This window comes from Notechis scutatus, chromosome 6 (genome assembly GCF_049901735.1).
Source record: "Notechis scutatus isolate UNSWTSFEM ecotype Mainland chromosome 6, rNotScu1.2, whole genome shotgun sequence".
In the NCBI taxonomy this organism is placed as follows: Eukaryota; Metazoa; Chordata; class Lepidosauria; order Squamata; family Elapidae; genus Notechis; species Notechis scutatus.
This window is the reverse complement of record NC_142014.1, coordinates 7,461,053-7,605,231: the sequence shown is the minus strand read 5'-3', so window position 1 is coordinate 7,605,231 and position 144,179 is coordinate 7,461,053. Positions and strand designations below refer to the sequence as shown.

At 37.4% G+C, this 144,179-nt stretch overlaps 1 protein-coding gene across 1 annotated transcript; it reads right to left on the bottom strand.

Annotated features, from left to right (window-relative positions):
- Window positions 1-28,818: 28,818 nt before the first annotated feature.
- On the bottom strand, window positions 28,819-93,778 carry MDFIC (MyoD family inhibitor domain containing). Its single transcript, XM_026669091.2, has 4 exons — window positions 93,503-93,778; window positions 74,623-74,754; window positions 37,366-37,632; window positions 28,819-30,499 (listed from the first exon to the last, which is right to left on the bottom strand). The coding sequence occupies exons 1-4, from the start codon at window positions 93,597-93,599 to the stop codon at window positions 30,258-30,260; spliced, it is 738 nt and encodes a 245-aa protein (XP_026524876.1). The 5' UTR covers window positions 93,600-93,778; the 3' UTR covers window positions 28,819-30,257.
- Window positions 93,779-144,179: the final 50,401 nt, after the last annotated feature.

Sequence of the window (144,179 nt, the reverse complement as noted above, 5' to 3'; positions counted from 1 at the left end):
GCAAAGTGATTTGACAGATTCATCTCAAAATCGCTGTTCTCCTCTAATCATTCTTTTGTTTCTTTTTCATGACATCTTTATCATTTTCATATGCTCTTTTCGATAGTCTATTTTCACTTTAGCTCGTACCATTCTATGGTACTACATTGGAAGTACCATACTTCCAATGTCAAAACAATTGATAACAGTACAACAGTACAAAAACCAGAATATGGTTTTAATCTCTTAATATCATGTAGTTAATTTTGCTTGTGTACCCAGATGGAGTCTCCCATGCCCATTTTATGTTAGTTTCTTCTTGTAAAATGAGTTCATGATATAAAGATCCAATCCTTCAGCAAATCTTTAAACTCTATTAACATTTCTAACACCAAAAATTTACTTTTATGTTTATATAAGGTAGTATTACCTTGATGACATTTTAATCGGTACCGAAACAATGGCAGAACATGTAAAATGAGTCAGAGATGCGCTCAAGAAGCTCTGAGTGGCCAAACTATATACCAAGGTGTTCAAATGCGAATTCCACCCACTGTAAAATTGATTATCTGAACTTCTGCATCTCCCTGAAAAGGTGTAGACAATACTAGAGTGGGTGCCTCCTTGCACCTGGAAACAATTACAATGCTTCCTGGGATTTGTGAACTTTTACCGTCAATTCATCCCCTTGTTTGCCCAGATAGACCTCCCAATCGCTAAAGACAAAGGGGAAAGGGAAACCCAAATCCAGCCAGCTGCTTAAATGGACTAAGGAATGCCAAGCTATATTTAAAAAACTCAAGTGCTTGTTCGCAGCCAAACTGGTACTGAAACACACAGAACACAGCACTCCCTTCATCATTCAGGCTGATGCCAGTTATGGGCTTCTATAGGAAAACAAGCAAGCCCTGAGCCTGCACTTCTAAAAAGTTAAATAAGATGGAGCAGAGATGGGCAGTCTTAGAGAAGGAAGCCAATGTGATGTGCTGGGCACTCCTAACTTGGAGACATTTTCTAGGAGGGAAAATCCCATTTGAAGTATGGACTGACCATAACAATTTAAAAGCCTTGAAACAACTCCAGAGACTTTCACCCAAATAGCCTTGGTGGGCCCAGTACTTTAACTTCATGTTAAGCTTGCCAGGGGAGAGGAATTTTCCAGCAGCTGCTTTATCCAGGCTGCTGCAATACAGATTACCCATTAAAAGAGTTGGAAGGGACTTTGTAGGCCATCTAGTCCAACTCCCTGCCCAAACAGGAGACCCTACACTATTTCTGACAAATGGCAGTCCAATCTCTTCTTGAAAGTCTCACGTGATGAAGCTCCCACAATTTCCAAAGGCAAACTGTTCCATTGGTTGACTGTTCTGTCAGAAAGTTTCTCCTTATTTCCAGGTTAAATCTCTCCTTGTTCAGTTTCCATCCATTATTCCTTGTCTGGCCTACAGGTGACTTAGAAAATAGCTTGACCCCTTCCTATCTGTGGCAGCTCTTCAAATATTGGAACACTGGTATCATGTCTTCCATGGTCCTTCTCTTTACTAGACTAGCCAAGCCTAGTTCCTGTAACTGTTCTTCATGTTTTATTCTCCAGTCCCCTAATCATCCTGGTTGCTCTTCTCTGCACTTTTTCTAGAGCCTCAACATCTTTTTTATAGTGTGGTGACCAAAACTGGATGCAGTATTGTAGGTGTGGTCATAATAAGGCTTTATAGATGGGTATTGGTACCTCCCTTGATCTTGATTGTATCCCTCTGTTAATGCAACTTAGGATTGCATTGGCTTTTTTGGCTGCCACTGCACACTGCTGGCTCATATTTAGCTGGTTGTCCACTAAGACTCCAAGTGTTGTGGTTAGCCGGCAGCAGTTGCAGACAATGGAGGAGCACGATGACTCGGAGGAGGGGTCAAGACTATCAGGGAATGAACTGCTGCCTTCAGAGATGGTGAGGGCTGGTAGCAGTGACGAGGTTTCAGATGAAGGTTGCACATGAGCTCAGGATGATTTGTAGGACGGAACAGCTGAAGCTGCATAGACGACTCGGGAGTAAGGAGGCAATGTAAAGGCCCCTCCCTCTAGGGAATATAAGCCTGGTTGCAAACGTTTTTTGCCTTTGCAGAAGGCAAAAAGCGTTTGAAGGGTTAAGTGTGATGATAACAGACTTTGATTTATTTGAAGGTTTTTCTAATTGGAATACTTGGCTGCAAGCCATCGGGTAACTACAAAGAGGTATTTGTAGAATAAAGCTGTGAACGTTTCAGTTTTTGAGTTTATCTTTGTTTTTGCTCTCAAGGAATTCAGCTGGATCAGAACACCAAGATCCCTCTCACAGTTATTGCTATTAAGCCTGGTTTCACCCAGTCCACTTGTGTACTTTTGGTTTTTCTTACCTAAGTGTAGGACTTTACTTTTCTCTACACTGAATTTCATTTTGTTAGATATGGCCCAGTGTTCTAGTCTATCAAGATCCATCTGGATCTTCAGCCTATCTTCTTGGGTGTTAGCTATTCCTGCCAGCTTAGTATCATCTGCAAATTTAGTAAGTTCCCCTTCTATTCCCTCATCTAAGTTGTTAATGAAGATATTGAAGAGTACTGGGCTTAAGATGGAACCTTGTGGCACCCCACTGCTTACTTCCCTCCATGTAGACTTAGATCCATTTAGGACTACTCGTTGAGTACGGTTTGTCAGCTAGTTGTGAATCTATCTGGAGGTGATGCTACCTATCCCACTTTTTTCTAGCTTACCAAGAAGTAGATTGTAGTCTACTTTGTCAAATGCCTTGCTGAAATCTAAGTATATTATGTCCACAGTATTTCACTGGTCTACTAATTTAGTCACCATGTTGAAGAATGAAATAAGATTGGTCTGGCATGATCTGTTTTTAACAAACCCATGCTGACTGCTGGTTATTACTTTACTTTTTCTAGATGTTGACAGATCTGTTTTTTTTATTATCTTTTCCAGTATCTTTCTGAGTATTGATGTTAGGCTGCTTGGTCTGCCATTTCCTGGATCTGATTTTTTCTCTTTTTTGAAGATGGGAACCACATCAGCTTTTTTCCAGTCCTCTGGTAGTTTCCTGGTGCTCCAGGATTTTTGAAAGATATGGTGCAGTGATTCTGAGATGACCTCTGCCAGCTCCTTTAAAACTCTGGGATGTGGAGGGTGGAGCTGGCGTCGCGATGATACTGCGTGAGATCTTGGAGGTCTGAGATCACTGTCGATATCTTTGCTCATGGACAGTCCAAATGGATCTAAACCATCCCGAAGAGATGGTGAATGTAAAGAGCGCATCCTGTGGATCCAGGGATACTGCAAACTCCCTGGTAGATCCAGGAGAAGCTCTTTTTGCCAGCAGCAAAGAGGCAGTCATTAAAGCTGCTGAAGTTGGGACAGCTCCGAAACAGAAGAGAATAGAAAGAGAAAGTGTGCCAGTTTGGTGAGAATTTTGTCTTTACTTTAAGATTTAAAAGGACACCCTAAAGAAAAGAAAGAATCTGTAAAATCTCAGACAGAAGTGATTAAGCGGCAATATTAAACAGGAAGTCAAATTAATTTTTTCTTTTTTTTTGCTGGACTCTTCATATATGATTTTTTACTTTGAACTGGACTGGTCTTTTTTTTCTACCTTATTTTTTGTTTCTTCTCCTTGTTGTCTTTATAATATTTTAGGCTAGAGATTCCCTTTTAGCTTTTTTTTTTCTAAACCCTTTTTCCTTTTTAATTAATTTTTATAATAATTTGTTTGGAAAAGGAGGGGGAAAGTGAAAACAGAGGAAACTTTGTAACACTGCCAACTAGAGGCTTAGAAATATTGTTTCCCTTTTTTTTCTCTCTTGACCAGACAAAGCTGAGAAAGAATTCAGACTTCTTTTCAAGGACTTTGAGCCTGTTTGATAAGATAGAGGGAAGAGCATGGGAGAGTATTATTGCAGGTGCTCTTCTGGGTTTCTATCAGTAGCTGGAGTCTGGTGTTGAAGTATACAGAAAAAAGACGATAAGACTCTAGAGAAGAGAGCTTTAAAACTTAACAAAAGCCTTGGATAACTAAATAGGTGTAGTGTGTTCTTTTTCTCTTTTTTAAGCTGAGTTATTGCTCATACCCCCTCCTTATCAGCTTATTATTTGTAACAGTCATTTGGATCTTTGGCCTTTTGGAACTTGCTTTTGTCTTTCTTTTTGCTTTTGGAGCCTAATTTTTACTTTTGCATTTTATTTTAAAGAAAAAAATCTTAGTATTAATGTTTTCCTTCTTTTTTTTAAGGGAGTAGTCTTTTGTCTTTTTTCTCTCTCCCTCTTCTGCATTTTTTATTTACTTACCATGTTGGGGTTGTTGTTTTTTTTTGTGGCTTCCTTTTTTTTTTGTATACCTTTTCATACCTGAGACTCTTTAATTGGATTAAGGTGTTGAAGAACCTGAAGAATTTCTTTTTTTTTCTTCTTTAGTTTTTTACTTTTTATTTTTCTGCCTCCTACAAGATTTAACAATTTTTTCCTTTTTCTGTTTATGGTTTTTTCTTCCTTTTTTGAGTTTTTACTGCTATTTAACTAATCAATTGGATTAAGGTATACAAGAACCTGAAGAAATCTTTTTTTTTCTATCTTGCTTCTTTTTTTCCACTATTTTTACTTGGAATTACAATTGGTTATTTCACGAGTGGATTAAGGTCTAGAAGAACCTGAAGATTTTGAATTGTCTGAAATGAGCAGGAAACTAACAGCGGCTGGTTCTTCAATTCCTACTTCTTCCTCTTCACCATCTGGAGGACAACGCTCAATACAGACAATGTTACAAAAAGAAAAAGAACAGGAAAAGGTGAGATTGCAGATGATAATGCAAGGAATTCAAAGCATACAAGCACGAACACAGAATATTGAAAAGAGAGTAGAAAAAACTGATGAAAAGGTGGAGAATATTCAACAAATGATGATGAAATATGATGAGAGATTCCAAAAAATTGAAGAAGAAGACAAACAAAGAGATAAGAAGATTGGAGATATTGATGGCAGATTAACAGTGGTTGAACAAGATAAAAGTGGGATGCTGAGATGGGAGATGGATAGATCAGAATTTTATCTCAGATTCCAAAACATACAGGAAGAGACAAAACTTAGCTGAGATAATGATAGAAATCTTGGCTGAAGCTCTGGAAATAACCAAAGAGAAGATGATGGATGGAATAGATGAGGTTTTTCGAGTCTTCACAAGATATGCAATGAGAAATAGATTACCAAGAGAAGTTCACATCAGATTTACAAAGAAAGCCATTAAAATGCAAATATTGCAGGTGGCAAGAGAGAAAACATTGAAATATAAAGATAAGGAGATGGTGGTCTTGAAACAAGTACCCAGAAGAGTGAGAGAGATGAGAAGAGAATACCGATTCTTGACCAAATTGTTACTTTAAAAAGAGGTGAATTATAGATGGCTGATTCCAGAAGGTTTAATGTTCACATGGCAAGAACAGAGACACAGAATTGACTCAATTGAGAAAGCTGAATTATTTTATACTGAATACTTTGGAGGGGAAGAGGAGGAGACAGAAAAAGAAATGTCACTCATTGAATTCCAAGAGGACTGCCAAATAGTGACTGAAAAAGAAGAAGGTGCAGTAGGCAGAAAGGTGGAAGTTAAGGAACAACGTGAACCAAGATCTATGAGAGCTGCCAAACCTACCTATAAAGTATAACCATGGAAGAGAAAAAACTAATTACAATTAACATAAACGGACTTAACTCAGCTGTTAAAAGAAGGAAAACTTTCCACAAATTAGAGAAATTAAAACTTGATATAATCTGCCTACAAAAAGCAACATGAACAACTGTTCATACAGTCAAAGTTAGGGAAAATATTTACTTCTTTGACACAATGCAAGAAAAGAGGAGTGGTTTTATACATTAAAGAGACCACCCCAGCAAAATTGATTTATACTGATGATGATGGAAGAATACTAATGGTGGAAATAATGGACAATAATATGAAAACACTCCTGATAGCAATCTATGCCCCGAATGACAAGGTAAGAAAGCGAGAATAAAATTAAAACTTTTGCAAGATGCTAGAATAAGAGGAGGATTTGGTTTGCCTAATTGGGAGTTGTATTACCAAGCTATAAATTTGATGTGGGTTAAGGAATGGATAACATTAAGAAATGCTAGATTGTTGACATTAGAAGGACATGATCTGTTGTTGGGGTGGCATGCTTTTTTATGGTATAAAGGAACTAAAACACAGGGGTATTTTAGAAGACATTATATACAGGAGTCTCTGTGGTTAAATTGGGAGAAGACTAAAAGGCAATGTTATTTGAAAATTCCAGTCTGGCTATCGACTATTGAAGCATTTTCTTATCCTATAATATACAAAAAGGAACAAACAGTTAGATATGGTGAAATATTGAATGAAAAGGGTGAACTTAAATCTATGCAAAAACTAGAGGAACAAGGTATAAAGATGAATTGGTTTTCATATGTGCAAATACATTCAAGGTATGATAAAGATTCTAAAACAGAAGGTTTCTATGATAAATTGACTGATTTAGATAAGATTTTGACAGGTACTGATGGGATTGGATATGGGATTGAAATGGCAAAAATTGTGGTCTCAAAATTATAAAATGACAATGTCAACAGCTTATAAGGAAAATTTGCAGGAGGAAGTTATTAAGAAAATATTGGAATGTGCTGAAATGAGTAAATTGACATTTGAAATCAGAGAACAAGAAGATAAACAATTTTATAAAATTTGGGATCTATTCTATCAATGGTTAGACAATAAAACATGGCAATGAAATATGTAGATTTTTAGAACATAATGAATATATAAAGATATATTTTTTATTATATCTACAAAATGATTATAGGATAGATTTGAGATGATAATATGAACTGTCATAAAACAAATTAAGTAAAATATGGATTATCTTGTAAAACATGAATGAATAATAGTATAGTCAAATGATTTATTAATGATATTAATGTATTTAGGAATATTTGATTGACAATATGAGAACATATACAATGTAATTGTAATTGAAGACTACGAAGTGGAAGCACAAAACAATTTGTAAACCAACCAACACACTGTATGTATATATATATATGGAAGATGGCTTGATGTTTTTATGTTGTGTTTGTCTGTTTGTCTTTAAAAACAATAAAACTTTTATTTAAAAAAAAGAACTCTGGGATGTAATCCATCAGGTCCTGATGATTTGTGTTCATTGAGATCAGACAGGTGTTCTCTTACTATTTTTTTGCTTATTTTAACTTTTATTTCTAGTCTGTCTTTTATACTTATGCTTTTGGTAGGGTGGACTTTTCTTTTTGCATGGAGATTGGTGTAAAAAATGAGTTAAGCAGCTCTGCTTTCTGTTTCCTGTTACTTCCTTACAATACAATAGGTCAAAGGTGGAGGTGATTAAACCAGTCACTCCTCCAGGCAACTGGTCACCATCTGGGTACAATCCAAAATGAAAATCCAACTAGCTGATGATTTAAAGAACACTCCAAAGGCAGCTTTTGAGGAGGATAAGTGGCTCCAAATGCACCAGAAAGAATGTACAATGCAAAATGGTCTTGCTTGGGTGGGAGCTAAACTATATGTCCCACAAAGCCAATGATTAATGGTTCCACAAAAAAACTATGATTCAAAAGTGGCAGCGCATTTTGTCTTTGTAAAAATCCTACACCTAATCAAGCAGCTATTTTGATTAGGTCATAGAGAGCTATGTGGCTAGCTGCTCCATTTGTGCCTCCATTTTATTTCTCTCTCTCTCTCTCTTCTTTTCTTTTTCAGGACTAACGTCTCTGTCAAGGGGGGCAGAATGTCAGATCTTCCTGATTCAGATTAGTACTTCACAAGCATCCTGCCATCAAAAGCTGGAAGGGAGAAGAAGGGCGAAAGGTTGAAAGGGCGAAAAGTGGGGGGGAGGATGAAAGGGTATAAAGCTTTTTGTGTACATGATAGGAAATTTGGAGGGGGGAATGACAAGTGATAAGGACCAGCTGCTCTGTTTGAACCAGTATCCCATGGCCAGGAACTCTGAAAAATATGTGGATTACCCCCAAACATCTCACAGTTCTCAAATTAGCTCCAGTTGGCTGGAAACAGACTGGTCGGGGTGGGGGATGGGAAGGGATCCAACCTACATCTTATTTTTGTATCTAGCGAGCACATATTTCAGAACTTTTCTTAATAAAGAAACTTTTCTTAATAAAAGAATCTTTGCTTTAACCAAATGGCGATGAAGGCTTTTCTTTCCTAAGGAATCAAAGTAAGCAAGTCCGATATTTATATTAATTCTTTCATGAACTGAGTTACTATAGTTTATACTATACTTTATGCTCCTCTTAATTCCACCTCCATTCTAGTTGGTTCCATTTCTTTTTCTTTCAGGTCAATTTTGTCCAAGAATAATTTTTGTCAATATATACACATGAATCTATACATACATACACATATATACATATACACATAATGTAAACAGAGATATCTTCAAAATGTAGTACAAGAATATCCACTGGAGTGTAGTTAATAAAATGTGGACTGAACTAAAAATCTTTTTAAAAGTTGTTAAAAATAGATTCAAAAGGATTTTTCTACACATCTGAAAATTTCAGATACTGATGCATTGCTAAGAATACTCTGTTGATTCATAGATGTAGTAATTCAACTTTTTTCTTAAATAGTAACATCTAGGTTTGATTATATCCACAATCATATATAGGACAGGGGTGTTAAACTCACATCATCACATTGGTGTCACATGACATATCAGAACTTTTTCCCCTTTGTTATGGCCAGCGTGTGACACATCCGGCATGTGGGCTGGGAGTTTGACAGCCCTGATATAGAAGATGGTTTTTTGAAAATTCAGTTTGTGCATATTTCTACAGAAATCTGCAAAACCTTCCATTATACTAAATTGTTTATACATAATTTAGAATAGTTTGTTTTAAATTTAGACAATGTATCATTGTATCACTTCATTTCTAAGAATTATTTTTTATCTAAAGAAAGAGGTAAGCAAGTTTTGACTATTAATATACTGTACACACTTGGAGCTCTTCTGGATGTCTTAGCTATTCTTCCACCAAGTTTTTTTTAATGCAGAATAAGAATCCCTATACACTGAAAGTCTACAGAGCAAACTCTGCTTTTTCTGTTAATTCAACTTGATGCCCTAGTTTCACAATTCTCCTGGACAGGATAAAGTGCACTTAACCTGATTTAACCTGTCAGGCTGAAGGGTATGTAACATGTGTACCAGCTCTAATTCAATTGTTGAAAAGTAAGAATGACTTATCTTGACTTTGTCTATGGGGCAGTCAAGGGAGAATTATTAAATGAGACATGTATATGAACTTTGAATACCCAATACACCTAGTATTTATTTTAGGTATCGCTGAATTTCTTATGCTTTATAGACTTTACAGCCAACTTGTTTATATCATTCCTAGAAATATTTTGAAGCACTTCTGCCCACAGTATTTATTTGTCAAACATGTACAAGGTAACAAGTACGAACATAAACAAGAACAAGGGAGTATATACAGATAAATGGGGACAGTAAGACAGGGACATTGGTGCGCTTATGCATGCCCCCTTTAAGGACCTCTTAGGAATAGGGTGAGGTCCACGGTAGACAGTTTGAGGTTGAAATTATGAGGGGTTGAGGCTGTAACAACGGAGTCGAGTAGGACATTTCAGGCATTGACCACTCTGTTGCTGAAGTCGTATTTTCTGCAATCGAGTTTGGAGCAGTTTACTTGAGTTTGTATCAGTTGTTTGCCCGTGTATTATTGTGATTGTGGCTGAATAAGTCATTGACAGGCAAGATGTTATAGCAGACAATTTTGTGAACTATCGGACTGCAGGGGGTGCAGTTCTAGAATGTCCAGGCCCAAAATATCAAGTCTGGAAGCATAGGAAATTCTATTGAGTGGAGAACTTTTCTTGAGAAATACCCCTGAACCTACTCAATTGTGTTAACGCCCGATATATAGTGTGGGTTCCAGGTGGACGAGCTGCATTCGAGAATTAGTCTGGCAAAGGTTTTGTATGCCCTAGTTAACAATTCAATGTTGCCGGAAAAGAAGTTTCGTAAAATAAGGTTAACTCTTAAAACCTTTTGACAATGCTGTTACAGTGAGCTCTGGGGCTTAGATCTAATATCTAATACCTATCAGATACTAATATCTAGTATCTAATACTCTATCAATGGCTCTTTTTCACTTGCCCCTAATTTTACCACAACGGTGCTGCTTTGTGTAACCACTCATTCTGCAATATAATTATGTTGCTATCCTCAGCTCAAACTTCTGGCAGCTTGAAGTTGTGCTGTTGTTCCAGTTTTAAAATAGATTTTGCCTTTGTCCGGACACAAGTGTGATTTTGCATAATTGACCTTTTGGTTGCTAAAACAGCCAAGGATTAGAATCTGCCTGACTCTTATTGGTCACTTAAGGTTATTAGAGGCAGAGTCCCTCCCTTTTGGTTGCTGGGTATTGCCTTCCTTTGATGATAGCTCTACTGGATGCCAGCACTATTGGTTTTGCTTAATTTCATGTTTCACTTTGATTCAATAACTTTTGCACAAAACAAATAATACAATGAGTTGCAGAAGGGCAGCAATATAAAATAGATCACAACAAAGCAGGAGGAAGTGAACACAAGTAAATAGAACACCATTCAGTTTGGTATAATGGTTAGAGAACCAAGTCAGAAATCAGGAGACTGTGTGTTCTAGTCTCAGTTTAGGCATAAAAGTCAGCTAGGTCAGTGGTCCCCAACCACCGGCCCCCGGACCAGTACCGGTCTGTGGAGCATTTTTTACCGGGCCACAAAGAAGTGGGCGCCGCCATCTTGTTTCGACAGCGCTTGAGAAAGTGCTTCCAGGTGAGCTTGTCGGCCGTCAGTTGGAAAGCGGTGTTTGGATGCTGAATCCTCACGCCTTAGTTTCATCGAGGGGGCGGCGGCTTCGAACGAAGAGCCGTCCTGATGGCGGTGGAGTCTCACGTTAGGAGGAGATTAAGAAAGAGCCCGAAAAGCCCATCGACAAAGGTACAAAGGAGGAGTTGAAGGTGGCGGGGAGAAGCGGGGGATGGCTGGCTGGCTGGTCGCTCGGCTCGCCTTGCCTTGGTCGTGCGTGCTGATGCCGGTACTGGTCCGTGGATCATTTTGTGATGCCGGTACCGGGCCGTGGGACAAAAAAGGTTGGGGGCCACTGAGCTAGGTGATTTTTGGTCAGTCAATCTTTCAGCCCAAACCACTGGACTGCTGTTGGGAAAATAGGAGGAGGAAGGAGTATTAGCTATGTTTGCCGCCTTGAGTTATTTATAAAAATAATAAAGATGGGATTTCTATTAAAAAATTTAAAAATACAGATCAATGAGTTCAGGCATACCCAATTTTAAACAAGGATCAGAATGGTAAACACAACTGGAAATAACTGACAGGCTTTTAAAAATATACATGCCATGTAAGAATCACTGATCAAAATGGAACACGGATTTGTTTACTTTCGAATACTTGCCACTGAAGAAGTGCTTTGGGAATTCATAGCAGGTTAAAGTCAATAAAATTATACATTTTTATTTTACAAATGTAAAACCTCAAAGGTTACATTCAATTGCGCACATTTTCTATTTGGAATCTTTAAAGAACAACTGTAGCTTGGCTCGACTTTAACTGTTCAAAAGCAATACTGTAGGGCAAGAAACAATAATGGAAGACTGGACACGTTTAACGCCATGTTTATAACAGCAATGATGAGTGACTAAACATGATGATTCTAAGATAACTGATGTGGATAATTTGGAGCTGTGCAGTGTGTGATAGAGAGGTGAGTGCTAAATATTTCAAAGACGGGATCAATTTTTTAAATTTTGTTACTAGACTAACTTTAAAGACATCAGTACAATAGTACTAAAAAAATACAGCTGAGTAGGGTCCATTGTTGGCAGCTGGGCCTGAAAGGTGACATTTTGATGTCCTACAATTTCTTATGTCCACAGGGCTCATCCTTTATGAGCTGAAGGAGAGAATATGGAAAAAACTTGGTTCAGCTAGAATATTTTAGCAATGGATTTTATACAGAATAGGTATCTGTACTTTGGAGAGTGAATTATCAAATGAATTTACCAAGCATAATACAATGCCACAATGTAATTCTGGGAAGTAGGGTGGGATATAGTCTACTGATACATTTCAATTGATATTGTATGTACAAACCAAGCCCCCCAAAAAGAAATGCCGTTAGAAAAAAGTATCATAAAAACTGGTCTTGAGTGCCTCTAACATGCTAACCTCTTTTCAAATAATACATGAAATCAGAGTAGTTGCAGGGGCTAAAACCAGAAGTTCCTTTATTATACACCCACACACACACAAGAATTTAGCGTATAAATTTTCAATCAGTCCCTGTGGGATATTTGAACTTTAATATTTTATTAGTCTATGAAAGGACCCTCTGATCACCCGAAGTGTTAATGTTTAACCCCCTCCCCTTTTAATAACATCTTATATTAAGCAAATTCACTTTTTACTTACGATGTTTATTTTTCAAGGAAGTTCATCTATTTAAACTATTTTCTCGGGGAGTTCAATTCAGCTTTGTATTTCAAATTAACCTAACACATATTTTAGCCTCCTGCAGTAAAAACTACGTGTTACTCAAACAATTATGCCCCAACGGATTGTTCATCCTGCCAGTTTGAAGCCACTCTCTTTTCCACTTGCTATCCTAAGTCCTTATAAAATGTCCCTATCCCTTTGGGGATGGGTAAAGCTGTCCTTTCAATATAACTGCAATCTTTCAAGTTCTTTGCAAGATTTTACAAGAATCTAAAAATAAGGCTGCTGCAGAGTATGTTGGTTGCTGACTGTAATTGAAATATTTCAGAAAATGTTCTTACACCAAGAAATGAAAAAGTACTCTGTAGGTTATGCAAGGATCAAACATGATTTTTGAACAGGTTCTTTGGATCATAAGGAACCACAAGCCTAGCGTTTCTTCAAAGATGACATGTCAGTAACTCATTAAGGCAGATGCCTCTTTTTTCATGCTCACAGAAAAGCCTGGGAAAAAAAAACCTTGCTGTTTTTAATGATGTGCTGCACTTACATTTCCATGCATTCTGAAGCAAATTCTTCCAAATCATATATGCAGCCTAAAGTGCATCTGGTCATAAAGGTATGCTTGGCAGAGAGCTGGTCAACGATACTATTTTGGAGTTTGGATGGCTTTCAATTTAACATCCCTGGGGTGAGTTTGGAAGCAGTCTAGAAGTTCATGCATGCTATGACATCATTCTGATTCTGATTCATGTGAGTACCCTTGTATTAAGACCTGTTGTTTTTTTTTGTCCCAGAACATACACAACATGATTTGAAAGTCAAGGATGAATTTGTCACAGTGAGATTATTCTCATTTTGCCATAGATATCATACATCATAGATATGCCATCAGATCTTGCAGGAAGGATGTTCTAATTTCAGGTGCCTGAATGATGCTCAACTCCAGGTGCCTGAATGAACCCAATGGATTATTCTGCTTTTAGAAAGCCATTAAAACCTGAGTATTCCACAGAATCAGGGGAATAGATTTGTTATGAAGAGCCTCTCCTGCTATGAGTTTAGCTTCTCATGGTAGTTCCTTGGGTCTTGTTGTTTACTTTTACCCATGTTTTTACTCTAATGTTTATAGTATTCTGTAAACTGCTTAGAAACTGGTATGTAGGTAGGTAGGGAGGGAGGGAGGAAGGCAGGAAGAAAGGGAGGAAGGAAGGAAGGAAGGAAGGAAGGAAGGAAGGAAGGAAGGAAGGAAGGAAGGAAGGAAGTTTTGTGAAGGTGGCAGCAACAGCTCTTCTGGAATGAAAACTACACAAAGAAAATACACACTTAACAGTTATAGAATTGTCCAATAAAAGTTCCAAATGAGCATTTGTTTTTTGTCAAACAACAGGAAATAACAAATAGGGAAAAAGATACAAACCCAACTGGAAAGTGAGAGAACATATTGAAATGATTGTTGAGATACAAACCAGGTATGTTATGATATAGTTTCCTAATCACAATATATAGAAATTTAAAAAAAAAAGAATTGGTTAAAATACAATTATTGTATATCTCTTATGAACAGGAACTATGTCTATAGTTTCAACAGAAAAAATATAAATTATTAGAATGAGAATTTATACTATTAGCAACTGATATAAAAAAGCAATAGCTTTAAAAGAAGCAAATGTAAAATTCTGAATTTTTCTGTTCATTAGAAAGCAAATATTTATGTTGTCAATACAATAAAATGTGACCTCTGAATGTGACCAGTTGCAGTTATGCTTTCTGTTTACAAAATTCTACACTTATAGGAGATGGGAACAGTTGTGAACATTTATAAACACTTTTTGGGTGATTTAAAAATTATCAGTGTCCATCTCTGATTTAATTCTATGCCTAAAGATAAACTATTTCAAGTCCTATTAGGAAAAAAAAACATGAAAATCAGCAATAATTTAATGAATAATAAAGTCATGTCATATTTGACATTAAAAATGCCTGGTTTTATAAACTGAAATTTTTAACTCAGTGTTTACACGTACATGTCCCCAACTTATATAAATAAATAATAGCACAACTCAAGAGACAAAATATATTTTTGTTCGGATAAGAATACAAAAATTGTGTTATAAGTGCAGTTCATATTTTAAATTTATTATACTTCGTTTAATTTAGCTTTTATTTAAGGTAGCTTATATAGACAAAACATATTTTAAATATCTGCTTCTAAAAGAAAAAAAATCAACTTCACAAGTTTTGATGCCCAAAATTAATATATAACAAAATTAGTACTACAAATATGACACCTTCTGTATGTGCCTTTGGTTTCCTACCTTTCAAACCTTGTTTTTATAGCACTTTTCACGAAAAACACCACTGAGCAGCCTTAAAAATGACTAAAGGGCAATACTATACGAAACAAAGCACACACCTATATATCAGGTATATTTTAATAAGTTTTGCAAGCATAGGAATCCATAATAATCTAAAACCATTTTGATGCATTATGAAGCACCTGTTAAAAATAAAGACAATCTAGATTTTTGGTAAATATTTATAGAGTCAAACAATAAAAAGATGTATAACCATAAAATTCTTAGTGAAAATGTGTGCAAGTAGGTTCATTTTAAAAGGAAAATTCCTACTGCCTATGTCATAACCAATTAAATTCTCAGAGTAATGACCCCATTTGCATACAGAACAGAACCCACAAGTGGGAATTTTAATGGGCATACCACCTGAGTACATTAATTGAGAGTGACACTACTTGAACTAGTTTTGTGCTTACCCCACTGAAAATTCTACTCATATTATTTTTAATGTCAAGCTACAAGTCAAATTTCCAGATGATGGACTTGTTCTTTTTTAAGCACTGAATTTGAATAAAGGATTGTTTTAATTCTATTATGCAATTCACAGCTTTGCTTTAAGCAATCTGTATTTCGGATTTTTACCAACGCTTAATTCTTCTCCCAGTGATTGGAATTTAAATTTCTTCATTAATTTGAGTATAATTACATTAAAAATAAAGACTTTCAACAACTAATTTGTTTTTGATATTTATTTTAATAAGAATGTGTTAGTTAAATGCATAATAGTTTATCGAAATGAAATTTGTGTAAATATGTTTTATTAAACGTTATTTTAAAACACAGAACAATTTAAATATTCCTCACTTATGTTTAGAGTCCAGTTACTGGACTCTAAAGTAACTTGCAACCAAACCTTGTATCTTGGTTACCAACTAATTTCTTCTGCTATAGACAGTGATCATGACCTTGAAGGTTATTGTAAATTATGAGCCATTTCTTGCAGTCCATTATGTAATCAAAGAGTTTATCCTTCACAACACAAAGCAAGTATATTAAAAGTTATATGTTATAGGTATACTGGCAAAACCATCTTGTTTAATCATAATTCACTTTACACTAAATACTTCTAAAGCGGCACCAGTACAATACTTCAATGGTTTCATTATAATATACTCCAAAGGACTTTTTGTTAAAAAAAAATGTTTTCCAGCATTAAGAAAAATTCACTGGTTCTCTTGAGAGCAAGTTTGCCAATTTCTGGGATCATACTGAAACACTGCCCTTGGAAATTAAAATTTATATCAGGAAATGGTATGAAAACAATATTTACCAATCAGTCCTCTATAAAAAATAATATTAAGTTGTGTATGAGAGCCACTTTAGTTTACTGGTTAAAGCATTAGGCTAGAAACCAGAAAAGTTCTATTCCCCCTAGTCTTGCCTTAGGCATAAAACCAGCTGAGTGACCTTGGGCCAGCCACTTTCTCTCAGCAAGCAGGCAAGGACTGAAATCCGGCCAAGAAAACTGGTGTAGGCAGTCACCAGAAGTCAAGACAATTGAAGACACACTCAGAGAGAGACAAAATTTGTATACAGTTAAGCTCTGCATCAAAGAATTCTCTTTCTCTTTTAGAAATGAAACTTCGTGGTGGATATAGTATAGTTTCCTTCGTCCAAACTGTCTTAAGATGAGAATTTGCCCATAATTGCAAAAGTCTTCAGCTTTTCCCCCCACTATAATATCAATGTAAGGTTGTTTTGAACCTCTATGATTTAAACTGTGCCATCAAAATATAATTCAAAGTCTGAAAGTCAAACGAACTGGACCTTCTGTGATTCTGCAAACAAACCAACACATTGAAAATCTACACCATCAACATTTTAATATGAGCTGAAAGTACCATGTTTCCCCGAAAATAAGACCCGGTCTTATTTTCTTTTAGGGTTGAAAATAAACACTCTGGCTTATATTTGGGAAGGTCTTTTTTTTTTTTTTTTTGGTACAGGAGGCTGCATGTGCGTGCATGTGTGTGTGTGTGTGTGTGTGTGTGTGTGTGTGCGTGTTGGGGAATGGAGCTTTTCCTAAGGGAGAAGAGTGCAATTTGAAGGTTGTCAGCAAATACACACATGGTGATAGATACAGAGATCACTGCATATTTTCAAGGAAGCGAAAAGACTTGGGAAGAGCTCCGCTACACACATACACTGTCAATCCTGAAGCTGACATATGTGTAGCCATATTTTATTGTAGTCTTTGCCTATTCTTTTTCTTAGTTTTCTTTAGGTATTCTGCAAAGGGATTTAACGATGTTTTAGGCTCACCACATTCTAGCAGTAGGGAGGAGGATTGTAAAGATAAGGGAGGATGTTGTGGCTAGCTGGCCTTGTTTCCTGTGGGAACCGAGAAGGTGCTTGCAGCTGGCTGAAGCTTGGAGTCATTGGACTTATGGACTGTGAGCTGATTGAAGAATGTTTACCATGGGGTGAAGTTTCAAACTTTTGCTTTTACTGGTTGTAATTCCAGGGTTAGGTCAGACCTTGCCAATTTGATATGTTCCTAATAAAGAGGCTTTGATGAAATACGGATGCCTCGGATTTTTCATTCTGGGGACATATTACTTGGACCCTTGACATATATGCACGCACATTTTTACATTTAGTGAAAAGCGAAGAGACATGCACAGGAATCAAGGCGTTTTCTCTCTCTTCTCCCACCTTCTGTGCTATGCTGCTACGTGGTGATCAGAACAGGCCTTTCCCCCTCCCTTCTGTGAAGACGACACATGCCTCCATGCGGTATTTCCGCTGCCCCAAGGAGCCGGTAGACTGCAGCTGCAGCCAGACACTGTTACCCCCTTCTTGGGCTCACCACCTCTTGTGCTGGCCAAGCCCATCCCTTGGGCTTATTTTCGGGGTAGGATTTACATTAGGCCCACCCCAAAACATCACGCTTTGGCTTATTTTGGGGGTGGGCGTTATTTTCACAGAAACATGGTAGTTGTAATATTTTTTTTCGTAGTATGATATACTACAGCAGTCTTCAACTTACAAATTCATTTAGTGACTGTTCAAAGTTACGTAAACAAATTCATTTAGTGATTGTTCAAAGTTACAATATTACCAGGCATGATATTCCCCTCTGAAAAAAAAATCGGGGCCGGCCAAAAGAGACCCCGCGTCGCGCGCCAAGAAATCGCACACACAACACCAATGCTACATACCCTTCCTTTCCAGCCGGTCAGGTGTGGATCAGCTCCGGAGCTGGGCAGTCACTTCCCTGGTGGCGGGGCCGAGGCCACCGCCTGGGGAGCGCCCGCTGCTTTCCCTCGCCAGGGCCGGGCGGTGGCGTGTTGCCCTGCGCTGCATGGACCCCGCCTGGCAGCACACTTCTCGGCATGAGGCAGCTGGGTTGCCCAAGGAGCCCGGCCGGCCAGGTGAGGGGAAGGCAGCGAGGGCCCTGCCGGGCTGGGGCGGAAAACCCGCTTGGCAAGGAGCCGGGGAAGCCTGCGGGCGGAGGACCAAGCGCGCTGGGAGGCAGAGATTAGGCCGAGGCCGTCAGATGGAGAGACGGCTGGTCTGTGGCTGCCCAGCTCCCTTTTCCTGCCGCTCAGCGGCCTCCGCTCGCACCGCCTGGCCTCCGCTCAGGTGTCCGGCTGGGGCTCTGTGCACCTCTGCGGCTGTCCGAGCCACTGCGCCTGAGCCTCTGGTGCCGCTGCTGTCGTTGCAAAGAGCCGCGCGCTCTTCCTTTTTGCCTTTCCTTCCCGAGGCAACGCGGGACTGGACCGCGCGGAGCCGTGCCGGCGGTAGCAACTCGACTCAGGGGGCTTCCGAGGGGAGGGGAAGGAGAAGAAGAAGGGGGGGAGATTCCCAAAAAATCGGAATTCCGATTTTAATCGGAAGAATATCATGTCTGAATGTTACTGAAAAAAAGTGACATGACCATTTTTCACACTTATGACCATGGCAGCATCTTCATGGTCACATGACCAAAATTTGGATGCTTGGCAACTGGTTCATGTTTATGATAGTTGTAGTGTTCCTGGATCATGTGAAACCTTCTGTGACCTTCTGACAAGCAAAGACAATGGGGAAGCCAGTTTCATTTAACAACAGGTTATTAACGTTTCCAATGCTTCATTTAACAACGGTGGCAAGAAAAGTCATAAAATGGGGCAAAAGTCACTTAACAAATGTGGGGCAAGAATCACAGAAGGACCCTCCCTTTCTTTAGCTTTAAAGAGGATAAGGGGAAAAATGTACTCTCAGACTTGCAAGATTTTACAATAAAATAGAAATAGCTCATTCCCCTGTGTTCCCTTTCTGGTGTACTTTAGAACAGTGATCCCCAACGTTTTTTACGCCCGCGGCCCAGTACCGGCATCAGCTGGGCCCGCTGACCGAGTTACCCGGCATCAGCTGGGCGCCGCCATCTTTTTGATGAAAAAGTGCTTCATCAAAAAGATGGCGGCGCCTAACCAAGCGACCGGTAGGACTTGTTCCGGACCGGTACCGGTCCGCGGACTGGTGGTTGGGGACCCCTGCTTTAGAAGATGACATTTAGGAGAGAGTTTTATATGGGAATCTTTGCCTCAATACAAATATTTCAAAAACCCTAAGACAAAGGAAAATCTGTATTGAGGCAAAGATTCCCATACAAAGTGCTCTCCTGATGTTAATCTTGGTAGTCCTTGACTTACAACCATAACTTGAGCCCAACATTTATATTGCTAAGTGAGACATTTGTTAAGTGACTTTTACCCCATTTTATGACTTTTCTTGCAACTTTTCTATGCCTCACCCCTGCTATGGGCTAAGTTGCTTTTTATCAAAGATGCCTTGGCTGCATCTCATCCTGTCTTTAAACGTTATACATATATATATATATATATATATATATATATATATATATATATATATATATATATATATATATGTATATCTTGGTTATTGGGTTTTCTCCGTAAGATTGGAGTTCTTTTGTTAGCAACGTTTCAGCGATGACTCTGCATTCATCATCTTCAGAAGCTTCTGATGGCTTCAGCTCTGTGCTGAAGAGAGCTGAAGACAAAGCCTGAAGATGATGAATGAGACTTCATCAACGCCTAGACTCAATCTAACATAAAACCATATATATATATATATATCCATATATAATATATATATATATACCTCAGAAAACAAATATATATACATACATATACCATTGCATCACATCTGCAGAGTGCTCCAACATTTTCTTTTTCTTTTTTTTATAAATAAATTTTATTGATTTTACAATTAAAACAAACCAACAATACATACACAAATGAAAGAAAAGAAAAAAAGAGAAGAAAATAGAAAGAAAAAATAGAAAACAATTAAAAACATTCTCATCTCCAACAGTTTGTAAGATCTTTTTTTTTTAACCCTTAATTTATGCCATATACACACACCTAATCCTTACATATACCTGTATATCACTACTATGGATTTATCCTATCCTCTTTTACCTTATAGTGTAAAATCTATCTTTGGTCTATCCATTTGTACCAGCAGTTCCAGCTATTGTAGTATATTGAGGTGTCTTTATTTTTTAGTGCCAAAGTTAATTTTTCCATTTCTGCACAACTTGAAATTTTTTGAATGATCATTTCCTCTGATGGAACCTGAGGTTGCTTCCAACATTGGGCAAAAGCTAATCTGGCCGCTGTCAAAATGTGTATTATTATGTATTTCGCTTGAGTGCTCCAACATTTTCAACCCAGAGATGAACAAACAACATTATAGCTAGCTTTCTTTCCCTAATCCTCCACAGACAGGGGTTGAAAAGTCAGAAGAGCGATCATGGCTATGAAATTCCTCTTTTTAACGTATATTGCATTGAAGATATGTATAAAAAGGGATGAGGCTTCATTCACATGGTTTCAATCTCTGCCTTGTCCACCTTCACCCCTCACAGACGTCCCTGGCTTATCCCCATCTTATCTACTCTGTTTACTATTTGTATCCACTTTATTTTTATTTGTTTGTTTGGACTACAGCAGTTGAATTTTTCCACGGCATTTCAACAATTGAAAAATAGAAATATTCTTAGCATCTATTTACTCAAATAGGATTGTTCTTGATGAGCTTAAAACAGTTTAACAATACAGCACATTATATCAGACAGGTCAATATTTAATAATTATCTCACATTAGACATGTCAGTCATTAATAACAAAAAATCTGTAAGGGGAAAATAGAGCGAAAATAAGGCACATTATTAAATGATATACTTATAATTTAAACTAGATTGAATAAATGCCTTCCTATTTTATGTGCAGAATGGCCAGCAAAGACCAAAATGATCAAACCTTAGCTTTATAAATCAATATAATAAATAAATGATATGATAACCCATTCCCCTGGTGAAAATAATCAAGTGTAAAGTTATCACAGGACTGTTCCTAATTTAGGGTGTTAAAATCATATCTCAAAGGTACTAGATTGACAAAAGTCAATCTCAAATTGAGTGTGTAGACAATGGGATCACTGCCACTACAAATGGAAAAATGTAATTACTGTCTTATACTACCAGCCAGTTCAGCTAGTCAGTAAACACATAAAACTGTAAGAAAACACATGGGTAATAAAGGGAAGGTAGATGTTTGTGATGTAAATGTATGCAATTTAGGATTATAAATGGAATGTGCATGGTTGACCTTAGAAAGATGTAAAAAACACTTTTAATGAAGTACTCAATGATTTTCTTATAAATGCAGCTGAAGCCTACTTCATCTTTTTTCAAATCAAGGACTCAGTTGTAAGCAAAGCAACAAAAGGTTGGCAGATTGATTTGAAAACAAGTATTACAGGGCAGAAAGGCTCTGACCCCAAAACACTTTATGTTAAACTGATTTTGCATTTCATTTAAAGGCTTCTAAATACATATTATATTTTACCCCTTGGATGCTATGAGAATGTTTACTTCTAAATACATAAAAGTTGGCCTTGCTACAGAAGCTGGAAGTATTAAACATATAATATAGATTATTGCTTAGGTTTTTAATTGTATAGTTTTTTTGTGGAAACATCTCAGTGTAAAAAAATAACATGCATTTAGAGAAAACTTGAAGTACAATATAACAATATTGTAGAACTATACCAAAATTTGTCCATAGCATGGTAGACAAGCATGGAAAGTTTAAAGTCACACTGCAATTTGCAGAGGGAGATTGGCAGGAACTGAGAATCACATTATAGACAAAAATCCAGGTCAAACATCACTCAATGTTTCTCAGCCTTGCCTACTTTAAGCTATATGGAGTTGAAATCCCAAAGATTGATAAATATTGCCCTAATAATTTGGTTTGTTTCAACTTCAGAGGTGGGATTCTACCAGTTCGCACCTATTCGCTAGAACCGGTTGTTAACATTCTAAGCAGTTTGGAGAACCGGTTATTAGAAGACCACAATTTTTGCCATTTCTCTAGATCAATCCCATATCCAATTCCATCAGTACCTGTCAAAATCTTATCAGTCAATTTATCATAGAAACCTTCTGTTTTAGAATCTTTATCATACCTTGAATGTATTTGCGCATATGAAAAACAATTCATCTTTATACCTTGTTCCTCTAGTTTTTGCATAGATTTAAGTTCACCCTTTTCATTCAATATTTCACCATATCTAACTGTTTGTTCCTTTTTGTATATTATAGGATAAGAAAATGCTTCAATAGTCGATAGCCAGACTGGAATTTTCAAATAATATTGCCTTTTAGTCTTCTCCCAATTTAACCACAGAGACTCCTGTATATAATGTCTTCTAAAATACCCCTGTGTTTTAGTTCCTTTATACCATTAAAAAGCATGCCACCCCAACAACAGATCATGTCCTTCTAATGTCAACAATCTAGCATTTCTTAATGTTATCCATTCCTTAACCCACATCAATTTTATAGCTTTGTAGTACAACTCCCGATTAGGCAAACCAAATCCTCCTCTAATTCTAGCATCTTGCAAAAGTTTTAATTTTATTCTCGCTTTCTTACCTTGCCATATATATTTCAACACAATTTTATTTAAATCTTCAAAATAATCTTTTCCAAGCCTAATTGGAATTGTTTGGAACAAATATATATTTCTGGGTAATATTTGGGCATAGATTGCGATCAGGAGTGTTTTCATATTATTGTCCATTATTTCCACCATTAATAATCTTCCATCATCATCTATATGGATCAATTTTTTATGCTTTGAATTCCTTGCATTATCATCTGCAATCTCACCTTTTCCTGTTCTTTTTCTTGTTGTAACATCATCTGTATTGAGTGTTGTCCTCCAGATGGTGAAGAGGAAGAAGTAGGAATTGAAGAAACAGCCGCTGTTAGTTTCCTGCTCATTTCAGACAATTCAAAATCTTCAGGTTCTTCTAGACCTTAATCCACTCGTGAAATAACCAATTGTAATTCCAAGTAAAAATAGTGGGGAAAAAGAAGCAAGATAGGAAAAAAAAGATTTTTTCAGGTTCTTGTATACCTTAATCCAATTGATTAGTTAAATAGCAGTAAAAACTCCTAAAAAAAGGAAGAAAAAACCATAAACAGAAAAAGAGAAAAAATTGTTAAATGATCTGTTACAAATAATAAGCTGATAAGGAGGGGTTTGTTAAAGTGAGGAATAGCCCAGCTTAAAAAGAGAAAAAAAGAATGTAATCAGCACCTATTTAGTTACCCAAGGCTTTTGTTAAGTTTTATAGCTCTCTTCTCTAGAGTCTTATCGTCTTTTTTCTGTATACTTCAACACCAGACTCCAGCTACTGATAGAAACCTAGAAGAGCACCTGCAATAATAGTCTCCCATGCTCTTCCCTCTATCTTATCAGACAGGCTCAAAGTCCTTGAAAAGAAGTCTGAATTCTTTCTCAGCTTTGTCTGGTCGAGAGAGAAAAAAAGAGAAACAATATTTCTAAGCCTCTAGTTGGCAGTGTTACAAAGTTTCCTCTGTTTTCACTTTCCCCCTCCTTTTCCAAACAAATTATTATAAAAATTAATTAAAAAAGGAAAAAGGGTTAAGAAAAAAAAAAGCTAAAAGGGAATCTCTAGCCTAAAATATTATAAAGACAAAAAGGAGAAGAGACAAAAAAGAAAAAATAAGGTAGAAAAAAAAGATCAGTCCAGTTCAAAGTAAAAAATCATATATGAAGAGTCCAGCAATAATAATAATAATAATAATTTGACTTCCCATTTAAAATCGCCGCTTAATCACTTTTGTCTGAGATTTTACAGATTCTTTCTTTTCCTTAGGGTGTCCTTTTAAATCTTAAAGTAAAGAAAAAATTCTCACCAAACCGGCACACTTTCTCTTTCCATTCTCTTTCGTTTCGGAGCTGTCCCAACTTCAGCAGCTTTAATGGCTACCTCTTTGCCGCTGGCAAAAAGAGCTTCTCGTGGATCTACCAGGGAGTTTCAGTATCCCTGGGATCGACAGGATGCGCTTTTTACATTCACCGTCTCTTTGGGATGGTTTAGATCCGTTTGGACCGTCCAGGAGCAAAGATATCGGCAGCGATCTCAGACCTTTAAGATCGCATGCCGTATCGCCACAACGCCAGCTCCATCCTCTCTGTAATCTCTCATTCTGACACAATTTTCTAAACCAAATTAAAAAGAGTAGAAGGAACATACTGTATATATGGGACATATCTCTTCCGGGAATAAAATAACTATTTTTTTCTGAAATATTATTGAAGATATTTGTCTCAGGCTTTTAAAATCTAAGACCTATACCGTGGAAGAGTTGGAGAAACGAAATGAAATAAGACTTCTACTTTACAGATGAAGTAGGTACTAATAAAAATATACCCATTTGAAGAATATATATGTAATTGTTATATTGAAGTAGTTTGACATTTTTAAAAAAAGTGTATACACCTTCCTTGCATTTGCTTTAAAAGATTAAAATCACTTTCTATGATGGGATGGTAGTATATTTTTAATTTCAAAATGACATAATATTCTATGGTATGATGCACTTTTGAAGTACTCAACAGAGCAAGAAATTGCAAATGCCCCAGCAAAAGAGGATAAAAATGTAGTCTTAGCAGATAAACATAGTACTAAACTAGCCACAAAGGTATTTATATGTCTGAATTAACAGGCAGTTGATATACAATCCCATTCTAAAAAGGCAAAGTTAAGCATACCTTAAATACAAAATCAGTACATTTGTTCTTCCTTTCATCTAATGATCTGTATGTTTGTTTGGTAATGTTAATCTATTTTAAATAATGAATAATTGTGTGCTATTAAATAGATGGCTGAAAGCATAACTGCTCAGATGGCACAGTATATATTCCCCTTTATCCAAAGATTATGGCCAGCTGTTTGCTTTATAAAAGATCTTCCAATACTAAAAGAGCTACAGAAAATGCCACAGAAAAAGGACATTAAGTTAAAAATGGATATAACCAAACATAAAATGGGTCTAATAGAAAAAGAAGAATTAGCACAGAAAATTAGAGGTGCTAAACAGAACTACTTTGAAGATGCAAATAAACCAGGTAGATGGTTAGCATATAAACTGAGAAAGGAGAAAGAATCAAAAAAAATATTGCAGTTAATAGATGACCAAGGCCAAGTTTGCCATGGCAGTAAAGAGAAGAAGGAAATCATTCAAGACTTTTATGGGAAATTATATAAGCAAGAGAATATTGATGAGGAAAGAGTTAAGCAGTATTTACAGAATGCTAATTTACCCCAGATACCCAGAGACTGAAAAAATGTTAGAAAGCAATATAACTATGATGGAGCTAACTGAAGCGCTTAAGAAGCAAAATAATGGAAAGGCACCAGACCCAGATGGACTTCCAGCAGAATTTAATAAAACATTACAAGAATTGTTGAATCTCCCATTGTTAGAAGTTATGAATGAAGTTATGCTAAAGAAGAAGATACCCCAATCATGGTCAGAAGCCTATATCACACTTATTCCAAAAGAGGAGGCTGATCCATTGCAAGTCAAGAACTATAGACCTATTTCTCTACTAAATGCAGATTATAAAATTTTTGCTTCAATATTGGCAGAAAGACTTAAAAGATATTTAAATAACTTTATTCATTCTGAGCAAAATGCATTTCTGCCAAAGAGACAAATTAAAGATAATATGAGAGTAACTTTGGATACCTTGGAATACTATGAGGCACATCCTGAAAAACAAATGGCTTTGATATTTCTAGATGCACAAAAGGCATTTGATAATGTGAATTCATGTTATTATTGTTGGAACAGATGGGTTTTGCTAGAAAATTTATTCAAGCAATAGAAGCTATATATCATAAGCAAACGGCAAAGGTAATGATAGAGGGAGAATTGACAGACTCCATTAACATAAGAAAAGGAACAAGACAAGGGTGCCCACTATCACCTCTGTTGTTTGTGTTAACTTTGGAAGTATTAAACAGAAATATTAGAGATGAAAAGAGTATAAAAGGAATGAAAATTAAAAAGGAAGAATTTAAGCTGCAAGCCTTTGCAGATGATTTGGTTTTTATCTTAGAAGACTCACTAGAAACAGCACCAAAATTATTGGAAAAGATAGAGGCATATGGCAAGGTGGCTGGTTTGAAAATAAACAAAGATAAGACAAAGATCTTGACAAAGAATATGTTATTAAGACAAAAGGAAGAATTGGCAGATCTATTGAAAATTCAAGTCATGAATAAGATCAAGTATTTGGGGATATATTTGACAGCAAGATATAGTACATTAAAAGAGAATAATTATATCAGACTTAAACAGCAGATAGCGCTACACTTGGCGAAATGGGAAAATTTATAACTGTCACTAATAGGGAAAATTTCAACAATCAAGATGAATATATTACCCAGAATTTTATATTTGTTCCAAACAATTCCAATTAGGCTTGGAAAAGATTATTTTGAAGATTTAAATAAAATTGTGTTGAAATATATATGGCAAGGCAAGAAAGCGAGAATAAAGTTAAAGCTTTTGCAAGATGCCAGAATTAGAGGAGGATTTGGTTTGCCTAATTGGGAGTTGTACTACCAAGCTACTAACCTGATGTGGATCAAGGAATGGATAACATTAAGAAATACTAGTTTGTTGACATTAGAAGGACATGATTTGTTGTTGGGGTGGCATGCTTTTTTATGGTACAAGGGAACTAAAATACAGGGGTATTGTAGAAGACATCATATACGGGAGTCTTTGTGGTTAAATTGGGAGAAGATTAAAAGACAATGTTATTTGAAAATTCCAGTCTGGTTATCGACTATTGAAGCATTTTCTTATCCTATAATATACAAAAAGGAACAAACAGTTAGATATGGGGAAATACTGAATGAAAAGGGTGAACTTAAATCTATGCAAAAACTAGAGGAACAAGGTATAAAGATGAATTGTTTTTCATATGCGCAAATACATTCAAGGTATGATAAAGATTTTAAAACAGAAGGTTTTTATGATAAACTGACTGATCTAGATAAGATTTTGACAGGTACTGATGAAAAGGTGATTAAAAAACTGTATGGATATTTATTAGAAATTAAACTAGAAGAAGAACAAACTATGATTGCTTGGGGGAAGAACTTTGAATTTGGGAATGATTTAGAGAAATGGCAAAAATTGTGGTCTCAAAATTATAAAATGACAATGTCAACAGCTTATAAAGAAAATTTGTATAAGATGTTTTACAGGTGGCATTTTCCCCTGACAAGAATAGTAAGAATGTTCAAGAATAAATCTGAAAAATGTTGAAAATGTCATCAGACACCTGACTCATATTACCATATGTTGTGGACTTGTGCGGACCCTAAAAAATACTGGACTAAAATCCACATGTGGTTGGAAAAAATGACAAAAACACATATAGATTTGAAACCAGAGATATTTTTATTGGGAATTTTACCTGAAACATATAGCAAAGATTTGAAATACCTGATTGTAAATTTATTAACAGCGGCTAGGATTGTATTTGCTAAAAATTGGAAAAATGAGAAAATACCATCACAGGAAATCATTAAGAAAATATTGGAATGTGCTGAAATGAATAGATTGACATTTGAAATCAGAGAACAAGAGGATAAACAATTTTATAAAATTTGGGACCTTTTCTATCATTGGTTAGATAATAAAATATAGTAATGAAATATGTAGATTTTTAGAAAATAATAAATATATAAAGATGTATTTCTTTTTTATTATATCTACAAAATGTTTTTAGGATAGATTTGGGAGGATAATATGAATTGTTATAAAATAAACTAAGTAAATTATGGTTATCTCGTAAAATATGAATGAATAAAACTATAGTCAAATGATTGATTAATAATGATATTAGGGTTTCTAATTTTTGATTGATAATGAGTTTTTATGTAATGTAACTGTAATTGAAGACTACGAAATAGATGCACAAAATCATTTGTAAACCAAACAGCACACTGTTTGTATACATATGGGAGAAAGTTTGATGTTTTTATGTTTTGTTTGTTTATGTTTGTTTTTAAAAAACCAATAAAATTTACACACACACAAAAAAGATCTTCCAATACTGTATGTAACAAATCTCTCTTGCTAGCCATTGAAATCAATAACCCAAGGAAAAGAATGCCTCTCTCATTTACAAGTGTGCTTCTACCTTTCAAAATTTATAATTAAGAGCATACAATTGATCTTGCTTGTTTACTCAATGTAAACTTTGTTTAAACTTTATTTAAAATTCTGGTTATACAATAGTTTTTAATTCTGTCAATATAAATGACCCTGCATTCACCCACATTTTTCAGAATCAAAGGGTTGGGCAGAAGTTATTCCTGCTCTTCCCCTAACTAACTCATTTGCCAATGCACTAAAACTTAAGATCAAATAATTTTATCAAAATGTATTTCACATGTATCAAAGACCAAAAAATAAGTGAAGATCATGAAAAATCAAACAGAAGCCCCTCCTGGGAATGGAACAATTGTTGCAGCATCAATAAATATGAAATAAGAATAGTTTATTTAATTTTCAACATATGCAAGCAGGTACATTGAGAACACTGTAAATTTTCTTGTCACTAAAAACTTAGAAGTAAATATTGATAAATCACTTATTTCTAATTCAGATTTTTATTTATCATAAAATGGGTTATTCTTTAAATGGAAATGAATAATAATTTACTGAGATCAAGGAAATAAATGAGAACAGCTAAAAGGGTCTCTATAGTATATATAAATTATTAATTACAATAAAAATTTGAAGAGACATCATACACATAATATTCCAAGGTACAGAAAATTCTGTTATTAAAAACATTGGACTCGATTTTAATTACTCCATGAGAACAATTCAGGAATATTACCTATTTTCTAAATATATTCCTTCTCCTTTAAACAACTTCAAATACTGGATGAAATCTAAATATAGTTTTTAAATCTCTTGCATAATGGTTTCATACACTATTGGAAGTTTTATAAAAAACTTTTTTATTCTTTGCATGGGAAAGCATTTTTTGTACATCTAGCTTCATTTTCTTTCAATATAACCCGTTCTCCTTCATTCTTGATTATTTATTTAAATTTATTCACTTCACCAACCTAACTATTTATAATAATACTCCCTTTTTGTGACCCTGTAGTCTCTTAATTTGGGGTAGAGTTAGAGTGACTGGATGGAGTTGAGCATTTAATGGCTGGATGCCCTTCCTGACGCCTAGGTAGAGTTTGCAGCAGATACGTTTTCTTTGCACCCTAGGATAGAAACATCTGCCGCTACCTCGGATTGAACTCTCAACTTTCCAAGTGGGAGGCGAGCGCCTTCACCACTAGGCCACTATGCTGCTCTCTTTACAATATTACATATGGAATGCAAACATTATAGAAGTAAATAGCGCTTTAAAGCTGCAGTCATTACTTAGAATAGACATGAACAAGACTGTACTATAAAATATGAACAAGATTATTCTTCAGACCTTAATAATATGACTAGATCACATAAATTAATTTGCATACCAGTTAAGATAAAATATATTTAATACATAACAAATTATATTTGCCTGAAAACAATTACAATTTTCTCTAATCAAGAATCATTAAAATAAATGTTCTTATATGATTGTCCAGCTATAAAAAGGAAGATCAAATAACAACAAAAATTTAAAGAAGTTATCCCTTCTTTGTTTTTCCAGATACATCTGTCAAATTTTTATTTCATTTGTGTGAATGATTTGTCCTGCATTTATACTTTATGGCCTACTGTTCAAAAATTATCTACAACTTTTCACTAATAGTTAAAAATTGAAGAGTGCTTAGCAGGTTGCTGTAAGAACATTTAATAGTGTCTTTTGAAAGAATTTCTCAGAAATAGAGAAATGCACAGAACAGCCCTCTCTAGTTTTTCAAAACTCAACAATAACAACAAAAACTAGAAAAAAATACAAACCTATGATGGGAAACAAATCCCACAACATTCCATACAGATTTCTAAACAGTCCGATGATTCACAACAGGCATCTACAATGCCACAGTCCATGTCACACGGGCAGTTGCAGTCATCTCCCATTTTTTCTCCACAGCAGCAGGCCAGCCCTGGGCAGATTCCACACGAGGTTTGCTCCAGGATGAGGCCACAGAGAGTGACGAATTCACAGAACAAGCAGGCCAAAATACAGTGTACACAGCAATCTTGAGAAAGTAGACAGACAGGGAAGGAATAAAGAGAAGAACAGAAATTTCATACTACATTCTGAATGACCATTCTGGGGAAAACAAAGCACTTTAAGAGCAAACAAAACCATTTTCTTTTTTTCCAAATTACATTATATTGCATGCGTAATATGAGGAGTACTTTTGCATGGCAGCTCACCTTCCTCTTAATAGTCTACTCATGAAGAAGAATATCCCCACTATTAGCTGAAACCTTTTTTGGATTGCTTTTGCTGATTAAGATATGTTTATGTTGATTAATTTGGTTTCATTATATTATGTTTTATATTGGGTTGGATTTTATATGCCTTTAAAATAATTCATGAAGCAAATAAATAAAAATGAATCAATAAATAAATGCTCCAAAAAGATTTCAGAGCACAGCAGTAAAGCTCAGAGGCACAGCAGACATAAGATTAAATGACAGACTGAATAATCTCTTTGGAAGATTTTGTAGAAATCAGTAGAGCCATGGTGGCACAATGGTTAGAATGCAGTACTGCAGGCTACTTCTACTGACTGCTGGCGGTCTGCAATTTGGCAGTTCAAATCTCACCATCCTTCCATCCTTCTGAGGTTGCTAAAATGAGGACCCAGATTTTTGGGAGTAATATGCTGACTCTGTAAACCACTTAGAAATGGTTGTAAAAGCACTGTGAATCAGTATATAAGTCTAAGTGCTATTGCTATTAAGATCCTAAAGAACATGTTGTTGTATCACTAAATACATATCATTTTATCATTTTGGACATACCAGTTATTTGTTCTCCATAACAGGAACAATGATAGTTATTATTTTAAATAGCTTTCCCTATCAGTCCCCTTTTATTTTGTTTACCACTGCACTTATCCCTCTTGCTTCAAGACTACCCTATATGATGCATAGCCTTAATCCATCTGCAACATCAACACCAAAACAAAAAAGCCAATCTTCTTTCATGCTAATAAAGAAATGAAGGAAAGCTATAAAATATAAAAATAAAATTGGGTTGAAAAAATGAAAACAAAATCTTCCATTGAGATTATTCAGTCTGTCACTTATAAATGAACTGGGTACGGATAGTCCTTGCTTACAATATTTCATTTAGTGAGCCTTCAACGTTATAATGGCACTGAAAAAGTGACTTACGACCATTTTTCACACTTATGACCACTGCAGCATCTTCATGATCATGTGATCAAAATTCAGAAACTTGGCAACTGACTCATCTTCATGGCAGTTGCAATGTCCTTGGGTCATGTGATTCTCTTTTGTGACCTTCAGACAAAGCCAGATTCATTTAACAACCAGATTACTAACTTAACAACTGTAGTGATTCACTTAACAACTGCAGCAAGAAAGGTCGTAAAATGGGCCAAAATTTGCTTAACAACTGTCTTGCTTAGCAACAGAAATGTAGGGCTCAATTGTGGTCATAATTTGAGGACTACCTGTAATGCAAAAGATGTTGGGAGAGATGCATGTTTGATTCATCCACAATCAAAAGAAATTAGCCACTGGTGTTATGTAAGCATTTTTGTTTAAATAGTTAATTTGTTAGCTTATTTCTATAAATAATGAACAGTAATACATAAACACTTAAATATGACGAATAGATGAATGTTCATTGGTAACAAAACAGGAAAGAGTCAGCTAGTAAGAAGAATGCTTACATATATTAAATTATGTTTCTCATGAAGAATAACCATACCTACAAGTGACCTTCATCCAGTGCTTAGCAGATATGACACATGAAATGAAGCTGGGGAGTAAAGTTCAGTGAAGAGAACCAAAGCCAGATTGATGGGGATTAATTAGACTGTTGTCATGGAGACTGTCATGGAACAAAACTAATAATTTCCTCTTATGGTTTTTTTAAAAATAATGTAAACGAGACATAGTTAAGAAGAAATAGGTGTCTCAATATTGATAATTCAAGATTAGCTTAACTTTTTTTCTCTATCTTGACAATAAACGCCAAATAAAGGAAGAAAGGTTTCCAAATTACAACAAATTATAACTACCACTAATCAAAATGAAATGGTCATGCCATTAATAGCAATGACACTACATGCAGAGCAATGATTGTGAAAAAGAAAACAACAAATAATTAAATCATCACTGTCATCATCATAGTATTTTTAATTTGTTAAACCTACTACATTCCAAAACTCTGTGGCATAAAACATCCAGAATAAAATTTAAAATAATTAGTAACATAACAAAACAGAACAATACCAACAAAAACAGCCATTACAATAAAATATATGCACAGCACCCACTAACACATTAGCTCAGGTTCAGGACAATTATTGTGGACAAAAATAATACCAAAACACAGGTAGTTCTTGACTTACAACTATTTGTTTAATGATCATTCAAAGTTACAATGGCACTGAAAAAAGTGACTTATGATTGTTTTCACACTTATGACTTTTGTAGCATCCCCGTGTAAAAAATTTGATCAAAATTTGTCTGCTTGGTAACTGGCATATAACCCAGGTCCCATAAACACCTTTTGTGATTTTTTTGGACAAGCAAATTCAATGGATAAGCTAGATTCACTTAACAACTGTGTTACTAACTTAACAACTGCAGTGATTCACTTAACAACCGTGTCAAGAAAGGTAATAAAATGGGGCAAAAATCATTTAAAATTATCTTGCTTAACAATACAAATTTTGGGCTCAACTGTAGTCATAAGTCGAGGACCACTTGTAGTTTTTGTTTTTCTAAAAACCTACTTAGAAAAAAAAGAGAGAGAGGAATTCACCAAAATAATTTAGCAACCAAGTTGATGATCCTGATTACCAACATTGAGTAAGGACTACCTGTTCATTCGTTTATTTTTGCAAAAATCTCTTAAAAATAATCTAAACAGGTGGCAGTGCATAACATTTTTGTATCGTTTTGTTAATACAATCTTATTATCAATCAGTGTCACTTGAAAAATAATTCTAAACAGTTTATCTATTTGACCATTTTTATTGTTCATGTCTATTTCGATTATCCATGAATCCAAATATGTAAATAAGTATCATGACAACGCTCAAGAAGGTACAGTAACCCTTTGGATGAACTTGAAAGGCCCAAAACAGATAGAAGGCCTCTCTGAAACTCTGCTATTCAGAGTACAAATAGAAAGAAAACCATCTTTGAGGGTCAAGGAAATTTAGCAACCTCTTTATCAGCGCTGAGATGTTTCTTAAAAAGGGAAGAAGCTTTATGTGGTGTCCTAAATGTATTGCAGAGATGAGCTTTGAAGAGAGGAAGCATCTTTTTCTAAAGAGAAAAAGAAATATCCCAAAGTAATACCCATGCTTTCCCCTCTGAGCATGCCAATTTTTAAGAACGTTCCAGATGGAATTTTAAGATGCTCATTTCACTACTAAGTCTTTCATAGCATCTGGCCTGGTTACTTGAGGATGCACCTATCTTACCTAGTTATTGTCCACTGTACATAATTGGTCAGAGTCAATGTTAATTAAGCAATACTAACACAGAAAGTGGGTCTTCTCAATGATATATGACTATCACTTTGTTCATATCATAGATCTATATGATATATAACAGGGGTGTTAAACTTGTGTTGTCATGCATTGTCACGAGACATATTGTGACTTTTTTCCCCTTCACCAAACCAGGCATGGGCGTGGCCAGTGTGTGATGCATCTGGCCTGCAGGCTGCGAGTTTGACACGCCTGATACATAATGTCATATATCATATAGTTTTATTATTTATAACCTATCACTTTGTTGTTGTTTGTACACAGAGAGCTTATGTGCTGGAGACAAATCCCTTGTTTGTCCAATCACACATGGCTAATAAAGAATTCTGTTCTATTCTATTCTATTCTATTCTATTCTATTCTATTCTATTCTATTCTATTCTAATCTAATCTAATTCTATTCTATTCTACTCTACTCTACTCTGCTCGAATTAGAATTAGTAGTCACTTACTTACCTAGAGACCTGGAACTTGCAACTTCCTGCCAGATTCCCCACTGACTTTGGTTGTGGAAAGCCGGCAAAAATTTGCTTTGCCTAACAACAGCAGGATTCAGTTAACAATAACAATTGGGAACACAGGGATTGCCATCCCTAAGCAATACAAGTGTCAGAAGTCAACAACATGTACTTTTTGTTTTAAAAAATGTACTATACACTATATTTTTCAATTAGAATCAGACATGATTGTACTATATTGCACTATATTGCACTATAGCAGCAGGAGGTACAGTGATACAAACCTGATGTGAGACTGTGAGAATACTGTGAGAGAAGCAGAACAGTGACATTTAAATTACTTCAGTGAATGGTGGGAAGCACCCAAGTATGCAAAAGAGAGAAGTTACAAATTTGCAGAGTGAAAGCAAGAGGTTCAGACCTTGGCATATCATAAAAGCTACATATAGAACCTGAAGGATCAGAAAGGTGACAGGAGATGTGAAATGACATAATTCTCACAAGCAAACAAGAGCTCCTCTTGACAAGATATCAAGAACTGAAAACATGCATTTCTAAACAAACAAATGCTACATAGATCGTGCATATAAAATTGTATTCTTATATTTATCTTTGTATTTTAATATCTTAAAACATTCTTGATTTATCACTGTTGATTGATGATTAAAAATCATTTGTGTTATATTTATAATTTGCATAATATGTATTCTACTTTTTCTTAGATTAGTTTGTATTAATATTTCGAAGGACAAGCCCTTTCCTCACTACAATATTAAATAACTCCATAAGATCTTATTCCAAATATCAACATTTAACCAACTAATTGTTAGGCAGCCAATTTAAATCTATTGATATAACATGATTATATAGTATACAGAACAGATTTTTATTTATTTTGTGCCAAGATCAGTGTTAGCTCCTAGCAACTGCCTAGATTAGTCCCTGTAGTTTTCTTGACTATATTTCAGAAGTGGTTTGCCATTGTCGGCTTCCTAGGGCTGAGAGAGATCAGCCAAAATTACTTAAGCTGGGTAATTTCCCAGTCCAGCTTTGTGCCTAAAGAACTAAAATTCATGGCTTCTGTTTTGCAGCCTGATGCCTTAACCACTACACCAAATTGGTTCTGTGTGTGTGTGAGAGAGAGAGAGAGGGAGAGGAAGAGAGGGAGAGAGAGGGAGGGAGAGGGAGGGATATAAATATATGTTATATAGATATAGATATATAGATGTATGGCATTCAGCTTTGTTCGGGTATTTTCCCACGTCATAGTAGTTGTGCTTTTAAAGTTGTAGCGACGTTTCGGCAGAATCTCATCTGCCATCATCAGGCTTCTATATAGAAGCCTGATGATGGCAGATGAGATTCTGCCAAACGTCGCTACAACTTTAAAAGCACAACTACTATGACGTGGAAAATACCCGAACAAAGCTGAATGCCATACATGTAAGTACCAGCGAAAACTTAAGAAAACAGATATATAGATATAGATAGATAGATAGATATATTCCTTGTAGGCTGGAGTTTTTCCTCTCGTTATAATGAGAATTGTGTGGATCCTTTGCTCAAGACAATTAATAAAAAACTGCTTAAACTAGTAATCTATAATAAAAAAAAGTTTTTTAACAGTTAGGCAATGTACATTTGAAATGGAGGAAGTAGAGAAAACTGCCAAGATGATCAATCTTCCAGAACAATTGTTTCTGGCATATTCATAATAATTTTGAGAGATGATTGTGAAAGGGGCAGAATGATATTTTGTCTTGTTCAGAATGATATTTTGTCTTGTTCTCCTTTCCTTTTTTAACTTCTGCTGCTCTTTTTACAGTAGTTGGATCCATAGATTAACCACAGGCTCCAATGAAGAAGAATAAAATTTATTTATATATTGAGGGTATGAAAATAAATAAGCATTTACAGGCAATCCTTGACTTACAATGTCTGGAACTTTCATTGCTAAGTTGCTAAGTAAGTCTTGCCTACATTTTTGATGAGGCTGTTAAGCAAATCATATGGTTGTTAAGTGAATCCAACTTCCTCCATTAACTTTGCTTCTTAGAAGCCAGCTAGGAAAATCACAATCATATGACTCTGAGACACTGCAACCACCATAAATACAAGCCAGTTGCCAAGCACCCAAATGTTGATCATGAGGCCAGAGGCAGGCTGAAACAGTTGTAAGTGCAAGGACCAGTTGTAAATTACTTATTCAGCACCACTGTAACTGTGAACTGTCACTAAATGAATGGTTTTCAGCAGAGGATCACCTGCAGTATTTACTGTATAGATATCAATGGCCAGGAATATGGAGTTTTGGGAATGTACTAAGCCCTTGTCAATAACAAAATAACAAGTTCTTATTACATATCTTAAAATATTTGCCTGTCTCCTAAATACAAAGCATTTCTATCTTGCCTCTGTAATGATACAGCCTACGGGTGGGATTCAAATTTTTTAACAACCAATTCTGTGGGCGTGGCTAGATGGGCATGGCCATGTGACTGGGTGGGCATGGCTTCTTTTTTTGCAGAAACCCCTCCCCTCATTTTTTGAGCCTTCTGGACCTCAGGGAAGCTTCCTGGGTGAAACAGTAGGACGAGGGGAATCCCGGCACAGCTGATCGGAAGGGGGGAAAAAAAGAAATACCTTAAGGGGTGATTGTCCAGGGAAAAACGCAGTCAGCAATGTCAGGCATGTGCGCAATGTCACGCATGCGCGATAAGGACTGACTGGGCAGGGAAAGGAGGGGCAGATGGAGAGAGGGCACGATTTGCCGATTCTCTGAACTGCGCAGAATCATAACAACCGGTTCTATAGAACCGGTCCAAACCAGTAGAATCCCACCCCTGATACTGCCAGTTAGCAATTTAAAAAAAACAAACCACTTTGTTATCAACTTACCTTCAGGAAAAGGACCTGGTTTCTGAGAATAAGCAGAGCTTTTTTTACTACTTTCAATGTTGACCGACAGGCTGGACTGAATTTTTCTGTGTATTTTTTGGGAAACAGGTGCAGAAAATATTCGGTTATCTGGTGCATCAACTTTGACTCCACTGCAAAATCCGCTTTCACTTTTCAGACTTCTGGGGCTATTTTCTTTTTTGCTGGTTCCTTCCTTATACTTGTCAAGCGGCAAAACATTTGGCTGAGGCAAACATTGAGGTTGTGCTTTAAAAATATGTTAAAAAAAGGAAAGAATCAAAGCAGTTAACTGATGTAATAATGCCTATTTAAACAGAGTTTTCCAGGGTGTTCCTTTTGACCAGGAACACTGGTAAAAACCCTACTGACTATGAAAGTTCATCAGATTAAAAATACTGATTGCAATAGATTAGATTATAAATTGCTTTAACTAATACATTTGGGGTTTTTATTATAAGTGATATTATCTTTGATTATAAAACCACATTATGCAGGACTGATAAAGTCATCAAGTGTCTGCTAATATTTGATTACTAATGAACCATCTGAATATATATTCAAAAAATTGAGATCACTGTAACAGTGTCACTGAATGCAGAAAAAATGTTTAATAATGCAGTGAAAATTTCTAGAACAAGCTTTCTGTAATACACACACACACACACACACACACACACACACACTGCTCAAAAAAATAAAGGGAACACAAAAATAAGACATCCTAGACCTGAATGAATGAAATATTCTTATTAAATACTTTGTTCATTACATAGTTGAATGTGCTGACAACAAAATCACACAAAAATTATCAATGGAAATCAAATTTAGCAACCCATGCAGGTCTGGATTTGGAGTTACACTCAAAATTAAAGTGGAAAAAAAACACTACAGGCTGATCCAACTTTGATGTCCTTAAAACAAGTCAAAATGAGGCTCAGTAGTGTGTGTGGCCTCCACGTGCCTGTATGACCTCCCTACAACATCTGGGCATTCTCCTGATGAGGTGGCGGATGGTCTCCTCCCACACCTGGACTAAAGCATCCCCCAACTCCTGGACAGTCTGTGGTGCAACGTGGCGTTGGTGGATGGAGCGAGACATGATGTCCCAGATGTGCTCAATTGGATTCAGGTCTGGGGAACAGGCGGGCCAGTCAATGCCTTCGTCTTGAAGGAACTGCTGACACACTCCAGCCACATGAGGTCTAGCATTGTCGTGCATTAGGAGGAACCCAGGGCCAACCGCACCAGCATATGGTCTCATAAGGGGTCTGAGGATCTCATCTCGGTACCTAATGGCAGTCAGGCTACTTCTGGAGAGCACATGGAGGGCTGTGCGGCCCCCTAAAGAAATGCCATCCCACACCATTACTGACCCACTGCCAAACCGGTCATGCTAGAGGATGTTGCAGGCAGCAGAACGTTCTCCATGGCATTTCCAAACCCTATCATGTCTGTCACACGTGCTCAGTGTGAACCTGCTTTCATCTGTGAAGAGCACAGGGCGCCAGTGGCGAATTTGCCAATCTTGGTATTCTCTGGCAAATGCCAAACGTCCTGCACGGTGTTGGGCTGTAAGCACAACCCTCACCTGTGGACGTCGGGCCCTCATACCACCCTCATGGAGTCTGTTTCTGACCATTTGAGCAGACACATGCACATTTGTGGCCCACTGGAGGTCATTTTGCAGGGCTCTGGCAGTGCTCCTCCTGTTCCTCCTTGCACAAAGGTGGAGGTAGCGGTCCTGATGCTGGGTTGTTGCCCTCCTATAGCCTTCTCCACGTCTCCTGATGTACTGGCCTGTCTCCTGGTAGCGCCTCCATGCTCTGGACACTACGCTGACAGACACAGCAAACCTTCTTGCCACAGGTCGCATTGATGTGCCATCCTGAATAAGCTGCACTACCTGAGCCACTTATGTGGGTTGTAGACTCAGTCTCATGCTACCACTAGAGTGAAAGCACCGCCAGCATTCAAAAGTGACCAAACCATCAGCCAGAAAGCATAGGAACTGAGAAATGGTCTGTGGTCATCCCCTGCAGAACCACTCCTTTATTGGGGATGTCTTGCTAACTGCCTACGCTTTCCACCTGTTGTCTATTCCATTTGCACAACAGCATGTGAAATTGATTGTCAATCAGTGTTGCTACCTAAGTGGGCAGTTTGATTTCACAGAAGTGTGATTGACTTGGAGTTACATTGTGTTTTTTAAGTGTTCCCTTTATTTTTTTCATATTACACAAATACATTTAGGTATAATACTGGCTGGAGTTTGAGATAAATTGCTACTATATACCAATGATGATATTCCAGTTTTCAGTAGGTGGACTTCAATGCCCAAAAATCCCCAGGGTAATTCATTCCACACACCTTAAGCTGCCATGTTTGAAAAAACACTGCTTAAAACGCTAACTATGGATTTAATTTTGGTCTCCCAGTGAAACCATGGTAAGAGATTTACTTATTTACTGTAAGAAATTAATACTTTAAGGATTTAAAACCTCAGAGATTGTTAAATATTCTGAGTCAAATCAAATTTCTCTAAGCATAGATTAAAAATTAACCTATCTGTAGGCAACAAGTTCCAACGGCTGTTAAACTAAAATTAGAATTTAAAAAAATCATTAAGACAATATTGCTAAAAGCACCAAAAATACAGTTTATAAAGGCAGAACATAAAAACTAAAACTAAAAATGAGACTCTTTCCCCCTAATATATAATATAATACATAATAATGTACACTTCCAGAAGTAATCCAGAAAAAAAATATTTTGAAAAAAACACCAAGACAGAACTCTGAAATCACTATTTTATTATAGAAAATCTACTTTGGTAGATTTCTACTTTCTATTGGTACTTTCTATTGGTTTATGCATGTGGAGATCATAAATACACTTCCTAAAACAACTAGGGTAGAAATCCTTTTGGGCTTTCAATAAACGAACAGGTTCTGAAGAAAATATTTTAAAATGCTTCATACATGTCAGGCTACTAAACTTTTCCCATTTCAATCGACAAGAATGAACTTCTGAAATCTAGGTGTTTCAAAAGGAATCCTTTATTGAGATGAGACAATTCAAGTAGGGATACAAAAGCAGCATCTAACGTCTCCCGGGCATGCAGTGATAGATAAGGGAGTTTAAGACCTCTCCCCTTATCTTGATGTGTATTTTGTAAAACAAAGAATCGACATGTTAATTCCCCCTCCCCTCTTCTGAGAACGATCTTCTGAAGGGTTTCTCAGGAAACATCTCTCAGCTGGAATTTTTATGGTCCCTTCTCTATTACTGTCTCTTCCAGAGGTGACAGATTTCCGGGGCATCTGGTTTCAGTCTCTCAGTTGTATATCAAGTGTAGGTTATATAAATTCAGTATGAAATTTAATATGTTCGAATTGCATCAAAAAAGGATTTCTTTTACCAACTCCCCCCTCTTCTTCTTCCATTGAAAAATGGCAGATACACGGATCTGACAATATAGCAGTGGAATATATTCACTAATTTCTGAATTATATACAAAGTAATATTTGCATATATTACAAATGTACCTCCTAGTTACTAAAAGGTAAATGACAGGACAACTGCTTTACAAGCCTTCCAAATTTTGTCAATTTCAAGATTAGAAACCTCTTTCTGTTGATTGCTAGGGGGAAAGTTTTGCATCCTTTTTGAGGGTTTAATGTTCTATGGAGTTATTCAGAAATGTATTTAAACGAGACATGTCTAGAACTACATGGTAGAAGCTTCATTGTGGAGAAGAAAGCCAAGAATATTAGAGGTTGGGCTGAACTGGCTCAAATCATCCCTGATCTTTTTAAAGTACTCATACAATTGGTCTTTTGAACTAAGAGAAATTTTACACACTTGTATATTAATGTTAACTTTATTAAATAAACGAAACAAGCACCAAAACATGGAGTTACTTCTTGACCGAGACTCTTTTTATGTCAGTAGTACCTGAATGAACCTCTGCTAACATCTAGGGACAAAGATAGACAAGAATTCAGAATTTCAATCAATCAACCAGAATAGACCTGGAAGGGGCCTTTGAGGTTTTCTAGTCCAACCCCCTCCTCAAGCAGGAGACCCTATACCATTTCAGACCCTATACCATTTCCAGTCTCTTCTTAAAAACTTCTAGTGATGAAGCACCCACAACTTCTGATGATAAGCTATTCCACTAATTAATTGTCCTCACTGTTAGGAAGTTTCTCCTTAATTCTACTGGTTGCTTCGCTCCTCTTTGTGGCAACCTCTTAAATACTGGAATACTACTATCATGTCCCCATTAGTCCTTCTTTCCTCTAAACTAGCGAAACCCAAATCCTGCAACTGTTCATATATTTTTGTCTCCAGACCTTTAATCTTCTTAGTTGCTCTTCTTTGCACTTTTTCCAAAGTCTCAATATATTTTTGTAATGTGGTGACCAAAACTGGATTTATTCCAGGCCCTTACAAAGACTTTATAAAACTGTAGTAATACCTCATATGATTTTGATTCTGTGCATCTGTTTATATAACCAAAGACTGTATTGGGTTTTTTTTGGCTGCTGCCACACATTGCTAGTTCATATTTAAGTCACTGTCTACTTGGATTCCAAGATCACTATTACAATTTTAAAAAAAATCAGGTTTCACCTAATCTGTACTTGTACATTTGGTTTTTCCTGCCTAAGTATAAAACCTTGCTTTTTTCCACATTAAATTTCATTTTGTTGGATAGAATCCATTGTTCAGGTATGACAAGATCTTTTTGGATCCTGAGCTTGTCTTCTGGGGTGTTAGCTATTCCTGCCAGCTTAGTGTCATCTGCAAATTTGATGAGTTCCCCTTCTATTCCCTCATCTAAGTCATTTATGAAGATATTGAAGAGTACTGGGCCAAAGACAGAATCTTGTGGTACCCCACTACTTACTTCCCTCCAGGTAGATGTAGTATCATTATGGAAGATTCATTGATTATGGTTTGCCAGTCAGTTACAAACCCACCTGGTGGTAATGTTGTTTATCCCACATTTTTCTAACTTATGAAGAAGTAGGTTGTAGACTACTTTGTTACTTTCTTGCTGAAGTCTAAGTATACTATTGCCCAGTGGTGGGATTGATTTTTTTTTTTTTACTGGGCGTGACTTGGTGGGTGTGGCAAGGGAAGGATAGTGTAAAATCTCCAGTCAGAGGTGGTATTTGCCAGTTCTCCGAACTACTCAAAATTTCCGCTACTGGTTCTCCAGAACTGGTCAGAACCTGCTGAATACCACCTCTGCTATGTCCACAGCATTTCACTGGTCTACTAATTTAGTCACTTTGTCAAAGAAAGAAAAAAGATTTGGCATGATCTTTTTTAACAAACCCAAGCTGAGTTTTAGTTATAACTATTTGTTTCTAGATGTTCGCAGATCTGTTTTTTGATTATCTTTTCCAGTAAATTCCCAAATATTGATGTTAAACTGATTGGTCTGTAGTTTCCTGAGTCTGTTTTTTTTTCTTCCTTTTTTGAAGATGGGAACCACATCAGTTCTTTTCCAGTCCTCTGGTAGTTCTCTGCTGCTCCAGGATTTTTGAAAGATGTGGTGCAGTGGTTCTGAGATTACCTCTGCCAGCTCCTTTAAAACTCTGGGATGTAATCCATCAGGCCCCGGTGATTTGTTTTCATCAAGATCAGACAAATGTTCTCTTACTATTTTTTGCTTATTTTAACTTTTATTTCTGGTCTGTCTTTTACAGTTATGTTTTTGGTGGGTTAAGCTATAGTTTTTTGTTTTTTGTTTTGCATGAAGACTGATGCAAAGAATGAGTTAAGCAGTTCTGCTTTCTCTCTGTTGCCTGTTACTTCCTTGCCGTCTTCTCTCTTTAGTGGACCGACTGTTTCCTTGATTTTGTTTTCTTATTATTTATATGTTGGAAGAAACTTTTTTTTTATTATCTTTGACTTTTGTCGCAAGTCTTTGTTCATTCTGAGCCTTTGCTCCTCTGACTTCATCTTTGCAGATTTGGGCTATCTGCTGATACTCTGGTTTAGTTATTTGTCCCTCTTTCCATTTTTTGAACTGGTCCATTTTGTCTTTCAATTTATCAGAGAGATCTTTGTGCAACCACGCTGGTTCCTTCTTGGATTTTTTGTTTTTCTTTTTCAGCGGTATTGTGTTGGATTGGGTTTTTATGATCATAGTTTTCCGAGTTTCCCATGCTTCTTCAGTTGTTTTCCTTTTAGGATTTTTATCCATGGAATTTTTCTTAGGCTCTCTCTGAATTTGTTAAAATCAGCTCTTATAGTTTAAGACACTGGTTAGATTATACTCTGTACTGGTTAGATTATATTCTGTTGCTTGTGTTTGTATTATATTGAGTTCCAATATGTCATGGTCATTCCTGCCCAAAGTTCCGGCAACTTCCAACTCCCTCTATCACTTCTTCTCTGTTAGTAAGAATTACATCCAGTATAGCTTTTCCTCTAGTTCCCTCCTCTACCTTTCGGATGATAAAGTTGTCAGCTAGGTTGGTTAGTAATTTGTTTGATCTCTCAGTTGCTGCAGAGTTTGTCTCCCAGTTGATATCAGGGTAGTTAAAGACTCCCTGTCATGGCTCCAACTATCAAACTCAAGCAAATCAGAACTCTGATATTTGGCTGTCTTCTTTAATGAGTACATCATATCAGTTTCAATGGAAAGCCAAATCTAAATCTTTCCCTTTCCCGGTTTCAGTACAATTAAACTATAACCCCAGCCCCAAGTATCACAGGTCACATTGGCCAATTAAGTTAATTAGTGGGCCCTTCAGGTACTCCTTTCTCAACCTTATCCTTTCCCAACAACTTTTTTCCCAACCTTGCCAGTGGAAATGACCTCAGTTCTCATGAGAAAGTACTTTGTTGTGTCTAGTAATGTATTCCAACCTCCCTTCCCTCTTCCCCCATTTGGCAACTGAGGAACAGAGAGTGGCTGCGTCCAGGTTCATTTCAAAGTTGACAGTCGGCTCTCCCTCCCTAGTTTGTGAGGAGTACCTGAAAAAAACCAAATGTAAATAGTTCCAAAGGTGCTTTTTCAGGAGGCAACCGGACATTCTTGTTTTTTCTTTTAAGACATTTTGCTTCTCATCCAAGAAGCTTCTTCAGCTCTGACAGGATAGTGGGGAATAGAAGGATATATATTCTTCTTCTTATAGACTTTTAGCTATACAATTTATGATGAACAGACTTTGAATGGTGTGGGAGTAGGAATGGATTTCCAGAGGAAAAAATGCAGACCACAGGAACCAGGAGCACTACTCAGGTGACCCTGAGGACACAGATACACTTCCTAGTGCTTCAAACAACCCTCTAAAAGGATGCAAATGTCCAGCTGTCAGCAAGGAACATAAATCATCTTCAAAGAAAAAACAAGAAACTCCAGTTGCCTCCTGAAAAAGCACCTTTGGGACAATCATGACCTGATGATTGAAAATCTATACAAACTCCAAATGTAGACAGATTAATTTTCTCTTAGCCACCCTGCCACCACATGGCTGTCCGCGATTTGGCTTAATGTCAAGGCTCTGACTAACAAATTCAAGCAAATCAGAACCCTGAGACTTGGCTGCTTGACAATTAAACTAAGAAATAACCCCATCCCCAAGTATCACAGGTCACATTGGCCAATTAAGTTAACTGACGGGCTCTTCAGGCACTCCTTTCCCAACCTTATCTGTTGCCAGTGATGACCTTGGTTTTCATGAGAAAGTGCTTTGTTGTGTCTAGTAATGCATTCCAAACTCTTTCTCCCTCTTCCCCCCAGTGTGGCAACTGAGGAACAGAAAGATGCCTGTGGCCAGGTTCAGTTCGAAATTGACACTCCCATTACTACTGTGATATATTTCCCACGTGCATTTGTTAAATTGTTTATCAAAAAGTTCATCTATTTCTTTTGCTTGGTTGGGCAGCCTGTAGCATACGCCTGTAGCAATGTCATTTTCCCCCTTTTATATTGATCCTTATGGGTTCTAGGAAGTTTTTATCCCTGTTTTTTTTTTTTTTTTATTTCTGTAGAGATGTAGTGATCTTTTTTATACAATGCAATTCCACCTCCTCTTTTGTTAGGTCTGTTTCTTTTGAATAGTTTTGTATCCTTCCCTCAGTACATTCTAATCATGAGTTTCATCCCACCATGTTTCAGTAATGGAAACTATATCATATTTACTTTCATGTACTTCAAGTTCATCCTGTTTGTTCCCTAAACTTTGAATGTTCGTGTATATGCATTTGAGTCCTTTATGGGTCTTGGGTATGCTTCTTATATCTCCTACTTTGTATCTGGGTTTTCCATCCTTTCCATATCACTCTATTTCATTGTGATTTCCCTTTTTCTTATTCTTTCTCTTTACTCCCTACCTCTTTATATGGTTGGTTATCTAGTGGTTTTTGCTTGGTTCTAACGGTCACCAATTTTAGTTTAAAGCCCTTCTGATAAGATGAGTCAGTCATTTTCCAAATAAATTCTTCCCAGTTCTTGTGAGATTCAATCCATCCCTTGCCAGTAGCCCTTCATGCAGGCAATGGAGTCACTATGTCAAAGAATGAAATAAGATTGGTTTGGCATGATCCGTTTTTAACAAAGTCATGCTGACTTCTAGTTATTACTTTACTTGTTTTTAGATGTTTGCGGATCTGCTTTTTGATTATCTTTTCCAGTATCTTCCCAAGTATTGATGTTTAGGCTGATTGCTCCGTATTTTCCTGACTCTGTTCCTCCTCCCCACCTTTTTTTTGAAGATGGGAACCACATCAACTTTTTTCCAGTCCTCTGGTAGTTCCCAGGATTTCTGAAAGATATGGTACCATGATTCTGAGATGACATCTGCCAATTCATTTAGAAGATGAGGATGAAGTAGTTTGCAACTCAATATAATGTCAGTCTCTATGTACATAATTTGTTTTGTTTGTTAAAAAATTCTAAAAAAAAAATTTTCTCTGTTGCGAAGTGTCAGTTTACTATAGTTTACAAAAGTTCTTGACCTTTGTTCTCCATTTTCAAAAATTCATAACTTCCCTGTTTTAAGTCTCTGTCTCTTTTTCCATGATTATTTTTCTTCTCTTAGATCATTAAGAATTTAAATATTTCTAAAGAATTAATAAACAATTTTCAAATGTTTAGTTGAAAAAAGAGAATGAAAAATGGGGAAAAATTGAAAAAATAATTTGATAAAAAAAAATTGAAAAAAGAATTTTAAAATTGAAAAAGGTTTAAAAATTGAAAAAAGAAATTGAAAATTAAAAAAGAAAATTAAAAATTATGAAAAAAAGATTTAAAAAATCTTGAGAAATTTTAAAATGTAAGAATTTTCAAGAGTTCTTTGCCCTTTATGAAGTGTTATGCACTTTGTTATGTTAGAAATCTCAGGCTTTTTTCTAGGAGATGCTTAGCTATTAACCCTCTACGTCAGGGGTGTTAAACTCAAGGCCCATGGGCCAGATCCAGCCCATGGGTTGCTTAGACGTGGCCCGTGGGGCAACCCTGGAAATAGAGAAGCTCCATTTTCGCTGGCAGATATCAGGGAGCCGTTGCCGCCATTTTCACTGGTAGAGCACTCAGGGTGACATTGAATGACATCGAGCTGCCCATGCCTACCCTGACCTCCCAAGATCAAACACAACCCTGATACAGCTCTCAATGAAATAGAGTTTGACAGCCCTGCTCTACATCCTGCCTTTTAAGTTTATCCCTTTCCTCTCCGTCCACAAGTGTTATGTACTTATCCTTTTCCTCCCCACCTTCTTGCTCTTTGGTTACCTGGCCATTTCTGGAATTTTTAAGTACGATGTCTGGGTACGACGCCTAGGTGTTTAGCCACAGCTCAGCTGCTCTGCCACAATGTTCTCAGCCGCTGCTGGTCCACTCTCAGCCGCTGCTGCTACTCTCAGTCACCACTGTGGGCATTCCCGCCTGCTGTCATATTTAGCTCTGTACAGCTCAGCTGCTCTGTCAGGCTGCTCTCAGCTGCTGTTGGTCTGCTGTGCTGCTCTCAGTCATAGCTCTGGGCAGTCCACTCCTCTGCCACTTAGCTTTGCACAGCTGCTCTTCAGGGTCCCACCACGTTGCACTCAGCTGCTGGTCTGCTGTCACCTAGCTCTGTTTCTGCTCAGTCACCTCTGTTTGCACCTCTCCACTGAGCTGCCTGGCTGGGTTGCTGGGCTGCCTTCTCCATGTCTTAGCTGGGCTGCCAGGCTCTCAGCTGGGGCACTGGACCACCTCATAGTTAGATCACTTTTCAGCTGTGCCATCTCTCATTTGGAACACCAGGCCACCTCATTAAAGGATTTTTTTTCTCCAAAATTTAAAAAATTCTAGAAATTTATTTTCATAATTCCCCAAATTTAGAATATTTTTAAAAATAAAATTTACATGGAATTTTCTATTCTTAGAGGTTAACCTGATAGAATAATGGAATAACAGAGTTGGAGACAAATATTTTTTTTTACAAAATTCTTAATTTCTTAAGAGATTCAAACAGATCTTCTGCTTTAAAAAATAATTCAACCTGGAACCTGACTATCACAAAATACATTGAGGAATTTAGGCCACTAATAGTTGGGGCAAAAGTTAATAATGTATTTGGTCATTATTTGCCAAGGATATTCTGAAATTTATGAAAGAAAAATGGCCATATTTATTAGAAACATTTGCTTATATTTTCGCATTATATTAATTTTATCCTTATCTTTTGTTTACTCAAGAGAAAGCAATAAGTAGAAACCTGAATCTCCTAAAGTGGCAGATGGAGACCATTAGGTAAATGAGGTGCACATAGTTGAGCATACTAGTTAGAGTCAACTGGGCCTATTGGCGTAAGTCAAGGAACATGAATTTGTCACCTATCCTCAAAGTGAGCTGAAACACATTCAAGCATTTAATTAAAAGACAAAATGAGTTTTCCTTATGTTCAGATGTAAAACCAAGGCAAAATGGATATGTTTCATGAGAAACTCAATATAATCTATACAGATAATTCTATATGTTCATGTTCATATCTGCAATTATATATAATCTTATCATTTTCCACTATATGATATTGGGCAAATGCACCACTCAAAAAGTGATATATCTTTTTCATCACTATGAAATAGTTGTTCAAACAGAATCTAAGCTACATTCAGTAAGACTGTAATCATATATAGCAGCCCATTAACAGCAACAGCTAAGGAAACCACAAAGTTACTATAATTATACTCTCTTGTCAGAAGACAAAGTCAAAAAATTGTCCATGGCCAACAAGAAGGCTTACTATATCTGCAGAAAATTCTCAAACACAACTTCCTGTTTGAATAGATAATATGACCTCACTCTTGTACATAATTCTTAAATATCATAATTCCAAATCATACCAGATAAGGATATATACAAAATGAAGTACAGGTAGTCCTTGCTTAATGACTGCTCACTTAGTTGACTGGCCAAAGTTATAACAAGCCCCAAGAGGCCTGGCTTTTCAAAGGTGGCTTTCCTCACATTGACATACCTTGGGCACTTGGCAACTGGCTTGTCTTTATGTTAATTGCAGTATTCTTAAGTATATGACATGATTTATCATTATTTTTGCTGGAAACCAGCTTTTCAAAAAACACCAACAAGAATGCATTGATTCATTTAATGACCAAAACATGTATTTTATGACTAGGGTATTTGCTTAATGACCACTACAAAAAATGTCATAAAATTTGTTGTCATGGTCGCCTTGCTATGCCAACCCTACCAAACATCAATGTTATTGATGTTATTAATAAGAGATTATACTACCCGAGACTTCTCAGAAAACAACAACTGAATGAAAAACTGCTGGTGACCTTCTACCGCTGCACCATAGAGAGTATTTTAACTTACTGCACCTCTGTATGGTTTGTCAATTGAACAGTGGCAGATAGGACAGTACTGCAGAGGGTTAAAGTCATTGCCCAGAAGATCATTGGTTGCCCTCTCCCCTCTTTGGAAGAGCTTTATAGGTCCCGTTGCCTTAAGAAAGTTCAAAACATTCTTAAAAATCCATCTCATCCTGGGCACCTTTTTTTTTTAACTATTACCATCTGGCAGACAGTACAGAATAATAAAATCAAGGACAAATAGGCTGAAAAACAGCTTCTATCACAGGGCAGTAGCTCTGTTGAATTCTACTGTATAGTGCAGTGTTGATGTGGTGTCGGTGGTTTTCAATTCAATGTGTGGAGTGTGAAGGATGTGTGTTTGTGCTTATTTTCATGGTCATAATGTGCACTGAAAATGGTGTTTGATTTCGTTGTACATGGTGCATTGACAATAAAGTAAACTAACTAAATACTGTAACTAACTAACTAACTAACAATGGGAGGCGGGAAGGAAGGCATTGGAATGCAAGTGGGTTATTGAGGAGGATAAAGGAATGCAAATGTGCCAACTTAAAAGCCTGAGAAAGATCCAGCTCCTCAAGGTCATCTGCTGGGAAAGTCTGAGGCAGAGAGGCCATTCCCAAAACAATGAGAGTGTAACTGATTGGGTAGAAAATGGACAGTGGGAGGACCAAGGGAAAGGGAAAAGTTTTCCTATGCTATTTGCACATGAAAATGTTAAAATTGGCTTTTCCACTTCTGTACTCACATGGAATGTTCAGTAAACCATATCTCTTGGTAACAGATATCCGAGGAGTCTCCTTTGCTGTCTCAACTAGTGGAATGGTTAACAGTTGGTCACATGGGTGGCTTGGCTTACAATCATCATGACTTGCAATGAAAATTCCAGGCTCCAATACAATCGTAACTCAAGAAATACTTGTGATTGATATTTCTCTCCATCATAAATGTCACTTCCAATTCAAAGTATCAGAGTGATACAACGTACAGAATGAGGGTGGAGGTTCATTCTCTGAACTTGTGGGTCGGTTTCCAAATGCTTCATTACCAAGCTAGGTAATATCTTCAGCGAAGTTTAGGGGATGTCAGTGATGGTGTTCTGCTTTTAAGGGCTTTGTGTAGATATTGGGTCTTATGATGGGCAGGTCACATCAGGTGAGGTGAGACCCTCACCTGACATGATACACACCTGACCCATTACAAGACCCATCACAAGAACCTCATCTGACATGACCTCACCTGATGTGACCTCCCCAACCCAAGACCCACTGTCCATACAAAGCCCTTATAAGCAGAGCACTGACACTGACATCCCCTAAACTCCTCTGAAAATGTTATCTGGCCTGGTAACAAAACATTCAGAAATCAATCCAGGAGCTCGCAGGACCAACCTCCACCTTCGTCCAATACCCAAGCTACAGACTTTTATCACTATCACAGACTTACAGAATGTCTTAGCTTCAATGTATATTAGAACAGATGGTTTTCATGTTTGGCCAAGAAATCCAGAGCAGTGTGTGGTGGAGGTTACTTGGAATGACACCTAAAAATCAGTTACTTGAGAATCTTCAACATCAACTCAAATCTACCTTCATAACACAGCATATTAACCATTAACATTACAAATTATTTACAATGGAAAGATTTACCGAGAGTTGCTGAAAGTTGCTGACTACTATTATAGGTTTCAGGATGCTAGAAAACAAGCTACAGCAACATTAAAAAAATAACATTATATAATAAATGTCCCTTAAAGTATAATAATGCGAGTTAAGGGAAAATATAAAGCTGAAATGCACTTAAAATTTCTATATATTATATATAAAATAGCTTATATATTAATACTGTTTTTGAAGCATAAATTTAATCATGAACAAAAGGAATCCTTAGGTATTGAAATCTACTTTCTATAGGAGACTCATACATTAAAACATTTATCCTAACTCTCATAAAGTAAAAAAAAATCAATCACCTTCAGTTCTAATGTATGCAGACAATTCAAAATCATTCACTCACTGAAAACAGAATTCTCATTTGTAAAAGCACCTTATCTAAAATATCTTTGTACAAAATAAAGAAAAATATTTGTCAAAACAGTCAGACATGACTGATGGTCTTCCCAGGAGCATGAAATGCCTCTAGGCAGACAAACAGTAGTTTTGAAAAAAAAAAAAAAAAACCAACCTTGGTTCCTTGTGTTAATTTAAGTCTCATGGCAAACTTGTATATGTATAAGTACATATATGTATATGTATGGGCAGGCAGGCTATTTAAAAAGGGGGATGTTTTTTTAATGGTCTTATTTGCAAGACTGAAAACTAATAATTTAATTCAAATTCTAAAGATATAACAGGAAAGCCTAACTCATTCACAAACTGATAAATTTCCATCAAGCATTTTCAATGAATAGAAGTATACTCGCAATTCACCAACAAAAGAAAATCTCCACAGATATTAAAATATGATCTCTTTTATACAGAAGATTTCATTTATAAGGGTAAGCAGAACTCAATCACAAACTCAAATTAGAACTCAACAATTATTTTCCTAGGGAAGAATAACTTGATATGGTTCAATTTTCGTCTTAAGTCAGTATTGATGTAAATATTTCCTGAATATGCAAACATCTTGTCATTTAGTAGTCTAACAGAGAGGTATATTTTCTAGAATTTATGGATATAAAATCATAGGCTTTCAATGTTTAGTGCTTCAGTGTTTGTTTATTTTATTTATTTTTAAACAGATTAACAGAGTTGGAAGAGACCTTGTAGGTCACCTAGTCCAACCATCCGCCCAAGCAGGAGACCCTACACCATTTCTGACAAATGGCAGTCCAATCTCTTCTTGAAAGCCTCCAGTGATGAAGCTCCCACAACTTCCAAAGGCACCATCTATCACCATTGGCCTTCAGAGACCACTTTTTATGTTGAAAAATACAATCCCCATGCAAGAATGACTGTTTCCTTCTTATTTAATCCATAGTCAAGCCCATAGCCCGAGTACGACTGAACACATGACATAATGACCTACATAGGTTTTTGTATACATTAACACACATGCTTAAGTTTCAGAGAAGCAGTGGTTCACATAACTATTGCATTCCTACAATAACTATAATCCAGTCTTTATTTAACAGTCTTTCAGGCTACCTAGATGAATTTTAGATGAATTTTATATTGAATATTTATTAGCTGATAGAGATAATACAGATTTTCTACTTGCAAAAAAATCTGCTTCTTACTATTTATATGTTTTATATTCTGCTCTGCAAGTAATAAAGATTTTCATTCATAGTTATAATTTACTTATCCATCATCTCTAACATATATATGGAGTGGATGAAAAAGTAAGTTAAACTGGTTCAAGTTACACATTTATTTTTCATCTTTGCACAATATATGATATGACATGCCTGCTCTGTACATCATGGGTGGATTAATCTTATGTTTTGACATCAGAGTACATAACAGATTTAACAGATTAATAGAGTTGGAAGGGACCTTGTAGGTCATCTAGTCCAACATCTCATCCAAGCAGGGGACCATACACCATTTCTGACAAATGGCAGTCCAAACTCTTCTTGAAAGCCTCCAGTGATGAAACTCCCACAACTTCCAAAGGCAAACTGTTCCATTGGTTGATTGTTCTCACTGTCAGAAAATTTCTCCTTCTAGGTTGAATCTCTCCTTGATCAACGTCCATCCATTATTCCTTGTCTGGCCTTCAGGTGCCTTGGAAAATAGCTTGACTCTTTCCTCTCTGTGGCAGCCCCTCAAATACTGGAACACTGCAATCATGCCTCCCCTGGTCCTTCTCTTCACTAGACTAGCCATGCCGAGTACTTGCAACCGTTCATTGTATGTTTTAACCTCCAGTCCCCTAATCATCTTGGTTGCTCTTCTCTGCACTTTTTCTAGAGTTATTTATTTATTTATTTATTTATTTATAAATTTATTTGCTGCCCATCTTGTTTCAAAGTGATTCTGGGCAGCTGTTGAAAATGCTCTAATCCTTAATTAATAAGTAAATGGCAAGAACCGTTTACTTATTAAAGCATAGGAAAAGTCTATAAACCTAAATGACAGAGTTATTAGGATTGACAGTGATGCATTAGATCTGTGATGGCGAACCTATGGCATGTGTGCCACAGGTGGCATGCAGAGGCATTTGTGCGGCCAGCCAAACTAACCTGCACTCTGCATGTGCGTGCCTCCCAGCTGATTTTCAGCCCGTTTGAGGCCATTTTCACCCTCCCAAGGCTCAAGGGAAGCCTCTGCAGCCTTGGGAGGCCGAAAAAGGGGCCTTCCGGAAATACCGAAATTGCCTGTTTTCAGCCTCCTGAGGAACTCTGGAGCTCAGTGGAGGCTGTTTGCGCCCTCCCAGAGGCTCGAAGGAAGCCCCTGCAGCCTCGGGATGCCAAAAAACAGGCCTTCCGGAAATACTGGAAGTGTCGAAACGGGCCCATTTTCAGCTTCCAGAGTCTCCAGAGTCTTCTAGAGTCTCCAGAGGCAGCGGTGTTGCATGCGCATGTGCAGGGGGAGGAACACATTGCATTGTGGGTGTCGGCACACCACAACAAAAAGGTTCACCATCACTGCTTTAGATTATTGCAAAATTGGAAGTGGTTGTTTGCAACTATTTATTTTTCAATATTTTATTATAATGCATGGCACACATGTTCACTAGTTTCATATTGCAATTAATGTGCAGTATGAAATCTCCAGGAAAAGCAAACCCTGTACAATTGTTTAATTGTTTAATTTCATGATTTCTATTAGGATAAAGAGATAAATTTTATTCCCAACTAGACTTATTTAGCTGAATGGTTTTGGAGTATTCCGAAATGATATACAAGTCAAATAAAAAATGAATAAGAGCCCCCAAATGTATTAATTATAGCAATTTAAATTTATTTTAACTTTATCGATTATTTTTCACTAGGGATACTTGACTCATGCTTAAAATGCACTAGAAACCAATTAGAATCTATATGACTGAATTCTAATATACAGAACCAAAAACATTTGAAAGTTTTTACGATTAAGCTACTATAATTCAAATTAAAACAGAAATCTTTTCCCTTATTTTTAAACGCTATATACAACTAGAAAAAGGAAAAAATAATGAAAAGCTTAATATGAGGAAACGACACAATGCTTTCTTAAAACACAGTGATACCAAGGGACTCTCACTCTCTTTAATGATCCACTATTCTCATTCAGCTGTCTTTCTTTTTTAAAAAATCTTTACATATATGACAGCTCTCAAAAGTAGACCATAGACCATCTGGCATTTTCAGAGGTGTAACTTGTGCAAATTCAGCCCTACTGGGAACACAATGCTATCTTCTGCCTGTGTTATAAAAGATACCGTAGAATGTAGAACTTATGAGTTGTTTTGAATTATTCATTTTTTGCCTGTATATTGAATTTTTTTTTACAAACTCTGCATTTTGTACTACATAATCACATGCGTTAAAGGTACAAAGAAACTTTTTGACACCTCTTTTCTATAGTAAGATGGCATTTTGTTTGATATGTGAACATGCAGTGTCTGTTATATCATTCCAAACAGACCATGTGCCACTACAAAAGACTCCATTTTCCACTATGCATGAGCAAATGTTATTTTTCCTATTCAATAACAAATGCAATATCTATCAGAATTCCAATATTAAATTTAGGAACATTTAGCACCTTAAATCTAGGAAGGCACTGGACAAACATTTTTTTAAAACCCAAAACAATGTAGAATGCTAAAATATTATATATCATATATTTAAAAAGAAAAGGTGCTTCCATTGTTAAATTGTTCTCATGATCTTAGAAAACTAGTAATTTTGTTCAATAGTTTACAGTGTTATTACTAGTAAAATTTTTATCAGAATTGGATTAATGATTAAATAGAATGATTCATTTCTGACAGAAAAACAGTAATTAATATTGCAAAGGTAATATATTGCTGTAGTATATGATCTATTAGCATGTTTCACTGAAGCAGTCTTATTGGCCTCCTCATAAGCACACCTTAATATGAGTGTTACTTATCCAACATTACACTGTAATTTACGTGTGTGGTTACTAGATAGGATAAAATGTTTCTGAGTATTTAGCATGTATTTATTACCAAGATTAAAACAAAAAACTGATAAGTCCCTATTTAGATTCTAAATTCATATCCAGATGTCAAAAACATCTGCCTGTTTACATTTTGTTGTATATGCTTATATATCCTCTTTCAATGCAAATTAAATATGAAACTTTCAAATAATTTTAAAGCTATGATGATAACAGCTACTAGCAATCTATCAATTATGTTCTTTATTTGAATGAATTATTTTGTGATAGATTGATCTTACACATATAATGCTTTTGAAGAAGCAAACTATCTATAATAAAAGAAATTAATAAAAAATGTAAAGATGGATCTGATCCTGATTACCACATCTATAGTTTTCTTAGTAGCTGTTAAAGAAAAATACAGGCATAAAATGTACTCTATATACAGTATATATTTTATAAAAAGAAAAATCATTACTGTATTTTCTAACAGAACTGTAATCAGCATCCTATTTACCAAGCATCCTTAAAAGATTATGTTATTAATAACAAAACAAAAAAACTATGCAAACTACATGACAAACCAACACTCAAGAAAAGTTAAAGTAAATGATGACTGTGTTAGTTGTCAGTCATTCTTATTAAGACCATTTATAAAATAATTGGAGCATCAAAATAGAATTCACAGTGTCATCTAACCTTTTCCCATCCTGATTCATATGGTGTGCTTAGCCAAAACTGTGGATCTATTTGTTCTTGGTATGGCACTATGTATATAGTCCATAATTTATGGCTCACCTGTAGTAATTGGTTCACACTTCTGTTGCCATCAAGTTACATTAGACCAAGAATATATAACATGACGTTTTGTAATACTAGTCGGACTTCAGGTATCATTGAATCATTACTCCCTGCTTCCATCTTAATTTACCACTGTAGCTGAAATCTCTGGTAATTGGTAGGGGTATACAAACCATTCAGAGGAATGCTTCATAAATGTGACAAGGTGGCTGAGTCTCTGGTAGCCTGGGAAAGCGTCTTTCTCAGGTTCATTCCCAGTTTTTTAAAATGTCCCTCCAAGTGGTTTGCCCAACTCTAAATTGTAGTTCAGGAATATGTGGAAGGTTACATATTTCACCTTGAGACTGTTGGTAGAAATATGTGGAATATATTGTGTTATTTTAACTACAGCAATATATCACATATTTTAATTGGCAACCTAGTTTAGAGGAGACTTGATTATGAGAGGTCCTGAGCTACAAACATTCTCCTTTATTAGACTTGATTATATTATCACCAGGCTGAGTCAAAACTGAAAATTTCTACTCAAATGCCAATAGCAGTTCACAAGACTAGAGTGAGGATTCAAATGGCTATAAAGTTATGACTTACAACCACCATTCTTCACTTTTTTTTATCAATGACTATGAAGTAAAATATCTCATTAAATTTCCAGGCCACACAAAAATTTATGGCATACTAAATCCTTCAGGAGACACTACTAACATTTAAATTGAACTTGACAGAAAACAAAAAACTGAGGTGAACTATTAAAATAAACGCAACAGAGAAAAACACAATGCTTGGCCATTTAAGGTGCAGAAAATCAAACTAAACCAAATACATCTCATTCAGCTTCAAATAACTGGTCACAATGAATGCAAGCTATAAATTCTAGTCAATGAATACTGAAGTTGCTTTACCAGATCCTAGTTGTCTCTAGTTTTAAGCCAGGGGTGGGATTCTACCGGTTCCCACCGGTTCTATAAAACCAGATGTTAAGATTCTGCCCAGTTCTGAGAACCGGCAAATTGTGTCCCTGGCTGGCCCCTTCCCTTCCCTTCCCGGCCACTCGCCTCTGATCCCATTTGAAAGATACTGAGTTAGTTTTGCTGACTACATCCTCCATGCTTCCTAAATAAGGTAGATCGAGTGAGAAATGGCTGGGGTGTGTGTGTGTGAAATTAAGCCTCCTTCCTATAAAATCCATTCAGAAAACAAAGGAGCAGATATGGTTTAATTCTGCTTCAACCCAGATTGCCGGAGAGAAAGTAGTTTAACATTATTTAATTGACTAATTCATTGGAAATTGCTGTGTTATGGCTTTTCGCGGGATGTAGTGCTTATGATGGGCTATAAACAGGTAATACTCAGCCTTAAAATTATGTTATGTAGGTAGAAAGGCAATTAGATTTGCTGGCCTTCCTAGGTATGATTTTTCACTAGTCAGTCTCTGCTGCTTTACACTACTAATATAATTAAACCAAATACCTATCTCTAAATTTAAGACAGCACTAACCCTAGAACATTTTAATGAACTAGGAACAGCCTAGAAGAGATTTGGCGGTGGGGGGGACGGACTTCACTCTTTAAAGCTGTGTCGTGATGAAGGGGCAGTTTATATTACATTTTATAGATTAATCCACCAGTAGAAAATAGGTAATATCCATCTGATGTCAATCTATGCATTTAGTGAGGAGGAGGAGGAGGAGGAGGAGGCAATATTAAATCAGAGCCTTGGTGACAAGGAGCAATCCAGTAGAAGTGCCTTGAGGTTCTGTCCAAGCAGAGACATGAGCGTGGTAAATATCAGAGGTGGCATTCAGCACCCCACCAAGCCACGCCCACCAAGCCACACCTACAGAACTGGTAGTAAAAAATTTTGAATCCCATCATTGGTTAAGTATGGAATCTTATTAAATCAATTCATACAGAGATACAATGCTCAGTATCTTTAAAGTTGGTAATTCTTTCATGTTACTGACTTGGGAGTAATCAAATGATCAGGTCTCATGCTGCCTGGGGAATTCTGGGAATTGAAGTCCACGTATCTCAAAGTTGCTAAGCATCAGAAGTACAACTTCTTGTGAGCATGGGTTATTTTCCTGCATTTTGGGAATAAGGAAATTATCCTATTGTGCCTGGTGCAGAGATCCAGCTGAAATCTAGTTAGATGCTAATTGGAAGGTTAAATTCGCAGATACAGATAGTCTTTGATTTATTTACAGATCTACATCTACAGATAGTCTTCTTTTATTTATTTAATTTATTTATTTTGATTTGTCAATCGCTTACAAGATAATAGGTACAAGTATATACATAGTTATGAATACATGAAATGGATACATATAAGAAAAATAAAAGAAACAATAGGACAGGGACGATAGGCACATTGGTGCGCTTATGCACGCCCCCTACAGACCTCTTAGGAAAGGGATGAGGTCAATAGTAGATAGTCTAAGGTTACCTGATATAATAAGTTTTTTTTACAACAATACTGAAAAAATGACATGATTGTTTTTCACACTTACAACTCTTTCAACATTCCCTATGATCATGCAATCAAAATTCCTATGTTTGGCAACTGTGTCATATTTATGATGGTTGCAGTATCCCAAGGTCATGTGCAACCTTTTGGGACCTTCTGACAATGGGGAAGCCAGATTCACCTAACAAACTGTGTTACTAATTTAATAACTGCAATCATTTACTTAATAACTGTGGCTAGAAAAGTCATAAAATGGGCAAAATTCACTTAACAACAGTCTCACTAAGCAACAGAAATTTTGGGCTCAATTATGGTCGTAATTTGAAGACTATCTGTATTTATTTTTTATCATATATTCTCCCATACATTCAGTAATCATCCATGTGTCACTGATGTTAACAGAAGGATCATGAATACTTCAGCATTAGAGTCTAATGCTTTTTAAGTACAATGCTCCTTATGAAGCAGAGATCTTATGCTATAAGACTGAAGGCAACAAGCCTGTGACAGGAGGAATGAAAAAATGAATGATAAGTTCAGACACGGAAAAAAGAAAAATCCCCCCTCTTCCCTCTTTCAGATAGGAGGACAAATTCTTTTCACAAAAAACTCTCAGAAATCTAATAAAGAGCAAAGAGAAGATTAAAGATAGTAGTACAAAATAGTAAGAAAATAATAAAGTTTTCTAATGATGCAGAAGGTCAATCAACTCAAAGGTCAATTTCTTGAAAACTCTGCCAGAAAAAAAAAAAAGAACTTTAAAATTATTTGTTGGCAGTCACATCCAAGGGAGGGAGAGCCCTGACTTACTATTGAAAATGTGTGTGTGTAATTCTTATAAAGTTTTCAACTACTCACCTGAATATTGGAGTTAAATATGATTTTCATACACTGTAGGCAAGTATGTAATATAATTTCCTGCAGCTGAGGGCAGAAGATCCCAGCTGAGTGGGATTAGGACATCTATTATTCTTGTACCTACTTGGCAGTTACATACATACCTAACTATAAAATTAGAATCCAAATTAAAATTTCCCAAAATGATGGTTCTCTGGCAACTGCTTTGAAAGTCCATGCTCTGAACTGCTCTGGAAGTCCATGTCTTTGGGTAACAATTTTCAATGCTTTTTCCTAATGTTCAATCAGAATTTGCTTCTTGTAACTTAAATCAACGCTTTCACCTTATTTCATGTATTTGAAAAATGCTATCTTATATACTCCCATAGTTGTGGTTCTTTAGGAATTGCATTATAAATCCATTCCTTAAGGCGAGAAAGTTTCCCATCCCAGGTTTGTGCTACAGTCCAGGAAAGAGTAGTTTCCTAAAGAATAACCAAGAGATGAACTTGCACAAGTTCCAAGGAAGTCCAAATCTTTTACAAAATACGTATGTCCTCACATTAAGACATTTTACACAACAAAGTAACATAATGATGACATCAATGAAATATGCATTCAATATTCATAACTAGAAAATATTAACTTTGGATTTGTTTGTTAAGAGAAGGTCTTTCAAATTCACTACATAGTGGGAAAGATATGAGAATTCAGCAAGTCTCACATGTAATATTCGTGACATGGCAATTTTAGCTATAGTACTATGCAATTCTTATCTGCCTTTCATATCAATATTCTACAGTAAAGCATGAAGAAGCCCATGCAATGTATTGATTAATGTGCTAGATGGACACTGAGAAACGCAGATTTTGTCTTTCTTCAGCTTTAGAAATTCATTGGGTAACCAAGCCACTCACTCATACAACCCACCTTGCGGTTCTATTTAGTAGGGGAAATGAAAAAAGGAAAGGAGTCAAATCAAAAAGTGTGTGAGAATTCCAATAAATAAATGAATAAATAAATAACAGGCCATGGATTTCTGAAAAGTTATGCCATTACACTTATTTTATAACAGTGCTATAAAATGTAGCCACTTTAGTTTCCAACCCCCTAATAGTTGCAGGATTCTTTCTACTAGAATATAAGATTATGTCAAATCACTAATAGGGAGCGTTACAAGGAAAGTGAATGGGACAAACTTTTTCATATTTATCTTGAACATTTGTAATAGAACATTCACAGAAGAGATGGTAAAGACTGCTGTAATGGGAGGAAATTATCCATGCATTTTTTTCTAAGTTAAATTTTTGTTCCTCCTTTCAGTTCAGACAAGATATAAATCTCTATTCTTCTCACATAGTTTCAATATAGCTAAGGGCAGGGGTACTCAAAAGTCCTTATCTTATGGAATTAATTGAATGGGAATCAATATATTTAGACTATTTTCTTTGATCTTCAATATTTTTGAAGAACTAAGGCATTCTGTCATATGTATGCAACCATTTAAAGATTATGTTTCTTCAGTTAAAAGTTGAACACTGCTTTTTCCAGAAATATCAAGATAAAATAAACAAAACTTGAACTTTTTTGTGCAAGGCTGTAGAACCCAAGTAATATTCTGTATAGTTATAATCCCATATTATGCATATATCCAAGTCTCCAGATTCTACTGTATAGTTATAATCCCGTATTATGCATATATCCAAGTCTCCAGATTCTACTTTAGCTTCTACCCCTGGTTTCATGTCCAAGTGAACAGTAGGGGGAATAAAATTAGATACTGAACTGAACAGAGGCAAATCCAATATTGCATTCAGCTTGCTCTCCAAGGTGACCTCAACTATTTTCTCTCATATCACAGTTCAAAATAACATTTTTTCTTTGTCCAGGATTTCTGATGGTCCAACTTTCCTAATTACACAGCCAGTGCATATTTTATCTGCCACTGTAGTATCTGTACACTGTGGTACAGTGTCTATATTTTTCACATTTTTTCCAAGAAACAAATATTACTTTATTTCAGGAGTATAACCACCACACCTGTGGATTTTTGAGCCAAAGAACTACTCTCTTAGTTAATCCATATTCTGTACTAAATTGTTGCTTCCTAATCAGCATTCAAATTCTTCAAGATGGAGACAACTTTTAAGGACTATCCATTATTTGTAGAGGGCTACACGAACAAATTTTTTAGTTTTTAAATAATTGATAAAGCAAAAATATTTCTTGCCTTTTCTGTTAGTAATTATGTACATGCGTGTAATTTTCCACACATGATCTTATATTTTGAAACTGGACTGGTTTTTTCTCTTCTTTTATCTATTCTTTTTCTCCTTTTTGATTTTATAATATTCTATGCTAGAGACTCCCTTTTAGTTATTTTTTTTTAAATATCTTTTTCTTTTTTTTAATTAATTCTTATTATATTTTGTTTGGAAAAGGAGGGGGAAAGTGAAAGCAAAAGAAACTTTGTAACACTGCCAACTAGAGGCTTGGGAAATATTCTATTTCTCTTTTGACCAGACAAAGCTGAGAAAGAACTGAGATTTCTTTTCAAGGACATTGCTATTTGATAAGATAGAGGGAAGAGCATGGGAATACACTTATTCCAAAAGAGGAGGCCGATCCATTACAAATGAAGAAGTGTAGACCTATTTCCTTACTAAACACAGATTATAAAATTTTTGCTTCAATATTGGCAGAAAGACTTAAAAAATACTTAAACAATTTTATCCATCAAAATGGATTTCTGCCAAAGAGACAAATTAAAGACAATATGAGAGTAATCTTGGACACTTTGGAATACTACGAGGCACATCCTGAAAAACAAATGGCTTTGATATTTTTAGATGCACAGAAGGCATTTGATAATGTGAATTGGCGATTCATGTTATTACTGCTGGAACAGATGGGCTTTGCTAAAAAAATTATTCAAGCAATAGAAGCTATATATCATAAGCAAATGGCAAAGGTAATGATAGAGGGAGAACTGACAGACTCTATCGATATAAGAAAAGGAACAAGACAAGGGTGCCCACTATCATCTCTGTTGTTTGTGTTAACCTTGGAAGTGCTAAATTGAAATATTAGAGATGAAAAGAATATAAAAGGGATGAAAATTAAAAAAGAAGAATTTAAATTGCAAGCATTTGCAGATGATCTGGTTTTCATTTTAGAAGACTCACTTTAGAAACAGCATCAAAATTGATAGAAAAGATAGAGACATATGGAAAAGATAGAGACATATGGTTTGAAAATAAATAAAGATAAGACAAAGATCCTGACAAAGAATATGTTATCAAGACAAAAGGAAGAACTGGCAGATCTATTGAAAATCCAGGTCACGAATAAGATCAAGTACCTGGGGATATATTTGACAGCAAGATACAGTACACTAAAAGAGAATTATATCAAACTAAAGCAGCAGATAGCGCTAGATTTGGCGAAATGGGAAAATTTACAGCTGTCATTAATAGGGAGAATATCAACAATCAAGATGAATATATTACCCAGAATTTTATGTTTGTTCCAACAATTCCAATTAGGCTTGGAAAAGATTACTTTGAAGATATAAATAAAATTGTGTTGAAATATATTTGCAAGGTAAGAAAGCGAGAATAAAGTTAAAACTTTTGCAAGATTCTAGAATAAGAGGAGGATTTGGTTTGCCTAATTGGGAGTTGTATTACCAAGCTACAAATTTGATGTGGGTTAAGGAATGGATAACATTAAGAAATACTACATTGTTGACATTAGAAGGACATGATCTGTTGTTGGGATGGCATGCTTTTTATGGTATAAAGGAACTAAACACAGGGGTAACTAAAACACAGGGGTATTTTAGAAAAGTGATCCCCAACCTTTTTGGCCGCAGCCCGGTACCGGCATCAGCTGGGCGCCGCGCCGGTACCGGCATCAGCTGGGCGCCGCCATCTTTTTGATGAAAAAGTGCTTCGGTGACTCACGGAAGCACGTTTTCATCAAAATGATAAGCGGCGACGCTGATGAGCTTTTCCGGTAGAAATGGCTTTCTACCCGAAAAGCTCACCGAAGCGCTGGCGCCGCCATCTTTTTGATGAAACGTGCTTCCGGTGAGCTTTCTACCCGGAAAGCTCACCGGAAGCGCTGGCGCCGCCATCTTTTTGAAAACGTGCTTCCGGTGAGCTTTCTACCCGAAAAGCTCACGGAGCGCGCGCCGCCATCTTTTTGATGAAACGTGCTTCCGGTGAGCTTTCTACCCGGAAAAGCTCACCGGAAGCACTTTTTCATGAAAAAGATGGCGGCGCCCAGCAAGCCGCGCCCGGTAGGAGTTGTTCCGCGGACCGGTGCCCGCGGACCGGTGGTTGGGGACCCCTGTTTTAGAAAACATTATATACAGGAGTCTCTGTGGTTAAACTGGGAGAAGATTAAAAGACAATGTTATTTGAAAATTCCAGTCTGGCTATCGACTATTGAAGCATTTTCTTATCCTATAATATACAAAAAGGAACAAACAGTTAGATATGGTGAAATATTGAATGAAAAGGGTGAACTTAAATCTATGCAAAAACTAGAGAATAAGGTATAAAGATGAATTGGTTTTCATATGCGCAAATACATGCAAGGTATGATAAAGATTCTAAAACAGAAGGTTTCTATGATAAACTGACTGACTTAAATAAGATTTTGACAGGTACTGATGAAAAGGTGATTAAAAAAATGTATGGATATTTATTAGAAATTAAACTAGAAGAAGAACAAGTTAAGGAAACTATGATTGCTTGGGGGAAGAATTTTGGATATGGGATTGATCTAGAGAAATGGCAAAAACTGTGGTCTCAAAATTATAAAATGACAATGTCAACAGCATATAAAGAAAATTTGTATAAGATGTTTTACAGGTGGCATTTTCCCCGACAAGAATAGCAAGAATGTTTAAGAATAAATCCAAAAAATGTTGGAAATGTCATCAGACACTTGGCTCATATTACCATATGTGGTGGACATGTGCAGATGCTAAAAAACATTGGACTAAAATCCACATGTGGTTGGAAAAAATGACAAAAAAGCATATAGATTTGAAAACAGAGATATTTTTATTGGGAATTTTACCTGAAATATATAGTAAAGACTTGAAATACCTGCTTGTAAATGTATTAACAGCGGCTAGGATTGTATTTGCTAAAAACTGGAAAAATGAGAAAACACCATCACAGGAGGAAATCATTAAGAAAATATTGGAATGTGCTGAAATGAGTAGATTGACATTTGAAATTAGAGAACAAGATGATAAACTATTTTATAAAATTTGGGATCTATTCTATCAATGGTTAGACAATAAAATATAGTAATGAAATATGTAGATTCTTAGAAAATAATAAATATATAAAGATGTATTCTTTTCTTATTATATCTACAAAATGATTTTAGGATAGATTTGGGATGATAATATGAACCGTCATAAAACAAATTAAGTAAAATATAATTATTTCGTAAAACATGAATAAAAGTATAGTCAAATGATTAATAATGATATTAATGTATTTAATATTTGATTGAAAATATGAGAGTATATACAATATAATTGTAATTGAAGACTACGAAATGGAAGCACAAACCAATTTGTAAACCAACCAGAACGCTGTATGTATATACGAGGGCTATCCACAAAATAGATTACGTTTTCGTCTGTAGCAAGAAGGGGCGGAGCTAGCGTGGCCATCTTTGGTCTGTGCGTCCACCGCTCAGTCTGCATCTAGTCGTGCTAGTGGGAGGTTCGTATCGTTGCCCGTTACTTCACAGCAAACGTTTGAAATGTGTGCTGCAATTGAAAATCCCGCGAGTTGTGAGGTGCAATCAGTGATAAGGTTTTTGTTTGCAAAAAAACATAAACCGATTGAAATTTTTCGGCAACTCTGTGAAGTGTACGGGGACAACATCATCACTGAAGGTGGAGTGCGGCAATGGTGCATTAAGTTTAAAAATGGCTGTAACTGGAGACGAGACTTGGGTCAAACATGTGAACAGCGAGACCAAATTGCAGTCTATGGAGTGGGGGCACACAAATTCCCCCAAAAAACCAAGAAAATGTTTGCAAACATTCGCTGCAAGGAAGATTATGGCGACTGTTTTTTGGGATAGGCAAAGTGTGCTTCTTATCGATTTTCTGGAACACGGTGCAACAATAAACTCTGTGAGGTATTGTGAAACGTTGCAAAAACTAAGAAAAGCAATTCAGAACAAGCGTAGAGGAAAGTTAAGCTCAAAAATTTTGTTTTTGCATGACAATGCCGACCACACACAGCAAATCGCACTCGAGAAGTCCTGAATGCTTTCAAGTGGGAGATTTTTCCTCGTCCGCCCTACAGCCCCGATCTTGCATCAAGCGACTACCACTTGTTTCCGAGGATGAAGACCTGGCTTGGAACACAGCGCTTTGACGACGACGTGGAACTGCGGGCGGGCATGACTGACTGGCTCAAATCTCAGGCGGCTGAATTTTATGACAATGGAATTACAAAGCTTGTTCACCGCTATGATAAGCGCCTCAATTTGTTCAGTGAATATGTTGAAAAGTAGTATTTAAGTGTCACTTTCAAGTGTATATAATAAAAAAAAAAATCCTACACTTTGTTTTTTTTCTATCGCAAAACGTAATCTATTTTGTGGATAGCCCTCGTATATGGAAGATGGCTTGATGTTTTATGTTTTGTTTGTTTATGTTTGTTTTAAAAACCAATAAAAAAGAAATATTACCACACATTTTTTTTATTTAAATATTTTTTGTTGATCTTTTCCTTATTCTAGAGCTATGGTAGCTAATGTTTTCCTAACCAGGATGTGGTAGGGGTATATCCTGTGGTCCACAGTTTTTACAAAACATCTACTTTTATATTTCAAATGCTAAATACGGATAATTGAATATATCATTACCACAGAAAATTGAAGGCTACTACATTGTCAGCTCACTCATTATTTAAAGTACAGTGTGGGCAGTTTCTTCTTATATATTATCCAACTAACAACACCACATATCCATTGGAATTCCAATTAATGTGAAAAAGGTTAAGATCTTGACATCAAGCTATTTCTACTGCTACAATACAATGATTTTAACATATACAGTAGGTGGAAACAATATTGGATAGAAAACTGCCCCCATAATGTTGATAGAGTAGACTTATAAGATAGTAAAACATGTTCATCATAAGCCTTGCATCTTGGAAAAATCACCTGCCCTGTGTGATATGGACAACACTGAACCAAATTCGCATTGGCTATGATAGATGTGCAGATGCTCTCTCTATGTTTGCTGGGTCTTATTTCAAGCCAGTATTGCAAATTTTAGTTAAGTAAAACATTAAAAACAAGATAAAAACATCAAATCTTATCCAAGAAACAAAAGTTATTTTGTATTTATGTAATACATTCCCTGTAATAAAATTTAATCTACTTTATAATCACTACTTTTGGTGGGTCCCTTTGGAATCCTTGCATCTTCTCAGATTTAAGATCAGCTTGTATAGGGAAGCCCTTATTGAAACAATGACTGATATAAAAGTACATCACTGAAATATGCTAATTGTGCTTTCTCATTCATGTATTGATTTCCAAATTAAAGTCACTTTAAAAATATCACATTGTCTATGAATCAAAATCCCATGCATGATTAAAATCACTACCTGCTAACTACCATTTTGTCTGATTGGAAAAACTTTAGCACAAATTAGCTTTTAGTGAGGCCTCTGTCAACTGTCCCAATAAGAATCTCTAATTGTAAGAGCTGATTTGCAATAGAGATCTCACAAAAGCAAACTAGCATATTTGTAATCATTGTATGATAAAAGATGATCATGTGAAGCAACCTTAAATGATTACCTCTCAGAAGACAATTCACTAATTCTTACAAATGGGGACTCTGCAAAAATAGCCACTTCAACTTCTCAAGTACCACAGAGAATTTGAATTTTTAAAATGTCATGCCTTATCTTAAAAGGCATTCATTTTAGGCATATTCAGATAGTTTAAATTTCTCCTCTTACTGAAGAGTAGACTTATAAGATAGTAAAACATGTTCATCATAAGCTTTTCTTCTTCCCATATGGATGAAAACATGCCTTTTCAGAAAGAAAAAGGTATATGTTTAATGAAGAAGAGGATAAATTTGAAGCTGAAGTGATGGATGGCAGTGACCTTTCTATCTGTAAAACATCAGCATATAATAGGCTATTTAATCTTGAGAACTGGATTATTATTAATCAATTATTCATGACAGTTTGAATATATGGGAGATGCTTCTTGTTTTGTTAAATATCACAAAGCAGAAGTCCTGTTTGAGCAACAGAAAGATTAAATCTGAGTAAATGTACAAGATACTACAATCTTCAATGTCTACTGCTATTTCAACTAAGAGTATTTACCTGAAAGGAAGACTTAGATTACTTCCCAAATTAATTATTGTTATAACGTGAATGTAATCATAAGGTACTGAAGCAGGGTAATGAAAGCAGATGAGGGAAGAGATTCGTATGTAATATTCCTTTTTGGGAAGGAAACTGTTTTAAACTGTTTTCTTTACAACAAACATAATATCTTTTATACCTTTCTTAAAGTTACAAAACAAACAGAATTGTAGAATACAGTCCTATATTTGCAATATTTTTTTTATTACAACAAGGATAATATGAGCAGAGAATATATAATTTGCTTTAGCAGTAAACCTAACATTTTGGAAGTAAATATGTGTTTTGGTATGAACACTGAAACACATTGTTTCAAGTTTACTTACTAACAAAATATTATTTAGGAAATTCTAATTTCATACTTAAAATGGTCAAGTTCATCTTCACTTTATCACTGCAATTAAGTAAATATAAATGGATGACAACCATTACAAAAGTGTTGTTTAATTATCTGCTATAAATATTGTCAGCTCTTAGGGACTACATAGTTGAGATATTTTTCATGAACACAAGTTAGTATTTTTCAAGTGTATGCTTATAATTGCATTCAGATTTTGTTCTACAATTTTAATTTTCTAAATGGAACAGTATTTTAAATGAAAGAGCAACAAATTCCTGATTGTAGCTAAGTATTATAATAGTACTGTATTAATAAAAATTAAACTTTATGGAATTTACATGAATATAAATGTTTCTCACTAATGTCCCCTGTATCTTCAAGTCAAATAAACATCTCATCTATCAGAAAATGCTTCTCTTGCATCAAGAGACACAAAGAAACAAACACTCTGCATCAGTATCTTAATTCCAGAGTTGTGTGACAGTGAGATAGGCAACATATATATTTAATAAACAAATAGATAAAATTGTTGAAAAGCCATTCATACAGATCCTGAGCAAATCAAAAGGTATGAAAGGCCATTAGAATCAAAAGTAAGACTATATACTATATCTCAATCAAAGAATACTAAATGAAGAATTTTCAGAAAGCAAGGAGGTAACTCAGAAAGCAATTTATAACAACAGCAGCCTAGACAGATCTTGCAAATCCTCCACTTAGAGACGAACAACCTACTCTCTAATAAACAATTTGGTTTAAGAAAAAAACTATCCTGTAATCTGCAACTCTTACACTGCAAAAACATATGGACTACACAACTCGATCAGGGCAAAGCAATAGACACAATCTACATAGACTTCTGTAAAGCCTTTGATTCAGTGGTACACGGCAAACTACTCCTCAAATTAAAATCTTATGGTATCTCTGGACACCTTCATAACTGGATAGAAGCATTCCTGTCAAACAGACAACAAATGGTCAAAATTGGGAGCGTCCTATCAAATTCTGTACCTGTCAACAGTGGTGTCCCTCAGGGCAGTGTTCTAGGGCCTACTCTCTTCATACTCTACATAAATGACCTCTGTGATCATATCAAGAGCAACTGCGTTCTCTTCGCTGACGATGTAAAGCTATTCAACACCACAGACTATACTGCTACCCTTCAAAAAGACCTTGACTATGTATCAGAATGGTCAAACAAATGGCAACTTCAAATCTCAACAAATAAATGCTGTCTTATATATTGGCAAAAAAAATCAGAAAATAAAATACAAGCTGAATAATCAAGACCTTGTTGATGATCCAAACTCTGTCAAGGACCTTGGAGTACTCATCTCTAATGATCTAAGTCCTAGAGCCCACTGTAACTACATAACCAAAAAGGCATTAAGAGTTGTTAACCTAATCCTACGTAGCTTTTTCTCTGGTAATATCACACTACTAACTAGAGCATACAAAACCTTTACTAGACCAATACTTGAATACAGCTCATCAGTCTGGAACCCGCATTACGTATCTGATATTAACACAGTTGAGAAAATCCAGAAATATTTCACAAGAGTTCTCCACTTCTCTGCTTGTTGCAGAATACCTTATGCCACCAGACTCGAAATTCTAGACCTAGAGAACCTAGAACTATGCTGCCTTCGGTCTGATCTAAGTATAGTATATAAAATTATACATTGCAATGTCCTACCTGTCAATGAATACTTCAGCTTCAACCACAACAATACAAGAGCACATAATAGATACAAACTCAAGGTAAACCGCACCAAACTTGCTTGCAGGAAATACGACTTCAGCAACAGAGTGGTCAATGTCTGGAATACTCTACCTGACTCTGTGGTTTCTTCCCCAAACCCCAAAACTTTAACCTTAGACTGTCTATTACTGACCTCACCCCTTTCCTAAGAGGTCGTGTAGGGGGTGTGCATAAGTGCACCAATGTGCCTACCGTCCCTGTCCTATTGTTTCTTTTTATTTTTCTTATATGTATCCATTTTATGGATTCATAACTATGTTTATACTTATACCTGTTACCTTATAATCACTTGACAAAATAAATAAATAAAATAAATTCTTCAGGTACTGAGGAAATGACAGCATTTTACCTCCAACAACCCCTCCCCCCAAAGCATTCCAATTTTAATAAAGTTACATCCTTAAAAACTATGATAATAACATTCATGGATATTTGCCAGTAAGATTGGTCCTTAATTTATTATCTTACTGTATAATATAAAAATAAAAAAGAAACATCTGGAAATAATTACAGCATAAAATTTAAAAGATCTTATAACAAAAAAGCAATAGTTACAACTACGTAGATGGATAAACAATCCATTCAGGAGAAAGGAATATTCAGTCATGACTGTATCAATAAACAAAAGCAAGATTAAAAGATCTGTTCTATTCCTACCCATGCTTTGTTAACGGATCAAAAATCTAAAGTACTGACATTTTTCTTTAATGCTGTTTTCACCACTTCTTGCATATACTGTTTTTGGCAACAAACTGAAACTAGTTTGCTATTATCTTCTCCAAGGATGGTTTTGTTTTGTTTTTGGACTTTCTGGTATAGCTACAGAAAGCTATACTCCTGAGATTTTCTCATAATTTTCAATTCACGTATTAATCAAGACCATCTTTGCTTGACTTTTTCAAGAGTACTACTTACTTGATAGTATCGACTTGCATTCAAGCTGGATTCATACGTGAAATAATACAATACATGAAATAATGTGATAAACATTTACATTATTCTATAAACCTAACATGAATTATAATACATATCATTTAATATATTCTGTGAATTTTGATTTGTCTCAGCATTTCACAAGAACAAAAGCTCTATCTTGATGAAATACTTCTGCACTTGTTACTCACAATAAAAATATTGTTTTGTAAATTAATGAATCCCTAATCAGAACTGAATCCAGATGAAAGACCCTTCTCTTATATAAGAGGTGTCATATTAGCCAGATTCTTGGAACAAATAAGTTCTTCTCATGTTCTGTTTACGCACATGATCTACTGTAAAGCCTACATATCAAAACACTTTCTTGTGTGCTTCATTTTAATTTGGCATACCTGAAGGAAAAGAATACTCACGTGCGAATGCTATTTGTTGATTTTAGTTCAGCATTCAACACAATTATTCCTCAGCATTTGGTAAACGAACTATGTATATTAGACCAGTGGTCCCCAACCTTTTTTGTGCCAGGGACCAGTTTCACTCAGAAACACTTTTTCAAGGAACGGGGGTCGAGTTTGGTGGTTTGCTTGCAGGCGTTTCATTATCTGACTAGGTAACATCTGATGTTGTTACCTAGTCGGGTAATAAAACGTCTGCCAGCAAACCACCAAGTTCAGGGAACGCCAATGCCTCCTCATTGCAACCCTGAGCGACAGATAGTCCCTGCAGGACGGCTGAGAAGCCTCGCCTCTCGGCCCTGCCTCCCTCAGCCCCATCCCTCAGGTGTCTGCCTCGTTCCTCTCTCAGTCGCTCTCTCACTCCTCCACCAGCCCAGGAAGAAACTGCTTCAAAGAAGCTGGCAGGGTGGCTTTTCCTGACAGCGCAGCTTCCCAAAGTGCCCGTTCACCCCCGCCCGCCCCGCCTCGCCGCCCGCAGTTCAATCCAGTGCTCCGTTCTGCCTGCCTGCCTGCCTTGGTTTCTGGTAGTTTGGGAGCAGCTTCGGCTGAGAAAAAGAGGCGAATAGTTATTATTCTCAGCCGAAGCTGCTCCGAAACTACCAGAAACGAAGGCAGGCAGGCAGGCAGAACGGAGCACTGGATTGAACCTGGATTGATTGGCGGCGGGTGGGGTGAAACGGGCGCTTCGAGGAGCTGCGCCGAGAGGAAAAGCCACCCCCACTCTTTGAAGCAGTTTCTTCCTGGGCTGGTGGAGGAGTGAGAGAGCGACTGAGAGAGGAATGAGGCGGGAGGAAGCCGGCCACTGAGCCAGAGAGCAGGACAGGCTTGGTTGCTTCCTCCCTCCCCTTCTCTCATTTGTGTCCTTGATCCCGATCCCAGCAGCATTCACCGAAGGCGAAGAAAGCCGCCATATTTTTTTTTCCTTTGCGGCCTGGTACAGAGTGCTCCACGGACCGGGACCGGTCCGCGGCCCGGTGGTTGGGGACCCCTGTATTAGACTTTAATACTTCTTTTTGTAACTGGATACTTGATTGAGTACGCATTCCCCATAGGTCTGTGTCTAGAGTCCATTATTTACCAAAGACAAATTCCTTGTATGTCCAATCACATTTGGCCAATAAAGAATTCTATTCTTCTATTCTATTCTATTCTGTTCTGTTCTGTTCTGTTCTGTTCTGTTCTGTTCTATTCTATTCTATTCTATTCTATTCTATTACTGTTCACCTTGATGATCCATGACTGCTGTGCTAAATCTGTTATGAATCATATTGTAATGGTGGGTCTTATCTGGGATGATAATGAAGATTCTTATAGGGAGGAGGTGAAGGCTTTGGCGGACTGGTGGAATAAAAAATAACCCGGTTTTGAATGTTAACAAAACAAAGGAAATCCTTGCTTATTTTAGAAAGAACTGACGTAGTCATACACCACTTTGTATCAAGGCTGCAGTTGTGGAGGTGGTCAATAGTATTAAGTATCTGGGGATGCAGATAATTAACAGTCTGACTTGGTCTCTTCATACTTTATCTTCAGTGAAGCATGCAAACCAATGTTTGCATTTTCTGCATCGGATGAGGAAAGCCCATCTTTCTCCTTCTGTCCTGGCTACTTTTTACAGAGACACAGTTGAGAGCCGTTTAACAAACTGCACCACTGTTTGGTTTGATGACAGCAGTGCATCAGACAGAAGGTCCATACAGAGAGTGGTAAGGACAGCTGAGAAGAGTATAGGAAGCTCGCTTCCCGTTATTCAGGATATTGCTTATAAGGGCTATGTGTTTAGAGCTCAGAGTATTGTTAGAAACCCCATACACCCACTTCATGGTCTGTTTCTGTTGCTCCCCTCTGGGAGGAGTTTCAAAGTATCTATAGCAGGACTACCAGATTCTGTAACAGCTTTGTTCCTTAGGCCACCCGTTTTGTAAACTCACATGTGTGTGTGTGTGTATGTATGTGTATATATATATATATATATATATATATATATATATATATATATATATATATATATATATATTTTCTGAGGTTCTCGCGGGTATTTGTATGTGGATCTTTGGTTATCGGGTTTCTCCACGTAAGATTGGAAGTATCTGAGCAACGCGATGAAGTCTCATTCATCATCTTCAGGCTTCTGTCTTCAGCTCTGTGCTTCTCAGAGTGAATGAGAAGCACAGAGCTGAAGACAGAAGCCTGAAGATGATGAATGAGACTTCATCAAAGCTGCCTAGATACTTCCAATCTTACGCTGAGAAAACCCGAATAACAAAGATCCATATATATATATATATATATATATATATATATATATATATATATATATATATATATATAATGTTTGAACTAGACTGTGATGTTTCTCTGTGTCATATATGTGTGTGTATGCATAATGGTTATCTTTTGAGAGCTGAATGCAACAAAATTTCCTTTTAATGTCTGCTGATTGATATACATTTAAAGTGACAATAAAGTTTTTATTCTATTGTGTTCTATTCTATCTACTGTAGAACCTACATATCAAAACATTGTTACCGTAGATGTTACAATCCTTTAATGAAATTCCAAAGTAATTATTCAAAATTATTCAATTGCCACAATAGTATTGCTGCAATTGGGTTTGTTCAGCTTCTTATTTGAAACTTAAATGATAACATGATATATCTTTCTTGAAATATATTCTAGTTATCCTATAATGCTCCTGCATACCCATATACCAACCAATGAGGCTATACCTAAGCCTTAGTTTGTTTTGGCTATGTTTTATTGCCAAATATACGTAACAGAATGGATCATCCAAATGCAAAAATAATGAACCTGGTTTATAAACAATAATGATGGGTTTACACATTGCTCTAAACCACAAACAAATAAATCCTGTTGCAGTTTAACAAGATATGTCATCTCAGAAAATAACCGGAATTATATAACACATATTGCTCTAATTATAAAAAAGAGCAACTGAGGTACTGTATGAATCTATCTACCAATCTAAATTACAATGTGGCTTGTTTGGTTAGGGTAGAACAGTATGTGAATTTAGTCATTATTTTTTTATAAACGATTTATAATTCAATACAACATATGAAGCTTACCAAAATCACCAATATAACTTATTTGTGACACAGTTTCTCTTCTTTGATACATAAGATTTACAAAAATAATTCTTGGGAAGAAATTTGATATATTTGATAACATATTGTAGTACATTAACAGCCTATAGGCAGTTTACACTGAAAACTGCCTCCTCCCCCCCCAAAAAAAAAAGAACAGTAGTTTTACTATTTTGTAAATACTTACTTCTAATGAGATTACCATCACTGCAATTACCCCATATGGGCTGGTCTTGTGTATCTGCTTGTATGTTTTGATTACGTGAATGTTCTGGCCCTCTTAACTCTCCTACAGTCGCTTTGTCTTCATCCTTGTTTTCTAAGAATCACAAAATATTAAGGTATAGTTAACATTTTCTTTTTCCATTTTCAAATTTACTTCAAAAATTTCCAACAGGATCAACAATTTAAAAAATCGATTTAAAAAGCGACATTTTAACGTTTCAATTACCATTTGTGTTTCAAAATTGCAATGTAAAACACATCCTTAAATCCATGTGACACAAAAAATACAGACTTTAGACCCAAAAGATAAAGACGTTGCCACATTGTGAAATATACTAAATGGCAATACAAATCAGAATCCATACATCCTTAGTATTAGTCCTTTACATCAAATTTCGGAAAAAATGAATCCAGAATAAACATTTACTGTGATAAATGAGTTTGACCAATTAATGGACAGATAGATCTTTAGGAATTTATAACCAATATACTCCATAAAGAATAGTTTTTCACCAAACCAAAATTCAATCTACTACAGTTAGCATGGCTTTTTTGCCTCGTCACAGTAGCAGCCTGAGCAAAACTCAAGTTCCAGGCCTGGTGGAACACAAACCATGGTTGCTGCCTCATTCAGAGCCACAGAACCTTCAGCTGAGAGATTGCCTGGGCAGGGTGGGGGCTAGTGAGAGTGCGCCAGAAACACCTCCAGGCACCCAGAGAGATGGAACAAGAAGCTCCCTGCCCTCGCTGGCTCAGCCGATCCGTGGAGCAACAGTTAAGGGACCAAATCAGTCTAGGCCAAGCTCACGGTGTCGCTTTGCCCACATTGCTGGTCCCAATGCTATGCTGAGCCACGTCGCACCCTCGCTCCCATGCAAGGCCTGGCTGCTGGTGTCACATTGGCAAGGAGGGAAGGGGCTGAACTCCATCAGGTGACTGGGGAAGTGAAGGAGCCACTGTGCTAAGTGCCGCCTCAGGGATCTCTCTCCATGTTTATGAGGGGACACCTGGTTGGGCAGGTGGTCATTGGCTGTTCCCAGCTCAGAGGACGGGGGGATAAGTTTTCTCCTCTAGCTTTATTGTCCCCTCCTCAGCCGGTGGGGAGGTTACAGCTTCGACTCAGGCCTTTAATGTATGTGGGCTTCTGAATCAGAATACCAAGAAGCTAAGTAAAACACGCTCCCTTTAGTTACTTTATGGCAGAAAACAGACGTGTTTGAGCAATTAACACATCTGTCATGCCCGACCTCTCCATCCCAACATCTCTCTGCTTGCCTGCGGTTGCTGCCAGATGCCATTGGCCCCTGCGTGCTCGCCACCTCCTGTGCTGACCATGCCCACACACTGGCTTATTTTGGGGGTAGGGCTTATATTGAGCGCATACTTAAAAATCAGGCTAGGGCTTATTTTGGGGATAGGTCTTATTTTCAGGGAAACATGGTATGTCCTTTAGTTTCACTTCAAAAATAAATAAATTCCAGTTTCAAGATCTCTACTGCCTTTCTTTAAACTTGCTCCCATTTCACTTACCACTCCTCTAATAGTGATACTCAGAACAAGACTTCAAGCTGGTCTTACTAAGGCTTCTCCAAATATTCTGGTTCTAGCTGTGATTTTTTTTTTAATTTACCCTCATAACATAGTGTCCATCTTGCTGTGCCTAAGGTATTCCAAGATGAAAGTAGAGATTTGCTTACTATTACATAAGAATAATTCCAAATCTAGGGAAGATAGGAAAGGAACCTTCAAAAGTCATGGGTCAACAGGACTAGCTAGCAACTGTTCTAGATTAGGGTATTGTTGCAAAAAAAAAATGGAAGCTTGTTGTTCAAGGTGGGCTACAGATGGGACGGTACTCATATTTGAGTGCTTTTTACTGAGAACTGTAGGCAGCATCACATAGCATATTATTTTATTTTCCAGGTTTGCCTTACAGTAGGTTATTCCTGGTAATCACTGTGGCCCTTCTAATCTAGCATTGATTAGGAATTATAATTTAAGAAATATGCAATTTCATTTCCTTAGTTATTTGTCTCTCAAATAAATCTGAACAATGGAGTTGTATCTCAAACCCAATTGCCAATATATTTTGTGATGTATTCCTGATATAAATAATAAGCATGTATCTATAATTAGCAGTCATTTTTACTTTATTATAAGGTCCCTATATGTTCATTGTTTAGCTTCATAGCAAAGTCCATAAAATTAACTTTTTGCATGCATTAATCTATGCTCAGACTGGTGTTCTTTGGCCTTTGTGGAATTTTGCCAAGATCTCTTGACCACGAGTTATAAATGATAAAAATGTAATAGTAACCAGAGATTTTTCTGTGCAAACACTGAGGAACTTCAGGTTGTGCAAATTACTTAGAAGACTGTGGAGTCCTTAGTGTGCCCTCCAAGCTCTGACTGCATAGTTCAACCCTGAAATTATATAGTTTAATTGTAATCTGAATATGAGTGTCACCTGTGCATGCATGTGCGTGCTAAGATGATTCAGGGAGGGTCCACTAGCAGCCAAACTTGATTCTCCAAAATTCATCAGCGTGACTTTAAAACCTTAAAGCCATGGGAAATATGATATGAGCTAGTTTCTAAAGAGAAGAATGCTGAAAATGTCAATAAATAACTGCCACTGGCATTTGGCATGACACCAAACATAGATTTTTCTATTAAACCATAATAAGAGCAGGACAAGGTACTTAAATAAAGTATGAAGGCTTAAAAAGAAGGGTCTACAACTTTGTCTGTTATAAAGGCAATCATCCACTTGATAGGGCTTCAGTCTTTATTTTATAATCAATACTCTTAACTGTGCCATGTTGAATACCTGGGAAACATCAGCAGCTTTGGGCTAACTAAATCTATGAGTCTGGCACACGGATTCGAGCTATAAAATGTTTAAGCAAGAGAGTAACAGTCATATAAATATAATATAAATATAAATAAGTATATAGTGCAATATATAAAAATTGGAATTTTCTAATTAGGAGGCAGTTATTGAATCAATCCATATATTCATACTTTTTTAAAAAAAAAAGTCATTTAATTTCAGGATGCTTATTTAGTCACCTTTCAAAATGGTTATCAGCTCATATATTTTCATTTAGCAATGCCCCAGATTTGAATTTGAATTGTTTTTATGAATTAGCCAATTTAGGAGTTATATTTGAGATACCACCACTTAAATAACATACTCTAATTGAAAAAGCTGCAAATGGAACTACAAAGATTTGTGGGCTCTAGAATTATTAATACACTGCTAAAGAAACAAATAATATTTAAAATTGAAAAAAGCTGCTTGCTTCTGACATTACAATGACTACACTGAAAATTAAAAGGAATGTTTGATTTTTTTCATTCTACTAAAATGCTGGTTGTTGGCCAGAAAAGAATCCAAAAAAACCAGACATTGTTATATACATACTATGGATGTCTAATGTAGAAAATAAGGTTGTAGGTTTGATATTCAGGAAAAACTTATGTCATTGCTACACACATATTAGTCATCAAACCAAATGATGAATCTGCACAACATTTAACATCTTAAGTCCTCTAGATGAAGTTTATTTATTATTATGGTTTGCCACATGGTCAGTCAAATGTTCAGACTGGATTTGGCATTTTTTTCCACCTATCAAGACCTTCCTAAGGAGCTGGAATAGACAGATGTAGATGTTTGATGGTATTATATTATAGTATAATACCAGGATGTAATGTGCTCCAGGTCAGGGGTCCCCAACCACCGGTCCCCGGACCGATACCGGGCCGTGGATCATTTTTTACCGGGCCGCAAAGCTTGGGCGCCGCCATCTTGTTTCGACGGTGCTTCCGGGTTTTCGGTTGGAAAGTGCTTCCAGGTTTCAGTTGGAAAGCGGCGTTTGGGTGCTCGCGCCTTAGTTTCGTCGAAGGGGGGGCGGCTTCGAACAAAGAGCCGTCCCAATGGCGGTGGAGTCTCACGTTACTCAGGTACTGGTCCGTGGAAGAATAATCGTGAAACCGGTCCCTGGTTCAAAAAAGGTTGGGGGCCACTGCTCCAGGTAAAGCTGTCTTTTGCAACTGACTGACAGTAAATTTGTCATTGCTGGTGATATCCAAATGGTGCTCCAATTGTTTTGGGATTGCATCCAAGGTGCCTATTACTATTGGTAGTACCTTTACTTTCTTTTGTCACCATCATCCTATTTCTATTATTATTTATTACTATTTATTAAATTTTAAAAAGTTTCTTTCAATATGTAAGGAGCAAGAAGAAAATCCAGGAAACGATTGGTTCACTAATAGGAGAAGACAGCAAGAAGGTGACAGGTAGAGAGTAAAGCAGAATTGGTTAATTCCTTCTTTGCATCTGTCTTCATGGAAAAGAAAAAATAGCCCAACCTACCAAAAGTAGCACTGTGGTAGACAGAACAGGAATGCAGATCAAACTAGGCAAGACATTGGTAAAAGAACACCTATCCACTTCAGTTCAGGAAGGAGCTGGTAGATGTAATCTCAGAACCACTGAATGAAAAATTTCAGAGCTCTTGGAGCAAGGGGGACTTGCTAGAGAACTGGAAAAGAACTGATATAATTCCAATATTCAAGGAGATGAAAATGTGGATCCAGGAAACTACACACTGATCAGCTTGATATCAATACCTGGGGAAATCCTGGAAAAGATAATCAAGCATCAGATTTGTGAGCACCTAGAAATGAACAGGGCAGTCACTAGAAAGACAGCATGAGTTTGTTAAAAATAGAGCATGCCAGACAAATTGTATTGCTTTCTTTAATAAAGTGATTAAATTAGTGGATCGGGGAAATGCTGTAGCTGTAGTATACTTGGACTTCAGTAAGGCATTTCACAAAGAAGACTACAGCCTAATTCTTGGTCAGATAGAAAAATATGTGATAGACAATATCACCACAAAATGGAATTGCAGTTGGCTGACCAACCATGCTCAGTACATAGTCCTCAATGGAACTACATTTATATGTAGAGAAGTATGTAGTGGGGTACCTCAAGATTCTGTTTTGGCCCAGTTGCTCTTTGACATCTTCATAAATGATCTAGATGAGAGGATAAAAGGAAAAATAATCAAATTTGCAGACAACATTAAGTGTTGGAGACTTGCCAACACTTTGGAAAACAAACTCATGATTCAGAAAGATCTTGACAGATTTGAGCATTGGGCCTTACTGAACAAAATGCAATTCAGTGGTGAAAAAGGTAAATCCTTCACTTATGCAAGAAAAACCACATGCACAGATATAGATCAGTGGTCCCCAACCTTTTTTGTACCACGGCCCGGTACCGGCATCACAAAATGATCCACGGACCGGTACCGGCATCAGCACACACGACCAAGGCAAGGCGAGCCAAGCGACCAACCAGCCAGCCATCCCCCACTTCTCACCGCCACCTTCAACTCCTCCTTTGTACCTTCTCGCGGTCGATGGGCTTTTCGGGCTCTTTCTTAATCTCCTCCTGAGTAACGCGAGACTCCACCGCCATTGGGACGGCTCTCCATTCGAAGCGCCCCCCCCCTTCAATGAAACTAAGGCGCGAGGATTCCTTCAGCACCCAAACGCCGCTTTCCATCCAACCGACGACCGACAAGCTCACCCGGAAGCACTTTCTCAAGCGCCGTCGAAACAAGATGGCGGCGCCCAAGCAAAGTAGGTGGCCCGGTACAAAATGATCCACGGACCGGTACCGGTCCGGGGCCCGGTGGTTGGGGACCCCTGGTATAGATGGTACCTGCCTCAACCATAGTCCTGTGAGAGGGATCTAGATGTCCTAGTGGACCATCACCTAAGTATGAGCCAGCAGTGTGCTGCAGCTCCCCAAAAACCAAATGCAGCCCTTAGGCTGCATCAACAGAGGGATAGTATCAAGATCACAGGAAGTGGTAGTACAGCTTTATACTGTACTAGTGAAGCCACATTTGGAATATTACATCCATTCTGATTGCTACGATACAAAAAAGATACTTAGACCCTAGAAAGCATAAAGAAAAGAACAATAAAGATGATAAAGGGTTTGGAGGATAAAGTTAATGGAACTGTTAAGGGAACTAGGTATGTCTAGCCAATGAAGAGGAGAATTAGGGATGACATAACTGTCTTCCAGTACTTGAGAAGCTATCATAGAGAAAAGGGGGTTGACTTATTCTCCAAAGCAGCTGAAGGCAGGACAAGAAGCAATAGATGGAAGCTTGTTAAAGAGAGATCCAATCTGGAACTAAGGAGAAATTTCCTCACAGTGAGAACAATTAATTAAAGGAACAGCTTGCCTCCCAGAGTGGCTGGAGGCTTTCAAAGAAGAGATTATTTTCAGGGGCTGTCTTATTTTTTTTCCATGTACAGGAGGCCCACTTCTTCTGCTTGCTCACACTGGGACAGGAGGCTGCGCAGCATGCTAGTGCCTCAAGATAGAGGGGATGGAGCTGCCCCATGTGCCCCACACTGGCTTACCACAGGGCCCCCACAGCCAGGCCATGAACAGCCTGACACTTGCCTTGCCTCGCAGCAACAGTGACTCCACCAGCCCTATACAGCAGAAACTCCCCACAGCCGCCAGCCCACCTCTGCTTGCTCGTGGCCACAATGGAGCAGTGGTGCCGCAGCCACGAGGCGAGGCAGAGGGTGGAGCTGCTCCACACGCCCTGGACCAGCTTACCTCAGGGTCCTCCACAGCCAGGCCATCCATGCTCCAACATCTGCCTTGTCTCATGGCACCAACATACCACTTGACCTCTTACTCAGTTGCGTCTACAAGCAAGCAGAAGTAGGCCAGCAGCCACATGGTCTCCTGCTACACATGGATGCCACTGCTGCCGCTGCTGCCACTGCAAGGCAGGTGTTGGGGCATGGATGGTCTGGCTGTGGAGGCTCTGAGGGCAGGGCGCTCCACAACCACCTCATCTTGCCTCATGGCTGCAGCACCGAGAGCAACCAGACGGAATGGGTGGGTGACTCTTAAGTAGGGCTTATTTTGGAGGTAGGACTTACATTAGGCACACACATAAAAACATGCTAGGTCTTTCTTTCAGGAAAACAAAGGTGTTCTGCCCCATAAATTAAATAAGAATCATTATATTAAATTAGGATGTTACATTTGCGTTTCCTTTCACGCTATAGCAGTATAAAATGCAATTAGATTTGAAGTCTAATCCCATGTGCAGATGCAACATATTGTGATGACCCAGAGTATATCAGAAATATAACAAAACCCAAAACGTAACTAAAAGTCCTTTAATGCCTTCAACTTGGCTTCACTGTTTAATTGTTCACAGTGGAGGAATAAACTATTTTCAAAATAACATTTCAAAGGAAAGAAACAGTTCAAATTCAAAGAACCGATAATGAAGCAAAAACCAAAAACAAACCGCACTAAATAAAGTCCCATGACAGACCAGGACAGATAATTGCCAACTTCAGGAAGATAACCAGGTACAGTCCATTGGAAGAACGCTAACCAAGATAAACCTTCTTTAGGAATAAAACACTAAATTGTCTCCAGCGTCTGTTAGCAGGCAGGTCCAAACTCTTATACAAATCTCACACCTGCAGCCCATGAAGAGGATCATGGCCCTCTCCTCCTGAGTAGACATTTTACCCTGATCCTCTCCTCCCAAGTAGACCACATTTTACCCTGATCCTCTCCTCCCTGCGTGCCCTAGGATGGATAAGGGATGGGCCTGGGTCCTCCTCTGATGGCTCAGAGTCAGTATCCACCAGGGGCATGACAGATATCTTATTGTTTACCCTAGTTGCTATTAGTTGCTATGCAATAAAATTTCCTTTTAAAAAGATTACACCTACTTAAATATGAATTCCTCCAAAACTGGGGGAAATGAGTCATTTATCATTCATAATACTTTTAGTTGACAACAGATTACAAATCCTAAGCGAAGTGTCTGATATCTGCAACACAATTATTTTCAAAAGGAGACAGAACACCTTCTGATGAGAGGAAAAAGAGGTAAGAAAAAGAAATAAACATTTAAACATTATGTTCCTCCACTTCTTTGTTCCAGTTCTCCAGATTAATTTTTAACTCAAGTTCAAATCAGCAATTAAGACTCGGAAGTGAAAATTATATGGCAGTAGAGCTCAGCTTCTCTCTCACAAGCAAGCAGGCAATTCTCTCCTTTTGACTCACTCCGCTATAAAAAGCAAAGAGCTGCTTTTCATGTCAAACTTTGCAGATCTATTTACATAACAACTTTGGTAAAGCCCAGGCAAGCCGCTCAATTAAAACTATTATTAGATTTATAGCTCACAATTATCCCAAGAGCTCAAGATGGTTTAGATTTTCCTTTATTTTATCTCCAAAATGAGTGAGCTGAGAGTGCAGCTGAATACGGATCTTCATAGAGCTAATCTAACAAACTTCAGATATGTCAGCCACCAAAATAAAAAGCAGGAGAAAATCTTGAAAGCATAGACGAGCTAGTTAAGCAGAATGCAATGTTTTAAAAAATCCACCAAAAAGTAAACAAAGAAAATGGCTACGGAGAGTTGACAGTTAGCATTGACATGGAGAAGTCCTGATGTATGCTCCCCGCAATTTATTTCATTTTTTTTTTAATGATGAATTTAGCTTTAAAATAACTTTAATACAGACCTTAAATTGTAAGCAAATTCATAAGGGAAGCAACAGTCCTTCAATCAGCCTATAAAAATGTTGTAAGCTTTATAGATAAGGGCAAGCATTTTTAATTAAGGTTGGAAATTAGTCCCCAGTTCATACAAGTAACAATGTATTATGATTAGCTAATTCCACTCGGGATTTGGGAAGAAAGTTGTTGTTGTAGTATTGATCAGAAAGCTCCATAACAAATTTTGCTTTTAATAAGAGAATAGACAAAACATCAGACCCACAAGTTACAAGGTTACCTGACATTTAAAAAAAGTTTATTTTAAAATTACCTTGACAACTGCATGGACTTGACTGGAAGAATTTAAATCTCTTTCACACAGGCATTAAAAAATACCAGTGAATTTTGTAAAGATGGATACAATTTCTCCCAAATAGAGTTTCTGAATTTAGTAGTGACATTTCCTAAAAGCTGATTCTCTGTTTTAGAATAATTGTTCAACAGTTTAAACATGAAACAGGTTCTCAGTCTTGACAGTGGAGATGCTCCAAGACTTCTCAGACATAAAAGAAAATAAAGTGTATAGGAAATACAATGAACACTATCAAAATATGAACCAAGCAAACTTTCTCATAACTAAGACACTGATATTTTTTCTTTTGGAAAAATTCCATCAAATTCCATCAAACTTTTTATATACAAATTTAGCTAAGAGTTGTCCCAGTATAAATAAAAGAGGGGAAGATGCAAAGAAAGTGAGAAGGACAACAATATATCTTAAGCAGAAAAGATAATGACAAGCTCCTGGCATACAAATCACAAAAACTCAATAGATTATAAAACAACTAAAAACCATTATTTACTGGGGACATATTTAAACTAATAATAGATAACAGCAATCTTAAACTGAAATATAATTATTGTTTCAGCTCCCTGATGCAAACTTATATAAAATACTTGCAATTACCTTTTAGCAGAACTGATAATTACAAACTCACCTGTGTCTATAAACAATTTGAAATTTATTGAATTTGTATCTCCAGAATATTCAAAGGTACTATATTACAACCTTGGATAAGAAAAGGGTTAAGCAGGATGTTGAAGTGAAAGACAATAATGAGGCAACGCAAAGAGCATATCAAGGGAAGTATCCTGATGAATGGCCAAAGTCAGCATCTTGGAGCAAAAAAACAATAATATTGTAGTAACATATGAATGTAAAACTGAAATAAGACTCTCATCGTAGCCTGATGGACAGGTGGGCCCCCCTCCATCCAGAATGGGGGTAATCCAAAGTAATCACTCATATCAATTTATCTATTACTCAAGGCTCAATTCTCAAACATATATTATTCTCTGCTATTGTGCCATATAACTTCATATACATTGAAACTAAACATTGTCAGACAATTTGATACTGTCACCCACATTGTAGCCAAAAGGAATATCTAATAAGATACCAGTTGACCAGGGTCCAAGAGGGTAAAATGAAATGATCACCTGAGAGAAGCAGATTTTATCATGATGGCTGGTTGTAAAAAAAAAATTCCTGACATCATTAATAGCTGCAAAAGAATCTTTGATAAGATTTGATAAATCTTTGATAAGACCAGATGGCTATGGGTGCGCGGGTTAGACCTGAAACTTGGGGATCACCTAGATCAGGGGTTCCCAACCTGGGGTGCGAGACGATATTCCAGGGGGTGCGAGAAAAGTCCAGGTAATTTTTATTTATTTTTATTTTTATTTATTTATTTATTATGCAATGGATTAACTTTGTTTTCATTTTAGAGTTAAGTATCATTATTTAGTGGCCGTCACATACATAGCTGAAAAGATTCAATCCTACCATATATTTAACGCGTTCAGTAGTTCCTAAAGTCTAAATTTCAGGGGGTGCGAGGTTCGAGTGAAATTTCTTTAGGGGTGCGGGGCGAAAAAAAGGTTGGGAACCACTGACCTAGATGCATGACTCCTACTTGAAGAGCAAGTAACAGTGGTAGCAAGGAGGGCCTTTGCATAATATATTCTGTGCCAGTTGCACCCTTTCCTGGATCATGAATCCCTGCACTCATACCTAATCATCTTGTGTATTACTGCAATATGCTCTACCTGGGGCCACCCTTGAAAAATATTCAGAAGCTGATGATGCCAAATGCAGTCGTGTGAACAGTCTTCGAGGCCCCTGGGGCGGCCCATGTAACACCACTGTTGCAGGAGCTTTACTGTTTGCCACTTCGCCTCCTAGTCCAATTCAACATATTGGTTAAGACCTTTAAAGCCCTTTATAGCATGAGTCCCGGTTACCTGAGGAATCACCTCATCCAAATGGGATTGGCCCACTTCACTTGTTCTGGCAAAAAGGAACATCAGTCAAGGAATTTTGGCTTGGAGGGTTCGAAAAAGAGGCCTTTTCTGGAATGGCTCCTGCTCTGTGGAACATCATACTCCACGAGGTACAAACCCGCCTCTGGAACCTCATGTCCCTTTGGTAATTGTTAAGACCTGGTTGGTGTTCCATGCTAGAGGTGGTTAGTGGAAGAGGAAGAAAATACCCATTCCACCCCATCACATTCTGGTTTTTAACTTTTTTAGTCTTTCTTCATTTTAACATTTAATGCTTTGCATGTTAGTTCCTGCCAACCTAGCAATTCAAAAGCATGCAAATGTCAGTAGGTAAATAGATACCGCTTCAGTGGGAAGGTTACTGCATTCTGTATTTTTATGCTGGCCATAGGATGATGGAAGTATCTCTTGGACAACATGGGCTCCCTCAGCTGCGAATCATAGATGAGCACCGTCCCTTTGAGTCAGTCACAACTGGAGAGGGGAAACCTTTAAATCTTTAATGCTTACAGCATATAATTTTAATAAACAAATCCCACCTTTAATTCAGTTAATTTATCAACTAAAACCAAAAGAATGTGCAAAAATACAATGGGGAAAAAAGAAGTAATGTACATTAATGTGGCAATGGCTCACTGAATCTATTCTTTCAGTATCTTCATCAGGACACCCAAATAAATGTTGCAAAGGATGCAGAATTCACATATTCATGCCTAGTAAAATAAAAATGCATTTCTTTTCTAAAGTAAGGCCAATTAAGAGGTTGGTCCACAGTTTCTGTAAGCAAGATCAAACAGCTAATTAACCAGGTGAAGCCAAATAATGCTCCTTGTAATGACTTTTTTTTCATTGAGCTATTAAATGGTTGGTCTTGGCATCATTATTGATTCACGTAAATAATCGGGATGTGTACAAGTCAAATGGAGTGTAAATCCAGTAAGGAGAATATTGCAACTATTAAAAGACAAAATACAAACATATTCAGTTTCTGTTTATTAAAGACATAAGATTGGTTTGTTTCAACCCATTCATTTGCAAACAAAATGATTAAAGATGCAATGCCAGATTGAATCACTAAACTGAAGCTATTCCAAACTATGATCAGCAGTACTTTTGCTGAATCAAAATGAACGGTTGGAAAGACTTGAAAAACGGGGTCCAGAAAACAGCAGCCAAATTGCTACTGATAATTAAAGCTGTAGCAGAACACTAATGTCAGGCTACAGAACTTTTCCCATTCAATCAACAAGAATGAACTTATGAAAACGTATCAAAAGGAATCCTTTATTGAGATGAGACCATTCATGTAGGGGGTCTAAAGCAACGTCTAAGGTCTCTCAGGCATGCAGAGATAGATAAGGGAGTTTAAAACCCCTCCCCTTATTCTGATGTGTATTTAGTAAAACAAAGAGCCAACATGTTAATTCCCCCCCACCCCCTTTTTAGAATGATCTTTTACAGAGTTTCTCAGGACACATCTCACTGTGGAATTTTTATGGTCTCTTCATCTCCTGGCTGTCTCTCTCAGAGGTGATAGGTTCCGGCCATCTGGGTTTCATCTCTCCATTGTATCATGTGTAGGTTATACAAATTCAATATAAGATTAAATATATTCAAGTTACATCAAGAAGGATTTCTTTATCAGTCCCCCCCCCCTTTTCTTCTTCCATTGAAGAAATGACAGATCCACAGATATGACAACTAGTCTCTGAAGATAGTGTTCCAGAGGTCAGAACATTGTAATCTCAAAATCCTCCTTCCAAAAAAGGGAGTTAAAATTGTTATAATGTACAGATCTGGACTAAGTGAAAATTGTTGTCTCAGCCCACAAATTGTTGCATTAGGTTGTCATAAGTCTGATTTTATATGTGCAGCTTGTAACCAAACAGTTGTTAAGAAAACAAAAGTAAATACTGTAAGCTATGGCTTATTAGTGTGACTAAAGCATAAGAACATTAGATGGAGGGAAAGTGGGCATGAATGAAAACAAGTTGACTAAAAAATGAAGAATGAATGAATGAATAACAATTGTATTCCATCTGATATTCAAATGTGGTTTTCTGAGCTCACCTTCTCCTATAGTAACTACATTAAGTGTCAGCCTTCAAGATCTTCTACTATTGCTTTGCATCTTTCAGCTGCCATAAGTAACGGGGGAAGGAGGGGGGATAAGTATGGGAAGCGAGGTGGTGCAAACTGGCATTGTATAAACTGAGGAGGGGGGAGAGTGCATTCTTGCTTAGGTTTCTATTTCTTGCTTAGCTTTCTTTTCTCTGCGCAGCTGCAAACCTTTATCAAAGTATGCCAAGGTCAACGGACAGAAACTTCATCAACACCTGAAGATGTCCACATGATGATATTCACAACTTTTAATTGGAAGAATCATTTGAACTATTGGGGGTGGGATCAACTCCATCACTTTGTATATGTGATTTATGTGCCTAATTCCTCAGATTCAGAATTCTATGGTTGCTACCACTTCATTTCCAGTAAAAGATATCTTTTCTCTAATTAAAAGAGTCTAAGTATTTCTTTCTTGGATTTTGAATGGAGCACTGCCTGACATTAAGTTTAACAGGCAAGCTCCCTAGAATTGGGAAAACATGTAGAGCAGGGGTGTCAAACTGGCAGCCTATGGACTAGATGTGTCACGAGCAGACCACACACACCCCAGCTCCGCAAAGGCAAAAAACATTGAGATATGTAATGATATGTCACATGATGCAATCAAGTTTGATACCCGTGATGTAGAGCATGTTTCTAGTAGAATCAATTGTATCTCCTTGTCCCCTTAATGAGAAGCCAGTGTTAGTTACCTGTGAATACCTTAAAGCAATTTGTACCACAATTGAGAAGGGTAGTTAAAGTACAATTAAATTAGAATTCTGAATCAAACATGGTAGAAAACAGCAGTTCCAAGATTTCATAGAAAATAGGGAAGGAACTAAACTTCTGATGCAGTCAAACAATTTGCCATAAACACAAATGCTCAATTTCTGTTTGAAGAACAATTTTGCTACCTATGAAAAAGTACCAACTGTATTTTAAGAGCTTTCTTTCAAATATCCAGGTAGTTTTCTAATGCAGAACTGAAATTAGAAACTATCCTCTCAAGAACAGAAATTTAAATCTGACAAATAACTTGGCTATAGTTCAATCTGGTGACTATAGGGTGGCTTCTTCTTACTATATCAAATAATTGCAGAACCTAGTAATAAATGGCATGCTGATGCGTAATTCCTTTGGTAATTGTTAAGACCCAGTTTAGACTAAGGCAATGAGATTATTAGTGGACTAGGACACTAAGTTAAAACATGAATTCAATCAAATCACCTGTCTATCGGAGAAAACATTATACTACCTGTAGTATTTACCTATATGTAAATAATCTGAAATCGCTTATGCTAAGTATCACTGAGTCTTTTCCAAAGCCTACTTTAAAAGCCATCCCTTTCTAAATGTAGAAGGCAGATATTCAAAATAGAATCTTGTAAATACTTATAAGTAATATCTTTACAAAATTGTTTAAATAGTAGAATTATAATAATTGGAGGTAGACAGTGGTATATAAAATACAAATCTGCATTGAAAAGGTCTGGCTGTAGTTCCATAATAGAGTGACACGGAAATATTATACTTTTTGTTGTCTCGGAAATTGTTGGATAGTTCAGCAGTGAGTCATTGAAATATTTTCATAATACAGTTATATCTCTGGGGTGATTTAACAATAGGCTAACAGTTAAAATGTAAAACATACACATCATAAAAGTATCATCAAATAGCAGGATTAAAATTGCATCTAATTACTACGAAAATGAAATGTTCTTTCTTTACCATGAGATAGGCATCAAGTTGCCTTCATAGGAGTAAATCGCATAAAGTAACATGGCCATGGTGGGTGTGACCTAGTTGGCCTCCTGCACCATAGCAGGTGGGGCGTTTTTGCCGTCCCTGGGCTCCAGAGGTTTTCCTCGAGCCTCTGGGAGGGCGAAAATGGCCTCCCTGGGCTCCGGAGGCTCTCTGGAAGCTGGAAACAGGCCCATTTCTGGCCTTCCCTAACTTCCAGGAGGCCCGTTTTTGGCCCTCCCTGAGCCTCCATGCATGCCCTGCACTTACCTGCATCCGAAACGGGCTGCCTAGGGACTCCTGGGAGCATCGGGTAGGGTGGGCAGGGCCAGCCAGGAGTGGGATTTGGGGGTTTTCCAAACTGCACAGAAACTTAGCTAGGGGCTCTCCAGAACCCCTGCAAACCCCTAACAACCTACCCCTGGACTTTTTTCCTTGAAGATGTTTCACTTTGCACCAAATGTCTTAAACCTACCCCTCCAGATAAGATCTACCGTCTAGCTGGCATTACCCCGCCTGCTGTTCACAAGAGAAGAAGAAGCATACAGAAAGAGACTCAGATCATCAGTATCTAGACTACAATTCTCTCTATGGCCAACAACCAGCTCAACAGAGACTAAAATTCAGGAAAAACTTCCTTAGGTCAGTGGAAGACTTTGAAAGCAGAGTGGATCTATGGAAAGCTACAAAGAACCAACCCCAGATGGAACCAACAGAGAAACTGGCACCTGGGTCTGATCAAAGCTGGGAAGTGTTGTATTCACAGACTGACTGTAGTCCTCAGTCAGGTCCGCACTTCTGGCGGGAGCCGCGGACCGCTCCCATTGGTTGATGCCGTTTGACAGCCGGCTATAAAAGGAGCTGTCAAACGGCATCAGCTGTTGCCGCCAGCTGACTGCCTGTTAGCCCCGGCAGCCGCAGCAACCCTTTATTCTTTGAATAAAGCCTCTTGTCTGTTAGCTCCGTGTCTGCCTCTGTATTTACCGCCGCTCCACAACAGGAAGTATGGAAATTATTTAATAGATAGGTACAACAAGATCCAGAGACACTCTGAACAAATGGGCTATCCGATTGCTTCTGCTCTTTGCGATTGTGGTGACATGCAGGCAACAACATATATGTATACCTGCCCTTTGTGCCCCAATCAGTGTATACTTGAGGACCTCACGGCAGCACGACAGAACACAATTAATGTTGCTACCCTGTTTCTTCAACAATATGGCCTCCCCCAATAGGAAGTCCCAGCATGTTTTATAGGCATGAAATGAAATTAAACCCCTCCCCCCAAATTAAGGCCTATATTAAAACATGCGAAATGGGGGGAATGGTGGGGGGGCTTGCCGTTAGGAAGTACTTTTGTTGCACACCTGGATATGGTGCTGCCTGCGTTGACCCTGATATGAAGTGCCCCACCAATGCCGAGGTCAACATCCAAGCCATCGCTGCCCGCCCGCCCAAAGATGCGAGGGGGAGAATTAAGTCACCCCCGAAAAGACGGCCCAGCCATTTTTTCGGGGCTCAAAAAAAAAAAAAAAGACCCAGCCTTATTATATGAGAAACACGGTAGTTTCTGGGAAAGATCTGTTTAATTTGTGAATATTTTAATCTTGAATTTTAAATTTTATATTATATAGTATGCCTTACTTTAATTGTGATGCTTTTGACACGAATAAAAAAAACAGTAAGGGGGCCACATTCAATGCTTAAGAATGAAATATTTTTACTAGATGAAGTTTCTGGACATAATTTTAAATGTGAAGGATTACCTTCCTTTTCCCAATTCTGATCTGAACGAAAATGTAAGCCCATTAATGAAAGAGAAAGAGTTTTTGTCATGACAAGAGGAACTTTTTTGTACCGCTAATTGAAATATGGAAGAGAAGCCATTTTCATCAGGATGGTTTCCCTGCACTTTGGATTAATTTTTAAAATAACCCTTAACCACTGCTACTATGTATGCATGTTAAAGCCAGCTGCATTAACCTCTGCAGCACTCACTATACCAATCATGGGATCCTATGCATGATTTACTTGGAAATAAGTCCAGCTGTATTCAATAGAACTTACAGCCAACTAAGAGACTTTAATTTTATGCTTAGTTAATGTGTATGGATGACCCATATTATATAGGTCTTACAAAATAGCTCTTCAGAAATCAAGATGGCAAAGATAATCCTGTTAAACACAAAAGAAGAAAGTGTATTATCATCAAGCATTTCAAGTTTAATTAATTCTTCTCCATTATTATCTTGCTATCGCTATCACCCAAGGAAAATTTCACTAAACAGTTGTAGAGCGTTGTATTTCTTTTCCTTCAAATGCAAGTTGCATTATTTAGTATCTTTTAAATCCAAGCCACATATAAAATAATGAAATCAATATAAAATCAGACTCAAAAAGGAAGACAGCCTAAGCTGGCAGGAATAGCCAACATCCCAGAAGACAAGCTCAAAATCCAAAAAGATCTTAACAAACTTGAACAACGGGCCCTTATCTAATAAAATGAAATTTAATGTGGAGAAAAGCAAGGCTTTACACTTAGGCAGGAAAAACCAAAGGCACAACTACAGTTTAGGCAAAACCTGGCTAAAAAAAAAACAGTAATTGTGAGGGACCTTGGAGTCCTACTGGATGATGACTTAAATATGAGCCTGCAGTATACAGCAGCAACCAAAAAAGCTAAGACAATCCTTGGTTTGAGGCATAGAATCACGTGACGTATTAGTACTGCTTTATAAAGCCTTAGTAAGGCCACACCTGGAATAGTTCCTTCTAGTTTTGGTCGCCCCATTACAAAAAAAAAAATGTTGAGATTTTGGAAAAGTGCAAAGAACAGCAACTAAGATGATTAAGGGCTTGGAGATAAAAAAAACATATGAAGAACCGTTACAGGATTTGGGTTTGGCTAGTCTAGAAGAAAGGAGGACTGAGAGGGGGGGGGGGCGGACAATAACAATATTTGAAAGTTTGCCACAAAGAGGAAGTGATCAACTTATTTTCCAAAGCACCAGAACAAGAAACAATGGATAGAAACTAATCAAGGAGAGAAGCAATCTAGAATTAAGCAGAAACTTCCTAACCGTGAGGAAAATTAACCAGTGGGATCGCTTTGCCATCAGAAGTTGTGGGTAATTTATCACTGAAGTTTTTAAAGAAGAGACTGGACAGTCACTTTCTGAAATAGTATAGCAGGAGGTCCCTTCCAGCTCTATTCTGATTGATTTCATTAGCAGAAGAGTCTATCTTAACTTGTAGGTTACCACCAGGGGTAATATCATAGGAACACCTTCTAAATCCTTCTTGCTTCGACTATTTATTTCTCAGACAAACTTAGCATCTAACCCAATGCAAGAAAACATTTACAGGCATTTCAAGGCACCCATACTGCCTTTCCGGATCAGCTATCTAAGCTAATAACAATACTTGCAGGAAGAAGATCAGGGAGAGAAAACAAGCCTATTACAACTTCCCACTCGGCCCGGGAGTGAAGTTTCACGTACTTCTGCATTCCTCAGCACGCCTAAGGAATGTGGGAGGCGTCGCAAATAAAAATAAAAAAACAGGAAAACGGGACCGACAGAGAAACTCGAGTTTTGTTTTTTTTTTGGGATGTACATATGGTGTTTTGAAGTGATACAGATAATCTGAGTTGGAAGGGACCTTGTAGGTCATCTAGCTCAACCCCCCACCCAAGCGGGAGACCCTACACCAGAGGTCTTCAAATTTGGCAACTTTAAGACTTGTGGACTTCAACTCCCAGAATTCTCCAGCATAACATAGCTGTCTGGAGAATTCTGGGAGTTGAAGTCCACAAGTCTAAAGTTTCAATTTGAGACCCTGCCCACACCATTCCTGACAAATGGCAGTCCAATCTCTTCTTGGTGCAAGTGAAAAGACAACGGGAAGAAGCGAAACGTGGAACCCCAATCTCGCCTTGTGCTCGAAGCTTCCCCTCAAGTTTCCGCGGGACGGGAAAGAGGCCAGCCTGGGGAGGCGCAGAAAACTCAAAACCCAAACCGGGAGTGTCTCCGCGCTTCTAAGAAAACTATCCCAGCAACTCACCGCAAGGGAGCGAAGTCAGGCAGCTGCTTCCCGCCGGAATGGCGCGCTCCGGCCCATCATCAGGCCCCGAAGGAAGAGGTTTTTTTGCTTGGGACATCCGTCAGTCCTCTCCGCCGAGTCCTGCAAAAAGCTGCCCCTCTGCTTTCCGCAAAGCTAGGGCGCAACCCTGAAACCATAAAAAAACAAAAATGGAGCGTCTCAAATGGATGCAAAGCACCCTGAAACGCCTCCCACGTTTTAGTCGGAGGAAGCAAAATATTTGTTGCCAAAAAAGATCCCTCCGCCCCCGGCAAATTGAGGTCAGGCGCGGTGTTGGTCACCGACTTCAAACGTGCAGAGCCAGGCCCATAAGGAGCTAAAATAGACGCTGAAAATAACCAAAAAGCATCTTTACTTTGGGACGTGTGTCCCCCACCCCTTGGGGAAGGAAAACTTTGCGAAAGCGGTTCTTCGCACACTCTGCCCGAGCATGCCTCGCTGTTGCCAAGTAAACTAAGGACTAATCCATTCAGTTACCTCATATTATTACCTTTATTGTCAGAGTACAACATGTCTATAATATATCACGGCTCATCTTCCACTTCTACAGCATATGTGTGCAAAATTACACTTCCCCTTATATATTATATATATATAAGCTCTAGGTTCAGTTATAAAATGCTTTATAAATTTCCACTGGATGGAATGATGACTACATTATACCATGGTTTTGCAGCCAGGTTTTTCTCCCAAAAGAAGGGGAAGTGTAATTTTGCACACATATGCTGTAGAAGTGGAAGATGAGCCGTGATATATTATAGACATGTTGACATATATGAACTAAACAGACATACATTTACATATTGAAAATGCAGAGTAGGGCAGGGGAAAGAATTTCACCTTTTCTGTGTGAAGCAGAGGTGAGTCTTGGTGAATGCATGAGCTACTGTTTCCCGATAAAATGAAATACCAATGTATTTGCAATTTTGCACCAACTTTTGTTGCTCAGCTAGAGGAAGCACCAATTGAGAGATGGAATTCCTATCTGTTTCAGACTTCCAAAATCAGGAGGAGTGAGACAAGTGTATGGGGGAAAATGCTGTATGGAATTTATTTTCAAACTGTAGATCTGGTCTTTCACTGCAAGTGCAATCACATTTAGGACAGATATTGTGTGCCTTGGGGACTATGACAGTCTAAGAAAGTGGGTTCTTTGGCAGCATCAGGGTTTGGTTCAGTGGTGGGATTTAATTTTTTTTACTACCGGTTCTGTGGGCATGGCTTGGGCATGGTGTGGCTTGGTGGGTGTGGCAGGGGAAAGATACTGCAAAAATCCCATTCCCTCCCCACCTCACTAACCTCCTTTCCCGCTCCGTTCTCCTGTGCAGGGCAACAAAAGAAGACCCATCCAACCAGCTGGGACTTGGGAAGCAGAGAATAGATGGGGGCGGGCCAGTCAGAGGTAGTATTTGCCGGTTCTCCAAACTACTCAAAATTTCCACTACCGATTCTCCCAAACTGGTCAAAACCTGCTGAATACCACCTCTGGTTTGATCCCATGTAATACAAAAGAAAAGTTCGTCTAATCAGCAATGCTGTTTGTAGCATTTCCATTACAGTCTGGATCTGTTATGTCAGTTAGAGCCCAATATAGCATCTAAATTCTATTTTGGAATGAAAGATTTGAGAATCCAACAACCATATGATGATTGGAAAGGTCCCAATATGAGAAATTCAACCAGGAATAAATGGTTGCGAGTGTCACATGGCACTCTGAAGTTTAAATAAGGGAGGAAGTGCATCATTCACATGAACTGCAATATATCTGTAGAAAGAACCGGCACCACAGGGAATTTGTTGAAGCATTCCAGACACTGCTTGCTGCTCTCCTTAAACCCCCCCCCCCCCCACCCCCCCAAACCCCCCCACCCCCCCCCCCCCCCCACCCCCCCCCCCCCCGATTTCCAGAGTCCTTTCCTTGATATTTGGGTTTATCCCACTATGGCTTCTGGTAAGCCTCTGGTAGGACAAAAAAGGCCCAAAAATCAACTGAAAGAGGCGCGCATGCACAGTGCAGGTAAGGGGGCAGCGGGGGAGGATTTCATGTGCATGCACAGGGGGTGGGGACGTGCACATTGCCTTCTGGGTGCTGGCATGCGAGCAAGCAAGTGCAAGCACGCACGCAATTTTCAGCACAGGAGCCAAAAAAGGTTAGCCACCACTGATTTAAGTGCTAGAGCCCACTGTAACAACATTGCCAAAAAGGCATTAAGAATTGTTAACCTAATCCTGCATAGCTTTTTCTCTGGTAATATTCTACTGCTAACTAGAGCATACAAAACATTTGCTAGACCAACACTCGAATACAGCTCATCTGTCTGGAACCCGCACTGCATATCAGACAATAATGCAATTGAGAGAGTCCAGAGATATTTCACAAGAAGAGTCCTCCCCTCCTCTACTTGCAGAATACCTTATACCACCAGACTTGAAATTTTAGGCTTAGACAACTTAAAACTACACAGCCTTCGATCTGACCTAAGCGTAATACATAAAATTATCTATTGCAATGTCCTACCCATCAATGACAACTTCAGCTTCAACTGCAACAATACATGAGCATACAATAGATACAAACTTAAGGTAAACCACACCAAACTCAATTGCAGGAAATACAACTTCAGCAACAGAATGGTCAATGCCTGGAATACACTACCTGACTCTGTGGTTTCTTCCCCAAACCCCCAAAACTTTAACCTTAGATTGTCTACTGTTGACCTCACCCCATTCCTAAGAGGTCTGTAAGGGGCGTGCATAAGTGCATCAATGTGCCTACCGTCCTAATGTACCCTTTTTATTTGTATCAATTTCTTGTGTTAATAATCATGTTTATTCTTATATCTGTTATCTAATCGGTGGGATTCAAAAAAATTTACTACCGGTTCTGTGGGCGTGGCTTGGTGGGCATGGCAAGGGAAGGATATTGTAAAATCTCCAGTCAGAGATGGTATTTGCCGGTTCCCCGAACTACTCAAAATTTCCGCTACCGGTTCTCCAGAACTGGTCAGAACCTGCTGAATACCACCTCTGTATCTAACACATATTTGATAAGAAGAAGAAAGAAAGAAAGAAAGAAAGAAAGAAAGAAAGAAAGAAAGAAAGAAAGAAAGAAAGAAAGAAAGAAAGAAAGAAAGAAAGAAAGAAAGAAAGAAAGAAAGAAAGAAAGAAAAAAAAACCTTTAAATCTAAAAATAATTTGGATTATTTAAGTCTCCCTGTTCTCAAAAGTTCAGATTTTACTTATAATGGAATATTAGACATTGTATCAGAATGTTAAAAATTACATTGACCCAAATATTGATTTGGTCTTTTAATATTTACTCTGTTTTCCTTATTGTGTACAATTAGTAGGAAATCTTCAATAAGAAAAGCAGGAAGTGTTAAAAAATATATTTGTTTTGAGGATAGGAATACTATCCTAACATATTACCCACTAAGCTATTTTCTGCCATTTACCTTTTAAGGGATCTATTGATCTTGAGCTACAAACTGTATTCTGCTTTGGTATCATAAGGGAGTATGCAATTCTCATTTACTGCCTTCTATGTTGAATTCTTGAAAGGAAATGTAACTTAATTGCCCATTTGAATTCATTCCTTCATCACAGAACTACAGAAAAATAAATGACAAAATAAAGAGCTACTTTGTCATTTCCATATAAATCTTACAATTTATTAAACCAATAACTATTTTCTGTGTCTCTGTTTTTATTTACTTGCTGAATGTACAGAGTAAAGACAAAATGAAAATGGGGAAAAAAAGATATTCAGTATTTTTACAGCTAACCTAATCAAATCTTGTACTTTACATCATTGAGAAAATTGCCTCTCAAACAAGGATATTAGTATTAGTTAGATTTAGTAGACGGGTTTGTTTGTGGAAATGACCTTGGCAAACTAAGGGAAGAGATGGAATGTACAGATAAAAGAAGGAAGGAAGGAAGGAAGGAAGGAAGGAAGGAAGGAAGGAAGGAAGGAAGGAAGGATCCACTCTAACTTTTCAAGTGGTTAAAAAGAAATGGTGAGAGATCTGTCATTGTCTTTCAGTACCAACATTACCTTCTGGAACACTTGGCTGTGTTAGGTTTAGAAGGCAGAGTACTTGCAGACTTTGGTTCAGAAAGTTCTACCTTATGGCCATGGGCCTACAGCATAAATAAGCAATTTCACTTTATGATACGTTCTTGAATATTTCATTCAATATTTAATCATACTCTAGTGTTATATCTGGAAGGATGGGTCCAAGAACGGAGACAAGACTCAGAAAGTAACTACAGCTCTTTATTAGTGACTTCCGATCTGAGCAAAATATCCTAGCCGCAGCAGCCCCTTTTATAGAGCTGGCTGCGGCTAAACGGCCAATGACAGTGATTTGAGCTTGCCGCGCTTGGTTTGCCCAATCGCGGCAGCCCGTTTACTAGCCAATCGGATCAGTCTGGAGCAACCAATCACAACCCGCTGTTAGCGGACCAATCCGCTTTGCAGGCTTTCAAGCCTGCTAGTCCGGAACACTAGGATGCCTCAGAGTTTCAAAACATGAAGCCACATGTTGACTTTACTAGCCAACAAAAATCTGATATTATTCCTTCGTGTATGTAGGAATCTATGTAGCATCTATGTAGGAAATACGACTTCAGGAAATACGACAGGAAATTGCAGGAAATACGACTTCAGCAATAGAGTGGTCAATGTCTGGAATACTCTACCCGACTCTGTAGTTTCTTCCCCAAACTCCAAAAACTTTAACCTTAGACTGTCTACTATTGACCTCACCCCTTTCCTAAGAGGTCTGTAGGGGCGTGCATAAGCGCACCAACGTGCCTACCGTCCCTGTCCTATTGTTTCTCTTATTCTTTTATTTTCTTATATGTAACCATTTCATGTATTCACAACTATGTATACATTTATACTTATTATCTTGTAAACAATTGGCAAATCAAATAAATAAATAAATAAATCTATGTAAAATCATTGGTGGAAGTCTTCTGAAGTTTAAATTAAAAACATCACCAATATGTTCTCTGCAGGTACAGTTTTACTCCAAACTGCTGCCCTTATTTTTGAAGCTTTAAGTCATGTGAAACAACATTATATGAAAGAACATATTCATCCATCATAATTTGCATACTTGTTAAGATCAAATAAAGGAATTTATCTCTTCCCTTATTATTTTACCTTGTGTTAAGTTGGTAAAGATCAGAAATCCTAGCTTATGGAATACATTGCCATTTAGGATTTTTTGAATTTTTCCAAATACTTAAAATATTCATGAGTATTATCAAAACCCAACCTATATTCCAATATGCCATAACGAGTTCTCACCACCAGAACTCCAAGAAATAAAAGACCTTTTTACTACATGTGGTAGAACTTGCCATGATTACAAAGCAATAAATAGGACTTGGAAAAGGATGAAGTTGGACTAATTTTTCATTCTAATACTCATGCTGATAAAATATAAGCCCAATGATACTTTCACAAAAAAAGTTGAATCAAAGAGACACCTCAAGTGGTACTCTCAATTTAGCTAATGAAGTGTCAGCCTGGACATCTTCAGTTTCCTTCAAGCTTGCTGCCAGTTGCAAGCTGGAAACAGTGGGGGAAGAACCAATGGGTATTTGGGAGGGGAACATGCAGGAGATGAAACTGGAATTTCTGCTAAGTGATGGGGTGGCCTGGATGTGGAGAGACAATCTTGGGTTGTTTAACTTCTTCAAGGCCAACAGTCCTGGGAACGGCATGCATGAAGGAGGTGCGATGCACCTGAACCAGAAATGTTCCCAAAGCATCTTCCTGGCTGATGATTGAACTCTGGTTGCCTGGCCACTGGTGGGGGGGGCTGGGGTTAGTTTCAATTTGTCTCTTCACCTGCATTTTGCTTCAGATTTTGCCTGACTTTTGCTGAAATCAGTTCTTGCCTAGTAAAAGTACCTTTTCTCTGAATCTATGGAGTCAAGCATTTTCTTTTTAGGAATTGATCGGTGGTAGCCCTGACATGAAGGCCCAAGTAAATTCTCTAAATAAACTATCAATATGACAAAAATATTTATTTGGTATTTATACTGGGATATTTTGAAAGACAAAAATCAAACAGAGGATAATATGCATTATATTAACATTTTACCCCAGAGACATAGTTGGATCTTAATCCATTTATTTGCATCCAATTCATTCTTTTCTAAAAGTTTCAATATATTTCCAAGTGTTTACAAAAATCTTTGGGAAATATAACATGCCAAGTATGTTATATGCTCAGTGAAAATCACAACATTCAACTCTTTCTATAACTATGTTAACTATGTTAGGAAATGGACAATGTCCCAGTTAATTTAACAGCCAGAATACTTAGCAAAATATTGTACTACCTGTATAAAATTAGGCATAGAAGTAGAGTATGTCGTCCAAATTGCATATAAAGCAGCATATAACATAATTTGTACTCACGTCCCATCTAAATAATACTCATAATCTCCAAATATTACAGTAATAGCTACAGATTTAAGGATCAAATTAAGTATCAAGGATGAAAGGAGTCAGCTTTGCTGAGAATCACATTGTAACTCAAGAGTATAATACATAACCATTTAGCAATTACTAATGAGTACTACAACATTGTGTAAAAAAGCAGCTTAATTTTTTTTCAGTTAAGACCATAGACTAAATCCTAATTATAATGCTCACCAACATAAAACACTGTGTTAGATTATACATGCACACATATGAAAAAGAAGTAGGTTTAGAGAGATTCTGACCAACCTTTGTTTATAAGTATATTTCCAGCAAAGTAGATTGAATGGCATCAGCATGAAATTGCTGGTGGAAGAGGAATCACATGAGGAAAGTACCAATCACCATCAGCAAATAGTAATATCAGCTGAACAAAAAGTGCTATGAGATATGCAGAGTAAACAAACTGAATAAATGGAAACAATTTTATCACATTAGTGTATTTCAATTACTGTAATTTCAGGTGTTATTGGTACATATAATAAGAAATATACAACTGAGAAGAAAAATGAGATTTTTCCAGATTATGGTGTTTCATTCCGCTTTGCAAGCAAGTGGCATTTCAGTCTAGTGTTATTTGAAATCTATATTTTATATATATTTGTAGAGGGTTGTAAGCAATCACTGCATTTGCTCAACAGTATTAAAGTATAAATCTGTTGATAAATGGAGGTATCAGAGCTTTTTTGTCATGTTTTCACAAAAATATTTCCATGTAAGACCTATTTTCTACTGCTTTCTAAAATAGTGAATACTTCTGTTGTGCAAATAATGAATGGTATGCTAAAATCACATGCTTTCATTAGTATCAATAAAAGTTTTTAAGCACTCCAGAATTTATCATTTAGCTCAAATATAAGCACAAGCATTACACACACACACACACACACACACACACACACAAAGAAGAAAATACTAAACAAATTAGTTGAGTTATTGAGCTATGACATCTGCATGTAGATTTAGCATCATTATATAGATTAAATAATTGACCATTTATTCTTTCCCAAGTACATATTAACCCTAGATTATACAATGACTGACCATGAATTATTTGGGAGAAAAAAATTACTCCTATCAGAAAAAGAAAACATAAAGATTCAGGTAAGATGTAGATTATATTATACTTAATCCATTCATCTATAATAAAAGTTCATCCTGAACTAATATAGCATATTATTATTTTCTACATGATAGATTCATCATACATCATGGTTTTAGTTACATATTATGCACTGTTCTTAATATATATTCAGTGCATATCTGGTAACAGCTCGTGAAAAGTTTGAGTGTGTATGCTGTGAATACAAATTAAAAGGAGAATGTGTTTGCATATTATGAGTCTACTATATTGAACCCATAGTTAAATCTTTTACAGTATAAAAGGAAGTTCCTAACATACATAAAGAAGTGGTTCCGTCATGCTTCTACAACCTAGTGAAATTTAGTTTACACCATCTAAACAATTCAAAAAAGACTGAAACAACTACCGTATTTGCCGGCGTATAAGATGACTTTTTGCCCTAAAAACATGCCTCCAAGTGGGGGGTCGTCTTATACGCCGGTAAATACATTGTCACTCGGTGCAAGAGCGACGGGGCGGAGCTCCGCAACTTGCGAAGCCCCTTCAAGCCCAGCCGAAGTCTCTCTTCCTCCTCCTCCTCCCACCCACCCTCCGCCCGGCTCGGGCGCTGGGGAGGCCAATCTGGAGGTGGGGTGGGGTGGAGCGGGAGGGTCTCTGGCGGGGCCGCTTCACCCAGCCAGCCCGAGCGCGTAATGGCCCGGGGAGTGGGGGGAGAAGGTGGTGGGGGTGGACTGTGGCGCCCCTCCTTCTGGGCAGCGGGCGGGGCGGCAATTTGCTCCTCCCGCTTCTCCCTCCCTCTTTGAAAGACCAGGAGGGCTGTGCTTGGGGCGGGGGGGTGTCCTCAGGAAGTTCCTGATGGGACCCCGCTGGGCAGGGCCACCCGGCTCCCGAGCTGCTTTCAGGGTCCCCTTGGGAAGAAAAGGGTCCGGTGGGCGGTGGAAGAAGGCGAGCGCCCTCCTCCCGCCCCCTGTCCCGTCCCGTCCCGTCCCTCCTCTTGTCCCCTCCTCGCCTCCCGCTTAAGAGAGAAAGATCTGCCTCCCCTGCACCGAGCTTCCACCCGGCGCGCGTCTCCCGGCCAGCGGGCGCTTGCGACTTGGGAACCGGCCAAGCGACTTTAAAACCGAGCGGAGGCCAGAGATAGCCGGAATTACCCTCCACACCACACACACACACACACACACACACAGAGAGAGAGAGAGAGAGAGTTGGCAGCTGTCCATCCCCCACCCTTGGAGTCCCGATGGCACGCACGCGGGGCTGTCACAAAGAAAGGGAGAGGAATTGAGTGCCAGCCTGAGAAAGGCGAAGCTGCCTCTCTAAAGCATTTTGGTGGCTTTGTAAGTTTGGGGGAAAGGGGTTGGGGGTGTCAATCAAGAATTATATCCAGAATACCCCAAGTGTTACAACTTACCGTATTTGCCGGCGTATGAGACGACTTTTTGCCTTGAAAAGCATGCCTCCAAGTGGGGGGTCGTCTTATACTGCGAGTATATAACAAAACTATATTTTGAGTGGAAATGTTGGGGCTCGTCTTATACGCCCAGTCGTCTTATACGCCGGCAAATACGGTATATATTTGTAAGAAAATTCAGAGAACCACATTTCCTCTCTAAAACATCTTCTAATTCATTGATTTTAATAAATACAAGACTTGGAATTATAGTTTCTGGTGACAAAAATTATTAGAACCAGAGCTTAATCTGAAGAAGTTCTAAGAATGGATTTTTTTATTCGAGCAAATAATGGAGACCAATAGATGGAGTTTAGCATATTAGTCCTTCGTGAGTAGATATAATGGGATGAGGGGATGACCTTGGGAGATGGAGACAAGAGATGCAGCCAAGGGAAGGGTCAATAAAGGACAACCTATTCCAAAATGGGGTGTGGGTGGGACAAGTGGCTCAGAGGGGACTTTCCCTAATTTCTTGGGTTTTAATGAAGACCAGGGGGGATCTGTTTTTAGACTTGCAAAATTTTCTTAATATAACCTTACAATAAAATTGAATTAACTCTTCTGATTGTGCTTCCTTTATGGTCTACATTGCATAACTGCACAATTATTGTAGCAGTGAATTATACCATGCTAAATACCATGCTAAGTATAAGTAGTAGTAAAAGTAAAGTAAAATTTGTATGCAGACTGACAGTATCTCTGCATAACAGGTTAAACACTGCTTTTTTCTATAGGTTTGGATGCATGCTTTAACTTTTATGCAGTTATTTACAGAACCAAAATCTTGTAGGCTCTGAAACTAGTGAAGGGGCAAATTAAAGTTATCATTTCTCAAAAACCACCATTTAAAAGCATTTAGTATTCACTTCATAGAAACTAAATTAACTGAATTTTTAAATGAACTCTTATTAATGGCAATGGGCCAAAATCAACAGTGTAACATCTATAAATCTGTAAGTAAATACGTTTTGCTGTCTAAAGAATTAATGGTTTGTAATATACCGTATTTGCCGGCGTATAAGACGACTTTTTTGCCCTAAAAACATGCCTCCAAGTGGGGGTCGTCTTATACGCCGGTAAATACATTGTCACTCGGTGCAAGAGCGACGGGGCGAAGCTCCGCAACTTGCGAAGCCCCTTCAAGCCCAGCCGAAGTCTCTCTTCCTCCTCCTCCTCCCACCCACCCACCCACCCTCCGCCCGGCTCGGGAGCTTGGAGGCCAATCTGGAGGTGGGGTGGGGGTGGAGCGGAGGGTCTCTGGCGGGCCGCTTCGCCCAGCCAGCCCCGAGCCGCGTAATGGCCCGGGGAGTGGGGGGAGAAGGTGGTGGGGGTGGACTGTGGCGCCCTCCTTCTGGGCAGCGGGGCGGGGCGGCAATTTGCTCCTCCCGCTTCTCCCTCCCTCTTTGAAAGACCAGGAGGGCTGTGCTTGGGGCGGGGGGTGTCCTCAGGAAGTTCCTGATGGGACCCCGCTGGGCAGGGCCACCCGGCTCCCGAGCTGCTTTCCAGGGTCCCCTTGGGAAGAAAGGGTCCGGTGGGCGGTGGAAGAAGGCGAGCGCCCTCCTCCCGCCCCCTGTCCCGTCCCGTCCCGTCCCTCCTCTTGTCCCCTCCTCGCCTCCCCGCTTAAGAGAGAAAGATCTGCCTCCCCTGCACCGAGCTTCCACCCGGCGCCGCGTCTCCCGGCCAGCGGGCGCTTGCGACTTGGGAACCGGCCAAGCGACTTTAAAACCGAGCGGAGGCCAGAGATAGCCGAATTACCCTCCACACCACACACACACACACACACAGAGAGAGAGAGAGAGAGTTGGCAGCTGTCCATCCCCCACCCTTGGAGTCCCGATGGCACGCACGCGGGGGGCTGTCACAAAGAAAGGGAGAGGAATTGAGTGCCAGCCTGAGAAAGGCGAAGCTGCCTCTCTAAAGCATTTTGGTGGCTTTGTAAGTTTGGGGGAAAGGGGTTGGGGGTGTCAATCAAGAATTATATCCAGAATACCCCAAGTGTTACAACTTACCGTATTTGCCGGCGTATGAGACGACTTTTTGCCTTGAAAAGCATGCCTCCAAGTGGGGGGTCGTCTTATACTGCGAGTATATAACAAAAACTATATTTTGAGTGGAAATGTTGGGGGCTCGTCTTATACGCCCAGTCGTCTTATACGCCGGCAAATACGGTAGTAATTAGACACTCAGGAAGACACCTAATGAGATGAAGATGATGATAGATAGGAGAGAGAGGGAGGGAGGGAGGGAGAGAGAGGGAGGGAGGGAGAAAGAGAGAGAGAATGATATAAATTCTCTTCTCAGGCCTATGGGTGGTATGTGTTTTTTTCAATCTTGAGTCCTTAATCAGAGGCCTGGGTGTTTGAAGATTCTTCACAGTATCTTACCTGTTCCTAACAGTCTTCTGGACTGAGAGTTCTGATGTTTTCTTGGGGTCTGTTGGAGCCACTCTCCTATCTTAGAAGTCACAACCCTGGGTGCTCCTACCACCACTGGGACCATTTTGGCCTTTACTTTTAACATCTCCTCTAGTTCTTCCTTTAAGCCCTGGTGCTTTCCAGTTTCTTTGATTCCATCCTGATGTTGTTGTCACTTGGCATCATTACATCTATCACCACTGTTGCCTTTAGTACTATCTACTACCATGATGTCTGGTTGATTGGCCAGTATCTGTGTATCCATTTGGATCTGGAAGTTCCATAGGATCTTACCCCTGTTATTCTCCACATCCTTCAATAGAACCTTTCATCTGGGTTTGGAAGGGTCTAGGACATATACTTGTAGATGTTCCTGTACACAATGCTAGCTACTTGATTGTGCCATTCAGTGTATGCTGTTCCTGCCTTCAGCTTTCACCCTGCTACTATGTGTTGGATTAACTCTGAGATCTCTCTGCATAGTGTATGTCTTGGGTCCAGTCTAAGTGTGATAGACCCCTGCTTCTATGGATCTGGTGCTTAATTCCTGCTGTTGTGCTGCTTTGATTATGCAGTCTTGTCTTGCCATGGCAGTTATATTACATATACATATGATTAAAGATTTTCAGAAAGATAGATATGAATTAATATAAAATAAGAAAAACTAAAGAAATCAAAGAGGCTAAAGTGTGAGAAAGGAAAGAAGTAAAGGAAACAAAGGAAAAGAAAAAAATTACAAAGTTACTTGGATCTTTACAGCATTTATAAGTACAGTTATAAATTTACCTCTTGTTTAAGATGATAACAAACTCTTCTCCTAATGAAAAGTAATTCTGTTCTACTAGAAATACTATGTTGATAGAGTAACCATTGATCAGCATCATAGAAAAGCTATCTGAAAGATAACTTTCAGAATTCATAGTTAATAAAAGAAATGGTTACAAGTATAATTTTGTATATTAGATTATCACATTGTACAATTCATCAATTTTCTTCTGAATCTTATTATATTTTTATTTGGAACATTTTAGTCTATTGGTTTAAATGTTCTAACTAGTAAATTTAAAGTATATACTCACTTTATCATGTGCTGTACATCAGGGTAAGAAATATATAAATAGGTACTTAGGATTCTGCAAACATATATATATATTAATACACATGTTTATCTTTTTATATAAAGTAGAATTTGATGTCTGAAGAGTTTTTGGCATGAGGGAGGAAGGAAAAAAAAGGTTGCTAAACAAAATAGTTCAAATTATATTACAATAGTTTATAGGCTTTATTATTATTTTTTAATCAAACACCACTTTCACTAGTTGTTTTGTTCCATAATTCTGTATACTTGATTTAAAAATATGATAAATTATGAATTGGATAAGTTCATGATATCTCATTTAATATTTTGCCTTGTATAGTTTCTGAATACTATAATACTATAAGTAACAGTCCTATTACTGTTTTGTACATCAGATAACTTCAGTTCACTTTGAATAATTTTTAGTGAATCTGACCTCAATGTCTATTTAGACTAAGGAATATAACTAAAATTCTTCGTTTGAGATCTATGTAATAAAATTGTGACAAAATGGAGAGTTTTATGTAAAATACATGAAGTTTGTTGTTATAGAAATATAAGAAGCATTCAGTACTATAAAGAAAAAGAATGAAAAATATAATGCTCTCATAATGTGTTGCAAAGCTGATAGAGGTTTACTGTGACTCTGGTCCTGGTTACACATCTACCTAAACTTATGGAGAGAAAGTGGAAAGAAATTAGAGATGTGTATGAAGTCCAGGGGCAGGTGTGAATGATCCAGAACCCTGATGTTTCAAGTGCATATTCTTCTCACTATGTTCTTCTCCAGACCTCCTGCCTCAATACATTGAGGTTGCTGAAAGGCCAAGTCAAAGGCCAGACTGTGTCCCATTCCATTCTTTCATTCACTTTGAATTTAAGACAGGATAAAATCTCAGTGGAGTTTGGGGGTTCTTCCATGTAATTATTCAGTAAAGTATTTGATGGTCATGAAAACAGCTGTTCTATAATTGTTTATTTTATTATTATTTATTATGCGATAATTGCTATAATAAAAAAAAATGATCAGGAAGAGAAAAAGAAAGGATGTTGATTTGTTCTTTTTTGATTGAGGCTATTGATTAGAAACCAGGAGACAGTGATATCCACTCCCATCTTAGGCCTGAAAACCAGATGGGTAACTTGGGGCCATTTACTCTCTCTCTCTCTCTCAGGCCAACTCATCTTCCTGGATGTTGTGAGGGGAAAGAAGGAGGAAGGAGTATTAGAAATGTTAGTTGATTTGAGTGGTTTATCAAAAAAAATAAAAGTGGGATATAAATAAATTAAATAGAGTGTTAAAAGTTTTTACAGCATTTAGAAAAGAAACTTAATCAGTTGTTGTAATAGAAGTTATATCCAGCTTTAGCTTTAATTAGTCATGTGTCTATGTAATTGGCAATAACACCTTCTACAGCAGTCATGAAATGACCTTGATGTCTGTTAAGTCAAGATGGTAGCAAGCTGTAAGGCAGTAACCCCTCAGTTGATAAAGTGAAATATTGGAGTTGCATTGTTTTTTCTCTTTTTTTACATTAGAAAAGCTTCCTTCAATTTAGATACATCGTTGACCCACTTATTTATACAAACTCATTTCTTCATGAAAAATACACATTTTATTTTCAGTCATATCGCTGAAAACAGTCAATCGTCAAATTGTTACTGGCTTATTAATATGAAAGGATCTGAAACCATTCTGCTTAAGGTAAGAAATAAGGAAAGTAGAATATGATTCAACTCAATTCAATACTCACCTAGTTCAATCATTAATAGTCATGACTATATTGAATCATTATGAGTGGTTCATTGGTTCACTCCTCACCCCAATAGCTAAGCCATAATGTTAAGAATATATGGAAGCTAAGCCATTATGGCATAGCTGTAGTTAAATCTTTTGAAATTAATTTAAGGTGTATTTTGGAAATGTAAAAAAATAGTTGTGAATGATGCTCCTGAGATTTGTGTAAAGATAATGACAAAATGTGGGCTGGATTCTGTCATCACTAAATGAATACAAAACTAGTTGATCAATCATATCCAATAAGTAGTATCAAACTGGGGAAAATGTTCTGTGGCATATAAGTTATGTAATGTATTCATAAAATGACTTGGATACCTACGTATGCTGGACAGTAGTAAATGTAAAAAAGGGCAGCATATTTAAGTGGATCACAGTATGAACATGAATCAACAGTGAATGCAACTGCAGGAAAAGAAAATATAATCTACATTGCATTTATTTAAGTATAGTATCAAGATCAAGAGAAGTCATGGCTCCTCTTTATTCTCAATTGGTCTAAAAAACTCTAAATCATAGAATACTACATCCACTTTTGAGCACCATGTTTTAGCAAGGATATTAACAAAGTGGAATATAAATAGAAAAAGTCACCAAACCGATAAAAGGACCAAAAGTAAAAACTTGCAAGGAACACTTGTAGAATCTGGGTATGTTTAGCCTGGAGAAGAAAAGATTACAAGGAGATGCAGTAACTATTACCAAGTTTTTGAAGGACTGTATGTATAACATGGGGGTGGGGCAGGAGAATTGTTCATAGTTATTACAGAAAAAAAGGACAAAAATACCCCAACAACTTTATATCACAAGCAAATTAGTTTTTACCTGGAAACCAGGAAAACAATCATTAAAGAAGAACTGTTATATATTGGAATAATGGTGGACTGCTCTTAATAATGGTGGACTGCTATGTTTAAAGAGGATAACTACTTGTGGGTGCTGTAGTAATGGGATCCTGGCCTGAGCAGGATCCTTTAGATTGTATAATTTCTCAAGTTTTCAGATCTTGTAGAAAAAAGAAATTTGGAACGGGTTAGCTATGTTGATGAAATTTGTCAAACTCTTTTTTTAAAAGTCAGCCTAAGGTCGGTTGAGGCAGCTATTTAAATAAATAATCCATGTTATTATTTACATTACTATTGCATATGGTCTATCCTTATTATCTAGGAGAGTTCATATATAAATATGTAATATCTCTAAAACTTTTTAATCTAGTCTGATTAAAGGGTAATGCTCATGGTGGAAGGAAATATATGAGGCAATTTATGGCATTGGAAAGTGATTAAATGCTGCTCAGGCATTTGATAATTGTAGAAGCTGTTTAGTACTCAAATATTCCAGCCCTCTGAACATTAATGTCTATAAACCAACAAAGTAGGAGTTTTATGAACTATTCAGATACTTTAAAAAAAAAAAAAGATTGTTCTACAGTTATTTTCTGAATCTTCCCACCTTTTTCACTCACAAGAGAGTTCTCCACTCCTCTACTCATTGCAGAATACCTTATGCCACCAGACTTGAAATTCTAGACCTAGAAAACCAAGAACTACGCCGCCTTCGGTCTGATCTAAGTATAGTATATAAAATCATACATTGCAATGTCCTACCTGTCAATGAATACTTCAGCTTCAACCATAACAACACAAGAGCAAACAATAGATACAAACTCAAGGTTAATTGCACCAAACTTGATTACTGGAATACTCTACCTGACTCTGGTTTCTTCCCCAAACCCCAAAAACTTTAATCTTAGACTGTCTACTATTGACCTCACCCCTTTCCTAAGAGGTCTGTAGGGGGCATGCCAACGTGCCTACCGACGTGTCCTATTGTTTCTTTTATTTATTTTTTATTTTTCTTATATGTATCAATGTATTCATAACTATGTTTTTACTTATACCTATTATCTTGTAAGCAATTGACAAAAATAAATAAAAATAAATAAAATATACATACATAAAAGAAAATGAGCTTTACCTAGCCTAGACGTAAGATAAAACCATTTGACTAACATGCTGCAATGTATTATTTAGCAAGAGTAAACAACATCCAAATTAAGGAAATATTAACTAGAAGGTCAATCTACTGTTTTTATCTATTAACAACAACTGGAATCAATTTCATTCATTTGGAGGGATGGCAAAGTCATTCCTTCATAAATCCACAAGGAATTCTTTCAAGTTATGTTTACATTTATCAGTCTATCAATATTTTCTTGTCCTAGTTTGTACTGATGGCACATTCTAAATGTTCCCTTCTCAAAATGGATAAAGCATGCAGTGCAGAAATGAGCTATGTTATAGATAGCTGTCTGTAAAAGCACATTAGATCAGCCATCATGTTATTTGGAAGTCAGATGTTCCCTGTCCCTATAGCAAATCATTTTCTTTCATTTCAGGGATAGAAGTGTTATTTCACTGATGCATGGGGACAGCTCATTTCATGTTGATGTGTTCCATATGAAACATGTAACAATATTATTGAATCTCCTGAATACCTCTTGAAGCAATAAAGAGAAATACGAGATTTTAGGCTTCTTCCACTAGGGATTTTGTATCCGGTCTGTGTGTTTAAAGAGGTGAACCTTCTTGATGCCAAAGCCTGAGAAGATCGAAGAAGGATACCCAATTAGAAAGATATTGTCTTATCTTGACATATCTGAAGAAAAGAGATTGAAAAGTACAAGAAAAGGCCCCTTTGTTAATTGATAGTTTGCATCTGGAAGCACCTAGATACAAACTCAGGATATTTTAAAATATTTCAACCACAGAAAGTTTTATGAACCAGAGTGCATCAGCCATATCTAACCACAAGTTCTTCCCAAATATGTGTGTGTGTGTGTGTGTGTGTGTGTGTGTGTGTGTGTGTGTGTATGTATGTATGGTACAGCTTATGTAATGGCTTATGTAATGGCTGGATATAGTCAAACTTATATATCCAGTGCAAACCTGAGAACTAACTATTCTCAGTGAATATAGTTGTGTGACCAGCAGGGGAAAAAAGAAAAAAACTGGCAAATGGTCAGTCCCACCCAGTTAATTCTTAGAAGAGAAGAGTTCAAACCACAAGTGTTTTAAAATGGAACTCTGCCAAACAAAAAACAAACAAACAAACCCCAAAGTGAAAAATTGTGCCTCTATATGTGTTTATGTATACATATAGTTGCAATGTTGGTGAAATAAAAGAGACATGCTATAATTTCTGCATCCACCAGGAGATCTAGGCTTGTGGGAAGTAATTGCTTGTTCTCAGAAATGACGCTGAAGTGAAAAATAACCTTGGCCAATGAAACCTCGGCCAGTGAAAGAGCAATTCATTGGTTCTTTTTCACTCCTAGTTCCTGTCTCCTTTGGCCCTATTCCTATTACTTGGAGAAGAGAAATAGGCCAAGCTTTTGATATCAGTTCAGTACTTACATTGTAAATGCTTGGTAAACATTAAAGAATAACAGCAAAACAATAACCTCGGTCACTAGAACAGTAATGTTACAAAATCTTTCATTATTTTTATCATGCGTTTTAGGCACAATTTTTTATGAAAGATTGTTCAGTTCAGTAAAAAAAATTACTTCTCTTCATTAGTATTTATCAATAAAAATTATTTAGCGGATAATTATCTTTCAAATAATATTTTGTTTATGTTTATAATTATAATTATACAGAAGGACATAGAGAACAGGTCATATTTGAAGTTAAAATCAGCCAATATAGTTTTATAGTCATGCTTCATTATTTAATCCAAAAATTATATAGTATTTTTAACGTTTGCCTTAAAAATATTTATTCCTTTTGACATATTTGCAGTGGCTTTCTGGCAGTATGTATTAGATAGACATGGTATACACAAAGGAGGTTTAGTCAGCTTGAATATATGGCAGAGATTAATTAAAACCCAGTCATTACCCTTGTGATGTTAATGGTCCTCAGACAAGTAATGATGAATTAATGATTAATTAAAACCCAGTCCTTACCCTTGTGATGTTAATGGTCCTCTTGGTTACACTGGCCCACCCAGAAGTAGAAGCTTCTATTGCCGAATTGCATGTATATTTGAGTAGAATATTTATATAAATATATTTATATTCTATATTTAGTGACTAGAACTGAAATGGGGGTCTAAATTCACCAGTTAATAAGCATTTATTTTAGTCCGTCTGCTATTTTCTTCACATACAGATGGAATCTTGAGGACATGCCCTTGCAATCTTGAGCCATAAACATATCTAAACATGTCTAAAACATATCTTAGTGGACCTAGTTGATATTGATATATACATGCATGTATATATGTATTTCCAAGATGTATATATCACTACAATTATACCTCAACTTGTTTTGTCCTGTCTTTCACCCTTCAGACATCATATAAAGACCTCTATAATTTTTATTCTTTGGTTCTATGAGGAGATTTTGTACATACCTGGATATCAGCACAATAACAATACTTCATCATGAAGTGATGTAAGATGTCTCCAGATGATTTCATGTTGATGTTAAATAATGTGGGAGAAATGGTTCAGCCTTCTCCACTCCATATGAAAGAAGCATAGACTTCACTGCTCATTTCTATTTTAGGGAGTTGTTGTCTCAGCAACAGTTCAAAGTTATGACAGCCCTCCAGCAGTCACATCACTACATGTCAGCGCTTGGCATCTGGCCTGCATTTATAGCCATTTGCAGCATCCTGTAGATAAGTGATTGCATTTTATGATGTTTTTGCCAACACCTGGCATTTACTTCAGTTTTGCCAATGGGTTCACTTTACCCATTGGGTAATAATAGTTTCATTTTACAACTATGGTGGTTCCTTTATGACTGCTGAAAAAAAAGGTTGTAAAAACAGGTTCAGTCATGTAGAGACCTGCTTTATGACCTGCTTTATGACCTGCTTTATGACCATTATGACTTAGACCAGTGATGGCTAACCTTTTCAGCTTGGTGTGTCGAAAATCGGGGAAAAGTGTAGCCTTCCTCGGGTCGTGTGTCACTTCAAGAAATATCAATAATTTGGTAATATTTGCAGCCCTAATAAAGAAAGAGTTATATTTTTAATATATTTATTATATTTATTAGTTCAAAAAGCAAAAAACAAATAATGATTTACCTTAGTGACTTTTCTGTTGCTGAATTGCATTTGCTAAATCTTCAATTGCAGGGTTGTATTTTGTGCACTTCAGGGCCAAGCAAGCACTACTAACTTCATCTGTCAGTCTGTTTCTTTTATTTGTTTTAATATTATTTAATGCTGAGAATAAGGTCTCACAAAAGTATGTTGAGGGAAAAATTGTGAGTAAAGCCATTCCTAGATTTTTCAAGGCACTAAAAGTGTCTGATAATCTGCCTGGTAATCTGCAGGGAGCAGGGATTGGAGAGAGCACAGGCAGCCTCTAAATGTGCAGGTTTTCCCCACACCAACAGGCGTGTCAGTCAAAGTGCCTCGGCGTGTCACGAGTGATACGCGTGTCATAGGTTAGCCATCAGTGACTTAGACCATAGTGGGCAGGGTCCATTACAATCAAATGTCAATGACTACCTGTACTCTCTGGTGTTAACACTCACAATTGAACAGAGTTCCTATAAAATAGTATCCCCAATTTATACTTTGCCTAGGTAAGCCATTACTAAAGTTCCAATTCATAACAATAGCCAATCCCATTTTTGCCCCTCACATAATTATAAATCTTGACTGAAAGGGATCCAAATAATTGTCTTTATGCAACATCTTAGCTATTAAAGTTGAATTACCTTCTCTAAAATATCCCCCATAAAAGAAAGAATGGGGATTTGGCAAAAAGTTTCTAATGTCAGAGTCTGGAGGTAGTTTCCTCAACCACCTATTGAAACCTAAAAGGATCCATAAGGTTTGTTATGGACCTTCTTTATGAAACTATATTTTCAATAGTTCCAATGTTGACAGTAGAGATAACCCAATCTTCAACACGTATGGCTATATTGAGAATTCTAAAAGGACCTCAATACATTTGGAGATCATAAATGACCATATGATTATTCATTCTTAAAGGAAAGCAGAATCACTCCTCACCTATATATCAGGTAGTGTCTACCTAAGCATTGCCCAAAATTACATTAGATCAAATCAAATCTTATTAGTTGAATAAGCCACAATGGCTGGTTCCATATAACATGATAAATCAAAAACCAAACATTACTACGTCAAGTTTCACAAATCGTACCAGCCATAATGTGAGGTTTGATTTGGTTTGAACCCAGACGTTGTAGCTTACTGTCTGTGTACATTAAAAAAAAAAGATTTGTCCTTAATGAAAATTCTCTACTTTGAATGAAGAAGAACAACTTCATAATCAGTAACTTTTACAGTGATTCACAATTTATATTCATACTGCTACTATCACCTGGAGAAAATGCTGAATTTGCCAATATTGGGTGATGTAGGAGCCACAATTGAAAATACATTAGCTGTGTCACTGCACTGAACCAGGACCAACCCTCTAAATACTTATTTAGCAAATGAAAGACACCTTCACAACAGAAATGATATGTGCTGGAATTGAGAGATAGGACATGGAGCCATATATTGGCACTAATGTCAGTTCATAGTGCAATACCTAATAAATGTCCAGAGCTATAATCAAAAGCATCTGCTCTGTTTTTAGAGTCAGATTGGGAAAAGCTGCCCAGCCTCTTCTCTGTTATTCTACCACAACAATTGTAACTGAATATAGGATCAGGCTGCTAACACACACACACATTCTGATGCATACAGCTGTAGAGCTGCAAAGAGAAATATACCAAGGAACACATTCAAACTGAGAAGTAGACATCTGGATGAAATATAAAAGCTTCAAACTCTTTACCATTAACAAAGGCTGCCAGAAGAGTAGTTGACTATTGTGTCACCCATTTAAAATGTGTTTAACATTTGGCATAGACCCAGAACATTTATTTTTATTTTTATTTTTATTTGTCAATTGCTTACAAGATAATAGGTATAAGTAAAAACATAGTTATGAATACATGGATACATATAAGAAAAATAAAAAATATATAAAAGAAACAATAGGACAGGGATGGTAGGCATATTGGTGCGCTTATGCACACACCCCTACAGACCTCTTTAGGAAAGGGGTGAGGACAATAGTAGACAGTCTAAGGTTAAAGTTTTGGGGGTTTGGGGAAAAAAACCACACAGTCAGGTAGAATATTCCAGACATTGACCATTCTGCTGCTCAGGTCGTATTTCCTGCAATCAAGTTTGGCGCAATTAACTTTCAGTTTGTATCTATTGTTTGCTCTTGTGTTGTTATGGTTGAAGCTGAAGTATTCATTGACTGATAGGACATCGCAATGTACGATTTTATATACTATACTTAGATTGGACTGAAGGCGGCGTAGTTCTAGGTTTTCTAGGTCTAGAATTTCGAGTCTGGTGGCATAAGGTATTCTGCAACAAGTAGAGGAGTGGAGAACTCTTCTTGTGAAATATTTCTGGACTTTCTCAACTGTGTTAATATCAGATACGTAATGTGGGTTCCAGACTGATGAGATGTATTCGAGTATTGGTCTAGTAAATGTTTTGTACGCACTAGTTATTAGTGTAATATTACCAAAGAAAAAGCTACGTAAGATTAGGTTAACAACTCTTAATGTCTTTTTGGCAATGTAGTTACAGTGGGCTCTTGGACTTAGGTCATTTGAGATGAGTACTCCAAGATCCTTGACAGAGTTTGGATCATCAAAAAGGTCTTGACTATTCAGCCTGTATTTTATTTTCTGATTTGTTTTGCCAATATGTAAGACAGAGCATTTATTTGTTGAGATTTGAAGTTGCCAGTTGTTTGACCATTCTGATACATAGTCAAGGTCTTTTTGAAGGGTAGCAGTATTGTCTGTGGTGCTGAATAGCTTTACATCATCAGCAAAGAGAATGCAGTTGCTCTTGATATGATCACAGAGGTCATTTATGTAGAGTATGAAAAGAGTTGGTCCTAGAACACTGCCTTGGGGGACACCACTGTTGACAGGTCCAGGATTTGATAGGACGCTCCCAATTTTGACCATTTGTTGTCTGTTTGACAGGAATGCTTCTATCCAGTTATGCAGGTGTCCAGAGATACTGTAAGATTTTAGTTTTAGGAGTAGTTTGTTGTGTACCATTGAATCAAAGGCTTTACAGAAGTCTATGTAGATTGCGTCTATTGCTTTGCCCTGATCAAGTTTTGTAGTCCATATGTTTTTGCAGTGTAAGAGTTGCAGATTACATGATAGTTTTTTCCTAAAACCAAATTATTTATTAGAGATTAGGTTGCTTGTTTCTAAGTGGAGGATGATGGATTGGTTAATAATTGATTCCATGATTTTACAAGTGACACAGCATAAAGAGATTGGTCTGTAATTTTCAACTAGGCTGAGGTCTCCCTTTATGAAGATGGGGATGACCGTGGCTTGTGACCATAGTTGGAAAAGCTGGTCCTGAAAGATTTTTCAAAGATTATGCTTAGAGGTTCAGCTATGGCAGTGGGTAGCTTTTTTAAGAAGTAGGCACATATTCCATCCGGTCCAATAGATAGAGATGGTTTTTTTCAACATTGTCTTCTGTAAAATCGATATGTATTAGATCATTGTAGTTGTCTGTGGTTCGACTAGGAAATACTAGGCATGATCCATTGCTGTTTACAAATACTGAGTCAAAGAATGTGTTAAAGAGGTTGGCTTTAATAGTGTCGTCATTGCAGTCTTTACCATTAGGTCCTTTCAGGGTTGGGATGGACCTTGAGTCTTTTAGTTTGTTGTTTACAAAATTATAGAAAGTGCGGGTGGAATTAGTGCATAGAAGGTTTTCTTCTTGTTTAATGTGATAATTGGTGCATTCAGTTTTTATCTGGTGGCATAAATTTTTTTATCGGCTTTTGAAGTTGGCAACGTGACCGGATTTGTTTTTCCGCCAAAGTGATTTCTTTTTGGATTGAAGCTTCATTATTGTTATGGGTAATTTGTTTTTTCTGGTTTGGGGAGTTGTTAATGGTACATATAGTTTGATGACTCTTTTGACTTCAAGTAAAAATATGTTGTAATGCATCCAGAGAATAGAAATTGCCAATCAAGGGATGAGAGATCATTGTTTATAAGATCATAGTTGCCTTTTTTGAAGTTATAATTGGGGATTCTGTCGTGATGATTTTTGTGTGGATGTATGTTGAGACAAAAGTCAATCATGTTGTGGTCACTGTTGGAAAAGGGTTCTTTAATTTGTATTCCGTAAATTGAATTCAAACTATTGCAGAAGATGAGATCGAGGCAGTTGTTATATAACCAACATCTAGTGTTGTTGGTTACTAGTTGTTCTAGTCCCAAATTTGTTACTGCATTGTAGAAGGTTGCATGTGTGGGTTCAGTTGTATATTCATTAAGGGTCCAGTTAATATGAGGTAGATTGAAGTCACCAAGAAAGATAAAAGCGTGTGGGCAGGATGTTGCCCATGTTAGTAGTGTATTTAGCTTGTTTGCATGTTCGATGTCATAATCAGGGGCTCTGTAACATAGTAAGAACTGAAATGTGATATTTAAGGACAGTTCACAGACAATGGTCTCAGTAATTGCAAGCTCCTGGGTAACTTGGATGTTTTTTAGATGTAGGGACTTTTTATAGAAGATAGCAACACCACCTCCTCCACATCACACTACGAATGACTGATCCCTGCTCCTATTACCTGTAGCATCTTCAGCCTGTGTCTACTGCTATTACTCCTTTAACAGGATTACAGATGAATTGCAAATAGTTCAGTCTACGCTGTGTAAATGTCACTTAAAACCCTTAAACATTGCCGTGTTCTCTTTGCTATGCTTTCTTGTCTTGTTCTCCCTTTTGCCTTCTGTGTGTACAGAGACCATTATATAATTATAAAAATAATTCCTACACCTTTGAGGAAAGAAATCCTAAATTGTTAGTGCTGTTGTTAGGGAGACCAAGGTTCTCAAGTAGAAGAGCCTTGACAGTTTGCGAAAGGAGAGATGATGCAGTCCTTATTAGTCAAGGTGAGCTGATAGATCAAGGGGGAAGAATTGTATCATAGTAACAGCCCTTATCTGTGGCTCCGAGCAGTCCGGTTTAATTTTGAGTTTTTGTATTATGCAGGTCCTATAAAATGTTTGCCAAGTCTCTTAAGACCATCAGGGCAAAGCACATTCTTTCTCTTATGATAATATGAAAAAATAATCTTTTCTCCCACCTAACGTTTGCTTTTTGCATTTCAAAACTAAGCTCTTTAGAACTAGGTCTGCTTTTTCAAATACCTTTGTATAGTAACTAGCCTACCAGTTCTTCCATCTCAGTTACATTGTACATCAGTGACTAATTGAAAACATTGTATTTTCATCACTCAAACCTGCAAAATAATATAACAAAATGAGCATTTATATGTGCAAAATTAATCCATGTTACAATTAGACTCAGATTTATTTTACATAATGCTAATAATTAAGAAGGTGTGATCATCTTTATTTCACCTTTTTTTTTAAATTATCTATTTATAGTAGTGGCTTCTAATCAGTGTTTAGGCTTAGCCCAGTAAGATTTGCATTTGGATCCTTCCATGATTACAGAGCTTATTGGTAATTTTGGTCCATCCTATATCACTGAATTGTTGTTCAGCAGGTAAAACTAAGGGAGATCATATGTAAACCACCATGAGCACTGAGAGGAAATGCAGAATTTATTTCAAGTCTGTTTATGATCTTTCTTATCAATGCACCCAGTCCACAATAGTTAGGTCCCACTTAGAGAATCCTAGGACATTTTTATAAGATAGAGTGACATATTGGAAGGTCAGTTAGCATTAATCTGAGTCACTGAGACAGCAAACAAGTGGATATATTCTTTGCAGGATGAACTCTGAACTATAGGATTTGAGCTTCCAAGATGGGATGAACTTCTGGATTTGAGAATGCCTTGGAAAATGGGATGATATCACCTTGAACCAGGTAGTGCTGTGTCTTCTCCTCAAGGCAGTATCTTTCAATCCAGCTGTTTTTGACAACTTATGCCCATATCCAAAATTCCCTTTCTAGAGAAGATGGTGATTGCAATTATGAAGGACCCCGTCAAATTATCTAAATCTTTTTTGATATGGATTCAAGCCTGGACATGAAATGGAAACTGTTTGATTTCTTTTGATAATAACCTGCAGAGAACCTGGATAAAGTAGGTTCAGTTACTACTGGACTTTTCACAAATAAAAAAAAGATATAATGGCAGATGAGCTGAATTAGGCATTATGAATAATGCATGCAATATTAGTTTTGCCCTCTGGGCAGACTACAAAAATTACCACTAAGTCCATTTTATCCTGTATCCTTTCAAGATTTGGTTAACTATCTTAATCACATTAAAGTACATTACTAGACTCTGAGTAACTTCTGTTTCTTTTCTAGCAAACAAATTTGAAAGTCTCTCATAGATCCTCTTCATTTCAACTATACCTAAGACAATCAAGGTAATGCTGAAATTCCTTCTTATGCTTTCTATTTTTCCCATGATTTCCATGACTTAGAAATCTGTAACAGCATCTTATACCCCTTCCCTTATATGAGTCAAACACAATCCTTCACGGATACAGTAGAAACAATAAATTCATTTCTACAGTGAAAATAATTGAACTTTGCAAAGTGTAAATGTCCTTATATTTGTATAGAAGAATATGCATGCAATGAAAAACCCTATGCCTCTATTTCGTTGATGGAATTGTTTTTAAAAGAGTCATTTTCTCTGTATATAATAACTACCAGTATTTTGCAAAAACAATTCAAATACCATCCCCAAAATCTCATAATGAAATCCCAGGCCAGAATACAGTGCTAGGGGAGAATGTTGAACTCTCACAATTTGGCCAGACAAATGTGTTCAATACTGGCACTACCAGGGGCTAAAATGCAAGCACATCTAATCCCTGATAATGCCAGTAATGAATGTACTGTGACTATTCTATGGCAGGTTGTAGCAGCTAATTAATAATATATGATAGGAAACATAAAATTGTGACTTGTGTCTATGAATAATTGGTGTTAAATATATGCCATAAGCTACACTGTTGTTATATTTTGTTTTACTGGCTATTACCATCTTAAATTCTTTGACCATAAAAAACTTAATACAACATGATACTCAGAGAAAGTTGGAGAATGAAAACCTTGGCCAGCAAGAAGTGTCTACAAAGAACTTTCAACCTCAAGCAAAAAGACCAATGAAAGATGGCTCACTCAAATATGTCAACAATTTGGAAACCATAAAAGGAAAATGAGAAATTATTATAAAGACAGTAATATATATATTAGGACAAAGCTACTCATGGAGGACATCATTAGAGGAAAATAAGGTTAGAAAAGGATAAAAATATTACAATGAACATAATTATATTGTTTATATTTATATTATTATTTATATTGTCTACAATTGTAGAATGAAATTGGATTGTAAAATGTAGAATGTAGATTGTAGATTGTAGAATGAAATTGGATTGTAAAATGACACACCAGTAAATATTTTTAAAGCTTATGTAGAACATAAGCTACAATAGTCCAACTGATAAAAAAAAAAGCACTGTGCAGATAAAATACTGAACTGTTTAAAGTGTATAAATAAGAGATTCACTGCTAAGAGTCCTATGTCAATAAATACGGATCAAGACTGTATGTCCAAGGGATTGGGACAGAACAGTGAGTATATCTGTAGCAAAGAAGGGAGATGCAAGGGAATGTACAAATTACACACCATTTGCATTGCTCAAGCAAAATTTGGCTTAAGGAAAAAAATAGAGCCATACATGGAAAGAGAAATGTTACATCAAAAGGCAAATTTCAGAAAAAGCAAATGGAGAAGAGATCAGATAACTAACATAAAGCAAACAATGGAGAGACAGCCAGATAATTTCAGAAGGATATCAGGTCTTTGTTTTACTGAGTATAGCAAGGTCTTTGTGTAGATCATGCCAGACTGTGGAATATACTGTATTAAGGTTAATAAGCATGCCAGAAACCCTGATTGTTCTTCAGGGAACTTTTACAATGAACTAAAAGCTACTATAAAAACATTTGGAGAAACAGTCATTCAAAATAGGAAAAATAGTGACACAAGGGTATATAATGTCCACTTAATAGGATAACAGAGTTGGAAGAAACCTTAGAACTGGAAGAAATTATAGGTAGAACCAAAATTGTGGGCTGAAATATTAATATATTTATATGACATCACTTTGGTAGCTAGAAATAGATATTCTATGTAATGTAAATTTAATGTAATTTAATTTACTGCGCTCATAGACCATCCAACCAAATCAGATCACAATCACAACCACATAGCCACCTAGGGTAGTCCCATGGCGAGATAACTAGCAAATAAATATAACAAATAATGATAATAAATAGATAATTGACATGATCATGGTATATTGCAAGCCCTATAAATCAATTAACAATCGTTGAGACTGTCAAAAGAGCAAGAACCAGAACTTTGTATATCTCTTGACACCTGAAGTGGTAAAAGAGAAGTAAAGAACAAGATATTAATAATATAAAATAAATATATCAATAATATTTAAACAGTTATAGAAGTTAAAGAAAGTAAAAAAAAAACGTTAATGTTAAAAATGGAAAAACCTATTGAAGATACAGTTGACAGCAAAGAAGTGAAGGCAGTAGATAATTTTGTTGTCTTTGATGGAAGAAGAAATAAAAGTAGGCAGTGTGCTAAAGATGTAAATAAAAAATAAGATGTTTATAAATAACAAAATCATATGATCAAGGGATTTTTTTCCCCCAGCGATAATGTGCTACTATGAAAGCTGCTATGAAAGGCCAACCAAAAGACTAATAAAAATTGATGCTTCTGAATTATAGATTTTTGAGGCAATTACTAAAAGTCCTATTGAGTGCAAGAAGAACTACTTAGATGGTTATAGATCAGGGGTGGGCAAACGTTTTGGCTCAGGGGCCGCATTGACTTTTAAACTTTGACAGACGGGCCGGGTCAGCACAAGATTTTTTGGGAATCTCCCCCCCACCCTTTCCCCCCCTCTTCTCCTCCTTCCCCTCCCCTCGGAGGCCCCTGAGTCAGGAGTTGCTACCGCCGGCGTGGCTCCGCGCGGCTCCAGTCCCGCGTTGCCTCGGGAAGGGAAAAGGCAAAAAGGAAGAGCTGCGGCGGTGCTTTGCAACGGCGGCAGCGGCACCGGAGGCTCAGGCTCAGCGGCTCCTGGTTTTGCCTTTTCCTTCCCAAGGCAACGCGGGACTGGAGCCGCGCAGAGCTGCACCGGCGGTAGCAACTCTTGACAGCCCCAGCTGGACACCTGAGCGGAGCCCGGGCGGAACTGCCTGTTGCTGCTGCCGGAGCACCGCCGGGTCGCCTCCTCCAAGCAGCCTGCCCGCCCGCCGGGCTTCCCCTCCGCCGTGCGGCTCGGGGCCAGGCGCGAGCGCCCGCGAGTTAAAAGGAAGCCGCAAGTTGCTGGGAAGTTGCTCGGGTGCTGGGAGCAGGCTTTTAAAGTGCCGCCCGAGCAGGACCGCCGAGCCGGGAAACGGGGCACCAAGGCAGGGCAAGGCTCCACCAGCAGCGGCCTAGCTTTAGGTGGCTCCAAGCAGCCCGCTCCAAGCAGCCTGCCCGCCCGCCGGGCAGAACCCTTCCCGCTCCTCGGCCGGAAGATGCTCTCGCCTTCAAACTTTGCCTTTGCAAAGTTTAAGCCTGGAAGCCCCGGAAAAAAAAGGGGGATCGGCGGGGACTCACCTTCGGAGAGGTCACACTCGAAGGTGATTTCGAACTCCCAGCCGAGGCCTTTGCAAAGTTCTTCTTTTCTTTCCTACCCCGAGAGCACTCCGCACTGTTTTGCAGCTTTGGGGGCCACGCGGCGCAGGGCAATACACCACACCCAGCGATTTTTTTTCAGGGGCGGGCCGGATTGGACAGACCAACGGTCCGGATGTGGCCCACGGGCTGTAGTTTGCCCACCCCTGTTATAGATGAAATAACCACCTTGTACTTATTTGAGGCTATGATTACCAAGCAAAAACCACATACTTTGGACCAGGGGTCTTCAAACTTGACAGCTTTAAGACTTGTGGACTTCAACTCCCAGAAATTCCTCCTCCAGTCATGTTAGCTCAGGATTTCTGGGAGTTGAAGTCCACAAGTCTTACGCTTGCCAAGTTTGAAGACCCTTACTTTGGATGTACAACCTTGGAACCATATTATAGTGCATGTTAAAATATCACATATATTTCCCCAGATGTTACAATGCTTCAATGACATTACAGAAAAGTATAATACATTTTATACTATTTAATATGCTTGTTTAACCCTTTGAATATATCAACACAATAGTACTGGCTGGTAAAAATGTGTAGTTGCAATCTTGAAATAAATTGTTTCCTTTGAAATAATTATGGTCTTATACTATATATAATAGAACACCTGGAAAAATATAACTTTGATTGCTTGCCAAAACATTTCTAAGGAGTGCAAGAAATTAAGAGTATTTAATAGAAGGCATTTATATTGGACAGAATGCCTGATCACATAATATTCTACAAAGACAATAGTTACAAATATTTATTTTTGTCTTTTTTTAAAATGATAATCCCAACACAATCTTACTATAAAAATACAAGAAAGCTTCATAAGCTGTTGTGACAAGTTTATAACAAGAATGCTCATATAGAGATAAAAGAAATGAGAGAATACTGAAGCATGATGATTATGACCATTAAAAACTGCAAATGAACAGAAAATGTTCAAATAATTTCTGGAAAAGCACTAGATCAAAATGAACATATAATTTGCTGTTATCTAGGAATCTTTGTTGTAGAACAGAATAATTCAATGCTATTCCTGTCAAGATAGCAGAACAGAAGAGAAGTAATTGGAACTGCCAAGTGAAAAGAAAACCAGAGCAGAGGTATTTCCTGACATGCAAGCAAGAGAGAAAGAAAGTTTGGTAGATATTGGAAATGATGAATTTATGCTACCTACTCATTGACAGTTCCATTTACAACCCATTATTTCATTATAATCATGGAGCAATTGTACCAACTTCACAGGCATTTCAGTAGAAGTATTCCAGAAGAAATGGGTTGTAAATTGCAGCATGAGTTAATCGTAAAGATTTTCACTTCACTCATTTTTGTTCTTGAATGAGGTGAATGGATGGATTAAAGGAAGGAAGGAAGGAAGGAAGGAAGGAAGGAAGGAAGGAAGGAAGGAAGGAAGGAAGGAAGGAAGGAAGGACAATGCAGCCTCCATTGTTTAGTCTTGAACCAAAAAGTATAATTTTGTTAAAAATATTTAAATTTATCATTGTCTAAAAATATTACAGCAGATAATTAGAGGGGTGGTTTTTGTTTTGAGATACCGAAATAGATTTCTGTTCCTATCACAGTTTCTCAAGCAGAACATACACAACCATGATTAAGGATAGGAACACATTACCTTTACAAATTACATAAGGTCTCCACATCATGATGGGATATAGTTGTCTGAAATGCTTTCTCTAATCCAAAATTATAGTTTTCAGTATTTTAAGGGGAAAAAGTTATCTATAGTGTACAATAATGTAACTAGTTTTGAGGGGAGAATTTTTTTGGATTTTTTGTTTTTTTGAGCGAAAGTCATTTGGAAAGGATATATCTTGTTAGCAAACCAATTTAAGTCAGGAAACAAATTAGGAACTCTGGAAACAAATGCCAAAATCCCATCTAATGAAAATACTGGTAAATAGCCAATAATACATTAACTAGTTGATTTTAAACCAAATTCTAGTCTGTAAAAAATTTTGGCAGCAGAATTGGATGAAAAAGTGGTCACAACCTTTAGGAATAACATTGTGTAGAGTCTGGTGCAGCATAGAAAACGAAATCACCTTTCTTCTAGGTGAGATAATGGCAGACTGAGATGTCTCTGAAGAAGTAGAAAGTACACTGCAGCAAAGACCAATGGGTGGCCAATAAGTCTGGGCCAGTGGAGCCTCTCTAACAGCTGTTTCTCCCCCCTCCCCCCAATACATTTTTTATTTTATATTTACAACAAATCCATCTTTCATTTAAACAGTGTGTTGACCGGGTACATATATCTTGTGCTAACAATTATAATTAACATACGTTTCTTACCAATATAACAATAATCACATTTTCTTTATAAGCCATTATCTCTTACATATATTATCTTTTTAACAATCTTAATTTATTTCTCTGTATATTCATCTGCTCAATTTTAACTTGTTTTATTTTTCAACCATTGATAAAAAAATTCTTTATATGTTCTCAATATTGTTAATTTATAATTTATTTCCCATAACTTCTGCCATTTATCTAATTCTGTAGCATATCCCAAAAAATTTGCCCCTGCTATCATCATTTCCTTCACTTGTTCTTCTTCTAGTTTAACACCTAATAAATAACAATGCATTTTTAATCAACTTATCTTCCATTCCTGTTAATATTTTATCCAGTTCTGTCAGCTCCTTGTAAAAACCTTCAGCTTTAACATTTTTCATATCTTGATTGTATTTGCAAATATGAGTACCAATGTGTTGTGATTCCGGCATCTGCTACAGGTTTTTTGAATGACAGCTCCAGCGAGGAGGACTTATATGAATCAGCAAGTTCTAACGATGAGGAGGAGATGAATGCATTTGATTTGCAAGATCGGCTTGAACCTTCAAACTCCTCCACCCTTCAATTAGGTGGTCAGCCGGGAACGGGTGATAATGAGGAACCAATGATATCTTCAGGTGAAGAAGATGATAATTTGGATGATTGCTGGGTAGATGTCAGGACAAGACGCGTCTCCTGACAAGGAGGAACCAACGAGGATACAGTAGGAGAGCAGACCAGCAATTAGACTAATTAGTTACTCTATAAAGGGAGAGATATGACTTTGCACTTTGTCCGGAACAAAGTGTCTATTTACAAGGAGAACTGAAGAGCACAGTTTGGAGGATTTTGATCTGAAATATCTTGTTGGGATTTGGATTTAATTAGTTGGAACTTCTACTTATTGGAATTATTTTGTGAAGGATTTTGATCTGAAGAATCTTGTTGAGTCTTGGATTTAGTTCGTTGGAACTTTTACTTATTGGAGCTATCTGTGAAAATTCCTGTTTGCTGCCTTTCTTTACAAGGACTGTTGCTTTCAGCCTTATCTGTTTACTTTAAAAGGTGGGACATAACATTTTCCTGTTTGCTGCCTTTCTTTACAAGGACTGCTGCTTTCAGCCTTAACTGTTTATTTTAGAAGGTGGGACATAACATTTTTGTTCCGGACCCAACAGACCATCTTTGCAACGATGGATTCAACTCAAATGCAACAATTGGTGGAGCAGCAACAGATGCAAATAAATCAATTACTTCAGAGCAACGTATCCCTTCAAAATCAGGTAACACAATTATTATCGTTCGTTTGCCAATTCTCAAACTGTTTCAGCTGCAGCTGGAGTTCCCCCTGCACCCCCTGTGAGAAAAATTCCGATAGCTATGCCAGATAAATTTTCTGGGCAAACGGACATGTTTTCAACATTTTTGGGTCAGTGCCAATTGTATTTTTCTGTGAGGCCGGAGGATTTTCCAACCGATCGAGTTAAAATTGGCTTTATTATTAGTTTGTTAACCGGGCAGGCTGCCAAATGGGCTACTCCTTATTAGTACAAGATAGTCCATTACTGGACGATTTCAGGGGTTTATTCAACAGATGAACGTTATGTTTGAGAATCCAATTAAATCTCAAACTGTGGACAGAAAATTGAGGGATATTATTCAAGGTAAACACTCATTGCAAGAATACGTTGCAGAATTTCGCTTGTTGTGTATGGACTCCACCTGGAATGAACCAGCTCACATGGCAGCATTCCAAGAGGGTTTGTCCGACATTATCAAGGATGAACTAATTCATGCAGAGCGTGCTTCAACTTTGGACACATTGATTACTCAATGCTTACGTGAAGCTCACCTACAACATCGTGGGTGTAAACGGACCGTTGCAGAGCCACCTGTGTTTCCTCGTTCACGCACCCGTCTATGAGGTTTTCCAATCCAGAATTCCAGCAGAGGAGCCGATGGAGATAGGCGCACTCCGCCCTCGTTTAACAGTTCAGGAGCGATCGAGAAGATTTCAGGAAGGTTTGTGCCTTTATTGCGGGGTTCGGGACATTTTGCAAATTCCTGCACTCGGAAGGGGACTCGTGGATCTGTATCAAAACCCATTGCTGGTCCGTCGGGAAAGCAGGGTAGGCCCGACCTCAGGAAACCCTAGGTCGGGCACAGTATTCACTTTCATCTCAAATTGCTGAAGTTAATTCTGGCCCTCCTCGACATTTACTTTTGGACACTCGCATATTCTTGCAATCTCGGAAGGAGGGAATCCCTGCCGTGGCACTGGTGGATTCAGGGGCTACGACTAGCTTTATGGATTATGATTTTGTAAAACATTTCAAAGTTCCTTTAGTGCCTGTGAATCCCCCATGCAGGTGGAAACCGTAGATGGGCGCGAACTCAAGTCGGGACCTATTAAACTTTGCCACCCAACCACTGCGTATGCGTATAGGGGATCACGAGGAGGCGATAAGTTTTTATATCACTTCGAACCTCCATCTTCCTTTGGTGCTCGGAGTATCCTGGCTGCGTCTACACGATCCGTTGGTGGCTTGGGCGCAGAACGCTGTTTCTTTTCCAAGCCTGCAATGTGTGGACCACCTGAGACATGTCTGCGCAGGCCAACATATTGTCGCTTCTGCTGCCTCGATTCCTTCAGAGCTGTCGGATTTCCCGATGTTTTCAGTGAACAGGAGGCAGATCAATTACCACCACATCGTGTTTACGACTGTCCCGTGGATTTGATACCGGACGCTCTATTACCAAAGGGAGGTTGTATTCTTTGTCTGAGCCTGAACTAGTTGCACTTGAGAATTTTGAATAAAAATCTAGCTCGAGATTTATTAGACCTTCGTCATCCCCTCTTTCAGCACCCGTTCTCTTTGTCAAGAAGAAGTCGGGAGAACTTCGTCTTTGTTGTGACTATAGGCGCTTAATGCTATCACTGTGAGAAATAGCTATCCTTTACCGCTCATCTCCGAATTGTTGGAGCGGTTACGGAAGCTTCAATTTTCACGAAACTTGACTTACGTGGAGCTTACAATTTGGTTCGGATGCGTAGGGAGGCGAGTGGAAGAGCGGCTTTTGGCACTTTCGTTATGGTCATTTCGAGTACACCGTTATGCCATTTGGTTTGACCAACGCTCCTGCTGTATTTCAACATTTAATGAGCGATATCTTTCGAGACATGTTGGATAAGTTTGTTGTCATATATTTGGACGACATTTTGATTTATTCAAAATCTAAAGAGCAACATCTTCAGCAGGTGCGTCAAGTGCTTCAGCGTCTTCGGGAACATAAACTTTATGCTAAATTAGAAAAATGTTTCTTTTTCAGTCGTCTATCGAATTCTTGGGACACATTATTTCTCCTGTGGGCATTGCTATGGACCCCAAAAAGGTTGAGGCGTTGTGTAGTTGGGAAGCTCCTCGTCGGGTTAAAGATGTGCAATGACTTTTAGGATTTGCCAACTATTATCGGACTTTCATTCCAGGTTTTGCGAAGATAATGGATCCCATAACCCAGCTTCTTTGTAAGAAGGTTCCATTTGTGTGGGGCCTCCACAACAACAGGCTTTTGACACTTTGAAAAAGCATTTATAACTGAACCCATATTGAAGCATCCTGATCCGGATCGCCCATTTGTGGTCGAGACAGATGCTTCTAATGTCGCCTGTCGAGCAGTGCTGTTACAAGCTTCGGAGGATGGCGCTCTTTTGTTTCCTTGCGCTTATTATTCTAGGAAGCTTACAGCTTCGAACGCATAACTATACCATTTGGGAAAAAGAGTTGTTAGCTATTAAGGTTGCTTTTGAGACTTGGAGACATCATTTGGAGGGAGCTCGACACAAGGTGGAGGTTCGGACAGATCATAGGAACCTGGAACATTTGACCCACGGCTAGGAAATTGAATCAAAGGCAGATTCGTTGGTCGTTATTTTTGCCAGATTTAATTTCTCGGTTACTTACGTTCCAAGTGGTCAGAACCGGAGGCGGATGCATTATCTCGGAAACCGGAGTATACTTGTGCCGAAGATCCTCTTCCTTTACGGACAGTGTTACCACCGGAATCTCTAGCCGTACTGCAGGAACAGGTAGATTCTACGGGCCCAACTATGAGAGGCGCAACGTTTGGATGCGTGGGCGCAGCAGAGGCGGAGGACATTGGCCCAACTTCTCCATGGTCTTTTGAAGGCGATCTGCTTCGATATCGGGTTTATTATATGTGCCTACCAGACCGTTGAGGGCTCTCATCATGACACAATGTCATGATAACCCAGCCGCTGGTCATTTTGGATTACACAAGACCTTGCATTTGGTCACTCGGACTTTTTGGTGGCCTCGAGTTCGTCATGATGTGTCTTCTTACGTCGCTTCTTGCGTTCAATGTAGGCAGCGAAAGCAGCATCCGGTGCACCTCCTGGACTTTTGCAACCCTTGCCGACTCCAAGTAGACCATGGGGGCGATCTCTATGGACTTTCTGACACATTTACCGTCTTCATCGGGGTTCACAACAGTGCTTGTGGTAGTGGATATGTTGACTAAAATGGCCCATTTCATTCCCTGTCGGAAATTACCATCGTCCCTTTCTCACGGCTCAGTTATTTTTGCAACATATCTTCCGTCTACATGGACTGCCTGATAGAGTGGTTTCTGATCGTGGGGTCCAGTTTACGGCAGAATTTTGGAAACAGTTAATGGCGGCTTTGCAAGTGAAAGTATGTTTAAGCGTCAGCGCACCATCCGAAACTGATGGCGGGACGGAGAAGGTGATTGGGATTCTTACTCAATATTTGAGATGTTTTGTTAATTTGCGACAAAAGCGATTGGGTGAAAATACCTCCGTTAGCAGAATTAGCGTTTAACAACTCGCAGCATACCTCCACCCGTGTCACGCCATTTTTGCAAATATGGGTTATCATCGCGTTTCTTCCCATTAACTATGATGGATTCCCGGTTCCTGAGACCCGAGAGTTTTTGGAAGAACTACTGCGCGGAGTTCGCCGTCTACTGATACAACAATTGAACAAGGCAAAAGAAGATTATAAGCAGTTTGCAGATCGGTCCCGTCGAGATACACCTCCGTTAGTTGTGGGTGATAAAGTGTGGCTATCTACAAAACATCTGAAGGTCGATCGCCCTATTAGAAAACTTGATCATCGGTTTATTGGTCCGTTCGGATTGAGGCAGTTATTAATCCCGTGGCATACCGCCTCACTTTGCCCGCGATCCATGCGTATTCACCCGTCTTTCATCGATCTCTTTTGATTCCTGATTCTTCTGTTTGTCGATTACGTGATTCTGCTGAACCGGGTCCGTTATCATTGCTTTCTGAGGAGCCTGCTGTTGACGATACGGTGGTCGACGTCCTTGATTCCCGTTGGCTCAAGGTCGCTTCCAGTATTTGGTCAGGAGGAGGGTAGATGACTCGGAGGTTTGTTCCTGGACGGATGCGTCTACACTTCATGCTTTGGATCTGCTTGAGACTTTCATGCACGCTTCCCTTGAAACCGCATCCGGATCGCCAGACCGGGGAAGGCCCTGCGGTGAGGATAGTGTTGTGATTCCGGCATCTGCTACAGGTTTTTGAATGACAGCTCCAGCGAGGAGGACTTATATGAATCAGCAAGTTCTAACGATGAGGAGGAGATGAATGCATTTGATTTGCAAGATCGGCTTGAACCTTCAAACTCCTCCACCCTTCAATTAGGTGGTCAGCGGGGACGGGTGATAATGAGGAACCAATGATATCTTCAGGTGAAGAAGATGATAATTTGGATGATTGCTGGGTAGATGTCAGGACAAGACGTCTCCTGACAAGGAGGAACCAACGAGGATACAGTAGGAGAGCAGACCAGCAATTAGACTAATTAGTTACTCTATAAAGGGAGAGATATGACTTTGCACTTTGTCCGAACAAAGTGTCTATTTACTAAGGAGAACTGAAGAGCACAGTTTGGAGGATTTTGATCTGAAATATCTTGTTGGGATTTGGATTTAATTCGTTGGAACTTCTGCTTATTGGAATTATTTTGTGAAGGATTTTGATCTGAAGAATCTTGTTGAGTCTTGGATTTAGTTCGTTGGAACTTTTACTTATTGGAGCTATCTGTGAAAATTCCTGTTTGCTGCCTTTCTTTACAAGGACTGTTGCTTTCAGCCTTATCTGTTTACTTTAAAAGGTGGGACATAACATTTTCCTGTTTGCTGCCTTTCTTTACAAGGACTGCTGCTTTCAGCCTTAACTGTTTATTTTAGAAGGTGGGACATAACACCAATGCATATCAACCCCTTGTTCATTCAACTTTTGTTTAGTTTTGAGCTCACCCTCTTCATTCAATATCTAACAATAGTTCCCATTTTACAGACATTTGGATGTATGAGTGCTTCCATTGTTGATAACCAGATGAATTTTCAAATAATGTTCTCTGATTTGTTCCCCCATATTAACAATAAACCATTTCTAACATAATTTCTTTGAAAATAACCATGTATCTTACCTCTCCCATACCATAAGAAAGCATACCAACCCAATTGCAGATTGTGCCCCTCCAATGTCAACAACTTTGTATTCCTTAAGACAATCCATTCTTTCATTCATGTTAATACCATGGCCTGATAGTACAATTCCCAATTAGGTAACCCAAACCCTCCTCTGGTTCTTGCATCCTGTAATATTTTAAAGTTAATTCTTGCTTTCTTCCCTTGCCATATATATTTCAATATTATTCTGTTAATATCATCAAAATATTTTTTCTCCAGTTTTATTGGAATTATTTGGAACAGATATCGTAATTTTGGTAGTATATTCATCTTAATCGTTGCAATTCTTCCTATTAATGATGGTTGCATGTTACCCCATTTTTCCAAATCTGTCTCAATTTGTTGTTTCAATTTATAATAATTATCTTCCTTAATTGTTCCACATCTAGCCATTAATTGAATCCCCAAGTATTTCACTTTCTTTGTGATCTAGATATCTAGTCTATCCATTAACTCTCTTTTCTGTTTCTCTCTCATATTTTTTACCAAAATCTTAGTTTTCCCTTTTTTTTATTTTCAATCCTGCTACTTTCCCATATTCTTCTATCTTATTTATCAACTTAGGTCCTGTTCCTAGTGGTTCTTCTAGTATGAAAACCAAATCATCTGAATCCTTCTTTACCTATTGCATTAATTTGTCATAATTGTTTTCCTTTAGTGTCTTACAATGTGCTGTCAACCATATTCCTAAATATTTAACTTTCTTTATCACTTGTAGTCCCATAACTTCTTCTAGTTCTAATTTCTGTTTTCCTGTTAATTTTTTAGTCATTAATTTCATTTTCTTCCTATTAATTTTTAGTCCTGCTACTGCTCCAAATTGTTCTAATTCATTCATCAATTTTTGTCCTCTTTCTGTTGGTTCTTCAATGAAAAAAATTACATTACATCCGCAAACACTTGCAACTTATATTCTTCTTTCTTAACCTTTAATACTTTTATGTCTGGGTTCTGTCTAATTTGCGTTAATAATGCTTTTAGTGATAATATGAAGAGCAGGGGTGAGAGTGGGCAGCCCTGTCTGACTCCTTTTTCTATTTTTATTGGGCGGGTATATTCACCTGTTGTGTATCATAAATGGTTGTTATAATATTTTCAAATTTGGTGCCTAAATTCATATTATAAACTGCAACTTTCACTATTAGGCAGGATTGCTGCTATTAAAATAAATATTCTTCCAAAATTCCTCTATATATTTCAGATGATTCCAATTAAAGTACACAAAAAGTTTTTTTGAAGAACTTAACAAAATAACTGCAAAATTGATCTGGCAAGGGAAAAAACCTAGAATAAACTTAGAGGCAATGCAGGATATGAAGAGCAGGGGAGGGCTGGCACTCCCAAATTGGGAGTTGTATTATAATGCGGCCTCTTTAGTATGGTTGAGGGAATGGGTGAATTTAACCAATAAGAGAATATTACTCTTAGAAGGTCATGACTTACAGTGGGGGTGGCATGCTTTTTTATGGGACATTGGGAAAATGAGCCAGAAATATTTTCACAGACACCTAATCAGAGATTCATTATTGACTAATTGGAAGAAAATACGGAAAAAACATTACTTAAAGATACCAATCTGGATCTCAACAATGGAGGTGATGATCCACCCAAATAATCTGGATATTACTAAAATGATTAAATATAAGGACCTATTGGATAAGCAAGGAAATCTGAAATCGTGGCAAGACCTTCAAGATCAGGGATTAAAAATTAATCGGTGGGCATATTTTCAAATTCAAAGTAGATACAAACAGGACAAGAAAGAATTTGGAATTAATAATAAACTCCAGCAATTAGATAAAATTTTATTAGGATCAGGCAAAAAAAAATATAACAAAATTTTATAATTATTTATTAGAGGTAGAATTAGAGGAAGAAATTGTTAAAAGGAACATGATAGCCTGGAGTAGGAGTATAGGAAGTAGTATCACCTTAAGAGAATGGAAAAGGTCTGGGATAGAAATAACAAAATCACAAAATCAGTAGCATACAAAGAAAATGCCTATAAAACGTTTTACAGGTGGCACCTTCCTCCTTTGAGATTAGCGAAGATGCATCCCAATATGAGTCCGAACTGCTGGAAATGCAAAAAAAAAAAAAGAGGGAACTGGAGGAAATGACAAGAGAACAGATCGAATTTAAGCCAGAGTCCTTTCTATTAGGAATCTTTGATAAACAAATACCAAAAAAAGTGAAATATATAATAATACACATTTTGACAGCAGCCAGACTGACTTTTGCACAATGTTGGTAACAGCCTCATGTTCCATCAGAGGAGATGATTATTCAAAAAATTTCAACTTGTGCAAAAATGGACAAATTAACCTTGGCATTAAAAGATAAAGACACTTCAATATATTACGACAGCTGGAACTGCTGGTACAAATGGATAGACCAAAGATAGATTTCACATTAAAAGACAAAAGAAGATATGATAGAATCAGAATCGTATTGAATTTCTGCCTGCCTGCTTTGCCTGATTTTAGGTAAAAGATGCTCTTTTTTATAAAAAATTCAATATTTATATCAATATTTATAATATTTACATACAAGCCATGCCCAGCCAGTCACATGACCACCAAGCCACAACCACAAATTAGGCCATGCCCACTGAACCAGTTGTTAAGAAATTTGAATCCCACCCCTGCCTCTGTGTGTTTGTATGTGTGTATGTGAGAGAGACAGAGAGAGGGAGAGAGGGAGGGAGAGAGAGAGAGGGGGAGAGAGAGGTTAGATCAGATATATATATATATATATCTCCGACCCACCAACATCGGCAAGCCACCATCAGTCAAATTCATATTAGTGGTCCCCGGGATTTAAAATTATGAGTTTGGAGGTCCCTGAGGTCCAAAAGATTGGCGACCCCGATCTATGTAATATAACATCAAAGGGGACGAGAAATATAAGCTTGCTTATAACTACTGTAAAGAACTGCTGAATGTCACTTCTTTAAATAACTTTTCCTTTTGTTTTTCCTTTATTTTTATGGTCTGTATTTTTTATTTATTCTTATATTTTTCTTTTCTAATTTCATTTTGTATTATCTTTTGTATTACTGTTAAAAAGAAAAAGAAAAAACCAAAATCAACCTTCAATCCATTTGCTACATGTTGGATTGCATGTGAGAAAGGCAGAATGTTCAGGCCTATCCCAATGTGAACTGATCATGTGACAGTGTTATGTTAACTGGCTGTATAACCAGACAAATAAAAATAAATTATGTAAGGTCTAATATATCCTTCTAAAGCCCACATGGCATGGATCAGAAAGGAAACTCTCTACTCTGAAATAATATCAATCAAATCAAATCAAATCTTTATTATGCCCATAGATGAGCTTCTTAGCCTTTTGCCTAAGATAAAGTATAGTATTGTGGGAAGAAATATCCATCTGGTTCAGTTCCAAGCTGGGAGAAAGACACTGGAAACATGGAGGCTGATTGGAAAGATTGTTTATTGATGAAGCAGAACCACATGGGTTTGTGGTTCTGAGCAGCTGACAAAATGGAGTTGAGAGTAGGGAGGTTTATACCTTCTTTGGGGATTTGCACTTGAGCTTCCTGTTCCTGTGCAAGAACATGTATTCTATTGGCTGTTGCCAGATTCCTATGGGATCATATAGGGGTTATGTATGAGTCATAACTGGCTCTATAAGCAAAAGAGGAAATGCAAATCGTAGGTGTTTGCCTGAGCTAAGTTTGGTTGAAGTTTGGACTACTCTGGAAGTGGTGCAATGAAGGGGCTTGTATTCTGAAAGGGTGTTAGGCAATTCCTATTGTGGCTTAATGGCTTTGTCCTATGCTGGATCTTGAGTGAGACCTAATCCCACCATTCTGCCTTTGTTCAAACTTTGCTGCTGGGAATTTCAAAATATCTTACCTTGAATGGATTACCAAATCTGCATTTCTAAAAGCTGCCTTCTCAGTATCTGCTGGGGGCTATTAAGAAAGACTGGGTTGTTTCCTGCCTCTAAAAAAACATGTTTCTCCATTTCTCCCTTTGGGGAAATATAGTGTTCTGCCTTTTTTAATATTTCCCAAAATATTTCATTCTTCGGGGGCTGGGGAGGTTAGAGCTGACTTTCTCAAGGACCTCTTTATCACAAATCCAATTCCAGGGTCTATTTCTTATTGAATAATCCAATATTGCCAACTGGTTCCCATGAATGGATAAACATTCTATAAGCCATTGGTCACAAGACACAAAATCCAGCCTTGCCATCCTTCATCTGATCAAGCAGATTTTGCTAGATTGCCCAGTGCTTTTCTTTCTGATACACATGCACAGATAAAATTGAAAACTGATTATATGCAGGGTCTTTGGATTTTAGTGTCCTTCTATCTTCTTGTCTGTCAATCCACCATCCAGGCTTTAGTAAAAAAACAAAAACAATGCAAGATCAAATTTGGTTTAGTGGAAGAACTAAAGCTAAGTCAGTTTCAAACTGTGGACCAGATCAAGCCACAGGATATGGAGAAAAAAAGTAGCATATGTGAATATCATAAATAAAAATTGGTATGATGTTACTAGATGCCAGCATTGACATTTTCAATATCATGACAAGTTACTATTTAAAAAAGCATTTTTTTCTGATTTAAAAAGTTTTGTCTTTCTACTACAACAAGGGTGGGGAACCTTCATCCTTTTATGACTTGTTCCCCACCCCTGTAAAACAAGTATCACAGACAATGTTCACTTTTCTCTAATGCATGTCAATTTTCTTAGAAATCTTGATTTAAAAGACATTCCGAATTTTGAAAATTGAACCAGGCGATGTTCAATGACCTTGTCTGTTGAGAACGGTTACTAAGTCTTGAAATACTGAAATCAATTTTTTAAAAAAGGTAAAATAAAGTATTCATGTTATATGCAACTTCTCAATATGGAAATTGGATTTTTATAGCCAAAGGTAAACAAACGATTTATAAATATAGAAATATAGAATGTATTACCTAACTTTTAAAACCATCTTTTATTTGATTTCTTATCATACTATAGTGAAATGTGAAGTGTAGTTTTAAGGCCTCCACCAGAATTAACAAGCTCCAGGTGTATGGCAACCAGTTAATTGCTTCTGAAGTGAGTACAAAAGATCCTACTCTAAAAATCTGTAATTTTTGTACAACATGCAACACTCAAGAATTTTGTTCCTTAGTGAATTCTTGCATTGAAAGTTATTCAATTTCTGTTAAATCAGTACAAAAATGGAACTTAGAGGAGATAGTTTAAAATACATTTGTATTTAAACTAGTATCTATCTATCTATCTATCTATCTATCTATCTATCTATCTATCTATCTATCTATTATGGAGATAAATCCAGATAAAAAATTATCTACTGTATGTATCCAAAAGTTCCTCTTGGTTGATATTTAAAAAATACACCCTATTTTTACCAATATAAGGCCCATTTCTGGCTTTTCATTCAGTTTAAACGGTTGCATTTAGCAAGATATTTATAATATGAAATTATTTTCCACTGGTAATTTGTCATAGTGATATAGGTCATTTTTCAAGCTCTATCCTTTCAAAGATGTATTTATGTGATAATGCTTAATAATAATAATGTCTGCATAAATAAGTGTTGTGACTCGGAGATTTGAGCCTGCTTTGTCAGAGGTCGAGGACTTGGACAATGAGGAAGAGGAGGATTTGGCTCTGAGGTTTGAGCCTGCTTTGCTAGAGGACGAAGACTTGGACGGTGAGGAAGGGGAGGATTTGGCTCTGAGGTTTAAGCCTGCTTTGTTAGAGGATTTGGAATTGCCTTCCTCCCCAGGACTTTCCCTCTCAGCAGGACCTTCCTCCCTGATTGTGCCTCAGGTGTCGGCAGATAATCAGGAGAGCGTATCAGAGCCTCTGACTGAGGATCAAGCTGAGGAATGCTGGCTTGATGCGAGGCAAAGGCGCTGGCAAAAGTGTAAGTTGCAACGTAGAAAGAAAGGACGAATCAGAGACTGAGATGAGGGACTGACACGCCCCACAGAGAATAAAAGTGGGTGTGTTCGCTCTGAGAACTTGTTCGGGACAACGTGTTAATTTGTGAGAGAAGCTTCGAAAGATTCTGTGTGTGGCGATAGCTTGTGATTTATGTTCTTGCTTTATTATCGGACTTGGCAGACAGCTTGTATGAGACTGCCAAGAACTTTCCCGGCTCAAGGAATTTAACCCTGTCATTACTGGACTTGTTTGCTTGTTTATATTCATTTGGAAATTTGGACTTCTCACCTCGTTGGCACAGGTGAGACATAACAAATAAGTATATGCTTTAACCTAGATGTGTCAAACTCAATTTCATTGAGAGCCACATCAGGGTTGTGTTGGGGGCCTGAAATGGATGTGACCAGGGTGGGCGTGGCCAGCTTGACATCACTTGTCTCAGGGGCACCTATGGCAGCCTGAGCACTCTGCCAGCAAAAACTGGCTCCCAAGCTCCATTTCTGGCTGCGACTGTGCCTCCTGAAACCTTCTGCCAGTGAAAACAGAGCTCAGGAGCCCATTTTCACTGGCAGAGGCACCAAGGGCTGGTCCCTCGCTGTTTCCAGGGTGGCCTCATAGGCCAGATCTAAGCACCCTGCAGGCTAGATCTGGCCTGTGGGCCTAATGCAAATTGCTAGGTGTTTATTTCTGCAGCTAATATGTGCTATACAAGCCACTGCAGCTAATATGTGCTATACAATTTTGTCCTATACTTTCTGGTGATGATTACATGCACATATCACTTTTTTTTTTTTCTTAAAGTAGCTAGCTCAAGCAAAACATTATGGAGTGTTTTTTATTCTCATTAAGCTGCTTCTGAACTATCAAGATACTGGACAATCAAGACTGTAATTGTTCTCTTACTATTTAATCCTGTTTTTTTGGAGAATAATGAGTTTGGTGTTTACTTACCTGCAGATATATTAAAACTATAGTTCCTCAATTCCCAGCCAGACCATATATATTAGAAATTGTGAGAATTGTGGTCTCCACATATCTGTAGATTATCAGCTCAGTTTATATTGTATTGTACTAAAGCATTTGTAATATGTTAATAATAATTTTGAATTGCATGAATGTATATGAAAGATACATGAGAAAGAAAAATGTTTTAGTTATATCATGAATCTAAAATATAAGGCTTGAATGCAAAGTAACAGTGAGAGTGTAAATAAACCTGTCCCTCCTAGCTCAAGTATATTTTTACGAGATCATTGGTTTCTATGCTGTTAGGATTAACATGCTGCTGTAAAATATCTGTGGCACATTAAAGAGATGATGTACTGATTTAAACATGACCACTTGATCCAAAAGACAGGGAGATTATTTAACACACAAGAATCCTGTACTCTTATATCTGCAATCCATAAGTCACATATAGAAGTTGTTGTAAAGACATTTAATTGGAGTATGTCAGAAGGGTTCATAAATATCACAGAGCAGTTTGGCACGTTTTGAATTCTATTAATGTAGAGGAAGAAAATTTATAGCACACTGTTGCACCATCCCTCACTATTGTCCAAGCTGACTGACCCTGCTTAGAATTGTAATTTCAGCAAGAACCAGGTAGCATTGTTGCTGTTAACTCTGCTCTTTCAACTATAGCAGTATTGGAAAATATTGCACCAGTCTCCAAATGTGCTAGGAATTGTAGTTCAACAATATCAACTGTACCACTTCTTGGCATCAGTGGCAACCAGATATTTTCAGGTAGGATGAAATAATCTATGCATTTTTTGGTCAACATCCCACATAGCTTTTACTACACTGAAAAGACAGATAAAGCACTCTCATTTTCAACGTTGGGGCTCAAGATAGACTTTCTTGTGTGCATGATTTCAGCTTTTTGATAATCTCTAATTCCTAATTAACCTCTCCATATACTGTATAAATGTGAAAATAAATCAAACATTATAGTGCTTATACAGTTATTTTCATTGTTTCTAAATATTTACTTGGCAGGTCTTGAAGAATTTCAATGAAATTCTATCTACTTGTGGGAGTCTTTCCTAGTTTGGTTTCTTCAATTGACTTGTCAAGCTAAGTTCAGACATGGGTGTTCAAATAAAGTAGGTGTATTTTGTGGTTATTATGTATATGTACTATGCCAGTGGTGGGATTCAATTTTTTTTTACTACCAGTTCTGTGGGCGTGGCTTGGTGGGAGTGGCAGGGGAAGGATACTGTAAAATCTCCAGTCAGAAGTGGTATTTGCCGGTTCTCCGAACTACTCAAAATTTCCACTACTGGTTCTCCAGAACTGGTCAGAACTTGCTGAATACCACTTCTGTACTATGCTTTCATTGTCAACTTTGAATAAGTATTCCATTCTTTCCATGTCAAAAGCCTATTATAATTCAGGAAAGCAAGCACGACACTTTGATCGCTCTGATTGTTGATTTTGGCTTCTTTTCTCATTCGGTGTTTCATTATTTGCAGGTGATTAGTGCCTCTTAGACCATTTATTAATCCCAAAAAACCATATACAATTAAGCTATCACTAAAATATTTTATTTTATTTATAAATATTGACCATAAATTATAGCTGTCTGGTTTTAAGTGTTCTGATATTAGAATATATATATTCAATCCCTTCCTGGCTTTCTCTCTCTGTATTCAGATAATCACAATTAGATCGTGTGTTGCATATGCATGTGCCTGCATATTCATGCAGATGCCATTTTACAACTGGTTTAGGATTAGAGAATTTGACAGATGGCAGTTCACAATTCTGCCCAAACCACGTAGGCCTAAGAGTATGAATATGAATATATGCTTTCACACACAGAGAGAGACACACACACATACACATATACACACAAACATGTATATGTATATGTATTTATGATCATTCAGAAAATATTCAGATCCCTTTCACTTTGATCAATTTTGTTATGCTGCAGCCTGATTCTACAATATTTGGAATGCACTTTTTTTCTCATTAATCTACACTCAGTACCCCATAATGACAAAGGGAAAACAGAATTTTAGAAATGTCTGAAAAAAATCATGTTTTGGAATATCACCATAACACATTTTTATGGTTCTGTGTGACTTCTGTGTCTTGTATGAAGTAAGCCAGTAAATTTATAATGTCATGGAGTCTGCCAGCAATACTGTTGAACCTCTGAATGGTATGGGCAGTTGATGCTATTATTTATAATCATTGCTTTCCCTCTAGAACAGGGATGTCAAACTGAAGGCCTGGGGGCCAGATCTGGCCTGCAGGGTGCTTAGATCTGGCCCGTGGGGGCCCTTTGGAAATGGCAAAGGACCAGCCCGCGGTGAGAGCTGCCAGAAACCCTCCTTGAGCTCTGTTTTCACTGGCAGAGGGTTGCAGGAAGCTGTCTCTGGTAGAGCACTCAGGCCACTCCATGGGCCCTGACACAAGTGATGAGCTGGTCACCCTGGCCATCTCCACCCTGGCCCCCTTGAGGTCAAATACAACCCTAATGCGGTCCTTAATGAAATCCAGTTTGACACCCCTGCTCTAGAAAAGTAAACTAGTTTATTAAATTGCTAAGAGCAAGGATGCAAATAAATAATGAGATTTTTTTTCTAACCTTATGATGTGCCAGCCATTAAATGTTTTCTAAGCAAACACCTTCATATTAAATTATACCTGGAAGTCAAATGACAACCAAAGGAAGACCCACAGACTGTTGGTATACGCCCCCAACACAGAGGACCACAGTGAATATTTCAGCTGATTATCTCTAGACTATTTGCAGTTCCCAAGTTGTCTTCAAGGACAGCTCCAGGTAAAATGTGCTACAGTGCCCCAATTTTGTGATGCAAAAGATTAGTACAGATTGGTGCTCCTATATCAGGTGGAATCACAATTGCTACACCAGTCAAATCTCAAAAGTCACAGCCTCTAGTCACAGCCTTTAAATCTTGTTTAAATAGGAGCTGTGAGTCCAAAATGAACTCAGATTGTATTCATCCTACATCAGGGATAGTGTTTACCCATCCAAAGTAACTCTGGAAATGTTGACAAATAAACCCAATGTACAAACAACAACTCCATCATGCTTGGATTTTACTTCAGTCTCTCCCATCCAACTTTTATAACCTTCAGCACAAAGATAGGATAGCATTTTCCTCTAACCCAAAGTAATAAAATAGTGTTGGGTATCAATGCAATTGACAAAATGCAGTCTTGCCATTTTTTCTCAATATATTGGTGGCTTTTAATAGCACTGAGCATGGTATTCTTTGGACCTGTAGCAAGGTTTTGCCTTGGAAACCTAATTCGCAGTGATTCAGGTCCTTCTGCTGGGCCACATCTGTAATGGGCTATTTGACAGGGCACTGTTCTATGGTTTCTGATAGGATTATTTCTTGTTCTTTGTACTGTTTAATTCTACATTATACTGGAGAAGTTGCACAGTGATGGCTAACATACAGACTAGGAGCTTTTCTGTGTCAATCACAATGGCAACAATCATCCTGTGTTACATTCCATCTTGATTACCCTAATGCCTATCTTGATTACCCTATCTGTCTATAAATTGAATTTGGTACAAAATACATCAACTTGTCTACTAAACTATAACAATATAGATACACACACACACACACACACATATATATATATACACACACACACACACACACACACACACATGCATATACTTTGAGGGCTGACAACTGTATATGATGTAATGTGTTGGTGCTAATCTTTAAACCCCAGACAATTGGAAAGCCCACCATATGTCTGTCCAATTGTTTAGATCAGCTACAAAGGCCTTGCCCGTCCCAGCAGAGACTCATATAGTTGGTAGGTAGGAAAAGTCTTTTCTTGTGAGATTCTCAAGTTTTGAAATGTTATCTCTAGCAAAATGTGCCCCCTTACTCCAAGTCTTTTGAAAACTGACAATAACATATTTCTTTCATCAACTTTTAACAGTTATTTTTTTATTTTATTGGTTTTTTAAAAACTTAAGCTTTAAATTGTATAAACTGACTGGAGTAATATATTGATTTAATTGATATAAGTCTCTTTAATAAATATACAATGTAAAGTAATATAAAAGTTACCAGATACCATTGTAGAATGGTTGTGAAATAAAAGATGCCAATGAATCTGTCTTATACATAACTGATATAGTATAATGACCTTACATACTTATTAAACAAAGGGATCCAAATCTGAATTATTGTCCCATTTACTATTTGCCTTTTCTGATGTTAGTGCTGGAGTGATCCAATTACATGAAACTGGGGAAAATATTTCAAGTTTTCAGGTCTATATCAATATATGATAGACAGAACTTCACATACTCACTGAAGCACTTGGAAAGTTGCTGATTAAATCTTTCTATCTGAATTTGTAAGCTCCAAAACATTGTTTTCATTTTTTTTATTCTTCCAAAACTTGACAGTTCAACACCCACTCCTTATCTTCAACTGATTTTTAATGTGAGTTAGAATGATATGAGAATGTATTTTAACTAGTAAAATATGTATTGGTTTCATCTTTTCAATGAAAATTTTTTTGGACATATCATTACAAAGAAATGCTCCGTAATAGCTATCATATAATTAATACTCTTTCCAAATTTAAATTAATGGCTATAATTAACACAGGCAAATGTTTCTATAGACAGCCTAGAAATATACAAATATATCATCATATTGTTTTCATAAGCAAACTAAGGGCTCTATAAGCGGGTTAGTGTTCATAATCTGTTTTTATCAAATAAAAAAATAAAAACAAAAATAAATCAAATCACACCAACAACATTGCAGGAACACTTCCAGTAAAATCTATGGCTTATGGTCAAGGAATATTCAAAAAGTCCATTTGCAAAACATTTACTTATAATTTTTATGTATAAATTATTCTGTATGATCTAAAAGGATCACAGATTTAAATGTCAGCAAATAACATCCCGAATATAAAATGTCCTTGTAGTTAAATATTTTATTTCTGCATGAGTGTTCATGAACATCTATGGATTTACTAGGTTTTGTAGCCTATATAAATAGATAATACAAGATCACTTTTTAAAGTGTCATTGAGTTTTACATTAAGATAAATGCTATGAATGAACCTTCTGTAGGAAGCCCCCCTCCTCAGATTAATTTTTTTTTAATATTAAAAAGAGCCAGGATAGAATATTTTCCTTAAAGGAGAAGAGAACCCTAACCCTTAACAAAAGCAGAAAGCAGGCCCAGTCTTCCTGCCATAAGAAAAGCCTCAAGCAGAAGTTTGAAGTGACTGGTCTTTAGGAATGCAGATTTGTATCCATTCTGAAAGTCTGGGCCAATCTATTCATAAGCAAATGAACCCCAAATAAGAAACATAGTTAGGCAAGCCAAAGCTGACAAGATTATTTCAGACAAACACCTAAGATTTGCATTTTCTCTTTTACCTTTAGAGCCAGCCATGTCCCTACATGACCCCTATAGGAATCTGGCAATAGCCATTAAAATATTAAAGCGCTGGTGGGATTCAACCAGTTCCCATCTATTCGCCAGAACCATTTGTTAACTTTCTGAGCAGTTCAGTGAACTGTTTGTTGGAAGAAATCTCCTTTTGTTTTTTCTACTTTACAGGGCTAATCCTTTAAGAAAGACAGGAAGGAAACATTCTGGTGTTGTTTCTAGGCTAATCTTTATTGCCCTGCTTACAGAAACTACCTCTCAGTTAACTCTTATTACATTGTAACAGCTAAATGT

What these genes read in the sequence shown, in the direction of transcription:
- MDFIC (XM_026669091.2), bottom strand. Translation starts at nt 93,599, where the DNA reads ATGTCCCAAGCAAAAAAACCTCTTCCTTCGGGGCCTGATGATGGGCCG. An exon ending in TGATGGTAATCTCATTAGAA is followed by an intron (nt 37,633 to 74,622) that starts GTAAGTATTTAC and finishes ATATTTTTAAAG; the next exon opens with CACAACCTCAATGTTTGCCT. An exon ending in ACCAGGTCCTTTTCCTGAAG is followed by an intron (nt 30,500 to 37,365) that starts GTAAGTTGATAA and finishes TACTTTCTCAAG; the next exon opens with ATTGCTGTGTACACTGTATT.